At 42.5% G+C, this 115,301-nt stretch overlaps 4 protein-coding genes across 9 annotated transcripts; 1 reads left to right on the top strand and 3 right to left on the bottom strand.

The window, feature by feature from the left end:
* Positions 1-313: 313 nt before the first annotated feature.
* On the bottom strand, positions 314-1,249 carry LOC114706395 (olfactory receptor 10). The gene has a single exon (XM_028888785.1). It carries the CDS (start codon positions 1,247-1,249, stop codon positions 314-316), a length of 936 nt encoding a protein of 311 aa, XP_028744618.1.
* A 27,296-nt stretch (positions 1,250-28,545) lies between these two features.
* On the bottom strand, positions 28,546-46,591 carry Mgat1 (alpha-1,3-mannosyl-glycoprotein 2-beta-N-acetylglucosaminyltransferase). 3 transcript variants are annotated; one of them, XM_028888779.2, is made up of 2 exons: positions 45,353-46,591; positions 28,546-31,099 (listed from the first exon to the last, which is right to left on the bottom strand). In XM_028888779.2, the coding sequence occupies exon 2, from the start codon at positions 30,974-30,976 to the stop codon at positions 29,633-29,635; it is 1,344 nt and encodes a 447-aa protein (XP_028744612.1). In that variant the 5' UTR covers positions 30,977-31,099; positions 45,353-46,591; the 3' UTR covers positions 28,546-29,632. The 3 variants fall into 3 exon arrangements, with proteins under 3 accessions (XP_028744612.1, XP_037056872.1, XP_028744613.1); XM_037200977.1 differs by lacking the exon at positions 45,353-46,591 and adding an exon at positions 42,956-43,057; XM_028888780.2 differs by lacking the exon at positions 45,353-46,591 and adding an exon at positions 40,017-40,139.
* LOC119086944 (basic proline-rich protein) lies at positions 45,685-48,293 on the top strand. Its single transcript, XM_037200978.1, has 2 exons — positions 45,685-45,761; positions 46,612-48,293. The coding sequence occupies exons 1-2, from the start codon at positions 45,734-45,736 to the stop codon at positions 47,025-47,027; spliced, it is 444 nt and encodes a 147-aa protein (XP_037056873.1). The 5' UTR covers positions 45,685-45,733; the 3' UTR covers positions 47,028-48,293.
* A 23,044-nt stretch (positions 48,294-71,337) lies between these two features.
* Zfp62 (ZFP62 zinc finger protein) lies at positions 71,338-88,457 on the bottom strand. Of its 4 annotated transcripts, none has more exons than XM_028888772.2 (3): positions 88,198-88,282; positions 76,606-76,654; positions 71,338-75,163 (listed from the first exon to the last, which is right to left on the bottom strand). In XM_028888772.2, exon 3 carries the CDS (start codon positions 75,141-75,143, stop codon positions 72,381-72,383), a length of 2,763 nt encoding a protein of 920 aa, XP_028744605.1. In that variant the 5' UTR covers positions 75,144-75,163; positions 76,606-76,654; positions 88,198-88,282; the 3' UTR covers positions 71,338-72,380. The 4 variants fall into 4 exon arrangements, with proteins under 4 accessions (XP_028744605.1, XP_037056871.1, XP_028744604.1 ...); XM_037200976.1 differs by having other exon boundaries at positions 88,194-88,211; XM_028888771.2 differs by lacking the exon at positions 76,606-76,654 and having other exon boundaries at positions 88,198-88,457.
* Positions 88,458-115,301: the final 26,844 nt, after the last annotated feature.

The raw sequence follows: 115,301 nt of genomic DNA, 5'->3' as shown, positions 1-115,301 counted from the left end.
TATGTTTATTGTGTACGTACACAACACACACACACACACACACACACACACACACACAGGGAGGTCAGAGGTCTTGACTATCTTTTCCACCATATGGAATTCAGGCATCAAATTCTGATCCTGGGCAGCAAGTCCTTTTTTCTGCTGAGCCATCTTGCCAGCCCAGAACTGTTTTTGTTTTTCTAATTTTATATGCTTTGGCAGTCACATGAATATACACAATTAATTGTATTTGCATTGACATCTCATCTCTCCCACTGAAACCCTCTGGACTGACAGAATATAAAGCTTTTTACTGCTCACCTGTTCTTTCCTACCCTGTGGCTGTGCATCTCCCTAGCACCCTCCACAGAGCCCCCTTCACATCCTTGTTCCTCAGGGTATAAATCAGAGGGTTGAGCATGGGGGTGATGATAGTATAAAAAAGGGCAACAAACTTCCCCTTGCTCTCAGAATAGCTGTCTTTGGGCTGTAAGTATGTGTAGGTGGCTGAGCCATAAAACAGAGAAACTACCAGGAGGTGGGAACCACAGGTCCCAATAGCCTTTCTGCGCCCAGCTGTTGACTTGACCTTCAGCACTGCCCTGGCAATCTGTGCATAGGAGCCCAGGATGAGCACAGCTGGAATTGCAACAATCACCACTCTGGCCACAAACATCTTGGCCTCTGTTCCTTCTGTGTCTTCACAGGCCAACTTGAGGAACACAGGCATCTCACAGAAGAAGTGATTCAGTCGATGGCCACAGAGGGGCATGGTCATCATGAGGCTTGTCTGGATCAGAGAGTTCATGAGGCCTCCCACCCAGGAGACAACAGCCAATGCCTGACAGAGAAGGGGGTGCATGATGGTCGTGTAGTGCAGGGGACGACACACAGCAGCATAGCAGTCAAAGGCCATCACCACCAGGAGCAAACTCTCTGTGGAGCCCAGAGCGAGAAATATGAACAGCTGGGCCACACACCCACCATAACTGATGGTCCTGTCAAGTCCATGAAGGTTGATCAAGAGTTGGGGCACGGTGCTGGTGGTGTAGCAGAGGTCCAGGAAGGAGAGGTGGGAGAGGAAGAAGTACATGGGAGTGTGTAATTGAGGGTCCTTTCTAGAGAGAGCGATGATGGCGGTATTGCCAAAGAGAGTGAAGGAGTAGAAAATCAAAATGTAAATAAAGAAGATGATTTCTAGTTGAGGCCAGTCTGAGAACCCCACCAAAATGAAGCCTCCTCCCAAACTGGTATTGAAGCTTTCCATAGCTTTGGGCAGGAACAAGTACCTGAAGGTAAATCAGTGCATCCTATGAAAAATAAGGTTTCATACACTCAATTGGATAGAGTACTTCTTAAGGACTCCTAAATGGTGAGTTTATTATCTATTCTGGTATCCAGTTCACTTCCCCTCATCCTTCTAGTTTTGCTTTTTTCTACTTTAGGCAGAATATATCTGGATTAGGAATGACATCATCTGTGTTTGAACCACCTCTCAGCCACCTCTTCATTCCTAGACTTTAGTCCAGCCTCTTGGTCCTGTTCCCATTACACTGAGTTTTGGACCTACTCAGTACCATGGGAATTGCTTTTAAAATTGTGTGAAACTGGTCTTGGGAAGGCATAGAGGTATAGCACATGCCACAGAAGTGAGGACTGAGGTTTAGACCCCCAACATCCACAGAACCCATCCCTACTGCCCCCAACCCTTCACCCCTGCTTAGTGAGGCTCAAATATGTCTTTTTTACTGTAAAATGCGTCAACTCACTATGCCATCATGACAACAGTATCTGACTTCTCATCCAATAACTTTATTACTGGCTTGGAGACAGAAGTGGTAAGAAACTGCCTAGTATTGGGGAAGCCCTGGTTTTACTGTCAGAACTACAAACATATTTCATTGTTTATGGAGACTATTCATATACAGAGGCACTCAAAACCACACAAAGAGATGAACATAGATACTCACCAGTCGCTGTGATGTGGAATGGCAGCAGTGTCAATGGCTAAATGCTTGGAGCTTGATGAAAGGAATGAGATCAACACTATGTCATTAAAAGATAATTTAAATGTATAAAAATACATTAAATCTAACCCAATTTCCCCGTGTTATGCTTGCATATGTAACCTTCTCCTTAGCCTCTGGAGAACTGAACTCTCAACCAAAGCTGAGTAGGCACTAAATCATCCTTGGACTCATTCTGCATCAGTCTGTACTTTCTCTGACTCAGTTATTCTCTCTTGATTGGCAACACAAACACCCACTCTAGAGAAATCACACCACATTTATTCGTTCCTGTAAATATTTATGGTAATCTTCAAGACTCCTTCATGAAATATTTAACAATAACTCAGCAACATTCTGTAGTATAAGACCAGATAACAAATGAGTACAGTCTGCTTAACTGAAATTCAAAGTCTGAAAGAATACATTACTTTTTAAACACAGACTTGCCAAAAATTAAGAAGAATTTTATTCCATAAAATTGTTGTTCATAATAATAATAATAAGTTGTTCTTCATTTAGTTTCCACACTTTGAGCTATGGTTCTGTTTTCTGTCCCCTGGATTTGATGTCTTCTATTTGCTTTGCATTTTAGATAGCAGGCATCTTAGAAATTGAGTTTTGGAAGGAACTGTAAAACCGGCATAGCTCGCCAACTCTGTATTTCTATCTGAAATGTATCTCCCTCATTTCTATCTGAAAGATCATGTGGGACCTGTTCCTCTTTGACCCTGACTTCAGGACCTGACTGTGACGTGGAGAGCTTGGAGACCAGCTGTGATCCTAGATAAGTCTTGCTTGTGTGTATGACCCTCTTCCCCACAGTCTCACCTGCTCCGGCACATAACTAAGAAGAAGGAAGTGTTCTCCGCTGCACTCTGGCTCACTTACCCTAACCAAGACCAGGAAGGACCCGGTATATTATTAAACCATCCTTCCCACTCTGGACTTTGTCTATACCTCTTTAACATCAGTGGCAACAGAATTATTTATCAACTGTGCCTTTGAGACCTCTGAGCCCCAATGTGGCAATTATAACCGACTGATTGGTTCTCCAAGATATTCTTGTTATCCTCAGCTCCTCTATTCCCCACACACTGCCCAGTCTCAGCTCCTCTATTCCCCACACTGCCCAGTCTCAGCTCCTCTATTCCCCACACTGCCCAGTCTCAGCTCCTCTATTCCCCACACACTGCCCAGTCTCAGCTCCTCTATTCCCCACACTGCCCAGTCTCAGCTCCTCTATTCCCCCACACACACACACACACTGCCAAGTCTCAGCTCCTCTATTCCCCCCCACACACACACACTGCCCAGTCTCAGCTCCTCTATTCCCCACACACTGCCCAGTCTCAACTCCTCTATTCCCCACACACTGCCCAGTCTCAGCTCCTCTATTCCCCATACACTGCCCAGTCTCAGCTCCTCTATTCCCCACACACTGCCCAGTCTCAACTCTTCTATTCTCCCCACACTGCCCAGTCTCAGCTCCTCTATTCCCCACACACTGCCCAGTCTCGGCTCCTCTATTCCCCACACACTGCCCAGTTTAAATTAACCTATTCAGGGTCCTTTGAACACACCATTTCACTTGGCTCATGCAACTTTATATTGTGAGATTCCTCACATATCCCCAACTTGAACCCAAGTCCTGCTAGTCCTAAAATTAGATCATATTCTGTGTCTCATACAAGCCTACCATGCTCACCACAATCCAGGTGTCTTATTTCTATAGAATTTTAATCAAATCCTATGTTCTCAATTACATATGTCATTGATCCAACTAAGCATTTATTCTTTGAGGAAAAGTTTGACTATTCAGGGGATCTTTAAATTCCATATAACTTTTAGAGTAGGTGTCTCTCTTTTTTGCAATAAAAATAATTTTTTGCCATTTTGTAGAAATTAAATTAAATCTGTAGAGTACTTTGGAATAGTGTTGCCATCTTAACAATATTTAGCTTTCCAATCCATGGTCATGGTATCTCCATTTGCTTGCATTTCTTTTGTTACCATTTTATAGATTTCTATATGCTGCATTTACTTCCTGGGTTAAATGAATTTCTAAATATTTTCTTTTTGGTGTATGGTTGGTGATTTTTCTTTCTCAGTCTCCTTTTGGAATTGTTCACTCTCAGGACATCAAAACCTAATTGCCAGTACTAACATAATCCTATGGAAACCTAGCAGTTGGGATAACCTTGCTGTACACTGTGTGAAGATGTGTCTCTGTCCTTCCTCATCTGCCTAAGGCACCTTCTAATTGGTTTAATAAAGAGCTGAACAGCTGGTAGCTAGGCAGGAGAAGATAGGTGGGACTTCCGGGGAGAGATAAGAACTCTGGGAAAGAATCTGAGGTGCAGGAAATTCTCCACCAGTCGCAGAGGAAATCGATCATCCGGTACTGAGTAGAGGTAATTAGCCACATAACAGAATGTAGATTAATATAAATGGATTAATTTAAGTTTCTTTTTGTTTGTTTGTCTTTGTTTTTGTTTTTCAAGACAGGGTTTCACTATGTAGTTTTGGAGCCTGTCCTGGATCTTGCTCTGTAGACTAGGCTGACCTCAAACTCACAGAGATCCACCTGGCTCTGCCTCCTGAGTGCTGGGATTAAAGGTGTGCGCCACCACCACTCAGCTAGTTGGAAACAAGCCTAAGCTAAGGCCAAATTTTCATACTTAGTAAGAAGTCTCTGTGCCATTATTCAGGAGCTGGTGGTTCAAAGAAAGACCTGTTACACATAGCTCTCCACACAGACAGACATACAATCTTTTTTTTTAAAGATTCTCTGCTATGCACTTCCCTTTTATGCCTGTGACTGGAGCTGAGAGGCAGAAAAGCAGAGAAGAGAGGGAGGGAACACAACAGGGTTTCGTGGATTGGAGACTTTTCCAGTCTCGCCAGACGTTGATTCTCGTGGACTCTGTGGCAGGCTCTCTCCCCTTCTGCACTGTTTTCACCAAACTCATGTTTGGGGCCCCTGGACACAGAAGAGTGAGAAAATGGGCTGCCCCAGAGTCTCCAGAGAAGAGTGGATTCCCTTTTCATCCTTGAGGCAGAACTATAAGTTTGTCCTGGAACAGTTAATGTGTGCCCAGTGTCCACGTCTAGGCTTCAGACCACATTGTACTGAGGCAGGTAGATACAAAAGGGAGGACATGATAAAATCATTGCTAGTTTGTTGGTCTTAAAATATGTTTTCCCCTTAACCTGCCTATTTAAATTTCAGGTGCACAAATGAAAATTTTGTGTTTCCTGTCTGCAATTTATAGCTGCTTTTGAAGGGTGAGATAAAATGGAATCTGTTCATTCTATTTTCCCCAGAAATAAGACCACCTGGGACACAGACAGACAGAGAGACAGACAGACACATACACACACACACACACACACACACACACACACACACACCTTTAATCCTATGACTCGGGAGGCAGAATGGATCTCTGTGAGTTCAAGGCCACACATCTACTTCTCTGATCTTCAGCTTTCACCCCAATATCTGGCTCTGGGTTTTTTATTATAAGATTTTTTTAAGAATCGTGTTACAGATCATGCTGAGACTCAAGTTTAAGTTGTTGGTTCTCCACTGGACTGTGAAGGTCACCCATACTATGACATATCTTGTCTTTGGGCCTAATGTGTCTGAGGTCCCAGTATTGACCATGTGGGCGGTACCTGGAATTTCTCTAGAATGTGGGAAGTCTGGCCATTTATGTGGGTCATACTCACTTCTCAGGCAGAAGTCCTTCATATTTGACTGATATTGTCAATGAAATGTTTATTTGCCCTGTAGTCTTTCCTACGTACCTAGGGATTTTGTGTAGTGTAATTAAACCTCTGTGTGCTGATGGTCAACTATGTGTCTATATACACAAGTGTGTCTCTGGGAGCACTTAAGGAAGGATTCTAAAGCCAACCCTAGAGCCTTCCTGCTTTCCTGGTTTATATGAGACCAAAGCCAGGCTGATTAGAGAGGCTTGGAGTCTGTTGTATGTAGCTCCTCCAGTCTGTCCCTGTCGTGTTAGAGGTGGCGGTGGCTGCAGCTCCCTTCACATCTCTGTGTTTGAGGAGACCCATCTTTTCCTACTTGTAGAACAGTGCAGAATATTCTGTTACTGACAGCTGGAGGTTTGAAGGTTGGAGTAACCATGCAGAAGAGCAAAAGCCATGTTTCTGGTTTCTAAGACTTAGGCCCCTGCTCTTTTCAAAAACGGTGGGCCCCAAATTCCCATACTGTGATCATATAGCTCCAGAGATGACAAGTGGAGCCTCTGGGAGGTGATTACATCATGAAGGTAGAATAAATGATCAGATGAAGGGACACCTTGTATAGGTTCCCTTCAGGAAACAGGAAGTTGCCCTCAGCAGACATGGAAACTGCCATTGACCTGGGATGTCTTTTTATAGCAGCTCCACATGGGCCCAGATAGTCCCAGAAATGAGGACCATAGGAGATACTTGGAGAATTCCAGGGAAGGGAAACTGAAGGAAGCACTGTTTTAGTACCTGTCCCTGCAAGAATAACCAGGCTTCTTTGCCCCAACGGCAAATGGTGCTTGGAGGTGACTGTCAGTGAGCTTCGGTCCCTTTCAGAACAATTGATCCTGGAAATAGAGGAGGCAGGAGGCCACATAGCAAACTTTTGAGTGTTTCAACTATTTAAGGGATCCATGTGTATGTTCCTGTCTGTAAAATATGTCCTCCGTGTATCCATGATTAGGGAGGGTTGGTAGGAATCATCTCTCTTATATAGTATTAAAAGGACCAGCCTTAATAATATACTTCCTAGGGGCCCAGAAGAGAAACTACAAACGGTGAGAATTATTTTGGGGAAATGAATCTAAGTACACCAAGTTCTTTGTCCATCTACTTTATTCCTCTGGGACAAGATCCTATCTACACAGCTTCAGTTCTGTTCTTGTGCCTAGCTTCTTTCTTGCCTGATTTCTCTCAGCATTTATCTGCTGTCCTATGTTCTATCTTAATTTTCTCATCTTAGTTCTGCCCCATCTAGGATCTCATCCATCTAGCTCTTTCCTATCGTAGCTTCTCTCCCATCTCCTTCTTTCTCATCTTGCTCTTCCCCATCTGGCTCTTCCTCATCTTCCATCTCGTCCCTCTAGTTCTCTCTTCCAGCCCTTCAATCTAGTTCTTCCCCATCTCAGTTCGTTCCTCCAGTTCTTACCCATCTAGTTCTTCCATTCTCTTTTCTCTTCTCTGTCTACCCCCCCCACACACACACACACACACTCTGAAAATAAAAACTGCCTTTTTATCCCTTTGGCCAGTATCTCTCTCTGCTCCTGCTGTTTCTGGCGAGTGTGCTCGGTCGCTAGGTAACTTGGCTAGGCAACTTCCATCACAGCTCGATTTACCTGTAAGTTGGAACTGTTTAGTTCTGAATTAATTGTTAAGGTTGGATCTAAAACTAGAGATAAGACTTTGGAAAGGAGAAAGTTAAGCTTAATTAGCACATCCCACCAGGCCTTCTCAAACAGGTAGTCTGGGCACTTAAGTCTGTTCTTAGAGAATACAGAGGTATCTCTGATAAGGTACTTTCGTCCATCCAGGGATGGTCCCGGCCAGATGCTGCTAATGACAATAATTTACAGAAAGGCCTGAAATTAGGGATCCTGGCTGCGTTGCTGCTCAGAAGGTTATCTAAATATTCCATTAATAGAGGGGAAATGATGCCCAATAAATGATGGAAAAGCTACAATAGCACACAAGAAACTCATAGCAGGAAATGGCTAATAATCAAAAGCCAATATCACTAAGACTTCTTGAGCCTCAGCTTGACCTCTGGAAGGCCCTTGGCTTCTTCCAGACATTAGCTTGTCATAATCAGCTGGATTCCTACTTCACATATTTTTGCAGCCTGCAGCACATCTCAGAACCACATTGCTTTTTGCATTCTGCTTGGCCTTTCCGGGTCAGGCTCAGGCCCACTCACCTATTTTTTTAAGTGCCCAAGGCCTCTTCCCTTTGAACCACTGGATCCTGCCTACATATCTTACCACTGAGGATCTAGCCATCCTCGGGGTCAAACATACCAGTTTCTTTACAGCTGATACAGTGGATCATTCTGAGTTCTTGTAGGTCAAGACATACTTTTACATTAGTGTTCGTACATGGTCCTCATTTCTGAAAAAAAAGAGAGAAAAAAACAAAACAATAGACTTGTGGATAATTATAGAGGATAATATTGGTGTTCTTTTATGGCATGCCATTGACATCTATAGCCCACCATCCAGATGATATAAATTTACATTATACAAATAGAAAGATGAAATCTATAGGGAAGAAAGAGAGTTAGGAAAGACGTTGTTGTTGCACAGCTACTGGTCCTGTGGTGGGGAGTGCCCATGAACTCATACAGAATGGCTGATGCTTCTAAGTTGTGAAAGCCACAAGAGAGTCCCAACAAAACATCATGCTGCATTTTCTTCCTATGGTACCCTCCCATGAATGGATATCACAGGAGTTACAATAGAGGGTAGTCCTCTGTGCATCTAGAGGATGCCATGCTAAGGCATTGGAGGCTGTGCAGATCTTCACAAGGCCTCTTTCCTTGATTTGGATATGGTGTCTTGTCCCTGTATGTCATGTATGGCCATGCTCTGTGAGGATCTCTTTCTGGTCCTTGAATTGCAATTTTTCTGAAGATCACACCTGTCTTGTCCATTAAAAATCCCTCAGACACTGAATTGTACCTTCAAAACCCTTCCAGAAATCCCCCTGCCAACTACATACACTGGTGTGAGATCACTTCTTCACCTAAAGAATTTTCTGCAGTCACTTACCTGAAATGGATCCCTGCCCACATTCTCCTGGGTTAAAATCCCTGCCTACTCTGACTCTGCTGCCCTTAGATATAGGGCATATCATGATGATAGTGACCTTCATGTGAGGTCACAGAGGCCAGGTCTCACTGTTTGGGAAATCTCAAAGGCTGTCCAGGTGCATGGGTATATTTGGGGCTAGTACTTATGGGAAGTATCTGAAGGCATCTTTTATGACCATTTCATGAGAAGAAGCTCAGATCCAGGCCTCCTCTTTCTCTAGAGAACTTTACCCTGGGAAGAACAAGTTCAGTGGAGATGAGGTATGTATACTCAGCCTCAATGTGCAAAGTATAATTCTTGGTCTATCATTTCTGATGCTCTGGTTATCAGCAAGTTTCTCTCATCGTGAAACTTGGAGTGTGCCATCTGCTGGGTCCTGGGTACCAAACTGATTGATAAATTTGTCCTGCAACCTGTTCCCTCACCACCATTAAAAAAAAATCTTGAGGGCTGGAGAGATAGCTCAGAGGTTAAGAGCACCGGCTGTTCTTCCAGAGGTCCTGAGTTCAATTCCCAGCAACCACATGGTGGCTCACAACCATCTGTAATAAGATCTGGTGCCCTCTTCTGACCTGCAGGTGTATATGCAGACAGAACACTGTATACATAATAAATAAATCTTAAAAAAAAAAAAAAATCTTGAAGTAGAATGGCCCAGAAAGCAGGATGTCATGAAATTTCTCTACCTGGCCATGCAATGGTAGTTAATGACTTCTGAGAGTGTCACTCACTAGAGAACAGCACAACAGCAGAACTTCATCCTGTACCAGTCCTGTACAGGCTGGGTGTGGCCATCCCTTGGCCTCATCGTCCAGTGAGTTGTGGGTGTCATCTCCCTGAGTCCTTATTTTGACAATTTCTTGGCACACGTCCCACTGATACTGCAACTTTTTCTGCTGCTATAGCACAGGTCCTATTAAAAGTCACCTCAAGGACCACATTGTGCCTCACATTACCCCCTCCCACTTTTCAGTATAACACACTGTTAATTAGGCCTTCATCCCGGGAATCCTGTATATATTTTTCCCACCACAGAGCCCAAACCTCACTGCACACCTGCAAGCAACTCTTTCGGAATCCCAGCCCACCCCAGTAGACACTGAGTTCCCTCACATCAACATCACAGCCTTTACCTTGGCAATGAGCTATTATATGAGGTAACAGAGGCTTGACCACACCTCTGTCCAGCTCATTCCTCTGTGCCTGAGTGCAGCATGAGGAACAACCATGCTTCCCAAACTGTGCTGAGCACTCCGTCCCAGCACTGTGAAAGGCTTTCCCTGTGGTGAGTTCATCTTATTAACAAAGCCTCAACAAAAAGTTACCCTGTCTCATCTAGCAATGTGTATATTGATAGGGAAGACACATGACAGCATTCCGTGTCCCCTGTAAGCACTTCCACACATATGACCTGCAGACAGAAGCGCACACTTGAGTACACATACAAAGTACAAATGCACAGAATTAGAAGGTAGAGTGCTCTCACGGTGTTTACTCTGACAGTGACATGGATGTTTGTGTCCATACCGTGACAACTGAGTACAAATGAAAACATTGCTACTGCAAGGACTGAAGTCCTCGGGAAAGAGCAGATGGAAGTCCTCCGGGTGCTTTTCCTACCTTCTCTGGAGAAGCCATGAGTGCTGATCTAATGTGTTGGTCTAATTCAAACAGGAATGGATCCTTCTTTGTTACCTATGCTCGATGCTGAGTCCTGGTCTGGAGACACCTGTGCAGCTTCAATTCAAGGCCTCTCTCCTGTGGTGGTATTGTGTTCCCCAAAATATTGTGCACCCTAATAAACTTATCTGGGATCAGAGAACAGAACAGCCACTAGATATAGAGGCCAGAAAATGGTGGCACACACACCTTTAATCCTACCACTTTGGAGGCAGAGATCCATCTGGATCTCTGTGAGTTTAAAGCCACACTGGAAACAGCCAGGCATGGCAACTCACGCCTTTAATCCTGGAAAGTGAGCCTTTAATCCCAGGAAGTGATAGCAGAAAGCAGAAAGGTATACAAGGCGTGAGGCCCAGGAACTAGTGCTGGTTAAGCTTTTAGGCTTTGAGCAGCACAATTCAGCTGAGATCCATTTGGATAAGGACTCAGAAGCTTCCAGTCTGAAGAAACAGGATCAGCTGAGGAATTGACAAAGTGAGGTGGCTGTGGCTGTGACAAGGTGCTGGAAGATCAGAGAAGCGTGTTCTGCTTCTCTGATCTTCCAGCATTCACCCCAATAACTGGCCCGAGTTTGTTTTTATTGATAAGACCTGTTAAGATTCATGCTACACTCTCCCTGGTGAGATGGAGGGGTCTCTCCCTGTGGTCTTGAGGGTCCAGTACCACTGCTATAAGATGTCTGATCCTTGATCTTTCTAGTTCTTAGGATGAGCTGTCCTCAGGCAGGAACATTTCAATGCCCTGACTATGTTTCAGTCTCCCCATTGAAGGCCTCAATGAAGAAGTGCCCCACACTGACTGAGTCACTCACGATGAATTTCAGGTAGTGTCCATCCCAGAAAACAGCCCAAGCTTACCCAGACACTTGGGCCTGCTTCTAATCCCAGCCCTCCTTGGTGGAGTCTGTTGGCCTCAGGCAAAGGACACTGATATTACTGTGGCAGAGATTTACCTGTGAGGTCACAGAGGCCTCACCTCACTTCATTCTGAGAATCACAAAGGGCATCCTGGCCTCAATTACCTCCCAGCTTGGCCCACCCTTATTCTCTCCCAAACTGTGTCAAGCATCCTTGGAAACACATAGATTTGGGAAAGCAGCAGGAAGTGTTTCTCAGAGACACCTCCATGGGAATCACTTCCATACATCTTGTGGCAGCCCTCCATCTCTTCTGAGGTCACTGCATCCTTGAGAGGAGGCACACAGTTGACAGTGCTGCTTCCTCATCTCAAATGTCTGAACTCACCCTCTGTCTCAGCATCTCAGATTCTCCATAGGCATCATGGTTTATCGCTGGCACTCACCTGCAGGGTGCCATCTTCTGTCCCTTGCATCTGGCTCCAAATGTAACCACACCTCTTTTCCTATTTTACCTCTGCACCACTGAGTCATATGGATATATTTGGGCACAGAGAGACCTGTATCATTTATTATTGTGAAAAGTTGTCCCCTCTCCTCAAAGTATCACCAACTAATGAGGATATAAGAATTGCAAGTTAATAGTCATTACAATCGAACTTGTAGTCATTTAAGTATGTTTTCAAGGTCTAGCAGATATATTTTAGATAGACAGGTCATCTTTTATCTTGTGGAGGGTGGTGGGTTATTAGCTGAGTGTTAACCTGCAAGGCCAGTGGCCCTTAGTTTTAGAGGGAACAGTATGAAAAATATATAGATCAATAGTGAATAAATACATAGCTTTCATGAGCCACAATAGAATGAGTTGCAGACAGAGCCCAGAATGAGGTGTGAGAATCCTGGGAGCACATTCTTTCACTTCTCCTATCCTCAGTGGACCTTCCACCTGAATAACTGTGTTTGTGAATAATCATCCTGTCTAGATATGTCTCAACCACTGTCCACATGCACTTGCAGTTTATGCAGTGTGGGGAGCTCATTCTGTTAGCCTTCTTGACCTGGGACTCTGTCAAGTCCATGCTTCCCCTATGCAGGAGCTACAGTCTCTCAACCACCAGGTTTCCAGTGTTTCTCATGGCCAGATGGTGGGTGTAAAACATGACTGACACCCAACACTGGGGATTGCTGGGCACACATGGCCACGGGGCCACTGTGCATTCTCTGTAGTTATTCAGAATGTTGGAAAGTTCAGCGGATTCTTGTGAAAAGCTTTAAACCTTTGCCTGAATTAGCCTGGCTCTCCCTTTGGAGACCAAGTGTCCAGCTTCTGGCATGAGGATGTTTTCGGGGAGTTGCACTGTGTTTTTGCATTCAGACAGATGACTCATGAGCATGAGGACCATGTGGGTGTCATTTGGAGACTGTGGGAAGTCAGAGTGCCTGATGGAAGGACAGGCTTTTACAGCAGGGGAAGGAGTCGCATTGTTCTGTCCTGAGTCTGGCCATGTGCTGTCTCCTGCACAGGCTCATTGTGGCTGTAGCTGGTCATCTGATATGGAACACAGATTATATACAGATATATTTGGGCACAGAGAGACCTGTATCATTTATTATTGTGAAAAGTTGTCCCCTCTCCTCAAAGTATCACCAACTAATTAGGATATAAGAATTGCAAGTTAATAGTCATTACAATCGAACTGGTAGTCATTTAGGTATGTTTTCAAGGTCTAGCAGATATATTTTAGATAGACAGGTCATCTTCAAATACTTCAGAGATCTACAGAACTTGGCATTTGAAATGTTTTAATAACATAGATTTTTTTTTCTTTTTTTGTGACTATGAGACATGTCTGCTCCTGGCAGCACTGATCTACTTCAGAAAGGATGATGGGCATTGAAGAGACTCCATATGGAGTTTACTTTCATTGTGGTGAAAGTTAGCCACTGGGCAAGAAAGTGCCCTTGCATCGACTGCTGACAGCATACTGTCCAAACGGAACAAGCAGGACACAAAAGAAAGGGCTGCCGATCCTTGCCAAGACAGGGTAGGAAAGCACTTTAGAAAATCCTGCTTCACAGAGGAGTCTGTCAGATATTCTAAGCCCGTAGGCTGAAAAGGATGCCCCAATGTTGCAGAGAAACCTCGGGTAACTGTCCAGGCAGCTGGCTGTTTCTGTCATAACTCACGTTTTTTGGGAGTCGCTTATTTGCACTCCCTGTTTAAATAGTTAATGTTATTTCCTTCTTGGGTCTCTGAGGGAGTTGTAGATTAGTTATAGTTTTCCTTGTTAAGAAATTCAGAAAAGAGACTCACCAAAGAGGTGTAAAGTATGTAAGTTTGAAAGATATCAAAAGATAGTTTGAGTAATGAAAATTTGGATAGAAGGTAAATTAGATACAATCCTTTGAATTCACAAAAATAGGATAGATAATGGAGTATTTTCTCTGAATTTGTCAAATGCAAATGGACTAGACATTGTTCATATATGTATTGCTCATATATACAGTATATGGTTATTGTGCTTATTGTATATAGTTTTTCTTATATTAGTTACAACTTTTTTATTTTTTTATTTTAGACAAAAAAGAGGAAATGTGGTGATATATTGTGTCCCCCAATATATTGTGCACCCTAATAAAGCTTATCTGAGGATCAGAGGGAAAAGCCAGCCACTATACTAAACATAAATGTCAGACAATGGTAGCACACGCCTTTAATCCTAGCACTCAGGAGGCAGAGAGTCATCTGGATCTCTGTGAGTTCAAGGCCACACTGGGAACAGAGCCAGGTGTGGTGGCACACACCTTAAATTCCAACACTAGTTAACCATAAAGGTCTGGAGGTCTGTACAGACAGACAGGAAGTGACAGAGCTGGGCAGAAAGAGGAAGTGTGATGGCAGGGACAGAAAAGCATATAGGTGTGGGTATATAGGAAGTAGATCTCTTTGGAAGCTGAGGGTTGGTAAGGTGAGGTTGGCTGTGACTTGTTCTATTCCTCTGATCTTTCAGTTTTAACCCCAATATCTGGCTCCAGATTTTTTTTATTAATAAGACCAATAAGCAATTTGTCTTACACACTATATATAGAATGATTTGCATAGTTTTTTATTTGCTTTGCTTTGGGTTTTTGTTTTGGTTTGGTTTGGTTTGATTTTTCTTTTTCCAAGACAGGGTAGCTTTGCGCCTTTCCTGGAACTCACTTTGGAGACCAGGCTGGCCTCAAACTCACAGAGATCTGCCTGCCTCTGCCTCCCGAGTGCTGGGATTAAAGGCGTGCACCACCACCGCCCAGCGGTTTGATTTTTCAAGACAGTGTTTCTCTGTGTAGCCCTGGCTTTGCTGGTACTCGCTCTGTAGACCAGGCCAATCTCGAACAATTTGCTATAGTTTTAAGCAGAAGAAAAGAAGGAAAATTTTCAGGTGCTGTGGGATGTTCTGTATGTCAAATGTGTTGCTATGATTGGTTAATAAATAAAACACTGATTGGCCAGTAGCCAGGCAGGAAGTATAGGCGGGACAAGGAATTAGTAGAAATGGGTTAATTTAAGATATAAGAATTAGATAACAAGAAGCCTGCCATGGCCATACAGTTTGTAAGCAATATAAGTCTGTGTGTTTACTTGGTTGGGTCTGAGCGGCTGTGGGACTGGCGGGTGAGAGAGATTTGTCCTGACCATGGGCCAGGCAAGACCAGGAAAACTCTAGTAACATTCAGATTACAAACTCCTCCCCCCAGAACAAAAAAAAATTAATTAATTCATATTGTTTTAAAACTCACTTGTGGGTGCTGGGTTCGAACCCAGATCCTCTGAAGAAGCCAGTTCTTAATCACTAAGCCATCTTCTAGTCTCCTTGTTTCCAGTTTTATTTGATGCTGTCAAGTACTAAACAGTCTTTGATTATTTTTTTACAATTATCTCAAACTGCACCACACTAAAGAAGTTTAGTGTGTTAAAAATAAACAACAGCCGGGCGGTGGTGGCACACGCCTTTAATCCCAGCACTCGGGAGGCAGAGCCAGGCGGATCTCTGTGAGTTCGAGGCCAGCCTGGGCTACCAAGTGAGTCCCAGGAAAGGCGCAAAGCTACACAGAGAAACCCTGTCTCGAAAAACCAAAAATAAATAAATAAATAAATAAATAAATAAATAAATAAATAAATAAAATAAACAACAAAAAAAATTCCTCTTCATTGAAGGATCAGAGGTTTAAATGAGGACGAAATGTCCAAGGACATGCTTAACCACTGACCCAGGCTAATAAGGAATGCAGAAACTGATTCCTCCGGGAAAGGCTGGCATGAGTAATTTGGGGATGAGCTGAATTCTAAGGAGAACAGTGTGGTGAAGTCTCTGGGGGAGGCCTCAGATAAGACCGGCAGTCACCAGCATAGAGGTAAGTTCCATTTCTCTTTTCCCAGAATCCCTTGTTGGAGGCTAGGGGGTGGGGTGGGGTAGCGGGACAAGTCAGATGGAGGGAGCAGTAAATTAAACTCGTCAGTCTGGGGTCCCGAGGGAACGGTAGAGAGTCTGGCTGCAGCCCCGCGGAGGGAACCAGGGACACAGAGAGCTCACCCACCAAGCAGTCAGCTGCCCATCCTTGCCAACTTGCTTGGAACTGGCGTGTGCGACTGACCCAGTGTGCTGGGTCAAAATACCGCTTTCCTCTGTCTCACAGCTGGACATGAATGACTCTGCCTCTGCAAGAGAGAAGTTTGCTAAGGATTCAGTGAACAGTCATGTGCTTCCAGACACTGGCGCCCTTGTACATAATGTATAAAGCTTGGTGGGCCATAGTTTGTTTTGTTTTTTTTTTTTTTGGGGGGGGGTTGTTTTGTTTTGTTTTGTTTTGTTTTTGTTTTTGTTTTTGTTTTTGAGACAGGTTCTTACTAGGAAACCCTGGCTGGCCTGGACCTTGCTATTTAGATCAGGCTGGCTTCAAACTCAGACATCTGCCTCCTCCTGCCTCCTCCTGATTCCTGCTTCCTGCCCAATGCTGGAATTGAAGGCAGGCACTTCCATGTTCCAGCACTGCCCCATATTTTCCTGTCCTTTATTTTGGTTTTTTCGAGACAGTGTTTCTCTGTGTAGTTTTGTGCCTTTCCTGGAACTCCCTCTGTAGTCCAGGCTAGCCTCAAACTCACAGAGATCTGCCTGCCTCTGCCTCCTGAGTGCTGGGATTAAAGGCATGTGCCACCACGGCCTGGCTCCTGCCCTTCTTAATATTCATGCCTATGTCCTTGAGCATTACCATAGTAACTCATCAGCACCGAATCAGTTTCCTTGAATCCAAACCCACATGAGGCCCCTCTCCCTAACCTGCAGTAAATAGAGTGACCCTGGAGAAATGAAGTTTTCCTTTGTCTGATTTGTTCCTTGTGGAGAAAAGGGGGGGGGGAAGCACTGAGAAAATATGGGTGTTCGTATCTGTGTAGATAGATTTTTTTTTTTTTTCATGAGTGGCTTCTCCCCATCTTCCTTTTGTATGAGGTTCTGACTTACACTTGTAAAAATGATTTAGTGTTCGATGCTGCTTCTGAACAGTTCTAATCTTGTTCATGTGGCAGCTGTCCTGGCTGAGCGCCCCCCCCCCCCGTGTAGTTCCTGTATAACGAATGTGTCGTCCATAAAGGACTTTTCTCATAAGAAAAAAAAAGACATATAATTAACTATGCAATAATGATAACTATATTCATTTAAGATTTCAGTTTTGATTATGTGCATATGTGTCTGTGCGTGGGTATGTGCATGTAATTACCCACAGAGTCCAGAAGAGGGCATCGGATCCCCTGGAAATGGAGTTGCAGGCAGTCATGAGCCACCCAGCATGGTGCTGGAAAGGGAACTTGGTCCTCTGCAAGATCAGCACATGCTCTTAACTACTGAGCCATCTCTCTAGCCGCCATGATAACTGTCTTTAAATTTTTGCAGAGAAGTAGTGAAAGCCAAAAATGTTAACAGTGACTAGAGGGCTGGGAGTATGGGTGACCTTTTTAAAATCTTTACCAAATTGTCTCTAATGTGCATACATTTCATTAATAGGGGGGAAAATGTGTGTGTGCTGGGGGAGAGGGGGGAGAGGGTTGCTCTTGCTTAGACTGTGACAGTACCAAAACCTCCTGTTATCATGTTGTTTTTTTTAAAAAAAAAAAAAAAAAAAAAAAAAAAAAAAAAAAAGGCAGCCATATACCTTGACCTCTAGGATTCAGCATAAGCCTGCTAGTAAAGTAAAGCTTCCAGGGACCCTCGGCTCTGTGGCTAAAAGCTAATGTTATCTTATCTTGAATTGCCTTCTTGCTCTCCTAAGGGACCACAGACCACCTGAATGATGGCATTCCATCAATGTGGTTTTCAATCTCCACCTTGATCAATTTGTACACTCTGTGGTGATGGAGGGTGGAAGGCTGAACTTGTTTCCAGGTAAATTCAGCAGCTACATTGACCGCCTGGACCACAGTGGAGCAGCCTGTGCTTCCAACAATGGAGACACGCTTTCCTTCCCTGGGAAAGCCTACTCCTGAGCTGACAATGGGATTGAGGGAAGAGTGAATACAAAGGACAGGATAAACTAGTGAAGGGTGTCAAGAGGATATTGGAGCACTCCACTGCAAACTGAGACTGAACATACAGATGGCCCTCTCAAAGGGAACACCAGATTGCAGCCATTCCCACTGAAGACCAAACCACCTCTTCAGAGATACTGACAGCTAGATAATCCATGAGTACAGACTGACTCACAGCAAAGGATCCAGAAGCTCAAAAGCCTGGACAGATGTGGCCCTCTTTAACAGATGTGGTTTTTTTTTTTTAATTGTTGTTTTGGAGACAAATTGTTAAATGGTCTTATTAAATAAAAACCTGGAGCCAGATATAGGGGTGAAAACCTGAGAGATCAGAGGAATAGGAAAAGTCACAAGCTAACCTCAGTCTCCAGAGACCTACTTCCTGTATACCCATGCTTATATGCCTTTCTGTTCTGCTATCTCATTTGCTCTCTGTCCAGCTACATCACTTCCTCTTCCTGCCCAGCTTTGTCACTTCCTGTCTGTGTGTACAGACCTCCAGACTTCCATAGTTAACTAGTGTTGGAATTTAAAGCATGTATCACCACATCTGGCTCTGTTCTCAGTGTGGCCTCAAACTCACAGAGATCCAGACAGATCCCTGCCTCCTGAGTGATAGGATTATAGGTGTGTGGTACCATTGCCCGACTTCTGTGTTTAATACAGTGGCTGGCTTTTTCCTCTGATCCTCAGATAAACTTTATTGGGATGCACAAATAAAATATCACCACACTTTTTTTGAACCCTTCAGTTGCTATCTACCTGCCAACCTATAAACAGTCAGGATGTGTGGCTATGAGGTGCTGAAGAGACCAGAAAAGCCAATCAGATGTGGGGACTAGGGCTGGGTCAGCATGGAGGCAGGACAAGATATGGTCAACTTGGTCGGACTACAGACGGTGCTGAGGACATCTTCAGGAAAAAGTCCCAAGCCTCACCACCGGGATGCCATCCTATCCAACTGGTTCTCCCAGCTTGCCCTCCTGCTGGCCCTCTGACATATTGTTGTCCTCTTTTCCTGGAGAACCTTTGCCCAATGAATTTCTAAGTGTCCACCTACAACCTGCTCTGAGAAGGCCATGGGAAATCTGAGTGAGGAGCACCACAGTCCAAACCTCAGGCAATGCCTAATATTACCCAAAATGTTTATGCTTGGAACAACAAATGTTTCTGAACTTCTATCTATCTATCTATCTATCTATCTATCTATCTATCTATCTATCTATCTATCTATCTATCTATCTCTCCTCTCTTTCTTTGGATGGGACCCAAGCCTACTAGTTCATGTATGTCCTGTATATATGTACGCTGAAGTCAGATAGATAGATAGATAGATAGATAGATAGATAGATAGATGGATAGATAGATGAATTTACATTATATGTTTAATGTACCTATGTTTTGACTATGACCCTGCATATGAGGTCAGATGTGGAATACCCTTTTGTGGTGTCATGTTAACAGTAAGAATGTTTTTGAACTAGTAGCACAGATCTGTCTGTAAGCCTAGCATTTGGGAGGCAGAGGCAGGAGGACCCTGAATCCCAGGCCAATTTGTGTTACCTAGTGAGTTCCAGCCCGGCCTAAGTTATATAGAAAAAGGCTTAGATTTTGGACTTAGAGCTTGGACTTTGAATTTTGAAATTAGAGATGCCCAGCATATATATTTCTAACCATTATCATTACAATAGGACTTTAATGCACACTATTTATTCAAATACCTGTTTCCCAGTCTCATTTATTCTTGTTGGGAGTGTAGCTTCACACACCACATTAAACAAAGCAATGGGGAGTTTTACATGCACTAGCTAAGAAAATTTCCCTACTGACTAGTAACTAAATTTGCTATTGTTCTTAAAGTCTAGCCCCTTCTTTCTGTAAAAGGTATTGTATATACTTGTGTAAAAGGTATACTTTATGTATTGTGGCCCTTTTAACCTGTACTGTTTCTTTTATTGAGAATCTATGAGAACAAAGCCCCTTAGATATTATGCATGTGAAACTGCTTATGAATTTATCTTTACTAACACATACAATTTTGGCCAAATCTAAAATTTAGGAAGGTTGACAAATTTTCTGAACCTTTTGAAGATGCTAGTCCACTGTCTCCTGGACATGAGGAGCAAGTCCGGGGTGCCATTGTCTTGTGTGTTGTTCTGGATACTTTAAAAAAAAAATACTTCACCAAAGGTATGTCTATCTCCTTTCTTATTTATACTTTGTTGCTATGTGTTTGGAGAAAAAAAATGTCTTCAAAGCATTAACCCATTTACTATAGGTTGACGTGAAAAAACTATAAATATGGCAGATAAGAATCTACCCCCATCTCACAGATAAAGTTTCTAACATACTCCATAGAATGAATTGCTGCATTTTCACTCAGCACCATCCACCATCTCATCCTTCCCCTACCTGACACTGCTACATTTTAGTCAGAATCTTACTTCACAAGCCAGTCACATCATGGTGTTCCAGATGCCCCATATGAGAAAGGGGCTTGAAAGCATTCCACCTTTCACAGCACGAGGCTCTTGAGAAGCAGCTGGCTAAGGCAAGGCAACACGATCATTGGCCCCAAACCCTGAGATCCACCCAGTTCTTGTCACTGCACCCCAGCCCACCCTGGATTGACACTTTCCTAAAGGTCCAGATGCCTGTTCTCTTCATTCTGACTCATCACATGCTTGCCACGGGGACAAATAACCCCCTACCTCTTCCTGACAGATTTGTCACAATGACAATGACTTTATTCGTTTATCCTGAGAGGAAGAGTCCCTCTTATTCGTGCATACCATGACAAATGGACTCACCGTGTGGTGTGTGAGGTGTGGTTCAGTGCTCTCTGGACTGCCTGGGGAGGGGTTGAGAATACTGCTTGCAGAAAGTGTGTAGCTTCCTGCCTGTGTCTTCGCAAACAACAGTTTCTAAGTGATGTGAGTAGGGTCTTTTTATTGCTTTTAATTTTGTGAGGAAAAGACATATCACATTTTAAAAGTATTATAGAGACTTCATTATGTAAATGCAGGTGTGCTAATTTGCAACGAGGCCAAAGTGGATAGGTTGAAAACTATCGAGAGCAAATTGTATCAGAAGTCCTAGAAGGTATGATGTGTACATAAGGCATGATGTAAATGGAGGAAGGGGCAGGAAGGACAAACTGACAGGGAAAGAACCTAGGAAAACCAGAGACATCCGCTCACTGGGGAAGAAAGGCACTGACTTCAATGTGCGGGCCATCTGACTGCAGTGTAGAGCTGCCAGGCCAGGAGCAGAGAAAGGCAGCTGTTATAATGGATGGAAGCCCCAGGTGTGGGTCAACAGGATCTTCATCAGTTTCAGAAACTCAGGAGTCTAAAAGTCAATACAACCAAGGGACCTTGAGCAGAAAAATTCCCATCTGGTGCAATTTTCCTAGTTACCACTAGAGGGCACTCCTGCCTAATGAAGACCAAAGTCTGATCACATACTTGCTTAGTATACCTAAATTAAAAATTAATCTAGGAAGTGAAATTATTAATGACTTTTATTTCTTTCTAATTTTCTACATTTTTTACAATGGCAGAACAATTAACACATTACTTACAGATTTCTAAAAATATTTGTAAATAAGTGATGAAAATTAACACCACCATCATCCAATCAATAAATGGGGTGATGGTCTGAATAGATAGTACTCCAAAGAAGATTCAAATGACCAGAAAATACTTCAAAATGTTTGAAATCTCAACATCCTTAGCCAGCAGGAAATGCAACGATAAAACAGCTTTGATATCTTATCTCACCCAGTCAAAAGGGCTCTCACCAGGAAGAGAAATGCGGGGGGGGGGGGGGGGGGGTGGGAAGACGGGACACCTTGTACAGTGCTTGTGGAAGTGTGAGCTGGGGCCATTCTAGAGGTCAGTACAGATGTTACTCAAAATATTGAAAGTAGAAGAATATGACCCAGCTGTGTGGCTCCCGGATGCGTAACTGAAGGATTCTGTGTCTGCATCCCTCAGGTGTTCGCACATCCATGTTTGCTGCTGCGATGTCCACACTAGATGCCCATCAAACAGGTGACCGCACAAAGGCAAGGCGGTGCGCACAAACAATGCAGTTTTGTCAGCTGTAAGAAAAGAGTTAAATCATGACACCTGGAGTGGAGGTGGTTACGGGATGCAAAATGAGCCAGGCGCGCGCACGCGCGATTTTGGAAGTAGGGGACCATGACCTTAGAAAAGAGGAAGAGACCTTTTGGGGAGGGAAGTGAGAGTACCAGAGTGAGGAAGTGGTTCTCACCCTTCCCACTGCTGCGACCCTTAAATATAGTTCCTCATGTTTGATGATCCCCAATCATAAGATCATTTCGTTGCGACTTCATAACTAATTTTGCTGCTGTTATGAATTGTAGTGTAAATATCTAACATGCAGGGCATCTGATATGTGACCCCGTGAAAGGGCTGTTTGACTCCCAGAGGTTGAGAACCACTGGAATAAGAGGCCCTGAAAGTGGAAGACTGCTTAGAAGCAGGGGGCAGGCGGGATGGGGGAGGGAAGCAGAGAAGAGGGATGATTAAGAGCTAAGTATCATGGCATACATGTATGAAAACACCAGACAAACCCATGGTGCCATATGGAACTTAATCAATTTTAAAAGTTATTTTTTAAAAGATTTGCCCTATAACCTATTGATGGGACAGATAAAAGGGTGTGTGTATAATGTGCATGTAGACAGCATGTGACAAAATATTAATTCTTATATTACCTCTGTAGAAGAATTGTGTGTCTTCTTGGCATTAATCTTTCAATTTCCTATGAGCTTAAATTTTCCTAATTAAAAACTTGAAAAATACTTCAAATGCAAAATTGAAAAAAGTTGGGGTGAATAAAATAATATTCCTATCCTTTAATTAAAAGATAATTTCTACCTTAGTAATAGAACGGACACCACACTCACCCTTGGGTAGTAATAAGTAAATGTTTGGAAATTCTTATCTTCAAAATATTTGTTTAAGCATTCCATTCTGGTTGCAAAGACTTCTCCATTTCAAGGACAGAACCCAACAGCCAAGAAGAGTTCTAACCAGTAACTGTTTTCACTGATCAACTACTTTCAAACTTAGCAACTAAAATTAATCATTTCTTTTGCTACTGGGGGATAGAAATTGAGGAAGGGCTTGGCCAGGTAATTGCCACTTCACACCAAGTTGTAGTTAGATGTCAGCCTAGGCTTGGGGTTTCCCAAGGCTCCACGGGACTGGGTATCGAGGATGGCTTGCTCACAGAAGCCCCAAATGCTGTTGCCAGCCACCAACCACCCCATCGGGCCTCTCCAGTGAGATGCTCTCAGGGAAGTGAGATTCTCTCAGGGAAGTGAGATTCCTTACTGCGGAGCTTTCAGCCCAAGATTCTAAGCAAATCATGAAGTCACACAAGCTTTGTTGTTGAATGTCGGATTCTTTCCAGAAGTCCTGTGTAAAAGGCCTGGTCCCCAGGGTGGTGTCTGGGCAGTGATGGAGCCTGTGGGAGATCTGCAGTCACTTGGAGGTGCGCTTCCCCAAGTGAGGTGTAGAACCCAGGCCTAGCTCATGGGTCTGCTCCCGAGCTGGAGATGTGAGCACTCGCATGGACATGGATCAGAGTGCTTACAGCCAACAGAGTGGCCCATCTTAGACTTGGAACTTCCAAATCCTGAGCCAAAAGAAACCATCTGTGTCTACTATTTTGATATGGTGACATAAAGGGACTAATGGGCCTTCAATAGCCTAACTTGGCATATACGCAGCCTGACTCCTGCCGCAGCTTCATGCAGGATGGAGGCAGCTGTTCCCACAGTGTGTGCCAATTGGCATCTTCCTCTGGAAGGGTACGGAGGGTCTTGGTGAGTTCTCACCACCCACCCCAGGGTCTGAGTTCTTCCTTTTTCTTAAACAGAAACCTTGAAATATAATTACATTCCCAAGAGGTATTTGAGCAAAGGCTCCCTATCTCCATACTCAGGCATACTGCCTGGCCATTAACCACATTCCCCCGCCTATGTCTGTGCTAGGGAAGAATTTTAGCTGAACACATGTGGGGAGGCTGAGACTCCATTTCCCTGATCTGCAACTAAGAGCCCTGGGCTAAGTTCTAAAGAATGGAATGTGTGTGCACATGTGGGAGGGTGAAGGACCTGTTTGTCCTCCCCTCCCCTTTACTCTGTCCTGATGCCTAGATCCATCTTGAACGGGGACCTTAGAGCTGTAGATTGAAGATGATTCCTTCATCCCACTGCGTGTGCCTGTCAGTCAGCATTTCTGTGGATGTGTTTGAGCTTTAAGAATACTACTCTTGCCAGGTGGTGGTGGTGCACATCCTTATTCCCAGCACTTGGGAGGCAGAGGCAGGCGGATCTCTGTGAGTTCAAGGCCAGCCTGGTCTACAGAGAGTTCCAGGACAGCCAGGGCTACTCAGAGAAACCCCGTCTTGAAAAGCCAACAACAATAAGGTAAAACCATGAGACTACTACTCATGTGACCCTGGTAAGGCCTCACCATGATAGGACAGTTCTCACAGAACCCAGTAAGGGTTTCAGGAAGCTTAATTTTGCCCTTCTCTGGGTCAGGATTCTTAATGCACTTCCATAACACCATCATTACCCTTCCTTCTCCAAGGACCCTCGGCCACTGTTGCTGGTTTTAGTCTTGCAGGTGTGACAGCATCGATGGCTTCCCACACCTCACTCCCTTTTTCCTTAGCAGTAGGAATTCTAGTTTGACTAAACATCAGTTTAGCTGGCAAATTACTTTCTCCGTCTCCTTTGCCGAGAACATGTCTGTGTGTTCTGTTTGTGGCCATGGACCTGTGACCAGGAGCTGGCTGCAGATTCCAGAAACAGAAGCTGGCCCTCCTGTAGCCTGTCTTCCTTTCTTCCAGCCTAACCTGGGTGACGGCTGGAATTCTCAGAGCCAAGGAGTGACACCCAGAATGGAAGCCTCATGCTAAGGAGGGTGACACCAACATGTAAGTATCTGTAGCCCTGATGACATGAGAAGCCACCAAGCCAGCCCTAGATCACCTGCCTCTCTCTTTTTTGAAAGACTTGTGTTAATTGTATGTGTCTGTGCCTGTGTACGTCTATGTACCACGTGTGCAGGTGCCCCAGGAAGCGTGAGGTCAGATCCCCTGGAACTGGAGCTACCAGTGACTGTAAGCTGCCTGATGTAGGGGCTAGAACTGAACTTGGGTCCTCTGCACGTGCAGTATATGCTCTTACCTGATCAGCCATCTCACCAGCCCTCTCTCTCTCTCTTCTTTTTTTTTTTTTTTTTTTTTGGTTTTTCGAGACAGGGTTTCTCTGCGTAGCTTTGCACCTTTCCTGGAGCTCACTTGGTAGCCCAGGCTGGCCTCGAACTCACAGAGATCCACCTGGCTCTGCCTCCCAAGTGCTGGGATTAAAGGTGTGCGCCACCACCACCCGGTCCCTCTCTCTCATAAGATCCAAATTTCCTGTTGTGTGCAGCTCACTCTAGTTCTGAGTCACTTACAGTTTTAGCAGAAAGGGTCAGACTTCAAATGAGCGAAGGGAGGCAGCGGGGCAAAGCACACCAACTTCAGTACCGTGTGGGGCCCATGCACACAGCTTCTAAGACGGCCACTCAGCCTTCTAAACTCGTGAAGGTGTGGGGCCTAGAGCGGGGGAACCAAGGTGAGCACTGGGAAAGGAAAACACGAGACAATTCCCACGGGACTGTCTTCATGTTGCTTGTACACATTAAGTCATCTTCATAACCTTCCGGAGGGTACTACCGTCCTGGCCTCATAGGACGAAACCCTGGCAGGTTCCAAGGTCTGTTCTGGAGTGAAGCATACAGACATTGGCCCAGTGCAGGGTTCAGCTCAGGCCCATCACTGGGTAATCCATGCCCACCATGCTTTGTCTCCCAGTCTTAGGACAAGAGAACATGGCACTTGATCCCTTACCTGAAAGGGCCTCTAACCTCTGCTTCCAAACATAAACTCCCTGTGAATTGTCCAGGCTAGCCAAGTGTGTAGAAAACAGGGCCCGAGGGCTCCTGGAGTAGCAAACCACTTGCTGCTCTGAAATTCCCACCTGGAAGCCTGAGACCCATATTTCTTAAGAATGAGGGTAACATTATGTTACATAAACTTATTAGTTATGTAAACTTATATAAGCTAAGTATTTGCAGAACTTTATGAATTTGTTGATAAATAAATGTTCTATTTGCGTGAGAAAGAAGTCTGGTAGGATCCCACACCACAATATAAAGCTGGTAAAGAAGCATGGATATTATTGCAATCTGTTTTGACTTCCTAAAATTAATACGTAATGACAGAGAAAAGACATTCTTAAAGGAAGATTTTCAATCAAGTGCTGTAATTACCCTCTAACTCCCACCCTCCTGGTCTTCCCTAAGAGGTTCAGCTCTCCTGGCAACCCACCCGGCAAGGATCAGATGGGGAAGAGATGGGGCAGTCTACTGAAGACTCAGAAGCCTTGCCACAGAGACTAAATCCAATACATCTGTCTACACTGGGTGACTCACTCCACAAACAAGATGTCAGTGTGACCTAGATAAGAGGGCTAGGCCATATGGAAGACAAAGACGACTGTCCCGAAGCCATCAGAGTCATGAGTGAAGGGACATGAGGATGGCAGTGGGTGGACCAAGAAGTGCTCGGAGACAAAAGCAGAAGCACAGCAGGAAAGCACCAGGGCAGAGGCGACCTCGGGATGACTGTGGGATCTCTAAACCTAAAGGTAACAGGACTCTACAGGATTTACCACCACGGGGTCTTCCAGCCGGTACCCCCACTGGTCCTCCACGAGAGCATCGGGGTTCCTAGTCAACTATGCACACATGAACCTCAAGGGTGCCTTGACAAGCAGCAAGCTGACTCTTTGGGGGCATACTTCAAAAGTAAACAGAATACGGAGAGACCTCAAAAAGGCAATCATTTCGAGGAAGAACGGAGAAGCCAGGCTATTTTTAAGTGTCTGTACAGCTTTGGCGGGCCTTAAGTCATCCCCTTTTGCCTCTTCATGTTCTGTATTTCCTAGACTCAGTGTAACACACCCACCATCCAGGGTAGGAGACCACGGGCTGTTCACTCCGGAAGTCTACTACCACCTGCTGCCTTGGGGCCAAATGAGGCTGGGGAGGGGTGTTGAAGAAGGCACTAAAGGATGGAATGGAACATCCTGTATCTCCGCTGTTTACAGCATACATTCCATTCAAATCCATTCAAATCCCGGGTCTGCCCCAAGCACCCCTGATCAAGTTCACCCCTATTGTGCCTGCTCCTCCACTGGTGTAGCAGCAGCAACACAATACTGGCAGAGCTCCGAACAAAGCATTTGGCCAGGGACTGCTAAATACATTCATTAAGTATGCTGAGAACATCAAGTCTGGACAAACGACTTCCCACTCAATGGTCAGGGATATGCTGTGTCTCCTCTTCCAGCGCCTGTGTCTGTAGCTACAAACAATGGACTATCTCCTTTCAAAATCAAAAAATTAATATTAGAAATAATCCATCTGAGAGCATCAAGGGGAGACACAACCAAGGCCACAATGTAAAAGTTTAAGATGAGTGAAACGGATTCCACTGTTTTAGTCTGCACTCCTGAGCCGCAAAGCAAAGTCACTGACCCCCACTTCTCCCAGTGATCTCTACCACTAGTGGCCAGATCCAAATTTGATTGTCATACAGTCAGACCCAGGGTTCTCAAGAATCACTTTGAAAAAAAAAAAAAATGGGCTGGGGGGGAGGGTAGCTAATAAATTACTTGCTGCGCAAGCAAGAGAATCTGAGTTCAACTCCCAGAACCCATGTAAAAGGCCAATTATGGCAGCACTGGGGAGGCGGACTGGTGGATCCCTGGGCTCACTAGCCAGCTAGCCTCCATAATGGGGAAGTTCTCTGCCATTGGGAGACTCTGTCTCAAAAGTAACATGGACAGTATTCTGAGGAATGACATGAGGTTGACCTTTGGACTCCATAAAAAGGCACACATGTGTATCTGCACACAGAGCATGCATACAAACACACACACACACATATGTATAAATACACATACAAATTAGTTACTGGGGAATAAAACTTCTCAGAGGGTGCTGCTTGGGATATGGGTGAAATTTCAGTAAATGCTGAGGGTGGGACAGATGTGCTTGTGGGTATAAATGTCTTATCACTGAGGTCACAATCAGGAGTCTTAAATGCCAGTGCATAGCCTGCCCTATGTCCACTGCAAACCCTGGATCCATGGGCAGCTTGCTGAGGTGCCCAGTAGATGCTGAGTGAGCAAAGCGGCACAAGACAGCTCCTACAAGGGTTTAGACACCAAGGTATTTTGCAGACCACTCCAGAACCACTTGTTAACCAAGGAGCCCACGGCCAACTTGAAGATGAGCAGCAGGCATGCAGCCTGGGGCCTCCCCACAGGCTAGCCTTGCTCCCCTACCTGGCTCCATCCTTGACTCTCCCTTGCCTTACCCCTGGTCCCACCCACTCTATTTTTCTCATTTTCTTTCCCTCAAGTCTAGCTCTTTCCTGTAGATTTTACTCTCTCCCTTTGTCCCCCAACCCCACTTTTTACCTCCTTTCCTAAGACACAGACACATATTTTTCAGACAATTCAGCCTTTACTTTATTTTTGAAAATAATTCTGTAGATTCCATTTTTCTTCCATGAAACTAAGATCAGGCAACAAACAAAAACACACAAATTTCTCTCCAACCTGCTACCTGCATCTTGGCCAGGAAAGATGTGGGAATGCTTAGGAAGGCAGGACAGGAGCTAGTTTGGGGTCAGAGATGTCCTGGTCTCAGCTACTGGTGTACTTAGCTCTGAGACGGCCACCAAGAGCCACCCCTCGGGGAGAAGCCTCTATCCCAGACCTCAGGAGAAAAGAGGCACAGAAGTCAGTCCACTGTCTTCCACCTGGCTGGCACTTTATCCTCCCAGACAACATGGAGGAACTGATTTTCAGAAAAGAGGGGGCCATGGGCAAGAAGAGGGGTGCCCAAGTACAGGCTTTCCTCCGGACACCTTTCTTGACAGCTGGCTCTAACCCAGGAGAAGGCCTGCTCTCCTTTTCCACTCCCATCTCCCAAACATAAACTGCTATGCAGCAGGAAAGAGCACTGAGAGTCAGCAATAAGAGAAGCCAGGAGGCAGGGACCCCTGGCACCCCAACAACTCCAATCTGACCCTGACAGTGAAACCCCTTTGGTTAGTCTCATTTGGCCACAAACCCATTCCTTCTTCCATAGCCCAGCCCCACACTGGGGGAAGGTGGAGAAAGGGTAGGTACATAAGGTGGGCTCACACTGACAGGAGCCAGCTCAGGGCTGACAGGCCTGGTCGAGAGAGCTGGAGTTGCCAAGCTCTCTGTAGATGCCCTTCGGGAGAACTCAGGACATCCTGGCCCCAACAAGCCCAAGTCTCCCCATACCACACAGTGGTTTCTTGTTCAATACCCCCAAATACACCACACAATAGTTCTCCTGATATGACTCCCTTGACAACGGGAGTATAACCCTCATCTTATGATCTGTGCACTAGAATGCCACTGGGGGGTGGGAGCGGAAAAAAGGAATATCTATAGACCCAAGAGGGAACCACTGACAGGATGGTATAGCCCAGGGACTGCACGCCTGTCTCAACTCATGATATGGCAAGGAGACCCAGCAGGGAAAGGCAGATGCTGCTAATTCCAGCTAGGATCATAGCCATCCCAGGTCTGTGGAGGTGCCAGGTGGACACGCCGGCCCCGGAACTGGAAAGTGACAATGCCCCGGTAGCCAGCCCTGGGGACACCAGACTTGAGGTCATCCATGACACCCAGGGCCTTAGCGAAGGCCTTGAAGCTGTCTCTAGTAGTGTACTGTACCCGCACCTCCCCCAGTTCCTTCCGGTCATTGGTCCTTACTTTCTCCACCTGTAGCTGGGGGGCACCATAGACTCGGGCAAGGAAATCCCGGTCATAGGCCTCCCGCTGCAGGTATGACAAGTCCAACTGGGTAAAGGACACAAATTGCTGGTTCAGCTTGATGAACTTAAGATGCTGGTCAAAGAACTGCCCATGGCTCACACCCTTGCGGCCGAAGGTCATCGTTCTTGAAATTTCTGGACGAATACAGGCCCGCCCCTTCCGCTGCTCAGGTCTGCGCATCCAGTCGTCCCAGAATGCCTTGGGCCACTTGGGCTCCAGCTCTGCCCACAGCTCAGCCAACAGTAGCCAGCCAAGGCCAGGAAAAAAGTCTGTTCGATAGAGCAGCTCTGGTTTGCTTGAGTCCACCATCTGCTCCTTGCCGTTGTCATTCCAAGCAGACACACACCAAAGGGAGGGGTCTGTTCTCAGCAGTGGGTAGGTGGCCTGGAAGTACTCAAAGAAGTCTGGTGCCACCTCCAGATCATCCTCCACTACCACAACTGCTGGGAACTTGAACTTGTTGAAGATCTGGCCCAGTGCCCAGCGGTAGTGCCTGGCGATCTTGTAGTAACCCTGGAACTTGCGGTGGTCTGGCTGTACAGCGATGTTACTCAGGTCTGGCTGCCGGATGTGTGTGATTGCACTGCCGTAGGAAGCAATGACCTGTGCTGTCTCCTCGTGCCCACAGTCCTGGCTGACAATGATGGGGAAATGCTCAGCTGAGGGTCGATAGTGCAACAACTTATCCAAGCAGCGCCGGACAGTGCTGCGGTCACAGGCAATGACCAGGATAGGGATCACGGCTGGTGAGGGGGTCACAGGCATGTGGGGCCAGGCTGGAGGGGCCACAGTGGGCACTTTCCACCTCTGGCTCAATAAAGCATAATGCTCCCCGATCTGCTTCAACAGTCCCCGCTGCCGCTCCAACTCCACCTCGGCGTCCTCGGCCAGGCGGATCACCTCTCGGGTGAGGCTGGCAGGGTCATCATCAAGAGCACTGTCTGAGGGGGGCCTGCCAGGTGCTGGGCGTGTCCAGAAGAAGAGGAGCAGCAGGGCATTCCAGCCCACAAAGATGATAGCACCCCAAAGCACAAGCCCTGCAGACTGCTTCTTCAGCATCCTGGCCCCCACAGGGGAGGGCGGGCAAGGGGAGGGCTCAAGGCTGCCTTCGGCTTGCCTGGCTCACTTCCCCAAGTCTAAGGGTTTATTCTTCTGGGCTGAGACGAGGAAGACGCCAAGTACCTGGAGAGAGGAGAGAGAAAACCAACTGTTAGCTCAAGTACGTGTAATTCTACGTGATACAGGGGAGAGGCTGGGCACAGGGGAGAGGCTGGGCACAGGGGAGAGGCTGGGCACAGGGGAGAGGCTGGGCACAGGGGAGAGGCTGGGCACGGGTGAGAAAGTGAGGAAAGAGGGAAGCAAGGAGGATGACTGCAGGAGCAGGACCACATGCTCTACCACTTCAAAAGGAGCTCATGAGTCCTCCAAAAAACAGTGTCAGTTTGACAAGGAGGCAGAGGATGATGCTAGTGGAATAGAACGGCAAAGGAAAAAGGAAAAAGGAAAACTCCAAGTCCTGGTCCCCTACCAGACAGATCTCATTGCCTGTCTTTGAGCCAATGTCTAGTTCAGAAGGAAGGAGAGGTAAGACCATTTAACTCCCACTCCTCAAGTCAAGCTGCCCTAAAATTACTGATTTTAAAAAATCAAATATCATACCTGACTTATTAAGGAAACACATGAGAGAAACTGTTTATCTTTCTGGGTCTGGTTATTCTGTTTAATACAATGATGTCAGAAGTAAAGTCAGGCTGCCTACGACACTCATGTTTATGGAGGCACCACCCCACAACATCCAAGTTAGGGACTCGGCCTTAGTGTCTGTGACAGGTTAACAGATACACAAAATGTGGTATAGATATACAATGGAGCATTACTCAGCCAGAAAGAACACAATCCTGTCAACAGTACGCAAAGTAATCCTGCTGATCAAAAGCCAAACATGGAAAAACAAGTAACACTTCTTCTTTCATTGTGGTAACAAATAACAACAACCTCAAAATAGAAGAGGGACTTGTTCAATGAGATATCAAAATAATAACTAGTAAAGGTCTATAATTAGACTGTGTTATAAATAAGCAGACTATCCAATGGAATAGAACAAAATTATAACTATTATACAGAAATTTGAAAAAATATTGATGTTAAAATTACATCTATATATGGATAATTTCCAAGTGCTCCAGAAATTCAAACAAATTAAAAACAAATCAAACGAACAAAAAAACTAAGTATAGGAGAAAACATGGGTGCTGAGAAGGCTTTCTAAGTTTGACTCAAAATCTTGGTGTAACAAAGAAAACTGATGTTCTTCCTTAGTTGAAAGACTTTTACATGAATATAAACAGCACAAGGAAAAAGAACAAACTGAACACTTTTGCAGCATCAATCACAGATACCACACTAGGGGAAGAATTTCAAATAACAGGACAAAGAGGTAAAAAATTCTATAGAAAATGAGCCAATAAGGGTAGCTCATAAGAAATACATACACACATTAAGAAATCCTTACACATAGCAGAAAGTGTTTAATTTCAAGTATAAGCAAAATGCAAATTAAACATTACTCATGAGACTGGCACAAAACCAAAATTACAACTCCCAAGTCTCTTAGTGACAGCTGAGGAACCTAAGTTCTCCATTTGGGGCTGGAAGACATCAGTAAACTCTGGAGTGAGTGGATGTTTGCTGTCTTGATTATCATGTTGATTATAGTGATAGTTTTATGGAGATAAACAGATAGATAGGTAAGTAGATAGAGATAGATAGATAGATATAGCGATATCAAAACAAACTATTTTTTTTTTTTTTTTTTTGGTTTTTTGAGACAGGGTTTCTCTTGTGTAGCTTTGCGCCTTTTCTAGAACTCACTTGTAGCCAGCTGGCTTGAACTCACAGAGATCCGCCTGGCTCTGCCTCCCAAGTGCTGGATTAAAGGCGTGCGCCACCACCGCCCGGCAAACTATCTTTTAAAGGCATGTAGTTTATTGTGTGTCAATTATACTTCAATAAAACTCTTCTTACAAAAAAAAAAAAAAAAAAAAAACCACTATGGGGCTGGAGATTGCTCAGTGGTTAAGAGCATTTGTTGTTTTTGTAGAGGACCAGGGTTCAGACCCCAGCACTGAAAGGTAGCTCACAACCATCTACAACTCCAGTTCCAGGGGATTTGATACCTCCTTGTAACCTTTGAAGGCACCATGAATGCATACGTACAAGTAGGCAAAATACTCATACACATAAAATACAAAAATAAATAAAAAAATTTTAAGACACTAATTATACAAAGTAAAATTGATATTGACAATAGGTTGAAGTATATATAATTAGTGGTATCTACTGAGGAATGTAAGAGAACATTCCAATTCTTAGGGAATACATACTGAAATATTTAGAGGCAAAGGTCCATGACAGATGCCCTCAAGTAGTTCAGAACAGAAAATACCATAACTGCATAGGCTGAATGGGGCATAACATTAAAAACAGATGAACTTGTAAGGTGTGAGGAGACAAGAACTAGAAGCTTCTTCGGCTGAGGAAGCTCATTTGGCTAGAGGGTTTTTCAGGCTGAGGAGTCCTAGAGGAAGGGGACAGGACACAAGAAAAAAACCATAGTATCACTGACCCTCCTCTGCACTACATCCCTGTTCTCTCTCCTAGCTAAAAATCTTGGGTCTCAGATCTACTCTCTAAAGCCCTGTGATCTGGGTCCTGTCCTCCCAACTCCCTGTCTGCCCCCACCATTCAGTCATCTTCCTTCTAGAAACCAACCACCCCCACAGTTCCAGAATGCCAGTATTCATAGAAACCTTAGGTCATTTCCACTCAGGTGTGATATTATATCCCTACTTCATTACAATCCTTCTTGGGAGAGGTGAGAAATGTACCAATTATCGGGTTCTCCTTCACTCCCCTTCAAAATGTGGTCAGTGTTGAAACTTTCCCTGTATTCCAAAGGCCAGGATTTCATGGTACCGCCATCTTCCTGCTAACTTTCTAACTAAGTGACTAAGCAGAAAAAGGTCTTTGATACAAAAGGTGGGAAAAAGACAAAGAAATTAAACTTCATTAAGTGCTGTCTTCTGGAACAGGGGAGTAGACTGTCCCTGAATTGTCAATGAGACACTTCAGACCTACCTGTAAGTTTTCAGGCTGGTGGTAAAACCTCAAGAAATCACCTTCAAGTGACTTTACACCTTCAAATGACTTTTCATTTTCTCTAGATGTTGAACTAGGTGTAATGCACCTACTAGCATACAGACCAAAGCAAGTCTGGATTGTCTGTCAGCAGGATTGTTAGCAAGTCTACAAATATTCAGAGTGGCTGGATGGCTTCTCGGGAAGAGCTCTCTCTGGCTCTTGGTTCCTTCCTGCCCTACCCCAGCCCTTCCCTAGGAACTCTTCAACAGCACTAGCTTGTTTTGCCAGGAAGAACACAATCAATCCCCGCTGAAGCCCTATCTGCCTCTCCACTGAGACTCATCAAGATTCCCGATGTCATTTTCCCACAAATTCTCCAGGGCAGGATATTCAGCTATATCTGGATGTTAGTAGTGTGTGAATACACACTGACCGCGAGTAATGCACTCTACAGCAGTTGCCATGTCGGAGGTATGATCCAATTCAGGCGTTGGCTGGGTGGACAAGCTCCTCCCGGGAGCACTACTCTGTCATTTCAGGCGTCTTAAGAAGGACACAGCAGATATATATAAAGCCAGACAACCAAGAAGCAATGCTTCTGTGTTTTTCCACATCTCTAAGACTCAGTTTTCTCACCTCTAAGATGGAAACCATCATGGGATACCTCAGCAAGTTGCTTTAAGAACTGGATGAGATAACCCACAGCGCATTGAGAACAGTACCAGCTATACAACAAAATCCACACCAGTGAAACCAGCAAAGGACAACACAAGGAAGGAATCAACTCCACACACTGGCAAGCTACAAACTTCAACATACACCAAGTGCATGAAACCTCCAAAGTGTCTTCAGTGTGGACACCACACACATGTGCAACTTCTTCATTGCCATTTCCAATCCAAAACACACTGAAAAACACTTTTCTAAACTCATTTGATAAGAAAACAGCACCCCGCTTGGTAGCCTCTGATCTAATCTAATGTGGGGCTATTTATACTCTCCATCCCACTTGGGTGTCCACTCACATTCTGCTACAGAAATAAACATAGTGGATTATCATGCACTGTTCTTATAACAGACTAAGTGCACCAAATCAATGTTCTCTTTGAGAATTTCATACACTGTATTTTGATCTCTCTCTCTCTCTCTCTCTCTCTCTCTCTCTCTCTCTCTCTCTCTCTCTCTCACACACACACACACACACACACACACACACCCCAAGGTCCAGATCCACACATAACTTCTCACTCCTATTTGTGCAAACCCCATACACTCATGGGTGTGGAGCCATCCACTGGAACAGGGGCAATCTACCAGGAGTCAATCTTTAAAGAAAACTCGTTCTTTCTCCTCTTGAAGCCAGCAGCTGTCAATAGTTCCTCAGTTAGGGGTGGAGGCTCCTGAGCCCCTTCCCACTCTGCTAGATTCTAACTTCAGAAACATATCTAGTCCTAGAAGCTTCAGAGTTATGCCAGGGTTGAAACAGTTCCCATTCACTGCCATTCTCATTTCATGCCCTCAAACCTTTTAACCTGTTTTCTTTCTCTAGTATGAATATTATTTTAATCTGGAATCCCTGACGTAGTTCCCTAGCTGACCTGATCTACCTGTGGCTTCTCTTTAAACAATCTTCTAGTAGCAAGAGAATCTTGAACATATTAATATTAAAAGCCATCAGAGGCTGTCCTGCCCACAGGGGGGAAAAAATCAGACTCCTTAGTTTGACAGAAATGTGTTGTGGAATAATATTTTAAGATGTGTTACATTTGTTTATGCTGTGAACATTTGTTTTAATGATGCAAAGATGTGTTGCATTTTTTTGTGTTGTATTTGTTTAACTGTGAAGCTGTCTGAAACACCTGATTAGCCTAATAAAGAGCTGAACAGCCAACAGTGAGGCAGGAGAAAGGATAGGCAGGGCTGGCAGGCAAGAGAAGAAACAGAAGGAGAAATGTGGGAGGAAAAAGGAGGAGCAGCAAGAAAAGGAGAGGACACCAAGGGCCAGCAACCCAGCTACACAGCAAACCACAGAGTAAGAAGTAAAGAAAGGGATGCAGAATAGAGAAAGATAAAGGCCTAGAGGCAAAAGGTATATGGGATAATTTTAAAAAACCTGGCTAGAAATAAGCCAAGCTAAGGCAGGGCATTCATAAGAAAGAATAAGCCTCCATGTGTGATTTATTTGGGAGCTGGGTGGCAGGCCCCCCAAAAGAGTAAAGAGCCCAGAGAGTAAAAAACAAACATTAACAGAAATGGCCTTCACAACAACTGATTTGCATTCTTTTGTAATCTCATTTCCACCAAGAATGACATGGATTCCATACAAAAGCCTCAGAAGACTACTTATTACTCCAGTAACTGCTTTTGTACACCGTTGTGTCTTTGCTCCTGAAATGTTACGCAATACTCCACTAAAAATATTCACATTCTTTAGGTCTGTATCATCCCAGACAGATACATCCAAGCCTCCCCATGACTGCTCTTCCTCTGCACTCTCTCCCTGTTGTAACAGAATCTAAGACCACACCTTCCTCAGCTCCTACCTCACTCCTTAGGAGAAGAGGCTCTATGTCCTAGACATCTGCTCCAGTGTTTGCACATGTGTCAAGTTTGAAAGGCTGCATCAAGTACCATTTGTGGTATTAACTAAAGCAGGGACAATGAAGATCAAAACAGTAGCAAAAGTGAAGAACTTCACTTTCCACAGAGGACTACCACATCTCCCCTCCTGGAAGCTCTTCATTCAAAGCGCTGGCTATTCTGTCCTCCATAGGGGACAAGTCCACGTACCCTCTCTTTGATTCTGAGGAGATCTATGACTCCAGAAGTAGTGTGTGCCTCCTGTAAGTGGTTCCTTAAAGACAAGATAGCTGGGTATAATGGAACACACTTGTTCTCTCAGCACTCAGGAGGCATAGGCAGGAGAAATGCTGCAAGTTCAAGACTAACCTGGGCCACATAGCAAGACAGAACATTCAAGGTATTCTGGCTGACAAACTCAGCTAATGTTCCAGCTGACTGCTAGAACCCACTACTAAGTATGAAAGGGAACCAGCCACATCTGACTGCAACAAGAAAGCCCACTAAGTTTGGGGTGATTCATTACAGCTGTCAGTACTTAAAATAATGAGAAGAAAATGGAACAGAATATCTGATAAGCAGGGCAAGTGCTCCTCCCTACCTGCTACACTCAGGTCCCCAGTTCAGATTTTGAAGACTGTTCTACTCACAACCATTTCTTATCAGTATTTTGGTAAACAATTAATTACTTCAAAACTTAGTGGATTAAAACTGTAACAATCATTTATTCCCTCACCCAGTATCACTAGTTGAAGAATTTAGAAAATGGGGCAGAGGAAGTTCCTGTCTCTGCTGGGACCTCAGGCCGGAAGACTCAAATGCTGAGGGCTAGACTCCTGTAGACGGTTGTTTTAACACATCTGTAGTCTGCTGTTGATGTTAACTGGGGCAGTAGCTGCAGAGCTGGCCACACTATCATGTGTTCTCTCCATGTGGCCCAGGCTTCCTATGAACACAGTGGCTGGGCTCCAAAGACAAGGAAGAGCTCCAAGAAAGAGAAGGAGCCAGTTGAAGCCTTTTCTTCATGCAGCCTTGCATCACTTTTGCTTTACTCACTGCCCAAGGAAACTTGGTCCCCACCATATTTAAGAGATGAATGAGGCTGGAGAACCGGCTCAGCACGGAAAAGCACCGGCTGCTCTTCTACAGGACCCAGGTTCTACTCCCTGCACCCAGATGGCAGTTCACAACTCTCCGTAACGCCAATTCCAGGGGCTCTGATGCCCTTTTCAGGCCTTTGAGAGCACCAGGCATGCAAGTGTTTTATGCAAATGCATAAACATACATATGGGCAATACATACATACAATTTTTCTTTTTAAAAAAAAGGGATGAAAATGGAAAATCTCACCAACAAGTGGGAAGAGGACAAAGTGAAACGGCAACATGTGGAATGGGATATTTATGAACAAGGCCATTCAAGAAAATACAGTTTGTCTTATTTCCCTTTTCAAATTAGAATATCTGGTCAACCCTGACCTGAGTTCTTAAGATCATTGTTTATGAGATGTGCCTGTGATATACATACTCAAAACTGACTTTCATTTTCCCAGTGTTTTTAGGACTCCTTTGGGGAAATTAGTAGGTGAATCCACACCACTGAGTACAACAACATTTGCACCATGGTGGGGTGAGAATTGAGTCTCAGCATATTGAGGGTTCAGTTGCACACCAGGTGGCCCTGGGCAAGTCTTGCCAATCCCTATGGGACCTACTCACATGTTTCATCTGAAGAGATGCCTAAGAGCAATTCCTTTTTTTTTTAACACTTTTTTTTTTAAAAAAGAGGGCATACGCTGTGCAAGCTTGCCTAAACTGATGATCCTCCTGCCTCAGCCAGCCGAGTTCTGATATTACAAGCTTGCACTATCGCATCTAGCTTCTAGCATTCTTGATTCCATCCATGCTTGCCCTTCTCTCTGCCCAAGGTGTTCATTAAACAACAAGTAAACAGCAAACAGTCAATTTCCCACCAGGAGCAGGAAAGCCAATGTTATGTCGAGCCTTTAAATTAAGTACGGAGATGGACGAAATGTTACTGAACGGTCCCTCCTATCTCTGCCTTGCCCAGTACCATACAAAGCACAGCTTAAAAAAAAAAAAAATCCAAAGCACACAGAACACATCACAGACAATGGTTGTCTAAGTGAATTACATTACACAAAGTGTAACAACCAGAAAGTATCAGGTCCATAATTTCCGAGGTAAGGAAAAACTGAAAAGGAGTCAGAGTAGATGTGCTAAATAATTCAAGGGTGTAGAGAGTAAGACCTAGGAGGGAAGGGATACAGGTTATTCACTCTGGGGGAAAAGGTGAGAGAGAAATACAATGCTGGTACAGCAAAAAGCATGAAAGCCCCGCAGCCCAGCAACAGCAAGCCCCATATCCCCTGAACCAGAAACTTGATGAACCATTGTGTCAGTTCCTCATCTGGAAACAGACAAGTTGACTTTGGTCATCTCCAAGGTCCCTGATGTCTGGATAAGAATGATAATTCCCTAATGTCCTAAGTAGAAAATAAGTTTAACCTGTTGCACATGCCTCAGACTTTGAACACACTGTGGTGGAGCCATCAGAGAAACAAGCAGGGATGGTAATGCCACCATTATTAGTGATCTCCATACTAAATGATCAAGTAGTAGTGACTGAAATGGGAAGACCCCAGAATAACGGATGCTCTAGTCTAGACAGTATTAAAATAGACAATAAAGTGGGCCAACGAAGTTCTCTAGCACGAAAGCCATTACAGTAGCAAAGGTTAACAAAATGAAGCTTCAGCCTAAGGCCACTCTTCCATGGAGGCACCGAGTGGGTGGGCCACAGTCCCTCTGCACCACATTTTGTAAAATGGGGGGCTATGCACCTCTTGGGGGCCCCCTGTTCCACATACATTAGCAAAGAGACTAAGGAAAAAAGTTTTCTTGCCAATTTACATATTTCAGTGTTGAGTCAAATTTTCCTTATGGCTGAGCAAAAACAAGCTCTTGTAACTTATGAAGCCTGGACTCGGGTGAGGCTTGGAGAAAGTCTACTTCCCATCCCTGTCCCCCGCTCCCTCAGGGCGACCCCACCTCTCCCTCGCCCGCATCCGCAGTGCCCTCCAGCCGAGTTTCACAACAACCCCCTCCCGGAGAAGCCGCCCTCCCTCCAGCAGCTGAAGGCCCGCCGGGAATCCTGCTGCTTGCTGAGCGCTAAGTTCCCACTTCCCCGCGCGGGGGAGACTTCGCGCGGCGCAGCCTCGGGTGGGCCCGCCACTCTCGCCGCCTCAACAGCCCGGGCTTTCCAGCACACTCGGGACTCAGACCCGACTCCCCTGGCCGCACGGCCTCCCTGCTCTTCTGGGACAAGCCCCAGGGCTGTGGACGCCGGCCCAGCTCACCAGATCCTCCCAACTCTGCTAGTCTGGAAGCAGGCTCGCCCAGGACCGGCGAGACCCAGCGCTGGCGCGGCCGCGTCCCGTCTCGCCGGCCTTCCTGCGGCGCCCGCCGGGCCCTGCCAGCGGGCAACGTGGCCCTTCCCCGGGAGGGCGGGGCGGCGCTCCCCCACCCGCCTCTGTTGGTCCCCGCCCTGCCACGGGCGAGTCCGCGCTGGCCCCTCCTTCCGGGGCCTGCCTCGTCTGCTGACTTCCCGATCACCCGTCAAGACCTAAACAACGCGTTTTCCGGATCTCCCAACTTCGAAAGGCAGTGGCGGAAGAGATGTTGGTTTGGGGCCCTTTCCCTCTCCGGTCACAACTCCGTGTAGATGGCGATCCCACTCACACCCTCAGCCTAGTCCAGTGTAGACTTTCCCAAGAGTGTCCCCTTATCCAGCCCAGCCCACGAGTCTAGCGCCTCACCGACTCTGAGGGTGCGGGACTTGGTGGAGTGTTCCCAAGGAAAGCGTTCACCAAACCCAACACGAAGAACCTGGGAACTCTTCCCTATACCTAAACCAGGGAAACTGTAGAATAAATGCTGGAGAAAGGCGAGGGGTGAGTGCAGTGCGTGCAATCAACAAGCCCCAGGTGCCAAAAAGGGAAGCAAGGGAGGAAACACCTGCTGCCCAGGGCGAGCAAGAGCCAGCCGTTTCGATTCTTTCTTGTTTTTTCCTTTGTGGGTGGGGAAACCAGAGGTAGGCCTGTACACAGTGTAAAACCGAAGCCCTAAGGCGGGAAGGAATCAATCACAGGCTTTTGTAGTGACCCTAAAAGTGAATGGGGGAGTGCCTGGATCTGTACTCCTTTGTATCTGAAGTAAAAGAAACCTGGAGGGAGTTTGAGGGGGGTGGGGACAAGGACTCATCTGGGCCCAGGTGAACAAGCAGGACAAGCTCAGCAGGAATGCTTCAATCAGAGCCTCAAGCAGTCTGAGGGGGAGGAAAAATGCAAACCAGGAGCTTCAGGGCCTGACTTAGGTGTCAGCAGTGGCCCTGGAGCACACTTTCTGAGGTCTGCATAACAGGGTGCTACTCAGAGCAAGCCAGATTTCACTGGCTGGCCCATTTTGGAATTCAGAAGTATCTGGAATCCTTACAGTCCACTCATCTCAGTACCACAGCCTCACTCTCTCCCACATCCTGCTGTACCTGACCCTTTGCAGAAACCTGGGCTCCCAGTGCCCATCTCTTACACCTAAGACTGGGGAGCAGGAAACCACAGGCTGCTCAGGGGGTGACTTTTCAGAGAACACTGCCATTTGATTACTCGATACACTCAAATCTCAGACCCTCCTACCTGCAGGCTTCATTAAGTTTTGCAGAGGACGCCTAGGTATGTGTTTACCGAGTGATTGTGTTCACTAGCTTGTTCCAACATGACACCAGGATTTACGTACGAAGTAGATGAGTGTCATAAGGCTCCTGTAGGCAGGTGAGGAGTTAAAATGGTAAGGAATCACTAGACACAGAGTCACCCTTCCCTCCAGGCCTGTTCCCTTGACCTCTCTGTACTCTCCCAGCAGCTCTGCAGAGTTCAGTAGCTCCCTAATCTACAGAGAAGTCTGAGGCTTTGGGTAAGTGTAAATTTTCTGTTAATCATAAGTCATAGTCAGATTTTAGATTTAGGCATTCCGGCTTTCAAACCTAGCACCCACCTGTCCCTGAGAACTGCTGAGATGGCTCTGCCCATGTGACAGGGACACAGTGGGGCAGCAGAGGAATCTTGATAGCAGCAGTTGGAATCCTGCCCTGGAGTAGAGGAAAGGGCTGACACATCAGTGAAGCTGTGTGTGGGTGTGGTATGTGTATGCCCACCATTTCCAGTTTAACTGACTGGAGAGACTGTGACAGGAACTCAAGCCCATGCATGTGCCAAGAGAATGCCACTGGTTTTCTACACCTTGGTCCTTTTTTTACTTCCCATAAAAAGGAATTAAGGGACTTACAGCCCTTACACTTAGTGCCAAAGTGTGAAGAAAAACGACCAAGTGTAACCTCCCTAGAAGTGTAAAAAGTTGGGAAACTGGTCCATAGATCCAAAATATAAGGAGCTCCAATCACCATCCTGGATAATATTAGGTACTGCAGATGCGGAGGACTGAGCAGCCCAGGCAGCAGCAGGTATCAGTACTGGGGCCCTGGGTTCTAGAGGACAGGAACAATAGACAGCATTTGGTCTGAGCAGCAGCAGGTATCAGTACTGGGGCCCTGGGCTCTAGAGGTTACATCAGGGACGAGCTGAAGAAACGGGAGCTGGGTGTCTAGATTCTGGGGATGAGCCTGGGATCAGATTATGTGCAAATGGAAAACCAGGAAGATCTAGTCGCAGGATAACAGAGAATTAAAAGGTAATATGCTTGCCTGCCTACTCTACTACCACCAAAAAGGAACTAATGAGCAAAGTAAAAACTATCCCAGGAAATGGCTCCTCAGAAACTTCAGCCTAGATACCCCTAAGTGTTTGCAGTTTGGAAAGGATTCATGCTCTGAATTTGTGACAGATCTTTTCTTAAAACCATAAGAGGAAGCAAAACCAAAGTGTTAAGCTCATGTTTTCGTTTCCTTTATCATTCCTCCTAACATGTCTGTCCCAAACCACATGACGATACAGAAACTCAGCTCAGTAACAACAGACCACTGAGCAATGCCTGTGGAATCTTTTCATTAGCCACCTCTGATTCCTTTTAGAATAAAGGAAGGTCTCAATAAATTCAGTTGAAAATCCCCACACAATGTGTGACTAAATTCATCACTAGCCTGGCTAACAGCCTGGCACACTTGACTGTGGTACCCTAGCAATCTGTTGGCCCTGTGAGAAAGCTGAGAGAAATGTCTGGCAGAGAGTCCGCAGTGCTCCGGCAGGTGAAAACTCGAGCTCACACTAAAGAGGAAAAGACTTACCGGGGGGCTGTCAGGGCACTGGGTTTCTCTCCCGGGAGAACCTCGTCTGAGGCTGTAAGGCCACTCAGCACTCAACTGCACAAGTGCTGTCAGCGTATGCCACACCCTTTAGGTGAGCTCTTCCTGCTCAGGGCTTCTGTAGCTCCTCCTCCAACTAGGAAAACTGCCTGGCCGGCCAACCGTGGTGGCCCATGCCTTTAATCCCAGCACTCAGGAGGCAGAGCCAGGTGGATCCCTGAGTTCAAGGCCAGCCTGGGCTACAGAGTGAGTTCCAGGAAAGCCAAAGCTACACAGAGAAACCCTGTCTCCAAAAAAAAAAAAAAAACAAAAAACAAAAAACAAAACCCTAGGAAAACAATAACAATATAACAATCCCCACACTCTTCCTTAGAGTGAGGTAAGCCAGATAACAGCCTGGACACTTTGAATGACATTAACTAACACTAGTCAGTGCAACTCAACTCCTCAGTACTTTGGGTGCTATAGGCACTCACAGGCCAGCAGGGACTTTGCATAGGATAAGGAAAGTTCTAGAACACATTATGCCCTACAGGTGGTTCAGAAGGCATCTTGGGATCACATAGCCATAAAGAGATCACTGTGATCCCCATGCATAAGCAAAGATTGGTAACCATGCATTTGCTCAGTGGATTTGGGGAAGGTGACACATTGACACTGAGACTCATAGATAGCAGCCTGTCCTCTAAGGGGCCATGACAAGCTTCAGACAAGAGAACAACTCAGAGCCAGAAAGACCTACTCAGGCTGAGCTGCCCAGTCTTCAGGCCACTGAGGAAAGACAGGGACTCCTATGACAAGGAAGAACAGTCATTGTTTTCAGTGAATGTGAGGTTCCTCTGTAACTGACCTCCAGGCTTCATGACCTCAGCCCTTGCCACCACATGCTGCTGCCTCAAGTACATACACTGTGTGTCCCTTGCTTTTTGCTGCCTATCATCACTAGGAAAAGCAGGCACACTGGTGTAGGTAAACTTTCAAAAAAGGAGCAGGCAGGTACAAAGACAACTTGTTTGGGTTATGAACAACCTGAAGAAAAACAAAAGCCCAGGAGATGTCAGATGGAAACACTGGGCACCTGAAAGAGCAGACAAGACTATGACAGAGGAGAAAAGAAAGGTCCAGCACTGACTCCAAGAAATCGGGTTCGGTCTTCTCACTGGCTCTTGAGTCTTCAAACTTCCCTCTACCCCCAAGAGAAAGGCACAGCAAAGCTAAGTGGAGAGCCATCCGAGCCAATGCAGTAGCTGACAGGATCCCTTGATTTAAGATTTCCTAAAACTGTCTACCTTTTACATAACGTGACGGAACAAACCCCAGGCAGGCCTTTAATTAACATGTCTGCTATAGTGGCTGGGCAGTGGTGGTGCAGGCCAGCACTTGGTAGACAGAGGCAGATGGATCTCTGAAAGTTTGAGGCCAAACTACAAAGAGAGTTCCGGGATAGCCAGGGCTGTTACATGGAGAAACCCCACTCAAAAAACAAACAAACAAACAAACAAAAACAAGACGTCTGTTAAGGCTCTGGCAAGCATGTTCATTCAGTAAAAGAAAAGAACTTTCATCCAGAGCTTTTTCTATGTGTTATAATAAACAAGAAAATAAAGCTGATGTGCTTGCTGTTTTATATGTACAAGGCCCAGGGTACTTTTCAAAATGCAAAATTATTCCATTTGTTCCTAGTAGCAACCTGAGTGAAGTCTCTTCTAGTGTGACGAGAACAGGACAGAAGGTGGTTAACATTTCTCAGGTTGCACATTGACCAGGAAAGTCTGAACTAGACCACAAATTTTACTGCTCCCCAAATTCACGCTCTATTTCTGTTCTTTCCATGAAGTTTCATGACCTAAACTTCCTTACTGGGGAAGAAGGAAGAGAGACAATTTAGGAAGCTATCTAACCATTTCCTATCCTCCAGCCCCCCTCCCCCCTCCCTTGGAGTCTTATTCTGTTAAGAGATTCCCAAAACTGAGCAGCCTGCCTCTGCCAGAGAAATCCATTTCGGTCTTAGTTCAGACTGGTCTGAAATCCTATTATCTCCCTGGTGGAAAGGCCTTTAGAGGTAATTAATCCAACAGCCCTGCAGAAGCCCCATTACCTTGCACGCTCTCCTTGACCTCACCTCACCTACCTAAGCTCACAGTTGCAAGTACTCACAATCCTTTACCAGCTAGCTATCTACTGTAGCCTCAGGAAGGAACAGGCTAAGAGCAAATCTGCCCCTTGAAAGAGTGAATGAAGTAGAGGTGACGCTTCCCAAGTGCCATCAGGACACAGGAGGTGCCCGGACTTGAGACATGGCAGCATTCCCGGACTGTTCCCATTCACATCTCCTGCACAGCAACAGCAAGGTACTGAGAAAGGAGACAGAAACCTTACCTTGCTTTTCTTCTCTCAGTTGCTCTCCTGAAGATCATCAAGGCCCCCACTTAACACTCCATTTCCAAAACTGAGAACCAGATCCACCAAAGCACAGCTTCTCTCCACTTATCCAGGTCCAAAGTCCATGGCTGGGTGGACCCTGTCAGGGAGGAGTCTGGGGGGGAAGGGGTGTGTCCAGGCCCCTCCCCCCCCACTGCTGACTTCAGTGTCCCTCCCAGGCGTCTATTACATCCCTTCATCCAGCTGGCTTCTAAAGCTCAGAGGCTTGCAGTAGGCAGACTCCAGGTATTATGCCATCTCTTGCTCAGGCAAGAGCAATCATCCACTGATCCACTTGCGTTCTGCTGGGGCTCAGAAGAAACAGGCTTTGACATCGACATGGCCCAGGAGGCTGATTTCTGTATGAACCTGTGGAACATTTAAACATTATGACACTATGCCCATATGGATTTCTGAGACCTCCATATTTACTACAGTCCTTTACTGTGTTCAACCAACAAACTCTCTTAACTACTCCACACAATTTGTATAAAGTACACACCATGCAATACTGTATCCCCATCATTCTGAGCATACATGTATGTGGACTTGTGTCATACCTATTTTCAGTACAGAAATGTAAAGAAAAGTACTGTCAGTCTTCTAAAAAAAAAAAAATACAGAAAATAAGGTCCTACTCTCTAAAACACCATCTACTAATCCTCTCCAGCTTCTCCGGGTGTTAAGTGTTTTAATCTCCTACCTCCTGTCAATTGGACTAAATCCTACCCAGACCTCGATGCTGGCACCTTCCACAGGCATCCCCTGCAACGCTCACCTCCCCCACCGTTTCCAAATCTATGCTAAGGATGTATTTCCCAATTTCTTTCAAACTCCTTGACAGGGCCACTCCCGAGAGCACTCTCCTGGAATCTTTGAGGCCTGGGTCCTGCTTGCAGTAGCCCCAATTTTTCAGTTTGGGAGCCCTCCTTGGTGCCCCTTTCCTCTGTGAGTTTTACACACTGACACACGCACAGACACACACACACACACACACACACACACACACACACACACATGCACACGCACCCCTCTTCCTGTAGGGGCGTGGCGGACACAGAACACCCCCCGCCAAGAACTTAACTCCTCCCACCCTTCCGTCCGAACCCCGCGCACTGCGTTCTCACAGCACAGTGACACCGAGACCCTCCCAGTACTCCGATCCCTCGCTTCCGCCGCGCCTCAGACTCCGTCCCTCCACTGCACACCGGCTCCTTACCTGGACCCCGCCCGTCCGATGCCGGCTGGGAGCCTCGGCCCTCCCAGCTCCAGCTCCAGGCCGGGGCCGGGTCCCCGACGCCAGCAGGCCCCACCCCCTCGACCCCCTGCGGCCCGGCCCTCCCCTCGCGTTCCTGTCCCCCTCCCGCCAGGCACCGCAGCCACTTCCGCCCGTCCTCCGGAAGTAGGAACCGGGCAACCGCTGGCTCCTCGCATCCCGTCCAATCGCCTGGCCCTTGCCCGCCCATCAGCACCGCCGCCATGGGAGCACAGGAGGTGGGTCTGCACCCGGGAGCCAGTCTACAGTGCTCGCGAGGTGGAGGACGAGGCGTTGCAGAAGCCCCCTGTGAGGACGTCGCCGGGGACTCTGGGCGGGAGCCGTACATCGGGGGGCGGGGCGGAGGCTGAGGCCTAGAGCCGGAGCGTGCGTCACGGTGAGCGGCGCGGGAGGCAGTGCGCATGCGCCGCCGGTCTTCGGCCGGTCGCCCGAGTTGACGTTCCGACTGCCCGAGGGGGAGGAACTTGGGCGGGAAGTGGAGGCGGAACCTGCGCAGGCTGCCCTACCTCTATCCCACCGCCCGAAGGTCGCCTAGCAACGGCCTGGTTGAAGTGGCTTCTGAGGCCAGGGGCCTGTTGAGGTCTTTTAGGCACTCTTTATGCCAAGAGCCAGGAATCGGCAAGGCCTGTCATAGCAGGCCTGTTACTGAGCTCAGTTTCCTGAGTAGCAACGCCAGGAAAAGTTTTTATTTCATTCCTCGCAATGTTCCACTGCATCGCTGAATGAGGTAGGACCTTCCTAAAAAGGATGGAGAGCGCCCGGTCACTGTTGATTGAACACGCGCTGTGCCGAGCTCTTTATAACTAGTAACTGAAGAGCCACAGGTCAGAACCCCAGGGGTGAGCTCCTAGAGCGACGGAAGTGTGACGGAAGTTGCAGAGATGTTAGAACCTACTCAAATCTTACAGTTGGCGGAACAGACCAAATCTGTGACACTCGGTCACATGGTCTTGCTCTAGCAAGTGCCACCTGTTTTAAAAGAACCCGTACTTGAGGCCGGAGATAGGGCTCAGCGGTTAAGAATGCGTGCTACTCTTACAGAGGTCCTGAATTCAGTTTTCAGCACCCACATGGTGCCTTAAAATCATCTGTGACTCCATTTTCAGGGGATCGCGTACCCTCTTCTGGCCTTTGGGCCGCCAGGCATACATACAGTGCACTTCTGTGCATTCAGACAAAACATTCACACACATAAAATAAAAGTCGTTTTAAATAAACTATTCTTTGAAGCACCATACTTAAAAGTTCCAAATTGCACTGTTTATTTTCCTGGATGCAAAATACCCTTTAAATCTAAGGATTCTGTTTTTTATGTTATTCCAGTTCTGCCAGCAAACAACTATGATACTTGGAAAAGTTGCCAGAACTTTCTGTACCTTAGTTTTCTCATACCTACAATAAGAATAATGAAAGTCCTTCACTTTATTCAATTAGTGTGAGCATTTAATGAATTAATGCATAAGTGCTTCAAACATCCCAGTCTGTGTACTAAAGGTTCAAAATGTGTTACCATTCTTATGATTTATTCACAAACATTTCCATGCAGTAATTTTGGTTTTTTAAATTATTTTTTTGATACAGGGTCTCTCTGTGTAGTCCTGACTGTTCTGGAACTCACTGTAAAACAGGCTGTCCTCGAACTCACAAAGATCTCCTGCCTCTGCCTCCTGAGTGCTGGGATTAAAGGTGTGTGCCACCACACCTGGCCTCCATGCAATAATTTGACTACGTTTAGACTATCTTTTATTTATTCTTGGATAGTTTCATACATGTATACAATGTATCTTGATCATACCCACCCCCAGCTCTTACTGCCTATGCTTTCTGAGCACCCCTCGACATATCCTTCTCCCACCTCCATTGTCTTTCTGTTTGTCTGTCTGTCTGTAACTCACTGGGTCCACTAATGCTGTTATGTTTGCTGATTTTTGTTGGCTTGATCGTGGGCAGGTGACTATGACCGAGGACACTCAAATCCAATTAGAAAGTGGTTGGTTACCCCCGTAGCCTTCATGTCACTGTTGAATCAGTGAGCATGATTATCAGACTATGTTTCAAAAGGAAACAGTCTAAAAAAAGGACGTTTTGACTTCTTATGCACAGTCTTCTTTTTCCTGGTTATCCTGTCTTCCTGAGACTCCCTTTTCCATTACCTCTCTGCGTGAGTAATTCATTAGTCATTGCACCATTTTCTAAAATCAGTCCCCTTCCGCAGCTCCAGGTGGTGAGCATAGAATTTTCTAGAATATTAAAGACTAAATTTTCCCCTTTCTTTTTTCATGTTCTATGTATCTTTTTAAAAATGTTAATTTAGCCATTTGCACTTCTGATGTAAGACAACAGAGAATGTGACAAACCCAGATTTCACAAGAGCTAAGGTGTAAAGCTAGAGACTGTTTAGATGCTCTGTAAAATCAGAATATTGAGCAACAACGTGGGAATTCCTTGATGGGATTAAGGCATGTTAAGTGCATTTAGAAAGTGAAGCATGTTGTCTCATTTCACCATAAAAGGTTTATTTACTCTTTCATGTCTTATCCTGACTTATTTAATCCTTGAATTGTGATTTTAATTAATTTTACTTTGGACATTTCTTTCTAGTTAAATTATGTACTTCTTAAGAGTAGACATCCTATTTTCCTTAAAACCCTCATCTATATATTTGTTCAATTTCATGAATATTTGGTAGGTTCAGGTGCTGTCATCTTTTTATGTAGGCTCAAGAGATTGGGTTTCTCCTTCACCCAACTAGGACACAGAAACCTATCTTTTACCTTGCCAGATAAGGAGCAGGTGAGACCATGAATGTGGAGACCCTTTTAAAACTGGAGCTTACAAATCTGTAGTACTTGGGAGTTCACAGACAGTAATCCTAAGTGCCAAGGAGCTGTGTATACTGAGCTTTCAGGGGAAGCACTTGCAATGCCCTTCCCACTTGCAAACTCCCTATTGTCTATGACCTGTCCTCTTTTCTTGGAGTTCTTAAAATACAACTGATATAATAGAGAAATCCAAGTTGTTCTTAAATGTATTTCTTTGCCCATATGGGTTATGGCTTTCCCCAGGCCTGTTTAAGTGTGAATTTGCATTTGTCCATTTCTGTGCTTCCTTAGACTGGCCCAAATAGGAGTTGCCCTAGTAATACACTATGAGTAATTGAAGCCTTGAGTCAAGAGACTGAGTTTTCCAATACTGGGTTTCTTCTTGTGTGGGAGAAGGGTACAAAGCGGGAAGGTAGGAGAGGGAACCAATCAAGGAGCACCATCAGAGATAGACACATGCTTTGCCTTCAGGACATTTTAGGTCACATGAAGTGGGGAAACATTCTCAGAAATTGACAAAATAAAAATGAAAAAAGTGCTAATGTAAAGAAGTGTGTAGAGAGGTATAAAATTAATTAGACTATCTCTTGGGACAAAGTTCATCACCAACAGTCTTGAAGGAAAGTACCTCAGGTTTGAGAGAAATACACCCTTTACTTCAAGTACAACCAAACTCAAGTGGGTTAGTTGTGCTTCTTAAATTCTGAGCTGGTTCTGATTCTTAAATTCAAGAGCTCGGTTCTGATCCTAATTCCAGTGACCAGTGCATCATGTACCCTGACCAAATCACTTCCCTGTGCCTCTCTAAAACATTTGAAATTTGGAGAAAATTTCAAATGTCAACAAACTTAAAACCTTGTAATCCTTTATCTATTTTGAAGTGTTTTTTTTAAAGCCAGAATAACCATTTTTACTTGTTGAAAGTATTTAAGTGGTTAGTGTTTTAAGTAATAATATTTATTAAGGATATAGAGAAATACATCTCTAATCTTCCCCGGACAATCTCTGATTTTTGTTAGATATGTGCTACATTCTTTTCTGTCTTTAAGACAAATATGTTGTTAATATATCATCCCTTTCAGAGCAAACACTAAGCTCCTTCAGAACAATGGAAAAATGTAAGTTAAAAGTGGCTCAGTAGTCCAGTTTGGGGGGTGGGAAGGCCACAGGCTTCATAAAAGTCCAATCTACCACAGTACCTGCTACTTCACAGTGTTCTCACTGATAAGTTGGTGTGTGTCTGTGACCACTGATTTATTCCTAGGAAAAATTAAAGAGCTGACTTTTTCAGATGATCTACCCTACTAAAAAAGTCAGACTATTTGAAGTCATGATTGGGCTTATTAGGCTTCCTTGCTTGCATTCTGACATGCTTTTTTGAGTGGTTGAAAACATCTGGGATTTCAGTAGAGAAGTGGGTAATATATCAAATGGATCAGAGTTCCTCAGCTGCAACTGCAGGGGAATACTAGAGGCGGCCGGGGGTGGAGAGAGCTTGCCTTTTCTGGAGTTTGTCAATATTGGGAACAGCTCAGGCAGTTCATCTCAGGGAAGAGACCAGAGACTGTTGGCCTGAGGCCCCCAAAGACTTGGGACCCAGCTCCTTTCAGCTTAGATATTCCCTCTCCTCCATTTCCTGAAGTTATCAGACTTTATTACCAACTTAAATGTCATTGTCCTTGAAACTTTACTGTGTAGTTGATACTTCTTTCTTGCCTGTCTTGAAATTCTCTCTACATAGCGGTCCCTGGTCTAATCCCTTTGTGCATTCCTCAGATCCACAATAGCCACAGTAATAGCCAGAGAGGGGTTGGAAAAGTGAGCAGCCCTCGGTACATAGGAGACTGGAGCAGTCATAGAAGAAACTTGGGTTCTAGTGATTCACTGTGTGGAAATCTCCCATGAAGAGGCTATGGGATCAAAACTAAGAAAGAGGAGTAGAAAAGAGAGCTATAGAATGCTGATGATTTAACTTGGCAAATTATAAGAAAAGGCATGGGGTATCTAGGAAGAGGCCAGACTTAAAATATGAGTGAGTTTTACTCCTTCCAATAAAAAGAAAATTGCTACAGAATAGAATGCAGCCAAGAAAATGTTAGAAAATTGATTGCACATTGAAGAAATCTGAACCAAGAGGACCAAATTTGTGGAACAATGGAAAACAGAAAATAGGTATTCCAAGAACAAAACAACATAAATCTTCCCATTAAAAAGTAAGGAAATTTGAGGAAGCAGGCGTCTATCCTGCACAGGAGCAGCTATGGCAAAGAGTGCAAGAACAGGCTTGAGTTCAAATGCTACCATACTACAAAGCTTTGTACCCATGGACAGACTCTTACCCCTCCCTCTCTGTGCCCAGGTTTCCTCATTTGCCGATTAGAAAAGTAGCCTGTGCATAATTTTATAAAAATGAGAAGAGTTGTGATGCTGTGTTATACAAAATGAAAGCTCTAGTTAGTCATTTATTTTAAAGAAGGAATTTTTAGGATAACTTTATTAAATTCTAGGATCCCACAGATGAGCAAACTCATTGCAGGATATTTATTATTATTATTTGCTTTGTTTTTTTTGTTTGTTTGTTTGTTTGTTTTTGAGACAGGGTTTCTCTGTATAACAGCTCTGGCTATCCTGAAATTCACTTTGTAAACTCAACTTACTATCTACTTTTCTTTCTGGATCACTCTTAGATGGCTTTTGTGTATTTAAATCTTGTCTTCCAATATGGTTTATAGATATAGGAACTTGTGTTTTGGTCTTGTTGTGCCTCTTAACAAGGTGAAATACATAGAGCTTAGTAAATGGTTATTGGTTTGTTTGTTTGTTTGTTTTTTAATAAAGAATTGTAAATTTATCTGATAGCAACAGTTTCTACATCAGCAGCTTTTTTTGTCTTTGTTTTTAATGCCACTTTGAAAGACCTAAGTGGCCCTAGTAGAAGGTCCCAATAAGTTAACAAAAGGAACAGTTTAGGAAAGGAGTATTTTGAGCCACTCTGGATTGCCTTCTTCAGCTGGGGTAAAGAGAAGGGTGAAGAGTGCCCGGTGCCCTGTGGTGGTCTTGCATTAAGCCAGAGACTGGAAGATGAGAGTCTAATGTTCACCTCAACACATACCTACCATGAAGTGCAAATTTCAGTTCCTCTTCTATAAAATGAAGTTCTTAAGAAAGGAGCTACCTTACATTGCTATTGAGAACATCATAGAAAATGCAAGTGCAAAGTAGCATAAATATGAGTTCTGGCTATAATCTCTTTTTTTGCATGAGATAAATCACACTGTCTCAATATGAAAGTGTATACAGTAGGCTGAGACTCAGGCAAGTGACCGTCATTATCCTTTGTCCTTCCCCTCTTTCCACCCCACCTCCATTCTCTGGGAACTCTTACTCTTGATGCAGAACAGGTTGGTCCTAGTTCTTTCCCAATACTCCTTTCAGCCTTCCCAGCCTAGCTCTGTTCATTTGTGACACCTGCTGACCCACAGAAACATTCTGCCAGGGACCCCACAGCCACCACACTTAGGATCCAGAGTGGACAACAGCAGCAAAAACAGAATACCCACCCAGCAAAGAGGAGACCAGATACCTATGCAAAGAAACACTTCAACCATCCTAACTCCAGATACTTAGAGCCAAGACAATATACCTTCTCTAGAAGCTAGCAACCTTATTGTAGTAGGTCCTGAAGAAAGCAGTTTAGCTGAAATACAGGACTTCAGCATAGTTATGAATATGCTTGAGGACCATGAAGAGAATATGATTAAATGTTTTAATGAATGCTGTAAAACAAAAGAGTTGAATGAAATGGTGAAAAAATTTCAAGACAGGAAAGTAGAATTTAAGAGAGAAATAAAAATCACTAAAGAAAACCCACACTAAAGTTAAACTGAAAGTAAGTACTCAAGATGTCAAACAAACCTTAGAGGTAAGCTTCAACAACAAATTAAGACATGGAAGAGAGAATTTCAGGTCTTGGCAAGAAGTTAGAGGAAATGGAAGTTCAGTTAAAGAAAATGTTAATCCTAAAAGCAGATAAGATGTTAGAAGACATGGAAAGTCAATTAAAGAAAATACTAAATTTATAAATGAATCCAGGCACAAAGCAACTCTGATTAAGAGATGAGGAAACTTTACTTCATCAGAGTCCCATAGCTAGGACTTACTCAGTCTGCTTTAAGACCCTCTGTGTGACTGTTAACCAGAATGCTGCTTTTCACAATTATATATCGAACTGCAGACTGATAGATGGGCCTTGGAAGACTGGCCTAGCTTGTGGGGTCAGAAATCCCCCCAAACAAACAAACAAAAACATACTTCATGATTCCTTGCATTAGTTTTCCAAAAATTGCCACATGGTAACACTGCTGGTTAGTTTTTTTGTCAGCTTGACACAACCTAGGGTCATCTGGGAAAAAGAAACCTCAATTCTCAATTGAGAGAATGTCCCCATCATGCTGACCTATAGACAAACCTGTAGGCATTTTCTTGATTGGTGATTGATGTGGGAGGACCAAGCCCCCTGACAATGGTACCACCCCCAAACAGGTGGTTTTGGGTTGTATTAGCAGACTGAGCAAGTCAGTAAGTTATATTTCTTCATGGCTTCTGTTTCAGTTCCTGCCTGGATAAGCTGAAATAAACCTTTTTCTCTCCAAGTTTCTTTTGGTCATGCTGTTTATCATGGCAATAAAAAGCAAACTACAATTCAATCTGGGCATGGTGGCCCACACCTTTAAACCCAGCACTCAGGAGGCGGAGGCAGGTGGGTCTCTGTGAGTTCAAAGCCAGTCTGTTCTACAGAGTGAGTTCCAGGACAACCAGAGCTACACAGAGAAACCCTGTCTCCAAAAAAACTAGAGCAGTGAGTGGCAAGAGTAGAATTAAGTTACAAAGTGCAGGAGAAGGGCCAGCAGGGAAGGCTGGGAGAAGAGAATGGTCCTGATTCCTGGATAAACATGATGCTCATTACCAACTTCCATCTTATCTCTTGAGATGATAGACCTTTGACAAGGTTGTCATTACACCTGCCAAGGTTGGATCTGCGGTAGCAGATCAGGATCACAGGAAGCATAGTAGCCCTGGCTTTCCCCAGTCATTTGTCAGAAACAGTAACTGTTGATGTTCTGAGTTACAAGGGATGGTCAAACAAAAAAAGAAGGGTGCTCCAGGATGTGACTCAGGCTCTGTGGCAGCAGGGAGGAAATCTTGATGTGCTGAACCTTGAACCGCTATGCAGGAGCATATCTATTGATTGTTACACAAAAGTTGTTTTTTGGGGTAAGACAAGTAAGCCCCTAATCTAATCTGTTTTGAGAAAGAAAACATCACACCCCTGCAACTTTACTCCTTATTATGCACTATTTGCAGTATTCAAAATGCAAGACATTTAAGTGTGCCAGGACCATCTTGTGACCAAAGTCAGGCAAAGGCTGTAAGCTTCTTCAGAAAAACAACTATAGATAACAGAAAACAATCACTATTTCCTACAATGATTTCTTCAAGGTCAAAGCACTAGAAAACAACCATTCTAATGTTTGCCGTAGATACAATGATTCTACTGAAATTCCACTACAAGTAACACTGTTCACAAGTCCCAGTGCATTAAATTCCATGACCTTTCAGCCAAGCTGTCTATGAAGCCATGGACAGCTTGGTAGGAGACTTCATTGTAGTTCCCCCACCCTTTTCCCTTCTCCTCACTTGACTTCATAAGATTGTACCACTCACAGTGTATTAGCATATAAATTATCTGTTCCAGTCTCTATTTCTAGGCAAATGCACTTTTCCATGGAAACATGGCAGTTACTTCCCCAACCAAATCTTAATCATTATATATCCCTTGTGGAAGATTCCAATTTATTGGCTTCCTTGCATGGTGTCTATGAAGTGTTCTTAGAAAAACTGTTAAGACACAATCTAATCAAACTTTTAGACTTCATTTGAAAGGTGATACTACTTAAAACATATATAACACTGGAAAGCAGTAGATAAGCCAAGAATATGCAGCCTCCTTCCAGTTAGCTACCCAGATTCTTCGAGTCTGTGCCATATGTTAAAACCATATAGAAGGAAATGTGGGGGAGATTTTCCAGATTAACCTCCAGATGGAACCCTCAAACCTTGGTTGCATCATAGATTAAAGTTCCATAAAAATCTTCAGAAGACAATTAGAAAGTTTAAAAAATGACTTAGGGGGACTGGTGAGATGACTCAGAAGGGGAGCATGCCACCATGCCTGACAACCTAAGTTGGGTTCTTGGAACCTACACAGCGGGAAGAAAGAAGTGACTTCCTCAGTTTGCCCTTTAACATGCTCACTATATGGCATAAGTGCCATGCACATACACATAGATTTAGATTTTAAGGACTCCTATATTAGTTGTGGTTACTAATAGGATAATTGCTAAATTCCTTGAATGTGATGGTGGTATAATTCTATAAAAGATTGTTTTTATTAGGTGGTTCATATTGAAGAGTTTTAGCAATCATTGTGCTGTATCTACTATATGTTTTAAATATATATCATTGTGTTTGTGGAAAAGAGAATTCAAATTTTGTAAAATGTTGGCACATATGAATGTAAGTTGAAGGCATTTATAGTCCCAGTCTGTTGATACCTAATTGTTCAATACTTTTCATAAAGTATTAAGGGGAAACTGGGTCAAAGTTAGACTCTATCCCTACTTGAAGAAATGTGTTAATCATCTTACTTTCTTCAGCCAGTTTCATGTTAGTAGCCAATATGTGATGAGAGACTAATTCATACACCTCAAAGTAGATATTCACACCCAAGTTGCTATGCTCTTAAGAGCTTTCTACCTTTCTAGTCTCTAGCAATTAACCAGGTAGGAAAAAAAAATCAATGTCATTTATACATATCCAAATTCTTGTTGGCAGAATAATCAGCAAGTAGTTCAGAGAGCTGCTTCCCACAAAAAAGCTGCATTCAGTTTGCAGAAGTTGGAGGCAGTGAAACTCTCCAAAGAAATTATCCTTTAGAGGTAGATTTCAATTGATGGTACAGGCCTCTTAGTGACATGAATTACATAATATTTTTAAATGCACTTATTTCAGACTTCTGATGTTAGCACCACATTTTTACTCAATGTGAAAACTTCCCCCAACCTGGTTTAATGTTTTGTTTTGACCCAGTATTCCATCATTTACCTGGCCTTGATTCCCAAGATGCCTCTAGGCAAATGTGCTCCTGCTTTGTCACTGGACATTTGACTGACCAATCTCTATCCTTTCTCCATTACATGTGGAAAGCATGCTTACATTAGTTATGCAACCAATCTGGCCACCTATTCTTTGAACTCCTAATGGATCTTCTCCAAGTAGTTGTTTCTTCTTTGTCCTGGGAGCAGCTTCTCTCATGTCTATAAAGCACTTATAGTTTACAAATGTTCATTCTTCCTATGTGTAATAGTAAAAGTAACCTTGCAATCAAGGGCTAAGCTTGTGGAAAACAGCACCCAAATCTCAGTAGCTTATAAAGAAAATTGCTATCAGATGCAGCACTGCTTCAGGCTATGGACCAATTTAGAGTTGTGTCATTTATTTCTCTGATTCTTTTCACCAATTGCTACCCAACTGAGACTCAACTCATGAAGGATGGCAGCAGTGCCAATGGCAAACAGAAACAAAATCCTTGGGTGACCTCAAGGTCTCAGCCCAAAACTGACACACTATCATTTCTACTCACCTTAGTGAGGTGAGGGCATATGATCTATCTTGGTGAATCTTGTAAAGAGCAAGGAGAGAAAGAACTGTAGGCAAATATACCTTAGCTTCCCTTGAGCTTGGTATATATTTGTATCTAAGGTTTGACTAAAAGAGTATGAAAAATTGTGGCATACCACTTCTTGCCCTTACTGGTCTAAGAACCACCTTTCCTTTGCATGCCAGCTGGGAATTCAATAGAACTACAGATACTGGTGGAATGGCTATCCTGCAAACCTACCTCTGGCCTGTCACAAGTATCTTATTCATACTTACAGAGTTTGGCATCTCAGTTATAGTGCCTTAGAACCATCACTAGTGTATAATTCATTCATTCAGCAACTATTCACTAGAGGTCTTCTTGTGCCATGGATCATGCTTGGCCTTGGAGAAATGACAATGAGCAAGATCGTACTTGGCTGTTTTGTATCTTGGATGACACAAATCTTGGCATGAATAAATTGTATAGAACTAAATCTATAGTAATGCAAGAAAAACTGAACAAACAGTATATAAGATCTTTGGGCTGTAACAACTAACTTCCTAGTTATGACAATATTCTATAATTTTACAAGATGTTACTGAAGAGAAATAGGTGAAAGGTCCACAGGATCTCTGTAGTCTCACACCTATCTGCATGTGAATTTATATAAGCTCAAGTGAATAACAAAAACTCCCAAGTCCTTGGTTTCATGCTTATGACCTAATTACAAGACTAAGTTACAAGACTAAAAAATCAGAAAGGTTATTGATGATAACATGGACTGGTAACAACACAACTTCACCCGTCCAAGTAACAGCAATGTCCTGATATAGCAGTGTGATTGTTGAAATGAGGTAAGCAGAGAGATTGGAGGAAAGAATGCTTAGCCCAAACCATGAAGCAAGAGTGGTACAGGGTATTTTTCTCTTTTTATATAAACATCCACATAATTTACCACTCAGCCAGAGATACTTGAAAATAATCACACTGGAACAGTTGTATAATGAATTATGTTGGTCACTCTACCTTTAATTCATTGATAGGAACCTAGCCTCTTCTGACTAGTAGTATGGAAGTCAGTGGATGTTTTATAAGCCAAGGTAGATATACAAGTGTTGGTAACAAATAAATCCCAAACCTCGGTGACTTAAATGTACCCAAATGCTTATTTCTTGCTCATGAAAAAGATATGGTGTTTGTGTTCCTCTTCTGTCTTCTGTTCAACTCATTTTAATTATAACCCCCTGGGTTGTCAGAAACTAGAAAACAGAAAGGGTAAATGATTTTATGGGCCAATCCACTGGCTTCAACAAGATAGGTCTTTATCTTGTTCCTCAGGTAGTAGTTCACAGGTGAGCAGTTGGGTGGTTGAGAACAACAGTTGAAGTGCCTCATGAGGCCATCTGGGCACTAGTGTTGGCTTTTCCTTGACAGTCTGTGGCATCCACAACTCAGTAAGACCCATTTTTGATTTCTGATCCCCAGAACACTACAATACTAAATTGATGTTTTAAGTCACAGACCTGTGGCAATTTGTTATAGCCACCAACTAGGGTTATCAAACTCTATGTGAATAGACCTTATATTTTCATGAGAATATAAACTAAGCTAAGGGGCAGACTGCCTTGGAAAGAGTTTAGTGTGTGACACAGGCCCACTGGGGCAGAATAGTGAAGCAAGGATGAGATGTAAACATGTAGACTGTCTTTCCAGAGTCAGTGACTAGGAGCAAGTGTGACCATTGATTTCCTACACAGTAAGTATTGAAGGACCCAATGAGAAGGCTAGTTAAATAAGCTACACTATGACTAGAATACCAATGAGTTACTAGGAAGCCCTCAGGAAGAATGCAAAAAGATGTGTATTTTCACAAGAACGTGAGTCACTATATAAATGCAAATGTGGTAATGTCATGTATGCTAAGATTCCTTTTGTTAGAAAATCAAAACCATATGTTTGGAGAGGAAAGTGCCCATTTGGTACTGAGTAGCAGTTAAGAACAGTGCCAAGCTGCTGGTGGGACTTCCCCCACATATTGCCCTAGTGACGCTATGGCTGTTTCAAGAACTAAGAGAAGTTGTTGTTTGAACAAATTCCTAGAAGTATAAATGGGTATATTATTAATTTATCTCCTTCCAAAATTTAAAGTGGCTGTATCCCAACAATAAAGGAATGTTCCAGTCTGGTTGGCTCTTACCTTCTTAGGGATCTCAGACAATAGAGCAAAGCTTTATTGTGGTGTGCTGAATCAGTTTCTTCTCTGCCACATCCACTATCTTTTGTTAAACCTTTCAATCCCTGGCTAATCAGCAAAGAACTTGGTCTAACCTTGCAATCTGCATAGCCTACCTACAATATTGTAGTTGTGAGACTGGCTAAAGGAACACTATCAGGAAGGTAAGAGAGGTGAGCTACAAGTCCCCAAGAGGCCCCATAGTAAGTGCCATGAAGCTGCTCAGTCATTGAGGCCTTGTTCTTTGAAAAAATTCAGGCATGGTATTTGGCCACTGTCCTCTGCTCCTGACTGAGGAGACACAATAGAGATGGAGTTAGAGAACTCGAGGCACATCCTAGTTTCTCCTAAATAAATCAGCCATAATGGGACAGTCAACTTCAGGTTATGTTGAAGATTTGTGGGGACTTGAAAGACTCAGAACATTCCCTTCCAAAGGTGCACTAGTGTTATCCAGTGTGTTGGTCTGTTTTCTGTTGCTACAAGGTATTTGATTCTGTGTACATTATAATGCAGAAGGTTTTTGGATGATGGCTGAATGGTTCTAAACAGCATTGTGCCAGAGTCCTACTGAGAATTACCTGGCTTGTCAGAGACTCTGAAGGGGAATCAGCCATGTACAGAAGGAATAAAATGCTTTAGAAATGTAAGGTTGGAACTGGCTTTCTAACAATGTACTGTTTTACTAGCTTCAGGAGACCAGCATTAAGCCCTTTCCAGGGGTATTGGCCCTTACAACTTAACTCATTACTACTAGACTCTATCTCTTCAAGTTCCAGCCACCACAACATCACCACTCTGGGAGTGGGGGTTCTAGAACATGAAAAAATTTTTCGGGGGGGGGCTCTCAAGTTATATCCAAGACATAACATCTAGTTCCCACAGGGAAACAAACTTGGTTCTAGATGTGGGAGGAGGTGAGAGTGGAGCTCAGTAAAGTTGCAACTTTTCCCATAAAAGTAGTTTTTTTTTTTTTAAGTACTTCTTAGTAGGAGGGAAGTGGTAAAATTACAGGAAAAAAGGAAAAAATTAGTCAGTGTTGCTATTACAGTATTTCTATTATAATAACAGGCTTGGCTTCATCTTTGATTTAAAAGAAGCAGCCTCCTAATAAAGCAGGAATGTAGGACACCCTATTCCTTAGATTTGTTTTTGTTTTAATGGCATATTCAGAGAACAAGGCCTAGGAAAAACTCCAGAAGTTATTTAAGCAATTTAGAAAATAGAAATGAAAGATCCTTTTTTTTTTTTTTTTAAATCAGAATCTCACTATGTATGCCCTGGCCATCCTGGAACTGACCATATAGACCAGACTGCCCTTTAAACTCACAGAGATACATCTGTTTCTGTCTCTGGGTGCTGGAATTAAAAGCAGGTGCCACCATGCCTGGCTAAGATACTGAATTTAAATGACCTTAAGATATTATAACTATCAGTAGGTAGCAAATCTCTTCTATCTCAGATATTACTTTTTATAAAGTAGAAGATAAAATTTCTCTGTAAGAGGTAAACAGAAACAAAATGGAGAGAATGGCAATGACACCCCCCATACCCAACCTTACTAAGGCCAACAGACTTTGAGCAGGGTAATGTTGTTCAGTTGAATTCATTTTAGAATCTTGATTTTAGAACAAAATTTATTAGCTCTTGAGCCAAGTTCCTTATTCCTGAAAAATAATAAACTATCAAGAAGGGATGTGAGCTGTTAAAGAATTCTGTAGGAAATGTAAGGCTCAAGGTCACAGGCTTCCAGAGTGTAGCCTATCAGATTTCAACAAGGAAAAAAAAAGCCATTCTGTTTTGGTTTTTGGTTGTTTTTAGACAGGGTTTCTCTGTGTACCCTGGCCATCCTGGAACTTGCTCTGTAGACCAGGCATCCTCAAACTTGGAGATCCACGTGCTTTTGCCTCCCAACTGCTGGGATTAAAGGTGTGTGCCACTACTGCCCAAAAAAGCCACTATTAAGTACTTGGACAGAGGAAATCTAATGGTGTGCATCAGTGACTACCCAAAAATCAGCAGCAAAAAGAGCAAAGTAACAAATGTTAAGTGACAAGGCAGAACTGAGAAAAGGTACCAAGCCATGTGGCTAAACACAGATAAGCATTATGGGTTAATTTATGTCAGTAATAAGCCTGAGCTAATGGCCAAGCAGTTATAATTAATATAAACCTCTGTGTGTTTACTTGGGTCTGAGTGGCTGTAGGACCAGACAGGACACAGGAAAACTTCCAACTACATTTGACATACCAACATGGGCTCTCAAATTTCCATAAGGCCTAAAAGAGTTTTTAAAAGGCTTTTAAACACACAATGGAGTCCCCAAAAAAAAAAAAAATACCTTTCTACTTCATGTCTCATGCAGGTCGAGATATAGAGACACTGAGGTACAGAGATGCTGTGGCGTATGGGCTTGAGCTACAGTATGGCAGGTTCACAGCATACAGGCTTGAGTACAGCATGGCAGATTCCTGAAAGCCACACAGCATGGTACATGGTGGATTTAGCTTTTGCTAGTACGAATTTAAAAAAAAAAAAAAAGGCTTCTGGGCTACATGCTGCTTTGATAGAGGCATAGACCCACTGCTTCACAGAGTCAGTGATGAGCATGGTTCCCCCAGAGCTGGCAGTAAACATAGTTTTACCATGTTGGAAAGCTGAGGTGGGTGGAGCCACCAGCCAAAGCTGCCATTTCAGTCCTAGTCATGCTACAGTTTAAAGCAATAGATTCACAATAAGACAGATTCAGATGGAATAAACCCTAAACAGTGTGCATAAAAATGTACGCAGGCTTAGAAGACAGAGGAAAAGGAAGATAAATAGTTATATAAAGAAATAGTTTTTAAAAATAAAGTCTTTAAGGAGACAGTAAAAGTAATATAAAAAATAAGCCACATAAAGATGGAAATCACACACAGAGTCTGGATTATACTGTCTTTGGGATTTTTAACTGCAGAGACATTTGATTGTAAAAGTTGCTGAGTTAAATTAATGTTTATTTTTAAGGTATCTCGATTTCAATGTCTAAGGACATTTTTTGTTGCTTTGGAAAAGAGGTTCTGCTTTTGTTTCCATAGAAGATGAGAACCTGTAGATTGCTTCCAGGTTAATATGGTTTGATCAAGGAAGACCCTGAGAGGTCTCCAGATTATCCAACATCCAGAACATCTTCAAGGCAACTGGCTCAGAGAATACAGTGTCACAGACTACTCAGTCAGGACTTGACCATAATTCTTAATTTTCTCAGGATCCCCATAAAACTACCAGCACCCACAGTCATCAGGAAGTAGTCTAGAACACTATGCCCACATTTCTAAAAAAAAAAATAGATTATGGATATTTGTCTTTGTTTAGAGATTGGTTACAAATTGTTATTGGTTATAGTCAACATCTTTCAAAAGAAAAAAAGGGGGATAGGATATAGCTATGATATGATAAAAGGGTAGATTATTAAATCTACTTTTAAAGAGCAACAACTTGTGTAAAATGTTTTAAATTGCTATAGATTTTAGTTTATTACAAATTTAAAGTTAATTTTTTTTTTTTTTTTTTTTTTTTTTTTTTTTTTTTTTTTTTTTTTTAATACTTGTAAGTGTTGACTACAGAATGTGTCTGCTATGTATTAAACTGCCCCCCCCTGCTAAAGTTAATTTTTATTATACTGTATGTATATTTCTACTTGTTTAAGGTATTATGTTTATATAGCTCATTTAAAATTGTAATGTATAACTAAGAAATACAGATTAATAGTCTCCATGATAATCAAACTTATAGTAATGTTAGTTAAGTTTTCTAGGTATACATAGATATGTTTCAATTAGGTAGGTAATCTTCAAACACTTCAAAGATCTACAGAAAATGGCATTTAAAATGTTTTAAGAACTTTGACTTTCTGGACATTGAGACATGTCTTCTCCTGGCAGCACCAATCTACTTCAGAGAAGATAATGGGCATTAATGAAAGTCATTATGGAGTTGCTTTCTTTGTGGCAAAAGTTAGCCACTGGGCAAAAAAGTGCCCTTGTGTTGACTGCTTGATAACATGTTGTATAAACTGGACATGCAAGACCACATGCAACATGGAAAATGACCACTGAATTTGCCAAAACAAGGTGAAATGGTCCTTTAGGTTCCTGCTTCGCAGAGGAGACTGCCAGACATTCTACAGGACACAGGAAGAAGCGACTGAGAGACTCTATACCTGTAGTCTGAAGAATGGATGCCCCAACATTGCAGAGTAACTTTGGGTGACTGTCCAGGCAGCCAGCTATCTCTGTCATTTTCAGAATTTTGGAAGTTGCTTACGAAGCACTTCCTGTTTACTTATGTAATATTATATCCTTCTAGGGTCTTTGATGTAGTTGAGGACTAATAGTTATAATTTTCCTTGGGTATGATAAAAGGTAAGTTAGATATGAAACCTTAGACTCACAAATACAAGATAAATAGAAAATTTTCTTTGAATTTACCAAGTATAGACTAGATATTGTAACTGTAATTCTTGAATGATGACTGTTTTGTTATATATAATTTTACTATGTTAAAGTTAAAACCTTTTTGATTGGACAGAAAAGCAGAAATGCTGTGGGATAATACCTTTATACACTGGTTTAATAAAATGCTGATTGGCCAGTAGCCAGGCAGGATGTATAGGCGGAGTAAGCAGATGAGAATTCTGGGAAGAGGAAGAGCTGAGTCAGAAGTTGCCAGCCAGACACAGAGATAGTAAGATGACAAGGCAGAACTGAAAAAAGGTACCAAGCCACAAGGGTAAACATAAATAAGAATTATGAGCTAATTAAAATGTAAGAGATAGTCAGTAAGAAGCCTAAGCTGATGGCCAAGCAGTTAAAATTAACATAAGCTTCTGAGTGATGATTTTATAAGTGGCTGAGGGACCACACAGCTGGGAGGGACACATGAAAACTTTCAACTACAGTTAGGGGCTGAAAAGATGGCTCAATCAGTAAAGTACTTGCCTTGCAAGCCCCTTCCCCGCCAATGCCAGGAATGATGGTATGTGCTTGTAACCCCAGTGCTGAGCAGGCAGCCAGACAGATCCCTAGTAGTTGCTGACCAACTAATCTAACGTACTTGATGTGTTTCAAGCCAATGGGAAACCTTGTCTCAGTAGAAGATGGACTGCATCTAAGAATGATATGCAACAGAAGTCTGCTTACTATGAAGTCTGCAACTGAAACAAAAATTCATAACTAAATGCTTAATATATGTATTTAGTGGCAGATCACATAGCTGAAGAGAAACCAGTGGGCTAGAAGACAAATTAAATCCAGAATGAAACTTGGGAGCAGTGAAGAAACTGATAGGTGGGAATAAAATGCCCAGAGACACAGGAGATACAGTCAGAAGGTCAAATACACCTTTATTTAAATCCTGGAAGAGAAGGCTGTATGTATATCTACTATCTCAGCACTAGTTTATTGAGACATAGAGCCAAAACTACAGGAGCACAAAGAAACCAAAATAGGATTACTAAAACAATTGTCTACACTAAGATACTTCATAATAAAACACAAGTAAACCAAAGGTACAGAAGCAAACCTTAAAAGAAGTCTTTAAAATATATATTAAACAAATACATGGATAGAGTAAAATTCCAAGACAGGTGGTTTGTTGTGACAAAAGAACATGGGACCCATCCAAGAAATGTATTCCTAACAAAAATATCTTTTAAGTTGGATGTGGTGGCACATACTTGTAATTCCAGCAGCTGGAAGGCTGAGGCAGGAACACAGCAAGTTAGAGGCTAATCTAATCTATATAGCTAGGCCCTAGCTCAAAAAAATAGGTTTTAATTCAGTCTAAGAGAATATAATTTTCAAATTAGAAAGGAAAATAGAATAATTATAATAGAATTCTAGTAGAATAATTCTTATATAGTCTGAAGACATGATAGGAAATAATTGAAATCAAATGAAATTAAAAAATAGTAAGTTTTAAATCTAAAACAATCAGCAACCATGCATTAAAAGGCTAATGTTCCTGTTAAAATGGATTGCTAGACTGGATTAAACAATATTATATGTGATTTCCAAGTGGCATATCCAACATATAAAGCACAGAAACATTCAAAGTTAAAAAAAAAAAATGGAAAGAGATAAGCCATGCAGCAATAATCAGAAAGAAGTTGCTCTATTAATATCAGAGAAAAGAGACTAAATAAGCAAAAGGCATCACTAGAATCAAGTTTTCCTTCATAAAGTTTCAACTAGCCAGTTCTATACCCATGTGGCCTCAGTAAAATCAAATGTACAGTGAAGGGGTAACTCAACAAATTACCATTCATTAGTAACAGTGAATATGTGTGATACATTACAAAGTTAACCTAATGACTTCATGTAGGTGACCACATCCAGCATCTGCAGAACACATGTTCTTTTCCAATGTTGTGAACCTTCACTAAAGGCAAAGCATGCTGAACCTAAAGCAAGTCTCAGCACATTTTTAAGGACGGCAAATACAGAGTATGTTTTCTGAACAAAGCTCTAACTAGGACATCCAAATGTTAGGATGTCTAAAAATAAACTCCTGATTTCTTATGGAATGTCTACTATGATTCCCTCCTGTTCATTTCTAACTTAGATTATTCATACTTTTCTGGTTTTTCTTGTTCAATCACACCAGAAGTTTATTAAATTTCCTACACTTGAAGTGACAGCCCTGACTTTACTGATCTCTATATTTTTTTTTTTTTTGAGACATGGTTTCTCTGTGGAGTTTTGGTGCCTGTCCTGGATCTTGCTCTGTAGACCAGGCTGGCCTCGAACTCACAGAGATCTGCCTGCCTCTGCCTCCTGAATTCTGGGATTAAAGGCATGTGCTGTCACCTGGCTTTGTTGTTTTTTTTTATTAATGCTTATTCTCTTCTTCATAACTTTGAACTTTTGAAAATAAGACAAAACATTATTCAATTTAACAATGTCTACAATAGTATTTTTTTTTGAAGCTCAAAGACAGTATTATTATAGTTTGAAAGAAAAAAAAAAACAGGAAAGGCAAGCTGAAAGTTGTGGCAGGTGACAGGATGGGAAATACAAGGAGAGGAAGAGAGCTCACCATGCCTTTTGAATTAGTGTCCAAGAAAGCAGACAAGTTTAGCAATGGAGGTCATAAGGCAGCTAGCTGCATGGCAGAAGCGAGAGCTTAGGAGAAAGAGTAAGACAGACCAGTGTCAGGGCAGCATGCTTAGGTTTTTGGCCAGTGACCAGAAAAGAGAGAAAGAAGGAAAAGGGTCTTAGAGCTCAGGGGAATGAGCAGACAGTGCTGCATCACAGAAACTCTGGAAGCAGCTGTCTGCATGGTATTTTTAACAGAAAATGCAGGCTTCATCGAGAGTGGTGCTACATATCTAAAACTTCCAGCACTTAGGAGGCAGAGGCAGAAAGATCGCAAGCTAGAGGCCAGCCTCATCGATAGAACAAATTCCAAACTAGTGAAGTAAATGTATGAGAGCTGTCTCAAAACAAAAACAAGGGCCTGAGATGGCTCAGTGTGCTGAGTTTGAGCTGCAGTGCTAGCTGCAAAGCCTTATGGCCTGAGTTCAATTCCCAGGACATCCACAAATGTATCTGTGTGGGGGCACATGTGTGGAAGTCAAAAGACAATTTGCAGGAGTCCTCTCTTTTTGACCATGTGTCCCAGGGATCAAACTCAGGCTGTCAGGTATAGCAGCAAGTGTCTTAACTCACTGAGCAATTTTGTTGGCCCTTTTTCATTAACCCTTAAAGAATTGTGTTTTGCAGATGAGAAAATTGCGTGCAGGACAGGAAACAAATTCATAATCATTGCATTGACTGGAATGTTGGTCCTAGGTTTGTATCTGAGACCAGAGGAATTTTGTCTGCCCTCTTCAGTGAGTCCCTAACAACCCCAAGATGTCCTCTTATCTTTTTAGAGCTTAATGGGCACTTACTAAAAAACAGCCATAGTTAAGATAATGGGTACTTGGCACTCACTCTTTTTGTATATATACTCTCTAGCATATCTGAGAATAACCAAGTTAAAAAAAATCATCACAGTTAACAACAAAAGCCTGAGGGGGGGGCAAAATGTGCATACATGAGTTGCCTAAGGCTGCCTAAACCAAAGATGAAAATTGCCACATCCTTCAGTTAATCTAATAGTGTCCATTGCCAGACTCAAGTTGAGCTCTTCTTGCTGAACCCCTCTGGCAAAAAATAAAGCACACTTGCTCAGAACAATAGATTTTTTTTTAGAGCAAGTTAATCACTGAGAAAACAGACCCCAAATCTTGGTTTTCTTACCTCTTTTCATTTTATCTGTATATGACACATCTTGGGGAATTTTTCTTGAGTTTCTGTTAAGAATTGCCTTCTATTACCTCAGTGTCTTGGTGTTCCACAATGCTTGGAAAAGAGCTACTATTTGGCCAGCCATACTTGATACACCCTCATTTACACTTTTCTCACTTCAGGTACTCTTCCTGGGTCTGCAATTATGATGATTTTTCTAATCTCTTTACCTTTGAGCTATTATCCTGACAAGACAGGTGAGAATACATCAATATAAGTGGCTTAGTTACTGGCCGGGGGCCATCTGGTAGTGAGAGTCTTTATTTTTTGTTTTTTAGAGACAGGGTTTCTCTGTGTAGCCCTGGCTGTCCTGGAACTCATTTTGTAAACCAGGCTGGCCTCAAACACTCAGAGATCTGCCTGTTCCTCCAAGTACTGGGATTAAAGGCATGTGCTACCACTGCCCAGCCAAGAATTCTCTTTTAAATCCAGGTTTCCTGTGGCAAAACCCTACTTTAAGCCACCAAATTTTGTTGCTTCTTTGCGTGGGGTTTGCTGCTTTCTAAGCACAACAAACACAACTCATGGCTTGAGAAGAAATGTTGAATCTAAATGGGAAGTTTCTCAATGGGCATGTAAAGAATGGAATCTACTTTTAGGTAGAGACATGCTCTTGTCTTAATGGTCAATCCAATGAGACAGTGGCAGGCCTGGCTAGAGGACCCATCACTTCCAGGAAAGTGGGTTTATTAAGGCCAGAGGCATTAAAAATCCCTAAAGCTTAAGTTATGGAAGGTTGTGAGCCTCCCAAGTGGGTGCTGAGAACCAAACGTGGTGTGGGTCCTCTGCAATAATAAGTCCCAACTTCTGAGCCATCTCTCCAGCCCCCAGGATCCTATTCTTAAACTGTCTTGGGTTGTCCACTGTCTTTCCAGCCTCAGCGCTCTCTTGAGGTATCTATATGTTCACTGCCAACCCCCATATTTTTATGTAGAAACTTAATCATCAATGTATTATAAAGTTGGGACTTTGGGAAGTGATTAAGTCAAGAGGGTGGAGTACTCATATATGGTATTGGTGCTCCTATAAAGGAGGCTCAAGACCCCTTGATCCACATGTGGTGTCCCTTCTATGACTCAGGAAATGGATCCTAACCAGACATGCAACCTGAGGGTGCCCCATTATTACACTTGCAAGCCTCCAGAATTGTAAATAGCTATTTCTAAATTATGCAGTCTACAATTTGTTATAGTAGCCAATGTACTAAAGACAGGATACTACTATGTGCCTTTAAAAATTACATTATTTTTCATTTTTGGTGGAAATTGAAAATTGACCCAAATATCTTAGCCCACCTCTACCAGAAACAGAATGTCTGTTAGTTTTTTACATTGAGGTTTTTCTTCCCAGATTTTTAAAGTTATCTTTATCCTGTTAACATGTCTATGCCACCTTCCATACATACCTTCCATACACTTCATAAAAACTAAAATTAAATCTCTTGTCCCTGTTCCTAGATAAAAGCACTTTAGGCCTCTGATCTTCCAGATTCCAATTTACTTTTCACCATGCCAATTCTCTCTTAACCTTGCAAACTTTAAAAATACATTTTGGCCAGGCCGTGGTGGTGCACACCTTTAATCCCAGCACTCAGGAGGCAGAGGCAGGCAGACCTCTGTGAGTTCGAGGCCAGCCTGGGCTACAGAGTGAGTTCCAGGAACAGTGCAAAGCAAAGCTATGCAGAGAAACCCTGTCTTGAAAAACCAAATATATATATATAATTTGTGTGTGTGTGTATATATTTGTGTATATATGTGTGTGTGTGTGTATATATGTGTGTGTGTGTATATATAATCACTTATAAGTTAACATTTTCACTTTTTGTTTTCTTATTGCATATCATTTACTAGAAAAGGCAAGGATGATCACTAATCTCACATTCATCTGGCCCAAACAGGCTTATCCACAATAAACTCATTGAACTGAATCTGAAGCATGGTGTCCCCATGGGACTAGAAACCAAGAGACCCATATGCATCTGAGTTCACCTAAGTATCATTTACCTGCCCTACATATAATACTCAAGGCTAGGCCAAGAGGCACTGGGGTGATCAGGATGCCAAGCTAAAAGTAGGTTAGAAAGATAGCTCAGTAATTAAGGGTTTGTACTGCTCTCCAAGAGGACTCAAATTTGGTCCCCAGCATATCGGGTAGCATACAAGTACTTAGAACTCCAGCTCAAGTGGAATGCCTCCAACTTCCTAGACACATACATTCTCAAGCACATAGCCCCATACATACACATAATTAAAAATAAAGATTAAAACTTTAAAAAAAAAAGTCACCAGAGCCAGGAACGTGCCTCACTGGTAGAACACTTGCATAGTATGCATAAATCTATTTTGTTTGATCCACAGCACCACAAAACTCACAATCTTTTCTGAAAGGCGGCCAGCCTTAATATTTGTATTTAACCTGTGTCATCCTTGAAACTAGGTAGTACCTTAGGTCAAGTTGGAGGTCACACGGGGATGTGGGGGGAGGAGTGTGAGAGGAATGGAACTCAAGCCACAAATACACTAGCTACTTTGGCCATAAGGCACATGAAAAGTGGTCTTTTCTTTAGCAAATGAAGCGTAATCCCCTTTCTCAACAGCTAATGGGAATGGAGAGTCTTGTCTTTCTGCCTACCACAACACAGCCTCTCTGGAGGATTCCTCAACACTTGCTCTGCTCCCTTTATTCAGGATATTCTACTTCTCACTCATCAGAAACCAATATTCATACCTCTCTTTCTGGTTAGCTATGGTCAATGTTCTCCCAACACTTTTAGAAGTTAGGCCATGCATATCAAGAATGTCTATCAAGAATGGTTTGTTCACAGTCTTAACTAATTCTTGCTCCCACTTTTCCCTACTTAGTGCCTAGAACAGTGGGTTGTACCTAGCAGATTCTCAACAAATATTTGCTGAATAACCTAAATCTGTGGATAGGGTCAAATTTACCAGTGTCTCGTGCAGAAAACAATGTTAAGTGTGGGCTTTATACTGAAGAATTGAGGGTTAACAGTATGTTTTCCCTTTTTTCACCTCATCTTTCAAAAATTACTAGTGGGAATTTGGAAGCAGAAACAAAGTACTTTCTAGTACTCCCAGAGGGAGACATGGGAATCATTTTGTGAGACAGGAATCCTTAAAGAAATATGGATCTGGCTAGAAACTGTCTTTTGTAATGACTGTAGAATCTGAAGCCTGAGAACAAACTGAGACTTCACCTCGTACTAATAACTTGACCAAATACTATGAGTGGAGCTCAACTCAGAAAAAGTCTACTTTTACTGTTCAGATACCTAATGTTTACTGTTACAGTTACTAATATTTTATATTAAATTCTGTTCATAATGAATTGTATAGTGACAGATCAACTCACACAGCCTACCCACTCTAACAAATTATAATCCAGCCTCAGTATCATCATCAGATTGTTTTTCCATGGTCTCTTCAAAAATTCATCTGTTTTCCCCTGAGATAAGCATGATCTAAGTTCTGTTGAAACCTCAGATATTAGCCTGGTGGATGAATCTTCAGAGATAAGAAAGAAACTTTTCTGGCTATCTTGTACCACTTACAAGGAAAGATATGACACAGAAATGGCTCTTTATTCCATCTAAAGTAAGCCACAGCCTAGTTACATTTGAGGCATTTCTTTATTGGGATTTTGCCTTACCTTACCATAACTATCTGCCCTTTATGGCAAAGCGAGTTCTGAACATATTCATATTTTACAACAGACAATATACACATTAGTACATGAAATCTTTATAACTTTCTGAAATACTTAATATTGTTTTAAAAACAGGAACTTCCTCCTCCTAATTACTGATACTTACTTTGCCCTTGTAATAAAACACCTGTTGAAACATTTTTCAATTCATAGAATTCCCTGAAATTTTTTTCTGTAAGGTGCAAACTCATAATGAAGATGTGTTCCATTACTTACTGAAGATACTGAAATCCTTTCCATTCTTAGTATGTGTGAATGCCACCTTCCAGGCTTTCATTATCATATGTATTACTTATTAAGGGAGTTCACTTGTTCTTACCAGTTCAATTAGTATAATAGTCTATTCCAACAAATCTGCATTTTAATGTGACTAGATCACAGATCTGACTATGCCTTTTCTTTTCCTAGGACATCTAAATTGTTTCAGAAGTTGTCATCTCCCTACCACACAATTATTGTTAAGTCTATAATTTGTGACTACTAATAAACTGATATTCCCTGAAACCATTCTCTCCCTGAATTTGCCTGTTAGTGGCCCTTCTTAGATTTTTATACTGACAAAAGTATAGAGTTCAAAATTATACCAGATTTTCTACATTCTTATTTACTCATTTATCCAAATAGCATCTTTGTAATGGTGAATATGATTTCTAACTGAAGTCCTTTACCTTCATGTTTTATGTCCAGAAATGTATGCCTATTTGGGAGGATTTTTATTAAATGTTCCATCACTTTGAAAGGTTTTCTATCTAGTGGTATTTTGTATTCCTAAAGGGCTCAACTATTGTGGCACTAGAACTGTCCTTGCTATGACTGAATCATGTATAAAGAATTGTTCATCATTATTTAGAATTCTTCCACTTACACTATAAAAATTATAAGCCATGAGTAAGGATCTCAGAAATTCTTACATTCATAAAGTTTTTCTTCTATTTGATTTCTTTGAGACTTGGTAGGCTGTGCCTCCCATATAGGCACAGGCATCATCCGCATCCTGGTCCCCTCCAGAGCATTCCCTCCCTCATAGTAGATTATCTTCTGGAATGTGCCACTATGACTTTCCATATTTGCCATATTAAAAGAGTCCTCTCCAGTATGGATTCTTTTATGCTTGGTAAGATTTGATCTGATATTAAATGCCTTCCCACAATCATTACATCGGTATGGCTTCTTTCCAGTGTGGATCCTTTTGTGTTGGTCAAGAACAGATCTGTAATTGAAAGATTTCCCACACTCACAATTATAGGGCTGCTTTCCACGGTGAACACTTTTATGATTGATAAGACTTGAGTGTGATATGTACGCCTTTCCACATTCATCACATCCGTAGGGTTTTTCACCTGTGTGGATCCTTTTATGCACTGTGAGGCCTGAGCTGTTCCTGAAGGCCTTCCCACACCAATCACATATATAAGGTTTCTCCCCTGTGTGGATCCTCTTGTGTTGGGAAAGAAGTGAGCTGTAGCTAAATGATTTCCCACACTCAACACATTTGAAGGGTTTTTCCCCAAGATGGACTCTCTTATGGCTTATAAGAGTTCTACTTGAGAAAAATGCTTTTCCACATTCATCACATGTATAGGGTGTCTTGCCAGGGTGCGTACTTTTATGGTTAATAAGGCTTGAGTGTGAGATGTAGGCTTTTCCACACACATCACACTCATAGGGCTTCTCCCCAGTGTGTATTCTTTTATGAACTTTAAGGCTTGAGTTGTTTCTGAAGACCTTCTCACACCTGTCACATTCAAAGGGTTTCTCTCTAGTATGGACTCTTTTGTGTTGAGAAAGGAGTGAGGTGTAGTTAAAAGATTTCTCACACACATCGCATTTGTAGGGCTTTTCTCCAAGATGAATCTTTTTGTGGTTTAAAAGGGTTCGGTATGTGACGAAGGCTTTCTCACACTCGTCACACTTAAAGGGCTTTTCCCCAGGGTGTACACTTTTATGATTTATAAGGCTTGAGAGTGAGATATAGGCTTTCCCACATTCTTCACATTTATAAGGTCTCTCCCCTGTGTGGATTCGTTTATGTACTTTAAGGCCTGAATTGTTTCTGAAGGCTTTTCCACACTCATCACACCCAAAGGGTTTCTCTCTTGTATGAATCCTTTTATGCTGTTCAAGGGCAGAGCTATAGTTGAAGGATTTCTCACAATAGCTGCATTTATAGGGCTTCTCCCCCATGTGGATTCCTTTGTGATTCTTAAGGCTTGAGCGTGAGATATAGGCCTTCCCACACACGTCACACTTGTACGGTTTTTCCCCAGTATGGAGCCTCCGATGGACTTTGAGACCTGAATTGTTCCTGAATGTTTTGCCACACACATCACATACATAAGGTCTCTCTCCAGTATGAATGGTTTTATGCTGAAGAAGAAGTGAATTATAACTAAAGGACTTGCCACACTCCTTACATTCATGGGCTTTCTTTCCAGGATGAATGCTTTTATGGACTGCAAGGCCTGAACTATAGCTAAATGCTTTGCCACAGATATCACACTTGTATGGTTTCTCTCCTGTGTGGATCCGTTTATGCACTATGAGGCCCGAGCTGTTCCTGAAGGCCTTCCCACATTCATCACATTCATAAGGTTTCTCACCAGTGTGGATGACTTTATGCTGAATGAGAAGAGAGCTGTAATTAAAAGATTTCTCACACTCATCACATTTATAAGGTTTATCACCAAAGTGGATGCTTTTATGATTCAGAAGTGTTCTGCATGTAATGAATGCCTTCCCACATTCGTCACATTCATAGGGTTTCTCACCTGTATGTATCCTTTTGTGGACCCTCAGACCAGAGCTATTACTAAAGGTTTTCCCACAGATGTCACATTCATAGGGTTTCTCCCCCGTGTGAATCCTTTTGTGGACTCTCAGACCAGAACTGTTCCTGAAGGCCTTTCCACACTCACCACATTCATATGGCTTCTCACCAGTGTGGATCCTTTTGTGTTGGTCCAGAACAGAACTATAATTGAAGGATTTTCCACATTCATCACATTTACAGTTCTTCTCCCCAGAATGAGTGCTTTTGTGGTTTATAAGGCTAGAGTAGGACATGTAGGCTTTCCCACATTCATCACACTTATAGGGCTTCTCACCAGTATGGATGCGCTTATGGACTCGAAGGCTGGAGCTGCTACGAAAAGTTCCCCTACAGTCATCGCACTCATAGCGCTTTTCTCCAGTGTGCATAATTTTATGTTGAACAAGGCGAGAATTATATTTAAAGGATTTTCCACAATCATCACATTTATGTGATTTCTTAACAGCAGTAGATTTCTGCTGTGGAGTAGGGTGCAAGTTTCCATTAATGTTCTCCACGTGTTCACCTTGTTCACTAATTCTTGGTTCTGTAGGGATAGTCTGGTACATGGTATCTGCACTTGGGTACAAACTTTTATCAGATGCCTCATCATCCTGTTCTATTTTTATATTTTCTGTGTTCTTAGATTTGTCAATCTTTTCTCTGATGCTACTTTTGTCTTCCTTCATTATTTTCCATTCAGAACTTTCCAATTGCTTCTCTACATAAACACAAGTGTCATCAAACTTAGATTTCTGCATATGATCCTTGTGAAGAATTTCCACATTTGTGCACTGAGAGTCTGTATTTGAATTACTTTCATTCTTTTTAGCTGATTCCTCATCCTCCATGCTTGTCTTCAAATGTGACACTAGACCAGGAAAATGAAAATGATATGTTTATTTAGAAAAAAAAGAAAGAATAACAATAGCAAATAACAAAGTCAACTTATCCCTTTGACAGGTATTTGCTTGTTGTGTGGCAAGTACCATTAAAAAAAATCTTTAAAGATTTATGTGTAAGAGTGTTTTGCTTGCATGTAGGAATGTGCACCAGGTACATGCCTAGTACCCAATGAGTTCAGAAGAGGTAGCTGAATCCCCTGGAACTGGAGTTAAGTATGGTTATGAGCCATCACTGAATGCTAGGAACTGAACCCAGGTCTCTGCAAGAGCATTAAAGTGTTAAGTTCTGAGTCATCTCTCCAGCCCCATAAGCACCATTTTAATTGTTGGGGATATGATGGGGATCATTAATAAAATTTAAACACCTTGAGAACTACTGCTAAAACTACAGCCCAGATTGCTGATGATCCAAAAAGCTTTTTCATTTCTACATTAACCTATCATGAAGATAAGTTAAAAATGGGAATGGCTGATGCACAGAACCACAGACAATACCAATCAGTTTCAATGTCACCTCATAGAAAACAACAAAAAAGTCTCTGAAAAACAGAAGACAGAAAGAAAAAAATTGGAAAAACAAAGGCAAGGTTAATTTTTCTTTGAAAAGTTACACATAAATCAGCAGAGAACAGGTAAAACTAAAGAAGATAAATCAGTACCCTAGAAGAGGGATCAGGCAGGTAGTTGTAGTTATAAGATTATGAGGACAGTGACCAGAAATGAGAAAGAAAGAAAGCTGTAGCTACTGTAAATTGACTTTTCTGTGTATAGAAAACACTGTCCTTGGAAAGTGGCTAATCATGGAAGAATTTATATAGCAGAACATGTTCCAGCCTACCAAGGAATAAAGTTTTCATTCCTACTTACAAATAAATTAGTCATACAGCATGTCAAAGATTACAAACAGTAAAGTGTGATGGCCCAACTTGTAATTCCGGCACTTTGGAGGCTGAGGCAGGAAGGTGACTCCATGTCCCAGGCCAGCCTGAACTACGGTGTAAGGCCTTGTCTCGAGAATGGTGAAACAAAGATGACAACACTCAAGCCACTGAGCAAAGAGTAGAGGCCCTCCATACGTACCGGTTCTGCATCTGCAGATTCAGCCAACCACAGATCAAAAATATTCAGAAAAACAAAGTTACATTTGTACTAAACGTATACAGGCTTTTAATTTTTATCATTATTCCCTAAATAATACAATATAACAAAGACTCACGCAGTTTTTAGGCACTACAAGTAATTTGAAAATGGTTTAAAGTACACAGAAAGGTCATTTGTAAGTACCCTATCATTTTAAATAGGGGACTTGAGCATCTGTTGCAGACTTTGCTATCTGTAAGATCTTGAAACCAACCCTCACACAGACCAGAAAATGACTAGAATACTGTAAGTTCAAATACCTAGTTACCTGATCTTTGAGAAAGCTACTTAATTTCTTTGTACAGCAGTTTCTTCACCTGTAAAATGAAAGTAATAGGGCTGTTGTAAATATTAAATGATAGCCATGTAAAACCAGTAATAACAGTACTTGTCCCGTGGTCAAGGCAAAATGTTAATAGAATTCATTGTATTACTTACTATGTATTAAAGGTTAAACTATTGGATCAAGGTTAATATGTATGGAAAAAGCTCATGATTCAGAAAAAAGATAAACTTCCCAAAGCAGACTTTAATACCCAAGCAGGGTACCTGCTCTCCTGAACGTACTTTACGTGACATCAATACTGACTTTCTGACATACTGACTTCTAAGAAAAAGCTGACTTATTCCAACCCTAGAAAATGAAGCATTTGTTAACATATAAAATGTGATCTTTCCCTCCTGCTCTGGGTAACATTTTGGAACATTATTATGAAATTCTGTGAATCTCAGAAAACTCTATGTAACTATGTGAGGGAAAAATGGGCAATAAAAGATACATGATTTGGAGTGGACCTGTGTAAAGAGTCATTACCCAACTCATTTCTATAGGAATAATGAAATTTCTATAGAAATAGAAAAAAGTTAGAAATTTAGGAGATTATTTAGAAGATAAAAAATGACCTGGCAGACATTAAAATATACAAAATTAAGTCCCAAGCATGAGGTCATGAAGAACGGTAGCCCAGCCTAGGTCCATTACTCCTTGTATTACTTTCGATAGAGCGGTCCACAACACTTAAAATGTGCAACTAATGGGTTGGCTAGCATAGTTCTAGAAGATTCAGCAGCAGCATACATTAACTATATTCTTCTATTTCCACATACAACAGAGATTTTCCTTTTCAATTTTAGCCCCTCCATTTTAACTTCCTCAGAAGAGAAAAATGTTAAGGTTCCTACAGCCATAAAAAACAATTTCCTAAAATAAAAAGTTGTTAGGGAAGAAAAAGAGCTGTAAGTGACTACTAGTCACACTGGCTATTAACATGTGCTATAATTAAAAATGTGCTTCTATAATTTAAATGTGTTACTGGCATATAAATAGACATACCCAGAAATTATTCTAGCTACACACAGAAATTGATGATGATGGATGGCATTACTGGGAAAAGACAGTTTTATAAAATAGTGTTGTAACAAATATAAAGCCATCTGGGGAATAAAAAAGATAAAATTAGATCTTTTATACCACACAAAGGGACAAACTCCAAATGGAACAGAGCTCTAAATATAAAGAAGCTAGAAATAATAGAACAGACACAAGAATAACAAATACTAGGGAAAAAACAAAACAAAACAAAACACGAGTTAATGACTCTATGACCTAGGTATAGAGAAAACTTCCTAATCATAACCAAAATGCAGTACAAGACTGATGTTTAACTACATATACATACTTTTATATAAACAAATTCCTACCCCCACTCCCAAAAGAAAATGCCAGAAAATACTGTCAGAACTGTGACGAGAGGTGAGAAAAAAGGCTGTACTCTACCAAGAACCCTACCGCAGGCCCTAAGGTTACTAAGGTGTCTGGGTCTGTCCAAAGCCTGTTTGGCTCACCAAGAGCTACTGGTATTCTAAGCTAAACAGTGAGCAGAACGAAATCTCCCTGGAACAGAGTGGTTGCTTCAGTAACAGAACCGCTTTCAAGGTATAATGATGTGTTGGAACTTGCTGTTGGTGGAATACTATAGGATGAACCAAGTACAGATGATGTGTAATTGGTGAATGCTGATTCAGCTGCATAAACCATTACAATGCCTCTGAAGACTGGAGGAGTAGCTATATGAACAGGTAGAGCACATCTATCAGTTTAAAGAGACACTTCAGTAGCAGGATCAATAGTTCCAATGGCCACTGGGACAAAACATTTGTCATTAACTGGAATACACTCAAAACAGAAATCTAGTCAATTAAGTATCTATGTGCCTGGAAAGACTCAGCAGTTTGGGCCGTAAGCCTGAAGATCCCACTGTCCTGATCCTTAAAGCTGATATAACTGTTCTGCACCAGGCCAGTACATCTGAGTCCCTCAAGACCATTCTGATTCCCAAGCATCTGATAGCTCATGCTAGTTTATCAAAGATCAGTCCTTATAGAAAATAAGCTATATTCCAAGGGCTACACTGAAGTCAAAATCCAGCAGCATAGGTGTTCTTAGCAAATGGCTTCTTGGAAGCAAACCTGGCTCTGGTCTTCATGCTCATTATATACCCAGCACCCTGCCTACCCCTGGCCCCCTCCAGGACTGGCTCACCACAAAACAGACTTTGGAGAATGCTCAGATTTCTTTCTGTCAGACTTTGCAGATTCCATAGTAATATCTGAGTCAACCCACCTAAAGGGCCTAGAAAAGTGACTCCTTAAGAATCTGCAACAAGAAGTTCCTGAAAAAAACAGGGTCTCCAAGGTTATGCCACCAGTTTTTCTCTACTGCAGTTGAAAAGGTAGAAGATTACAGAGTTGCTTATCAAGATGACATGGACCTGTCTGATTGGGGCTGATGACCACATGTGGGGCAGCACCACACGAACTAGAGGAAATGGTAAATGGCAGCTGTGAAATCAGTGAGAAGTTGAAACTCAATCCAGGTATTTGAGAAGCCCTACAGTGTCAAGCCCAATTTTTGTACCAATTCTAGCATAGCAAGTCCAATGATGTAGATACTGAAAATCTAAGAAATCAGAAGTGCTTGAATGACAACTTTGGAGGCCATGAAACCACTGGCCATTCCCAGCACAATCAGGATTGTCTTGTCTAGAACCATCAGGACCCATATGGAATACACTGAGCCTTGTATGAACTTTCAGAAAGAAGGGAAGAAGGAGAGGGAGAGTAGGGAAGGAAAGAGGGAGAAAGAGTAAAAAGGAGGAGGAGGGAGGGAGTGTTAAGAAGTAAGCTCTGTGTAGAATGGTTTCTGAAGAAGAAGGAAAAGATAAGGTGAAAGGCTTGTGGAACCCAAACCTAAGTCTGAGAAACAGAGTCCCTGAATATGTGGTTCTGTCCTTCCAGAAGAGCTAACAGGACAAGCGAAGGCACCAAACTCTGCAACGACTCGGATCAGAAATGCTGATTTCTTCCAAGTCATAAGGATCAGTTCCTTTTCAGAGTGGCTTACTGGGTCTTCATTGTAAAGAAAGAAGCCCCAAAGAAATGCCTACTAGTGGGGATAAAGCTGGCAAAGCAAAGCTTGGAAGCACTAGGACTGCTTCCTGGCTTCCTGTTGTCCCTTTTAACACTGTTGATCCGGGGATTACCAGACAGGGAGGAAAGAAACCTCAGTCAGGTTCTGTTCTAGAGGTCAGTGACTACTTTGAGAGAAAGCCTAGAAACATTTAATTCATTCCCTACAAAATGATAACCTCCTAGACTGGGACAGCCCCCCCAGCATTTGTGATCTCTTTGCTGTAGGGAGCTTAAAGTTGGTAGAGACCAGAGATCCTAACAAAGTCCTCTACAGATATGATGGAATGGACTACTAGAATCAAGTAGCTTTTCTGTAGACCATCATACATGAATTCAGTGACTATGACTTGACAATCATGGTGTACTCTGAGAACTTAGTTCATTTTCTTTCTAATTTCAAACTAGAGAAGAAAAGAATCAAGTGATAATCTGTAACAGTACAGCCTGTTGGTGCTAACATGGCTCAGTTTTTTCTTTAAATTAAAAAAGTAAAAATTTACCCCCACACTAGAAACAGCTTCTTGGTGCACAGGCTTCTATGACAAACACTGCATTTTGAAAACTGAAATATTTCTATGATCAAAATATGTTAAAATGTTTTAAAGCTAGTCACTAGTCAGCTTCCTTAAACTTTTAATTGCCCTTTAGATGTTTCTCTTGCTGTGGGCTTTCTTATTGTAGTCTAAAAAAATTATTTTGTTCAGTGAATATACAGGATGTTTCAGACAATGATTAACCACGTCAATATAATGTTTTTCCTTTAGAAAATTATTAAACATGTAAAAGTATAATTATTTTTTCTAATAAAAAATATATCATTAGAACTTCAATAAGATAGTTTCTCATGTTACCCTGACCAATGTTCGAAACCTGACCATAGATCCTGTTGATCTATGAAGAAAACAAGTATTCTCATAGATTGCTTGGGATGAAAACTTACATTAAGCTTGTGGTGGGAAAATCTGTGCTAATACATGCATATCCCCTTCAATCCACAATTAACAAATACTTCTAATACTACAAAAGTGTGCATGTGTATACATATGTGCACTCCTAAGAACATGTGTACGGGTAACAGAATTCTTATGGCACAATTTTAACTGAAAATCTGGTAAATTACTAAATCTGCAAGCACAGAAGACTAAATATAAAATATACATAAAGAAGTACTGGAAAAGGAGAACATCTCATTGACAGGTAGTAAATTCCAAGCTATATAGTATTATATTATCAAAAAGTAAAAAAGTGCAGTTGCTAAGAAAAGAAGAAAAAAGCAAGCAATTTTATCTGCTTATCTCTATAGTAATACCAAGATACAACTGATATTTGCAAAAGGTGGAGTCAGAGAATAATGCATTAGGGGATGGAGAGGTGCAGAGACAATGATTATAGCACAGTGTAGTTTTCACTTATGGTAGCATAATAATGTCTGCATAACCAAAGGATAAAATGAAATCAGTGACTATGAGGGAGGGGAAATTGCTAAAATAGGAAGTAAACAGAAACAGTGACCTCATCTCTGTTTCACAGGGATACCAAAACCATAGGACGAGAATACACAAACAAAAAAGTCTAATCTATTTAACTTAGGAACACGATATTTGATTACATACTTGTCTACACTCAATCTTCTGAAGATTGGTGGGGAGGTACAGGGGAGAATTTCAAACAAGTGAACTATTGCTAGCAGTATGGGCAAAGCAATTCTGAAACAATTTTTGATGTACTATGGAACTCAAATGTGACTTTTGTTAGGAGTCAGGATTCTCATGAAAGAAGAAAAGATATACACATAAAGGACAGGAAAGAGCAAAAAAAGAACCTTATATGGATAAATTACAAGTATTGTGTAAACTCATTTTTAAACAAATTATGTGCATATGTAAGTGTAGACATATATACATACTATTTCTACATAAGCTCTGACTGCCAGCAAGTCAAGAAGAAAAGTATCAGCACTGTGATATAAGCACAAAGTTTTGGTTTCTTCTAGTATCCCCTACTAAAGAGAAGGCAAGTCTTTAGAGAAACGGCTAGGAACAGTACAAGATGAGGTGTGGTGTGGTGTGGTGCGATATTGTAAACAAGTAAGGAAAGAACAGGAAAGTCAAGGCACTCTCAAGAGCCAGATTGAATATCCAGTTTAGGCACAATAAGTAAGCACAGTAATGACAAATAATCTACTAAAAACAGGACTGCACAAGTCCAAAAGCCAGGAAGGGGGGAAGGCTTCTTGATTACAACAGAATAAATTAGTATTCCATAACTATCAGAGTAAAGACTAGATAAGGAAAAGATCACCAATGAATTCTAAGTCTGGGGAGAAATTTTCACAAAGAATAGGCTATTTGCTGGATTTAAATATTCCTTCTCAGAATGCTTATTAGAGAAAATAGTAATTGTGCATAAAATTAGGCAAGGCCTTGACAGATGTTCTACATTAATAAATATTTCTAGTGGGGGCAAAAGAACATCATATGCTTCCTGTAATAACATCCTGAGAAGGACAGGGCCTATGAGAATACATTACATGAACAAAACCATAAGGAAACAGGTTAATCCAAAATGAAGACTGTTCTTTAAAGGGGCTGTAGGGAGAGGAGGAACTGTTTTTCCAAACCTTTAAAAGGCAAAGAGAAGTTCTAGAAATGTTATAGGCTAAAGAAGGCTAAAATTGTTATATTTTTAAAAAGTGCCAGAGCCAGATGTGTTGGCACACATGTTTAATCCCAGCACTTGGGAATCAGAGGCAGGCCGATCTCTGTGTTTAAGGACAGCCTGGTCTACATAGTGACACCTAGGACAGCCAGAGCTATATAGTAAGACTCTGCCTCAAAAATAAACAAAATAAAGTGTCAGCTGGCAAAGTTGGAAAATAAAAGAAATATTAACTTTACACTTACTGAAATTGACAACTGTACTGTAGTTGGTTAAGAAAATATCCCTCTCCTTAAAAAATTATACGTGGGGGCCAGTGCAATGGTTCAGCAGGCCTGAAGACATGACAGGACCCACATGGGAGAAGGAGAAACAAATTCCTGTAATTTGTCTACTGACCTCCACAGGTGTGCTGTGCCACACATGTACACATATACACATGTGCAAATAAATGGTTGAAATTTAATTTTTAAATTTATATATATATATATCCAGGGTTAGATGACTGTGATGTATTAAATTATCCTCAAATAACTTGGGAAAATGTATATGAGAGAGCAAGAGGACAAAATGAAATAAAATACTAACTACAGGTGAATATGAACAAAAGGTATCTTTCACAATTCTTTTTTTGAGATTTCTTTTTATGTGTATGAATGTTTGCCTGTATGTATGTCTATATACCACATGTGTGCCTGGTGACTGAAGAAGCCAGGAGTTGGAGCCCCTGGAAATGGAGTTAGACTAGTGTGAACTACCATGTGGGTGCTGGGAACTGAATCCTGGTCCCTAGAAGAGCAGCCATCTCTCCAGCCCCTCTTTCACTATTCTCATTCTTAGAATTTTTCTATATATTTAAAATTACCTTCAAATACAAAGTTTTCAAAACATCAAAAACTACACTTAAGAGTTCCATCAATTCTACTTCCCTTCTCAGTGTTCCTCTCACCACCCTGTCTCTGTTTAGTGACCTGTCTCCCTGTAAGCCTCATCTGCTCAAGCTGATTTCTTTCACACAGACCACGAACTTTCACTGCACTAGCTTTTTCTAGATAACATGAAGCAGAGCTGCTGATGCTCTTATGTTCTGATCCTTTCATTTAACCTTTCCTCTTGACTCTATGCTGGCCAGACAGCTCCGTTGTATGACTTCTACCACTCCTAAAAGCTGTCTGTTAGAAACTTATCTTTGGCCCAAAGCCTTTATCCAAACACAGATCCTATTATCCGCCCCACTGTCCTCTTTGTCTTAATCAGAGCAGCCTCTTTTATTTCTCTCAACTTCATTCAAAACAGCTTGTAAAACTAACTTATCCTATTGTATGCACACCAGCTTCTAGGCCTTACTTTCAGTCCTCTAGAATTCTCTTCTGGACTACTGCCCTCTACAGTCTTTCTGCCTTCATTCTTATCCCCACCCAATTCTTCCTCTAAGAGTTGTCATAAAATGTGTAGTTGGTCATTAAACAAACTAAAACAAAATTCATGTTTAAGTTAAACTGCCAATATAATATTAAGCAGGTCTTTTTCTAAAAAAAATAATATTTTTTTTTAAAAAAGGTCTCACTATGTTACTGGGGCTGGCCTTGAACTTGAAGTCCCAGGCTCAGAGATCTCAGCTTCAGCCTGTCAATTATTGGGGGTTACAAAAGTGTGACACTGTTACTGGTAGAAGTGGGTGATAAGGCCATGGAGACACTGTCTTTATGTTACAGCATATTAATGCCATTATTGTGGGACTGGGTTCTTTATAAAGAACTTATTATGGCTCTCTCTGCTCTTCTATCATGTGGTTCCTTTCACCATGTGAAAACAGAGCAAGAAGGCCTCAGGAGACACTAACACCTTAATTTGGGTCTTCTCAGGCTCTTGTTGTAAATTACCCAGCCTGCAGGATTTGCTAGAGTAGCACAAAAACAAAACTAAACCCTTAACACACACCACAACATCAGGCCAAATCCTCTGTATCGAGCTACTAATGTGTCCTTAGACACAAAAGGGGCACTGACTTACTGCTTACTGCCATTGCACTCACTAATTCTCAGTCTGTCCTTTCCCTCATGTATGAGTGTGTGGTGTGCTCACATGTATAAGCATGCATTTACATGTGTGTGTGCATGTGGAGGCCAGAGGTGTTGATGTCAGGTGTCTTCAACAATTACTCTCCATGTATATTCTGAGACAGGGTTTCTCATCAATCAGTTGGGCTGTCTGGCCACAAAGCTTCAGTGATCTGTCTTTCTCCTTCTCAGTGCTGAGATTTCAGGTGTTTGGTACAACTCCAGGCTTTTCACACGGGAATTTGAATTCAAGTCCTGATGATAGTGATAAAAAGCCATTTCTCCAACCCCTCCATCAATTATTTGAAAAACTGAATTCTAATTTCCCTAATCCTTAGTCACTTCATTTCTGCAGTGACCGTATGATTGGCTACTAACTGGCCTCAACTGCATGAAATCATAAACACTACTGTTTGCTTCTCCAATCTAGTCAGAGGCCAAGGCTCCTTAACCCTCTCTGGGTAGGTGCTATTCGACACATGCAGTATAGTTCACATAATCAAAAACACAGGCAAAAGCACATCAAGACAGCAGGAGCATAAATGCTGTTAGCATATAAGGCAACTGAGAGTGTAATAAAACACACTGCCATCCTTATGAACAGAACTGAGGGTACATTCTAGTATCGTGGTTATCTGAGTGAACGGTGCACAAGGAACTTAGATCATACCCATAATAAGTAGCTCTTCCCCCATATACAGGCCTGGGGCTAGTCCAGGGAATAAAGGGATAGGGGAAACAAGGTCTACCCCAGAGAGCATCAGCACAGGTATCAGAAAAGGTGGGAGGGCTGCCCTTTACCCCAAACAACTAAGAACTTCAGGAGTACACTCGGGAGAACTAATGTTTCTAACACTTTAGACATCTGGAACATAGAGTAGCAGGGGAAACCAGACAGGTAAGCAACAAGGGCTCAGCAGGGTCTGACTCAAAGTGAAGAGTTCCCTTACTCTTCCAAAGTTTTAAGCAATGAGTAGCATAGGCATTATTAAATCTGGGGTTGGCAATAAAGGGTCAGATAAGTATTAATAGTTAAGGTTTTTTTGGACCATGCTGTTGATTATAAACATTCCATTAAAAAGGTATAAGCCCTTCTTAGCTTATTGTAGACAAATGGCCCAGTAATCGGCCTACTGCTGCTAGACAAGAAAAAAAAATTCAAAGCTAAAATGGGCTGTAATGTAGTGGTACTACAGCGGTTAGGAGTATATGCCACTTTTAATGACAAACATGAGGGTAATAAAAAAAAGCAGATCAGGAATTTGCTTTAAAATGCTTCAACCAAGGGGAAAAAAAAACCAAAAAGACAAAGGTGAGAAAAATGTAGCAGAATCCTGAAACTATGAGCAAACAGCTCACTCACTGTATTATTTTTACTTTGCTTAATTTTCTTTTTCTTTTCTTTTTTTTTTTTTTTTTTTTTTTTGAGACAGAGCCTCACTGTATAGCAGTGGCTGGCCTTGACTCAAATAGCCTCTCTCTCCTGAGACTAATGGCATCACTGCTGCCACCACCACCAAGGGAGAATGGATTGGGGGAGGGGCTAAGAGAACCAAGAATTAAGTTTCAAGATGAAGTTATTACAATATAATCAATAGGATGGATGTGGTGGCCATCATATGTCCCCTATAACACAGGACTAGAAAGGACCAAAAAAGGTTTTAATTTCTCAGAACTAGATGGGAAATCTCTCTGGCCAGTTTTTGATAGACATCATGACTTAACAGTCTGGTAACATCAGTGGAAGTGAACCATGAAAAGGTCTCTGTACCTCACAAATTACATAAGACCACAACCCTGGGCTACTTCTACACTTGTTCACATTCTACCCCTAAGTCCTACAAAAGTGTCTGCAGATAGCAAGAACCTTGTCTGTTCTGGTCAGTGAGGAGGTACTTTTCAAAAGTTGAGACAACTCACAAGAGGGCAATCCTGTTTCAGTGGAAAATGGCTCCTACGATAAGAGACTGCAAGAATAAACGCGTGTAACATACCTGCAGCTACTTTGAATTTCCAGATTTCAACTGTATTAAACAAGGCAATGTCCTATAACTCAAGTGCGATCCAGGATTTCCATACCCTAAGTTCTTAGATAACACATTTGATGACTATAATGAATAATAGTCGTTTCAAATGACTAAAAGTCATTCAGGCATGTTCAGATGATAAGAATGAAATCAAGAGAGAATGTCTGCCAACTCAAGGGCACCTAAGTGGTAGATGTGTAAATGGAAGATGGAACTATATGAGAAAGTGATACAGACAAGAGTATGATTTATGCTCTGGGTATTTTTGTAAAGGATTGAAGGGGTTTTTGTAATGGAATATTCTCATGGTAGTGCAGGAGAGTTCTACCTACTCCAGGAATAATGGAAGCAAAAGACTGTGAAAGGCAGTGTAGAAATTTTTCTGAAGCTAAGGGCTCACTCAGGTACTGGCTTGAAGCAAGTAATTCAGCATATTTTGATTGAGTTAATGTAAAACAAAAAATACTTTATTAATCTCAGTCCCTTCCTAATTTCACATCCTTATCCTAGTATAGAATCATTCCAAATACTACCATTTGAGATAAAAGCACTGGGAACAACTCAAAGATTATAAAATACAATCCTCATCTAAAATATCGTTTAAAATAGCCAATCCACTCCAGGTGTGCAAAACAAACAACAAACCTGTTTCCCGATAGAGATATGTAAAACAGATTCAGTAAAAGAAACAAGGAAGCAGAAAGATTTGTTATGCTACACCTGTCTGAATATGAGGAACGAACTATATATTAGCTAGTATTTGAATAAAGAAATCCTGGAAGTCTATTCAAGATCTTAACAAAAGTGTTAACTTTTTAAGGTGGGCCTAGGACCGCCATTGAGAACACCGGAAGAAAATCTTGTTTTTATATTTTGCATTAAATTTTTGTTTTTAAAATCTTTTTATAGTCTAGTGTCGTGGTCACATGAACATTACCTATTCAAAAAGACACACACACACCACACACAAACACACACAGATTCAGACGTACATAAACTGTCCTGGCCACCCAGATTAACCATCTTAAAATAACACACCACCACGGGCACGTCTCCATCCGGCCTTTGTTTATCTTTTACATTCCTGCCCCAATACTTCTCAAAGCTTTTCCCTAAGTCAACACTTTCTCTGTTTGCTGCGGTGGGGGTAGGGCAGATGGCCTTCTCTGATCGCAATTGGTCTACATATGAGTTTCTCCTAGGAGCGGGCCGGGAAGTGCAAGGGTTTGCTTCCACACCCGCAGGTGTCTCTCAACGCCTCTCTCCCACCAAAATAAAGGGGAGGGGTGACCCAATTAGGTCACCTCTAAGTCTCAGAAACAAACTTAACCGCAATCAGGGCAAATTTTTTAAGCGCTAATAATCGAGGTTCTCCTCCCTCTAAGCCCGAGATAGCTACGAACAGTCAAGGAAGCCGGGGCGGATTCCGGTCCTTCCTCGGCCCAGGGCGAGCTCAGACGGCAGGAGCTGCCCTCGGGGCCCCGGCCTGGCTTCCCCTTCCCCTTCCCTCCTGAAGGGCGCTTCCCGGAGCGCGGAGGAAGTCACGATCTCCCCAAGGACCCGCCCGAGACCCGAGAGCAGAGAAGGGAAGGGCGTGGCGGGCCGGGGGGAGGCGGGAGCGCGGGCGGCCCGGGACTCACGTACTGGCTGTGGCGGCGCCGCGGGAGCCCGGCCGCCGGCGGGACAAAAGCGCGGACTGCCCGGCCGGAAAGACCCGCGCCGCGGGGGCACTTCCGAGGCCGCTCTAGGATGCTGGAGGACTGACTCGGTGGTCCGGCCCTGTTCGCGCACGTGACCCGCGCTTTGCGGGTGCGCTGCTGGCCTTCTTACCGGGACTGGAGAGCTCTTTCAGCCCGGATGCCCAAGATGTGTAGGGGGCGTTTTCCTGTTGTCTTGGGCGTTTATATTCCGGGGTGGATTGGGGGCGGGTAATAAAATAATCGAGTGGCGGTAGAATAGATACTTCACTTCCTGCCTGTGAAGCTGAACTCACAGTTACCAAGTGAGACAGGAGAGATTCTTAGGAAGCAGGGCTGAGCTCCTGAGAGGAAGCAAAATATGAGGGACCTGTACCCCTTCTTTCTAAAAGGCTCCCCCCACAGCCAAGGCCCTCAGCTGAGTTCAAGTTTCCAGGAAGCCAGCTATTGAGACTGCAAAAGTAGCTGACCCTCTCCCCAGATACTTTGCAGTTTCAAAAACAGCTTATCTAGGGAAAACAGCTAACTTCCTCATTCTGCCGCTAAGAAAACTCCTTTCCAACCCCCCTATCCTAGCTACAAAACTCCAGTTTAAAGCCTGTAATCTGCATCAGTCTATATCTGTTTTTTGTTTCTTTCAGAGCAAGCCCTGACGTGGATATATAGAGGGAATGGAAGTTATTGGTGTAGTTGTGTCTTTGACCGCATTTGGGCACCAAGCTACAGAATTCTAGGCATCTCTAAGGAGGCCAAGGCCAATGGGAAGTATGCTGTGACATAGAACAGAGTACGACAGTAGTGAACCATAAGATGGAGAAGAGCCCTAGGTCCTTGTCAGGCCAGCAAGCAGTAACTTGTGGAGAAGAGCATGGACAGGTTGGGGGTTGGGGCAGGATTCTCCTACAATCCAAACAGTGGCTGAGACACAGCTACCCAGAGCTACAAATGTGACCAATGCAGCTGATGACCAAATGACTAATTATATTTCATTGAAATAGCCACATATTGCTAGGAGCCCACTTACTGGATAGCACAACTTGGAAGAGCTTTGGGCAGTTCTCTGAAGACTCCAGAAGAATTCATAGTCTAAATTAAAGGCTAGTATATTAGGCTGGCTTGCATCCCAAGATTTTGGATTTTTTTGTTGTTGTTTGCTTGTTTGTTCTTTGTTTTAGACAACAAAGTATAGCAATATCTATATCTGGATTGGGACATTTTGTTCAGTAAAGGACAGCAGAGAGGGATCATTGGGAACCCTAAATAAAGCATCTTGGTTTGGGTGATTTTTATTGTGGATGATGGTTTTTCCCCTCCATGATTTCTGTTATTTTGCAGGCATTTTTTTTTTGGCCTTTTATACACATACACACACACACACACACACACACACACACACACACACATACATTCATACACACATGCATATACAGACACACACACACACACACACACACACACACACACACACACACACACACACACACACTCCCTTTTCAGAGATTCCCCTTTGAAACAGCTACTGAGACAGTCTAGACCAAGATTACCCATTGTAGAGCTGCTATGAACATTTGGTGGCTATTAAACATGTGATACGGCTACTCTGAACTAAGACACATTATAAATGTAAAATTCACATTGGATGTCCAAGCTAAGAAGGGAAGAGAGAATGTTTATAAAAAGCATGAGTAATCTTATGCTGACGACAAGCTAGAGTGATAATAGTTGGGTTCCATTTGTCACCATCTGGTTAAGAGTTCCTTTGCTCTAACAGATTAGGAAGCATAGGTAGGCTTTCAAGTGCTAGTGGTTTCTTGCAGCTTTACCTTCTCTTGGTGTTTGATGGCAGTACGTGACAGTGTTAGGTCAGGAGCTCTAGTTTCACAACCCCCATACAAGCCTTGGGTATCAGAATGCTTAGGCCTTGGCAGTAGTCGGTAGTACAAGTCTTAGCCTGGGGATACCTTGGCCCTGAAGACTTGATGGCTCTTGGCACTCTTCTGATGGCCAAATGCAACTTCTCCTCTTTGGCTTCTTACAGTCTTTTATCTTTCTTCAGCACCAAGGCTCTACCTTCTTGTCTCCCTCTTCTTGCCACCCGTCTTCCTACTGTGGCTAGTCCCAAACTCGTCAGTTGGCTTCTTGCCTACTGTGAAGCAGCTAGCTGTCTTATGGCTCTCAGTTTGGTCTGCCAACTGCTCTGCTGTTACTGCTGGTGCCATTCCACTGCCTCTGCCATCATTGGTGCCACTCTCTGATGTCCCTGCTGCTTCTTTATGTGTTATTAGCCCAACCTAGGCTCCTAAGAGCAGGCCAGACCATGAAAGAGATTGAACCTGCTTTTGAAACATCAGAGGAAATAGAGCAGGGGAGTGTCTCCCAGCTGGTTCACTAAATGAACCTGAATAGCTTGCTCGTAGAGACTGAGAATGGGTGTTTGGACCAACCACAGATATTTTGGGGGGCAATCACGGTCTTGCTTCTCAGCACAGCTACTCTGCTAGATCATCAGGGCAAGTGTCCCCTCTAAACAAGGTGGAAATGATTACAGTGTCATCTAGAGTTTACTGATGCCTGAGACAGCAAAACACCAGTACAGACTGTTTCAAATACTTCTGGTGTGTGCTCTCTGGGCCCGCCAGCTCTGCCTCTCTCAGGGTGTTCCCTACAAGTCCTGGCATAAGGTCAGTCAGCTTGACTGTTAGACTCAGAATGTTTTTGCTCAAGGTAGCCAGCACAGAAATAGAAGCAAGGAAGAGTTAGACAGCTGCTAATTAAAGAGTCCTGTTGCCCCATCCTCCAATATATATGTCTGTTTACAGGAAAGTGAACATTAGAAAGGATGCTTTCAATGCAAGGGTGAAGAATTGGTTAACAATAACTGATTACAACAGATTTAAAAAGTCACTTAATAGTGTTTCAAACTTAGCAGTGCCTCAGGAAGAGGTGGGTCTCACAATGGGTTGAATAAAATGTGTTGTTGAAATGAATTTCATATGCCCCCTTTTGCTTTAAATATGGCAACTAGAAAATCGGAGATTTCATACATGAATCATGTCATGTGTCCATTGGAAATGGATGTACATCTTTAGAAGGCCTGTAAGTGTTGCGATGGCGATGTCTCAAATTTATTTTTATTTGGAGTGGTTCAAGTTTGATTTGATTATAATTTTATTTTAAAATCTCCTTTCCTGGAATAGCAAAACATGCATTCATCATGTAAAACTTGAAAGAAGGAGGAAAAGATTATTTGCCATTGTGTTGCTGTCTTAGTTAGCTTTCTATTGCTATTGACCAAAAGCAACTTGTAATCTATCTTACAGCTTGTAGTCCATCATTTCTTAATTGAGGTTCCCTCCTCTCAGATGACTCTAGCTTATGTCAAGGTAACAACAACAACCGAACCCAAACACACAAACAAACAAACAAAAACCAACCAACCAAACAAACAAACAAACAAAAACAGGACAATTACCTAGTGACAACTACCATTAACATCTTTGTAAAGGTCCTCCTCTTTTTTTTGAGACAGGGTCTTACTATGTAGTTCTGGCTGTCCTGGAATTCACTATGTAGACCGAGCTGGCCTCGAACTCACGGAGATCCACCTGCCTGTCTCACAGTGCTGTACTAAATATGTGTGCCACCACACCAAGCCGTCCTTCCTTTTCTCCCACCAGTGAGTGGATGTTTTTCAGAGTGTTGCAATCAAACTGCCTATGCACTTTTATAGTGACATAAAAAACAGTGTTATATATTATGATTTCCCATGATGCTACTGTTTTCTGTGGTGTTCTGTTGAGTTAGAATTTCATTAACCATTCTCCTCTTGTTCAGTTATGAGGTGCTTCCTAATTAAGTCTTTTAAAAGTAAGTTAGTTCTGTAACAATGCTGTGCAAAGGTTTTTCTGAATGCTTCTTGGAATGGTTGACAAAAGGAGGAATTACTGGATCAAGAGACAAAACATTTTAAAGAGTCCTAAAATAAGAACAATAGGGGTTGAGGCACTTATAAGTGTAACAGGGGAAACACTGAAAACATTCAAAGAGCCAGAAAAAGATGTTACCCATTACTATCATTATTTCCCATTGCAGCTGGATAAGAAAAAAAAAAATAGAATATAAACATTGCAAAGCAAGGGTATAATTATCCTAGTTCCAGATAACAAGATTTTATTTTTATAGAGCCCAAAGGAATTAACTTGGGAAACCAGAGTAAACAATAAGACAACACTGTAAAGTATGTGTTTTCAAAATTAACACAAAGAAAGCAATAGTTTCCTTATGTATAAACTATAATTCTAATAAATGAAGAAAAAGTACATTTATAATAGAAACAAGGCAAAAATGAAATAGGAACTCACAATACATGTGCATGACCTATATGAAGAAACTTTGCAGCGTTGCTGGGAACACAGAAGTGCAACTGAGCTTATGCAAAGTGTCTTGCATTCATACGACAGAAATGACCTGGAATCAGAAAGATGCCCTTTTTCTCATCTGTAATGACTCCCATAGCAAACAACAGCAATCTTCTTTATAACCCGCTGTTGATTCTGAAATTCACTTGGAAAGTGAGCAGACCTTTGCTTGCTTCTAGCCAGAAAATGTCTTAGAAAAAGACCCAGGGATGGGGGGAGGACTACTAAAACATATAAGTGATTAAGTGCGCATAATTCCCAGGCATGCTTATAAACAGTAACTAGAGAGCAGCACGGGGCAGGCATTTCATATACAGTGGGTCATAGTTCAAATCAGTGTGGGGAAGATGGCACAGGACAACTGGGAAGCATTTTGAAACCTTGTTTTTCCTTAAACCCCAGTCTTCCTACCAGCCTAAGCTTCAGATACTAAAAAAAAAAAATAATGTTAAATGCACACATGAGCCAGGAATGAGCTGAGGAGGGTGCATGCTTTTAGTCTTAGACACATAAAAGACTGCAGCAATGAGCTGACTTAAGCCCTGGGTATCAGCACTCACCCGGGCAACACAGCAAACCCCGTCATAATAAATAAGTAAATGCACAAGGCATTTAACCATCACTATTGTGTGGTGGTATTGTGTCCTCTAAAATATTGTGCACACTAATAAACTTATCTGGGGTCAGAAAACAGGACAGCCACAGTATTAAACATAGAGGATCGTAAGTGGTAGCACACACCTTTAATCCTAGCATTTCAGAGGCAGAAATCCCTCTGGATCTCTGTGAGTTCAAGGCCACATTGGGAACAACCAGGCATTGTGACTCACACCTTTAATCCCAGAAAGTGAGCCTTTAATCCCAGGGAGTGAGGCAGAAAGCAGAAAGGTATATAAGGCGTGAGGCCAGAAACTAGAAGCATTTGGCTGGTTAAGCTTTTGGCCTGGTTAAGCTTTTAGACTTTTGAGCAGCAGTTCAGCTGAGACCCATTCTGGATGAGGACTCAGAGGCTTCCAGTCTGAGGAAACAGGATCAGCTGAGGAACTGGCAAGGTGAGGAAGCTGTGGCTTGTTCTGCTTCTCTGATCTTCCAGCATTCACCCCAATAACTGGCCTCAGATTTGATTTTATTAATAAGAACCTTTAAGATTCCTGCTACACTATTGCTGCTACCGCTTCCATACAAGTACTAGGAAAAGAATCACGGAAAATTTCTGATCATATTGGAATATAGAAATACTTTTCTTTATTATAACACAAAAGATAAACAGTGGAAAAATAAAGAATAATAAACGCAAACACACCAAAGTCAAATGCTTTTTATGGAAAAATCACCACAAGGAAAATAAAAATTCAAATTACTACCTAAGAAAAATATTTGCATCTTACATCACAAAGGGCCATTTCCCCTGAAACACAAGGAGTTTTTCTAAAAGTCATAAGAAAGATGAACAACCCACTGGGAAACTGGTTTCAAAGAAAACTCCCACCAATGACTCATAAAAAGTACAAACTTGGGCTGGAGAGATGGTTCAGAAGTTAAGAGCACTTGCTGCTCTTGCAGAGGACAAGAGTTTGATTCTCAGCATCCACATAGCATCTCACAACCACCTATAACTCCAGTTCCAGTCTTCTTCTGGCCTACACAGGCACCAGGAATGGACACAGTGTATGTCCATACACATATGCAAGCAATACACTCAAACGCATAAATAAAACCTTTTTTTTTCAACAATGCAAACAGAAACTTTACAGAAACACCATATTTTCTCCCACCAAAATGGCAGGTCCCTAAGTCTGGTAACAAAACAGGTGGAAACACATTCTTCTGCTGTGTGGGTTGGAGCTCCTGACTAAGCCTCTAGGGAAGACACTGGGCAGTATGGATTCATGTGCACATAACCCTTGGCACAATTCTGCTCCAGACACTCACCATGTGGCATAGTCATAGTGCTATATTTGCTATCAAAAATGTCCTTAAAAGACTCGTGTTGGAGGCTCGATCACCGTGGTATTATTAGGAGATAGCTGAACCTAGTGAAGGTAGTTAGGCCACTGAGGATATGCCCTGTGAGTGGGTACTGAGACACCAAGCACTTCCTGTCCCTCTTTGCTTTCTGGCTGACTCAAGGTGGGCAGCTGTTCCTATACCACATGTTCCTACCATGATATACTATGCTGCCATAGGCCTAAAGTAACAGGGTCCACCAACCATGGATTAGAACTTTTGAAACTGCTAGCCAAATTAAACCATTATTTCCCCTAATTGATTTAGCTTAGGTATTTTTCACAGTGACAGAAAACTGACTAACACACACACACACACACACACACACACACACACACACACACACACACGACTGTGAAATGGCACAGCCAAAGGTGATTCATTGCTGTATTTTTAAACAACAGATTGGAGAAACACCTAAAAGTCCAAAGTATAGAAGTAATTACTGGACATCCACATGGGTTTAGTTTGCCTGGGTTGCCATGGTAGAACACCACAAACTCTGTGGTTTAAACAACAAAAACTTACACAGTTCAGGAAGCTTAAAATCCCAGATCAAAAGAGTCTACAGGACTGAGAAAATGGCTCAGGGACAAAGTGCTTGCTGTGAAAGTGGCCGTGGTGGAGTTTGGATCCGCAGGACACATGTCAAAAGTCAAACTTGGCAGTATAGGTCTGTAACCCCAGCACCAGGGTGCAGAGACAAGCAGCTCTGTGAAGCTGGCTGAATCAGTGAGCTTTGGGTTCAGTGAGAGACCTTGTCTCAAAAATTAAGGTGGATAATGATAGAGGTAGACACCCATTGTTGATCTTGTCCCTACATACCCATGCACACATATGTGCATTACACACACACACACACACACACACACACACACACACACACACACCTTCTTCACTATGACTTCAGTTTAGTTGTTTATATTTGAACTGATCCTAGAGCCAAATAGATTATATTCGCGGGTGTTGGGGGCTAGAACACCAAGGTATGAACTTTGAGGAGAACACATTTAAACCATAGTACCACACTCAGTTATGAAGAAGAAAGAGAGGAACTCTTTATAAAGTGCTATAAACCAGGTGCTGTGATGGAGATGTGTACTCGAGAAACTTATGCAGGAAGATCATTTTAACCCAGAAGTTTGGGTAACATAGTAAGAGAAACTTCTCAAAACAAACAAGAGACAAAATAACAACAGTAACCAAAAAAAAAGATATGCTTTAAGAAGCCAATATAACAACAACAAAACCCCTACAATATCCCAGCCATTAATACTATATAATTTAAGTAAGATGAACAAACATGAACATATTCATGTATGCTTATAAAAATGTTCCCAATCATTTGGTCAGAAACCACTGACATTGGCTGATGGTGAGGAGGTGCCCGGGCTGCTGGAAGATGAGGGGGGAAGGAGAATTTTCAGTGCCTATCCTTGTACTTTGAACCAGGAGACTTATTTGTTTATTCAATTTTAAATTTAAACATAGTAAGGTAGCTGGAAGGGTGAAAGATTTCACCTCCTTATTATACCAGCTTACTCCATGATCCCAATCACAATACACAATATAACTAGAATACGAGATATATATATATCGTCTTTGTAAGCTCAAGGATTGGGGCAAAGTCAACTGGTATGTGTTACCCACTGAATAAATACTTGCATTAATAAATAAATGCATTCGTGAGTGAAAAATTAAAATCAAACCTAGATTGAGTCAGACTGCTAAATTCTCAAGGGACTCATAGGTACTGGTGAGTAAACCAACCTGAAGCGAGCTGCTTCCTTGGTTCCGTGCTTCGCAGCTTGATTTCTCTCCAAATGTGCGGGCTGAGAGGATACGGTGGCTCAACTTACTTTTGTCTGGTTCTGTAACTTCTCTAGGGACTACCTGTCCTTAAGTTAGAGGCAATATCTTCTCAAACTCTTGTGTGGACTTGTTCTTCATTGCAGGAACATCTGCTGCCTTAAGGAGAGAGTCACCTTTGGAATCTGTCCTGAACATTACCTTCCCGTTTGCCCAGTGATTGATTCCCTTTTCCTTGCAGACCTGGACGCTCCGGTTGTGCAGTGTGTGGCAGGTGGCGCTGTTGAGCTGTGTTGGAGGGGAGAGCGAGCTGGACTTAGAAACTTGCCATCAAACAACCAGGATCCCCCAAATTCTAGAAGTCAACTGTCTGCATGACGCATTCTAATTGGCTAGAGGTGTAACTCACTAAGAGAAAGCTTGTCTAGCATGCACAGGACTCTGAGTTAGAACAAACACACACACACACACACACACACACACACACACACACACCTGAATGAGATAGCCATCTAGACAGACACACATATCTTGAATTGGCCCTCTGGTCCTGAAGAATACCCTTCAAAGATCCAGAGACCCTAGAAAGGGGTAGGGTAGTCAGGATGGGTCAGATTTGGTTGAAGTAACAACTAAACCTTCCACTCCAGTAACCCAAGATTTGTCAGTCTCATACAATTTTCAGTTGAAGTCAATTCTTCCCTCTTCTGTCTTGCAGCTGAAGTATCTGGAGATACCACTGTAGAAGAAGAGAAGGCTGGAAGGTTCCATCGTGTACTTTTGATTAATCATTAAATTTTTACTTTTATTGATTTGTGTATATGTGTGTGCCTGCCTGTATGTGTACCACATATATGCAGTGCCCACAGAGGTCAGAAAAGGGCCCTAGAACCTCCTGATCTGGAGTTAAGAATGGCTTTAAGTTGTCTGATATGGATGCTGGGAACCAACCCGTGGTTCTCTGTAAGAGCAGCAAGTGTTCTTAACTGGGGAGACGTCTCTCCAGGGTCCCCTAACCTCATGATATATTTTTTAAGGTTTGGGCCTAACGGTGTCTTTTGTCACACCTTTATCTTTTTGGCCAGACTGAACTGTACAGATTCATTCATTATAGCTGCAAAGGAGGCTGCCAACAAGAGGAACTGGATATTTGGTGGATACTGACAGACTTTTCACTGCCATGACACCTCAAAAACATGGGGGATCCAAGGACCACATTTAACTCTGAAACCAAAGCTGGCATCATCCAGCAACATGGTCAGTGTGGCTTCATTTGTTGCATGAGCTGGTGAAATATATATTCAAGCGACATGAGAATTTTCCACAAGAGTCAAAAGATCCTTTTCTTTCCAAACTCTGTTCTGTTCTATCTTTAAAAACACTGCTTTTTGATCTTTGAACTAGTTATAGCTTGATGTATATGTATATGTATATGTATATGTATATATCAGATTATCCATAAAACCCGATCCCATAAAAGCACTTATTGTTCTATAATGTTTCTTTTGGCTAGGAACTTATATGCATTTTGTTCTTATAGTCACATTTATGATGTTTCCATTCAGGTATACAGTGTCCTTTGCTCATATTCACCCTGTTCTCCTTCACTGAATGGTTTCGACACAATGTCTCTTATGAGATCCATTTGAAGAAGTATCTTAGTTAGAGATGGATCTACTTCCAAACGGGCTCACATATGTGACTGCTGACAATGTGGCCCCCTCCGCAGGTCTGGTTGAGTGACCTTATGGAATAGTAACAAATGATGCAAGAAAAAGCAAAGAAAAAAATCCATAGAGCTTTTTACATCCTAGTCTCTGAAACTGTGGTGCTTTGAATGAGAAAGACCCCATAGGCTTGAGTGTTTGAGTACCTGGTTCCCAGTTGGTTCCCAGTTGGTGGCTATTTGGGAAGGAATAGGAGGTGCGGCCTTGTTGGAGAAGGTGTGTCACCAGGGTTGGGCTCTGGGGTTCCAGAAGACTTGGGCCATTTCCAGTGTTGCCTCTCTGCTTCCTGCTTGCAGATCAAGATGTGCACTCTCAGCCATTCCTGCCACCATGCTTGCTGCTTGCTGCCAGGCTACCCTGCCATGATGAACTCTTAGTTCCCTGAAACCATAAGCCCAATTAAATGCTTTCTTCTTGTAAGTTGCTTTGGCCATGATGTTTTATTACAACAATAGGAAAGTAACTGAACAGTAGTTTTTAGAATTGAGTCAGTAAGGCAAGCTCATCCTCAAGGAGAGGGCAACTAGACTCCATCTCTTTAAAAAGAACATAAAAGCATTTGTGAACATAATTTTAAACCATACATTTTAAACAATCTTTCTAGAATTTATCTTAAACTATGCAGCTCCTTCCCCTCCAAATAACTGATTATCAGTTATCCTTTACCCATTAATGTCCTTATTGATTTGAAATACTTGGTTACATTAAATCATTTTGTAGAAAATGGCCTATTAATGGACTACCTACTTAGTTACACTGACCTGCTTACTGCTGCCATGTCCAAGTAGCCCTAAATATTGTAGTAGCCAAGAAAGTTTAAGTCTGACCACAAATTCTCTGCTAGCGTGGACCTTGGGTGCATGTAATTGTAATACTGTATACCAAGTGCAACAAGGAAATAGCGTGAGGGAGAGTGGGCAGCAAAAGCCCTCCAAGGGACCAAGGGAGGATGCTGGCATCTATCCCTGTCGAAGGGAATGACTAGAGCGATAGACAACCTGCTCCCAGCACAGCAGTAATTGTTCTGAGAGTGGGATTGACTTGGGGTGGGGTGTGTTGCAGATAGTGTAAGAGCTCAGTACACAAGAGTTGGTGATGATCAGTTAGGGGGATGGACACCAGAAGAACTGTAGCTCAGTCCCACCTTTTGCTGGATACCCCAAATCCTCAGGTTATGAGAGTTTTACTCAGGTGTGAAATAAAGATGATGAAGGACTTTGAATAATGAAGGCTACTCTGTCATCTATGACAGTCGAAGGACACAGTATGACACATGTGGCTAAGAGATATAGGCTCCTAAGGACAGGGAGGTGACAGGAGCCCTGCGTGTGGTATCACTCCAGGACAGTCACCAGAATCAGCAGCATGAGAATTCTGATCATGGCAACAAGAGGCCTGCCCTGGACGGAGTGGTTTGCTCCAGGATCTCGGCGGAGCCACCAAGGCTGATACTCAGTCTTAGGATCTGTCCAGTCCACCTTGAGAAGCACCAATCCAGCCAGGCATGGGAGGCCCACAGCAAGACATCCTCTCTTTACTCTAGGGACCACTGAGACAGGAGAAAGAATGCTGCCCTCAGGGAATTAAAGTATTAACTTTAAGACAAAATAAGAATCAGCATTAGAGAAAAAAGTCAAGGACCCATCTCTGTAAATGTTATTAAGTTTATAAAAACCCCAAACCTCAAAAAGGCTAAGAATGCAGGGAGGATTGGGGATTTCATTTGTGAACTATGGTTGGTACTGCTGACTGACTCTCCTATCAGGTTACAGCCCAAGTTCCCACAATTTCCCCATGCCAAGATTTAGAACTTGGCTTTCTTGCCATTGAAGAGTCCAACTAATAGGTACCATACTACTGGAAGCACAGGCCAACACCTACCTACCTGTCCTCCCTCCCTCCCCTCCCTCCCTCCTCCTCCCTCCCTCCCTCCCCCTCCCTCCCTCCCCCCCTCCCTCCCCTCCCTCCCTCTCTTTTCTCTCTTTCTCTTTACTAAGGAATTTTTTATTCATTTTACATACCAACCACAGACCCCCCTCTCTTCCCTCCTCCCACCCCTCCAGCTCCCTCCCCCAACTCATCCCCCATTCCCTCCTCCAACAAGGTATGGCTTCCATGGGGAGTCAGCAGAGCCTGGTCCATTCAGTAGAGGTAGGTCAAAGCCCCTCCCCCTGCATCAAGGCTGTGCGAGGTGTCCCACCATAGGTAATGGGCTCCAAAAAGCCAGCTCATGTACCAAGAATGGATCTTGATCCTACTGCCGGGGGCCCCTTAAGCAGATCAAGCTACACAACTGTCTTGATTATGCAGAGGGCCTAGTCCATTCCAAGGAGATGTTGGAGTGGGAGAGCAAAGAAAGAGATACCATGATAGAGAGAGACATCATGGGGATAGGGAAAAATTGGGTGCTAGGGAAGTTCCCAGAAATCTACAAGGATGACCCAGCTTAGACTACTAGCAATAGTGGAGAGGGTGCCTGAATTGGCCTACCCAGGTAATCAGATTGGTGAATACCCTGTCATCATAGAGCCTTCATCCAGTAACTGATGGAAGCAGATGCAGAGATCCACAGCCAAGCACCAGGCTGAGCTCCAGGAGTCCAGTCTAAGAGAGAGAAGAGGGAATCTATGAGCAAGCGGCATCAAGATCATGATGGGGAACCCTACAGAGACAACCAAACCAAACTAGTGGGAACTCGTGAACTTTAGATCTGTCCTTTTCAAAGTCATTTCCCCTTGCCTTCTCGGGCTGAAGCTGGAGAGCAGGGGCAACCCACCCGCTCTGCCTGCTGTCAGTCATCCTGGTGAGAGGTGGGGCTACTCCGGCCACCTTCTGTTGTTAGGTTGAAGGTAAACATAAAATTTTTCAGTTCCCTTTCTTCAGTTGATTCCCTTTTCTACCTGCAAGAACACTTCTGTTATTTACAGGGTTTAATAGTCTTACTTAGGCAGAGGAGCAGGGAGACATGAATCTTATACAGACTCATTTTCTTAGTGTTTATACTATTATTCTTTCACTCGTTTATCTGCTCAGCAAATATTTATCAGACTTTTGTACTGCCAATACCCTGAGGAATCACAGAAAAGCACATGGAATTTCGCTTCTCTTTGTGGTGATGTCATAGACAAAACATGTGGTCATATAGATGTTACCCTCCCATGACATTACATATGTGTGCTTCTGCCTGGCATACTTCTCATTCTTGTCCACTCATCTTAAAAAAAAAAAATTTATTTGACATAGCAGGGTGTAAATGCCACTTGCAGAAAGTCATGGCTGGTCATTCTCACCCTCGTGCTAACTCAGTCATGGCTTCTGCAGTTTGCACCTTCCACAACAGAATGCATTTCACAGTTGACTTCCAATTTAGAAAAGGCTCCGCCATACCTTTCTGTGTGTTTTCTCTCTAGAACTTGACTCAGCTCCTCTGATTTCTATCGATGGTGGCATTCTGCTACTCCGTGAGACTTCAAGACGGTTCCCTCAGCCCTCAGTGAAGTGGAAAGATGCATATAGTTTACTCCCAAAATCTGCTGTTGAGTAAAGACATGCAAGACCTATTTCATGTGGAGTCCTCTCTCATGGCTCAGGAGAATGCTGGGAATGTATGACACTCCATTCAGCACCCCAGCCTGATCCACGAGATGGAATAGCAGGGAAATTGTGAAAGGAGGATGAGGACCAAATACAAATCTAAGTCAGGAAAGTATTTCATAAGTGTCTTATAACCAATGGACACCAAGTCCATCTCCCCACAGAGAAGACAACTGTTCCCTGGAAAAGGAAAACCGCTAAGGACACATATTGACTGTTAGGTTTCCAACCTGGTACCAATGGCTGAGGTGTCTATTTAACATATCAAAGCTGACCTGGCTGCCAGGTTCTCCCTACATCCCTCAGTCCCTACCTATTACAGGGCCCTCCTGGCTGGCATACCCAATCCCCTACCCTGAGCTCTCCAGCCTAGGGGCTGGGTTGCTCTTCCCTATATAATCCAACCATTTTGGTTGCCTGCTTTCTTTGTACCTTTGGGCCTCCTGGCTGCTGTACCTGGTCCTCTTTTCCCTCTCTCTACTCCTCTCCCCCCATGGCACAGCTCAGGGTCATGTCCACTCTAGACTCTCCCAGATGTCCCTGCCTCTGGCTATATTCTCCCACATATCTATAATAAACTTTATCCTCCACTAAACCTAGGAGCAGTTATGTTTCCTATCCTTTTCTTTTTCTTTTTTCTTTCAGAGGAGAACCGTAATGTGTATGTGTCTGGAAAAGAAAAAGATTTAAGGAAGAAAAAGCACTGCTATCAGTATATTTATTTCATAAACAAAAGAGTTCATTCACTATGAAAAATTAACATTGAAAAATATTGATCTCAACCAGAGACCATGCCAGGACTCAGATTCCCAGGTAAGCCCCCCACCCCCACTCAAGGGCCACCAACACTCCCCCAGAACCTGCCCAGCCTAACCCCAACAGCCCCTCCTCTCCTCTTCACCCTATCTATCCTGCCTGCACCTCCTCCAGCCAAAACCCCCTGCTCCACCAGAGGCCACTCCAGCACTTAGATCCCCAGAGGACCCTCAGCTAGCCAGAGGTCACTCCGGTTGTCAGAGCTCTAGCTCCCAACTTGGGTGGAGACCCTCTACTCTACTACAGGTCACTCCAGCAAGAAGACCAGCAAGGAAACCAGGGAGCAAAACCCCCATCCAACAAAGACAAACTCAGAAACTGGCACCTAGACTTATAATTACCACAAACCCAGATCCTAAATGCCACTGTAAGAACACAATCAACAACAGCCAGGGCAGTATGTCACCAGCAGATCTCAGCCATTCTATTACAGTAATCCCTGAATATTCCAACACAGCTGGAGTACAAGAAAATGACCTTAAAAGCACCTCTGTAAAGATGCTAGAGGCCCTTAAAGAGGAAATGAACAAATCCCTTAAATACATCTAGGAAACTACAAATAAACAACTGGGGGAAATGAATAAATCCCTTGAAGGAAGACAAGAAAAGAGAAATCTGTTGAAGGAAATGAAAAAAACTGTTCAAGACGTGAAAATGGAAATAGGGACAGTGAACTGAGGGGATTCTGGATTGGAAAATCTTGGTAAGTGAACAGGAACTACAGATGCAAATATTGCCAGCAGAATACATGAGATGGAAAAAAGAATCTCAGGTGTTGAAGATACAATAGAAGAAACAAATACATCTGTCAAAGAAAATATTAAATATAAAAAAAAACCTGATACAAAATATCCAGGAAATCTGGGACACCATGAGAAGATCAAACCTAAGAATAAAGGAAATAAAAGAAGAAGAAGAAGAATCCTTGCTCAAAGGTCTAGAAAATATTTTTAACAAAATAATAAAAGAAAATTTCCCTAATCTGAAGAATGGTATGTCTATAAAGGTACAAGAATCATACAGAACACCAAATAGAAGGAATCAGAAAAGAAAGTCCCCTTGCCACATAATAATCAAAACACTAAACATACAGAACAAAGAAAGAATACTAAAAGCTGCAAAGGAAAAGGCCAAGTAACATATAAAGACAGACCTATAGGAATTATACCCAACATCTAAATGGAGACTCTAAAAGCCAGAAGGTCCTGGAAAGATGTCCTGCAGACTCTAAGAGAACACAGATACCAACTCAGATTCCTGTATCCAGCAAAACTTTCAATCACCATAGATGGAGAAAACAAGATATTCCATAATAAAGTTAATTTTAAACAGTATCTGTCCACAAATCCAGCCACACAGAAAATAATAAAAGGAAAACTCCAAGAAGGTTAACTACACCCATAAAAATACAGGCAATAAATAATCTCACACCAGCAAAACCCTAAGAAGCAAAACACATACACACACCACCGCCACCACCACTGCCACCACCACCACCACCCCCAGCAGCAACAGCAGCAGCAGCATAATAACAGGAATTGGCTATCATTGGTCATTGATATCTCTTAATAGCAATGAACTCAATTTCCCAATAAAAAGACACAGACTAACAGAATGGATGTGAAAACAGGATCCATCTATCTGTTGCATACAAGAAACACACGTCAATATCAAAGATAGACATTGTCTCTTCATAAAGGGTTGGAAAAAGATTTTCCAAGCAAATGGACCTAAGAAACAAGCTTCTATAGCCATTCTACTATCTAACAAAATAGATTTAAACCAAAGCTAATCAAAAGAGACAGAGAAGGACACTTCATACGCATTAAAGGAAAATCAACCAAGATGATTTTTCAATTCTTAACATCTATGCTCCAAACACAAGAGCATTTACAAAGGAAATACTACCAAAGCTTAAAACATACATTGGCCCTCACATATTGATACCTCAATACCCTACGCTCACCAATGGGCAGGTCATCCAGGCAAAAACTAAATAGAGAAATACTGAAGTTAGCAGACATTATGAACCAAATGGGCCTAATAGATCATCTACAGAACATTTTACCCAAACACAAAAGAATATACTTTCTTCTCAGTATCATCATCCCTGATTTCAAGCTGTACTACAGAGAAATAGTAATAAAAACCATGCAGAAAAACAGACATGCGGATCAATGGAATCAAATCAAAGACCCTGATATAAATCCACACACCTATGGATACTTGATTTTTTTTTTTACAAAGATGCCAGAAATAGACAGTGGAAAAGAAAGAAAGCATCTTCAACAGATGGTACTGTTCTAACTGGATGTTTGCATGTAGAAGAATGCAAATAGATCCATACTTATTACCCTGCACAAAATTCAAGTCCAAGTAGATCAAAGACCTCAACATAAAACCAGACAACACTGAACTTGATAGAAGTTATTTTTATTAGACAAAAAAGGGGAAGAGGAAGGCTGAGTCAGTGGATGCCAGCCTGCTGTCCAGGGAGCAGCACATAATGGCACGCAGGTAAAGCCACGGAACATGTGGCAACATACAGATTAACAGAAATGGGCTGAGTTTAAGTATAAGAGCTAGTCAGTCAGTAGTTAGCCTGAGCTAATGACCAAGCAGTTTTAATTGATATAAGCCTCTGTGTGTTTACTTGGTTCTGAGCGGCTGCAGACCAGGTGGGACACGGAAAAACTTACAGCTACAGACTTCCCCAACACACATGCCTTCCAATCACATTTGCTTCTACCCTTGGTCTCTGGGCTACACAGACTCTGATTCCTAACCCTCCAAGAAGTGTCAGGCATGGGCTCCCTCTCATGGCATGGGTCTCAATTTGGACCAGTCATTGATTGACTGCTACTACAAGTCCTGCACCTCTATTGCCCCAGCACATCTTGCAGGTGGGACTAATTGTAGGTCAAAGTTTTGTGGCTGGGTTGGTGTTCCAGTCCCTCTACTAGAAGCCTTGCCTGGTTACAGAAGATGGCCGGTTCAGATGGCCCCATTACTAGGAGTCCTGCTATGGTCACCCTCACAGATTCCTGGGAGTTTCCATTGCACTAGGTTTCTACCTCACCTCTGAAATGTCACACAATTCCAGTTGTCTCTTCCAGTTTTCTCTCTCTCCACCCCTCCCCCTACCTAATCAGTCCTGTTCCCATCCCCACCTACCCCTAGTATGCCCACAAAATCTATTCTATTTCCCCTTCCCAGGGAGATCCATGTGTCCCCCATTGGGCCCTCCTTGTTACTTAGCCTCCCTGGACCTGCAGATTGTAGCATGATTTTTTTTTTTTTTACATCTAATAGCCACTTATAAGTGAGAACATACCATGTTTGTCTTTCTGGGTCTGGGTTACCTCACTCAGGATGATTTTTACTAGTTCTATCCATTTGCCTACAAATTTCATGATTTTTTTAAAAATAGCTGAGTATAAACAGCTGATGGACATCTAGGTTGTTTCTATTTTCTGGCTATTATGAATAAAGTTGCTATAAACATAGTTGAGCAAGTGCTCTTGGTTGTGTATCTTGGTATTCTTGTGGTACACCTAACAGTGAGAGTGGGGGCTGTCTCTGACTCTTTTGTCTGCTTTGGGGACCCTTTTCTTCCTACTGGGTTGCCTTGTCCAGTCTTAATATCAGGGGATATGCCTGGTTCTATTATAACTTGACATGCCGTGTTTGGTTGACATTCCTGGGAGGCCTGCTTTTTTCTGAAGGGAAAGGAGGAAAAGGGGATCTGGGGGCAAACGGATGTGGGTCAGGGGGGAACTGGGAGGAGAGGAGGTTAAGGAAACTGAGGTCAGGATGGAATATATTTTTTAAAAATATTGATCTATCATAGTATTAATATATGTATAAGACATATAAATCAAATAAGGCATAAATATAAGGAAGCTGTGTGTGGTTCTTCCTAAAACTGGTTACATGTATAGACTAAGTGACAATATAGAAATGTGAATTAAAATTAATAAGCTTGCCCTAGTGGGCAGTTTTATAAGAGTGGTGTTCCTCAGAAATTATTTTGAAGCACAGGCTGGCCATTTATAAACATTCACAAGTTACTGTTACATGTGTCGGCTTTTAAGAATTTTCAAGGAATTGATGTCATTCAGACAGTACTCAGTAATCACCATTCAGTTGTGCTAAGTGGCAACAATAGAGGATAATTTTAAAATCATAAAGTAACCAAAGCAGTCATTAAAATCATAATGGCAGTTTATAAATTCTTAGAATGAATTATAACAAAGTTATAGCATTGATTATGAAAAGTAGCTAATGTAATTTTTGAGTCTAAGTTATATCCAGAAGTATTTATATTAGAAGTGGAAAGAGGGTGGTGGTGCACGCCTTCAATTCCAGCACTTGGAAGGCAGAGGCAGGCAGGTCTCTTGAATTGGAGGCCAGCCTGGTCTACAGAGTGAGTTCCAGGACAGCCAAGGCTACACAGAGAAACCCTGTCTCAAAAACAACCAACAGACAAAAGTGGAAAGACTATAGATAACGTACATGTAGTTATACATAAGCATGTTGTTTTTAGTGTATTTTTATATTTGTAGTTAGCATTTTAACTTAAAATATTAATATTTACTTTGAAACAAGCTGAAAGAGAAAGAAGGATGGAAACCACAAGAAAGAGTTGAATAAATGACAAGGAGTGCAGAGAAACACAGTAAAGTTTGATAGTGCAAGGCACTGTTAACATGTCGGGCAGGTGGTGCACATCTGTCATCCCATCACTTGACAGGCAGATGCAGAAGGATTAGGAGTTTTCAAGGTAATTCTTAGCTATATAGGAAACTTGAGGCCAGCCTGAGCTACAAAGACTCTTCCTCCCAAAAAGAAAAAACGTAAAATACTGTTGATATGGATGAGCATCTAGCACCAAAGGCCAAAACCAAGGGAAATGGTGTGATTATATTCACAGGGAACAGAAGGGGGGTGGCACTACAGGTGGAGTGGATATTTACATGGTAAACTGTTTGAAATAACTGCATGCTTGAATGTGGCAGAACAAGAACTTCATGAATATACAGTGCAAATCTAAGTCAAAGAAAGTGTTTCACAAATGTCTCATAGCCAATGGACATCGAGTCAGTCTTCCCTCATAGACGTCACAATATTTTATAAACAAAACCAACCAAATATTTAAAGAGAGAAATAAACACACCCTTGTGTCAAATTTGGGAAAGCAGAATAAAAATGTTAAATCTGTTGTTCAATTAATATAATGCCAGTGCCAAAACAGTCAAGAACAGACTGAAAAAGGTAACGCCCTGACAAAGCTTACAGAAACCAAAATGTGAAAAAAAATGTCAAAACTTTGTAAATTCAAATCAAAAGAGCACACACTCACAACACGTGAGGACTGAATTGGATTTATTTTGGAATGTAAAGTTAGATCCACACTGGGAGAGATGAATAAGAAATCATTAAACCCAACTAGCACAAAGCAAAACTCAGGTCTGCTTCATGAAAGTCCCTTTTGTATGTCAATCCAAGGGGATCCCTGGAACTTAGCAAAAGTTTCTGCTAGTGTCTATGGGAATATGTCAAGGGCCAAGAAGCATTGATCCCTAGACTCCAGGAGGAATACAGATGCTTGAAAAGAAAACAGTCACCCAGAGAAAATTGCAAATGTGCCCACCATGAGACATTTAGGAAAGTTCAAATTAAGGGATAAGCCAAAGACTGAGGAAGAAGTGATTTGCACACAGGGAGAGGAATTTTGTCCATCAGAATGCCCACCAGAAGTAGTAATTTTAAGTAGGATCTTGGGAAAGACATTCTCCTCTCCTGCTTGCCTAATCCATACTTAAATGAGTATATCAGTTTTGTGATAAATAAACTAAAAGAGTAAAATGTCAACATAGTTTTGGGTAAAATACAGAGGTAACCACCTTATAATTATTTGGGATACATTATTACTCAACATCTAATTCATCATCATCCTCTCAGCTTAAAACTTCCCAAACAATGTACCCTCAACTACTAACAAGAATTTTGGGCCATGTCATTTGGGTATGTCCTTATCTGCCCATCACCACTAAGTATTTGGCTCTGTTCTTTAAGTTGCTTTTAAGCTACATTTCCAGTTAAATGCTATAAGAAACATCACACCTGAAGCAGAGTGAGTTATTAGTTTATTAAATAATGTTGTGGCTAAAGTGGAAGCTCATAGAATTAATCTCTTACTTCCTTATCAATTATTATCCTTCCTTCCTCCTCCTCATCTACTGGAATTATATATCAACAAAGCAATGACATTATAGAAATTTATGCATGTCATAATTCTATGAAATGATCTGTAACTCCTTATTGATAGGAAATCATAAATTTGATAATGATAAGAAGGACAGGTCTTAAACTACTTACTGGTAAAGAGCCTATAGAAATCATTGTGCCACTAAATAAAATGCAGGGTAATTATTTGTTTCACACTGATAATAACTGGCCAGTAGCATTAGCATGTTACTCAGGATCTACAGATAAACATTATTCTAAAGACCTTCTTTTAAGACCTTTTGAAAACAGTGGTCTGGGCTGCCACCTGAGGCCATGGTGATGCCTGGGCCCGAGCTGCAGCCAAGGTCCATGTATGGGTCCATGGCCCTACCACAGGTGGAGTCTGTGTTGAGGTCCATGTTACCACCAAAGGCTGTGCTGATGCCCAGGGTCTGGGCCACCACCTGAGGCTACTTGGTATCCGAGGGCCATGCTGTCTCCAGGACCATACCAATATGAGTGACCTGAGCCTCCACCCAGGGCCATGGTGATATCTGGGCCTGAGCTGCGGCCGAGGCCATGTCTGGGTCTGTAGTCCTACCACAGCCAGAGTCTGTGTTGATGTCTGTGGGTTATTTTACCACACAAGAGAGCTGGCCCCAGTGGCCAGGGCACTAGAAACTGGCCCTGCCCCTTGCAGGGTACCTCAGTGGGAGAGCTGTCCTCCCTCCTGGGAGAACTGACCCCCAACAGTATGTGCATGGGAGAATTGGTCCCAACCTTTGACAGCCCTCAGAGAACTGCCCCCTACCACTCCTGCTGCTGCAGTGGGAGAGCTGGTCCTCACCCTCATCTGAGGGGAGTGGTCCCGGTGGAGACCCAGACTGACCAATTAAGCTACCACCAGGCCTCCATCCAGGGCTTTGAGTTGGCCCACCCCAACATCTACCCCATGTATGAGCTCTTGGAGAGTGTGAAGGGACTGGTTCTATGTTGTAGAATATTATGTTAAGATGTGTTCCATTTGTGCTGGGGAACATTTATTTAATGATGCAAAGATGTGTTGCATTCTTTTATGTTGCATTTGTTTAACTCTGTGAAGCTGTGTTACTGTGCCTGTCTAAAACACCTGATAGTCTGATAAAGAGCTGAACAGCCAATAGCAAGGCAGGGAAAAGGATAGGTAGTGCTGGCAGCAGAGAGAATAAATAGAAGGAGAAATCTGAGAGAAAAAGAAAGAAGAGGAAGGAGAAAAGAATGAGAAGAACATCAGGGGCCAGCCATTCAGCTACACATCAAGCCACAGAGTAAGAAATAATGAAAGGTATACAGAAATAGAGAAAGATAAAAGCCCAAAGTCAAAAGGTAGATGGGCTAATTAGTTAAGAAAAGCTGACAAGAAACAAGCCAAGCTAAGGCCAGGCATTCATAAGCAAGAATACGTCTCCATGTTTATTTATTTGGGAGCTGGGTGGCAGGTACCCAAAAGAGCAAAAACAAACAAAAGTCCTATGGAACCACAGTCACAGGATCTCTATGACGGGGCAACAACAGGATATCCAAGAGAAGTTTCCATGAGGGTTCAGTATTAGTGTTGTACCGGAAGTTAGAGGTGTTGAGCCAGATCAACAACTTACTGCAATGAAGATTTGCAAGTAAGGCTGTTTGGTATACTGTGTGACCCACTGCAGCCTCTACAACAAAGAAATAAGTGATGGAGAGGTGGGAAAGATGGAGGAGTGAAATATTATTATTATTATTATTTTTCTTTTGTGAGGGTAGGCTACAAGGGTAGAGGGCAGACATGAAAGGACTGTGAAAAGAGTGAGATTGGGGTGTATTTCCCCAAGAATCAATTTAAAAATGAAAGAAATCTTTTGATGATACCCCATTATATTTAGATACCTAAAATTACTTCTAAAAATCCTATAGAGATTACTTTTAATGCTTTGACAGATGGATTTTCATAAGGACAAAGAGCTGATGTTTTTATATACAGATTCCAACACCCTCCACAAAGGAAGATTGTACGAACCCCTGGTTGTACAGCTCAATAGTCTGAACTTGCTGTAATCAATCAGCTGTTATTAGATATTTCTCAGCTACTGAATATTTTAACTGACTCTATAAATTGTGCTCAAACTGTTTCTCTTTTAGAAACTTCAAAACTTAAACACAACCTCACTACTAATGTTATTTTACAGTTATTCCTTTTACTTCAGATGTCTGTAAGACAACAGAGTCAACATTTTTTTATAACTCTGTTCATGCTCATTCTAATCTGCAAGGTCCATTAACATCCCCTATTTCTCAAGCCGATGTGCTGACCCCTCCTTGCCGCTAATACTTTGTATTCAGGACATTCAAAAATCTCATGAACTTTATCAAAATGCAAATCTTTACAGGTACAATCATTTTACTTCCTGAGCAAGCTGGACAGACCATCTTGTTCTTTCACACTACTGCCCTCTGCTGGCAGAATTAATCCTTGAGGATTAAAACCTAATCAAATTAGACAAAAAATATTACTCGTATCTCAGAATTTGGACATTTAAACTATGTTCATTGACACTTGATGCTTTTTTAAAATACGATTGTTGCTTCTGCTCACAGGGGAGAAATAACCTAGGATGCCATTATCATTTATTTATTATACACCTTTTTCTTTCTAGGACTCCCATTGTAACTAAAAACAGATAATGGTCCTGCTTATACTAGAAAATGCTTTAAGAAACTTTGCAATTTATGGAATATTAATCATATTACTGGAATCCCTTACAATCCACAAGGATAAGCTATTGTGGAAAGATACCATCAAATACTTAAACAGCAAATTCTAAAAATAGAAAAGGGACTAAAAAACAAGTTACCGGCAGTGGGGGTGGAGGGTGGAGGGTAATGGTGGTGGCACACGCCTTTAATCCCAGCTCTCAGGAAGCAGAGGCAGAGGGATCTCTTCGAGTTTGGGCCAGCCTGGCCTACAGAGTGAGTTCCAGGACAATCAAGACAGTTACAGAGAGAAACTCTGTCTCGAGAAAAAAAAAAAAAGTGAGTCTATAAAACTATTGAAATCTCCATGTGCTATGCTACATTTAACCATGCTAGCTTTAATTTTTTTCACTTTAAAGGACAATACTTCTGCTGTTTCCTCAAAGAATTTTTGCCCTAAAAGAGGCATATCCTAAAATATATGTTGAATGGCTAGAAACTAATCGATAGGAAGGGTCAGGTGTTCTTCTAACATCAGGGTGAGGTTATTTTTGTTTTTTCCCCCAAAATAAATGAAATCCCAGATGGCTTCTGCTCTGATGCACCTGACCAGGAGAACATCCCAGAGACCACTGGACAAATGATGCCTATGAAGGTAGAGGACAAACCCATCCAGGGAGATGACCAGAGAGAAGAGTAAGCCGATGACTTGGGAAGACATCAAGATTTCTGCGTCAAGTCAAGACCTTGGGGAGACAACAAGGGCACAACACTACTAACACAGGAAGGATGCTGTTATGTTTACTGACTATATTACATGTTAATTCTCAGTTTGTCGGTGCAGAATCCAAATGCCTTTTATCAGGGGTGATAAAAGGCACTCCTGTAATAGGAGACACTATAATGTTGTTTTGCCATGTAAGGATTGTTTTTATCCTTTTGGACCAATTGTCTGGACAAAAGATGTTATACGAATATTGAGTCACATGAATGGAGGATATTTTGGTTGGACTAATCTAATTAATCAGTCCAAATGCAGTAATACAGATTTTAGCATAATTAGATACTCTTCAGAGAACTGATAGTGGAAATTATAGTTATATGAAGATGAAAAAGGAGTATCTGATGTATTGATGTTGCTGTACCTAGAATAGTGCTATCTGTTGCCAATGGTTTAGAAAATAACCTCTGGCTTTGTTTGGTACATGGCAATCAACAAGAGTAATCTTTTATGTATCAGAGGAGACCCATCTATTCCTGGGCTCTTAATTTTTTTACTCATATGCATTAGAGTCCACCCACACCTGTATCCATAGGTCTTCCCCTGATATTCCTGTCAATGGTGTTTTTTAAAATAACGATGCTTATGCTTTAAATGTGCTTATATTCCTCCTTACTGTAATTTTACCTCTAATCATACCTTTCCCTCTGGTAGCAACTGCCTTTGGAAAAATGATACATATACTGCCCTTCCTGTGAGTTGTAAAGGCTTATGTGGGATAGGCCGCATTATATCCATTTTGTTTGATAAATCTTTGCAATCTATCAATGGAATTAAGAGTCTCCCCCAAAGTTGTGATGATTCTTTCACATCTATTAGATCCTGTGATGGTTGCATCCACACTAGCTTTTTTATTACCAGTCCCAGGAATGATTACTGGAACACAAAGAGAGGTCTCAAAACTGGCCTGTATGTGACAACCAGGGAACCTACATGGGACTGACCTAGGCTCTCTGCATATATGTTACAGCTGTGTAACTTGGTCTTCATGTGGGACTCCTAGCTGTGAGAGCAGAGGTCTCTAACTCTGCTGCCTGATTTTGGGACCTATTCCTTCTGTCTGATTGCCTCATTCAACCTTGGTAGAAGAAGGGGTGCCTGGTCTCGGTGCACTTGGTGTACCATGGCTGGCTGATGTCCATGGATGCCTGCCTGAATCTGAAAAGAGACAGTGGAGGAGTGGCTGGGGGCAGGGTGAGAGATGGGGGACTGAGAAGAGAGGAGGAAGGGGAAGCTTTGGTTAGGATGTAAAAAGAAGAAAATAAGCTGGGCGGTGGTGGCGCACGCCTTTAATCCCAGCACTCGGAAGGCAGAGCCAGGCGGATCTCTGTGAGTTTGAGGCCAGCTGGTACAGTGAGCTCAAAAGGCAAAGCTAGCAGAGAAATAAAAAAAATGGCTTGTATGTTTAGTAAAACTACTAATATTATAGCAAAAATACTAGCAAAAATCAACTAAAAGATGGGCAAATTGAGAGCCACAGTTTTACAAAATAAAGCTACTATAGATTATTTGTTGCTCAAGCATAATTTTGATTGTCAACAATTTTTGTCATGTGTTGCTTTAATGTGTCAGATTTCTCTCATACTACTGATGGTTAAATTAATGATTTGCATAAGAGATAAACAAAATCTCTCAAGCGACCTTTGCGTAGCCATCATGGTTAATATTGCTTTCCCCTTTTCAGGGTCCTCTGTTAATATTAGCTAGTCTTAGAACTCTGTTATGCTTGACTAGGTTACTTATACTAGCCACGCAGACAATGTATTCAATCTTAGCTTCTGTTATAACCATGGTTTTTCCTTTAAAAAAATAAAGAAGGGGGAGATATAGGAAGCACAGAGGTCCTTGTGCTCACAGACAAGCACTAGGGGAACCTGGAATATTAAACACACAGGGTTGTTGTTCCTTCAAAAGAAGAAATACATAACCTGTTAGCTGCCTAGCAGGCTGAGAGCAGACATAGTTAATAGCATGATGACCTTTGCACTATCTACATGGCTGACATCCCCTGCTTCCCCCAGACCCTTATCATAAGTTTGTTTTTCCCAGTCTATAGAATTCATCTTTATTGAAGGTTTTGTGTGTACTTTATAAAGATTTTCGATGTAGTCACGTCTGATCTTCATTTAGTTTATTTTGTGCTTTATTGTGCACATAGGATTGAATTAATTATCACTAGAAAAGTTTTTACCAAACTGTGCTTAAATATGCCTGAAAAAAACTACTTGGGGTAACATTCCCAAAGTTTGAACCAACATGGGCTGCTTAGTTGTGTTAAAACAAACTACCTTCTTGCCTCCTGTGGACCATTACTCTGCTGGCTATGGTGGTTTCAGAGACCCCCTTATGAAGACTGAGAAGGAAGAGGTATGCACACAGGAAGAGGTCAAGTTCACACATCAGAGGCAGGAATTTTGAGCAGGATCTTGGGAAAGAGTGCTGATTGGCAGAAAAGAGGCAGACAGGATGTCTTGTGCATGGGCAGAGGGTGTAATGGGCAGCTCTGCTTCCCTGCTCAGTGAGATTAGGAGGTGAGAAAGGCAAAGAGAGAGGAATGGAGAGGCGAGGATGGGGGTTGACGGTGCAGAGAGAGGTGACACAAATGACTGGAGAGCCTTGCAGAGGACGGACACATTTTCTGTAACAAACTCAAGAGAGGAGTGGATTCTTCTTCACCCCTAGCTGGCCTCTCTTTTATCCCATTCAGTTCCATGTGCAGTTCTGCTTCACTGGAGAAATGTTTAGACCCCCCACCCCTACTGTTTCCAAGCTGGATATGAGCAGCTGTTGTAAGTCTGCTTGTGGCAAAGTTCCCAGGCTATTTCCTTGCCGGTGTTTCCCTGCAGAGGGATAGGATGGGTTAAGTGGGAGCTGGGTCCAAAAGCACTTCTCAGCTTTTAATGGAGATTGCAGTCCAGTCTCTGTCTCTTTCAATGTGACTGGGAAGAGAGAGAGGCTA

The sequence above is a fragment of the Peromyscus leucopus genome, chromosome 8b (assembly GCF_004664715.2).
Source record: "Peromyscus leucopus breed LL Stock chromosome 8b, UCI_PerLeu_2.1, whole genome shotgun sequence".
In the NCBI taxonomy this organism is placed as follows: Eukaryota; Metazoa; Chordata; class Mammalia; order Rodentia; family Cricetidae; genus Peromyscus; species Peromyscus leucopus.
The sequence above is the reverse complement of the archived record's forward strand: the minus strand, read 5'-3'. Positions and strand labels throughout refer to the sequence as shown.

Coding starts and splice junctions, on each gene's coding strand:
- LOC114706395 (XM_028888785.1), bottom strand. CDS start 1,249: ATGGAAAGCTTCAATACCAGTTTGGGAGGAGGCTTCATTTTGGTGGGG.
- Mgat1 (XM_028888779.2), bottom strand. CDS start 30,976: ATGCTGAAGAAGCAGTCTGCAGGGCTTGTGCTTTGGGGTGCTATCATC.
- LOC119086944 (XM_037200978.1), top strand. CDS start 45,734: ATGGCCCAGGAGGCTGATTTCTGTATGA. Junction 45,762..46,611: donor GGAGGCTGATTTCTGTATGA/ACCTGTGGAACA, acceptor CACCGGCTCCTT/ACCTGGACCCCGCCCGTCCG.